This window comes from Nyctibius grandis, chromosome 2 (assembly GCF_013368605.1).
Source record: "Nyctibius grandis isolate bNycGra1 chromosome 2, bNycGra1.pri, whole genome shotgun sequence".
In the NCBI taxonomy this organism is placed as follows: Eukaryota; Metazoa; Chordata; class Aves; order Nyctibiiformes; family Nyctibiidae; genus Nyctibius; species Nyctibius grandis.
Window position 1 is genome coordinate 67,466,500 of NC_090659.1, and position 124,089 is coordinate 67,590,588.

A 124,089-nucleotide genomic window follows, 5' to 3' on the forward strand; every position below is an offset into this window, starting at 1 on the left:
GGTAAAACAACAGCAGCCCCACTCGCGCACTCCTATCGACGGTATCCACGCGGAGCAGCAGGAGGGAGCGGGGGGGGGGAAAGGCTATTAACGCAGAAAAAGGCTCTCTGAAAGAGTATGTGCTGGGATTGTTCAACTTTTAATAAGTTTTAGGACTAATTCCAAAACCAGCAGTGATTCCTGATCAAATTATTCCCCTGGAAATGCTTCTACACGTTCTTTTTACTAAGATTTCTTTGGCTGCCAGAAATGAAATATGAGACGTACCAGATAGAAAGCAAAGGAAGGCCAGAGCAAATTCTTATAAGCCTTTTTTTTTCGGAGGGGGGAGGAGGGGTGGAGGGGAAGGAGGTGGGAGAGGAGGCTGGAGCCAGGGAAATGACAAGTTATCTAACCCAGCTCTCATTCATGTTCCCTACAATATTAATTCATCCTCCTGGCCTTAACAGCGAGGCAGCTTTCTAGCACACCCCAGACTTTGACTCGAGGAATTTGACTCGCCCTCTTTTGCTCAAGGCCTGAAGCCGGTCTCGGTGCGCTTGTTGGGAGCTATTTTCTCATCGGTGTAGTCAGGGACCAAATTAGTCACCGCTCCACTGTTTAGATGCTACAGTCCGTCTTTCTCCCGTGCGACGCTGGAGTAGGACTTCCCTGGGGTCTATGGGACAAGCCATCTCCACTTCCCTAGTTGTAAGGTATTTTTGACAGGCGTGGGCAGTAAATGCTGATCCCGAGTGCAGAAGAGCTTCGGTAGAGGCTGCTCATTTATTTCGGACTGAAGAAGAGCTTACCTCTCCGGAAAAAATGGGTGTCTATTAACTGTTTATTAATGCGTCTTAATAACCCAAATTATCTCTATAGCATAGAGCTCGGGAGTAAGAACCATTAAATCTGTTCATGTTTTAAGAGGGATCAGCCTGAACAGAAATCAATTAGCACCGCAGACAAAACCAAGCCCTTCTTAAGACAAGCGACACCGCATTTTCAACATATTTCGGGAGTTAATCGGTAGCACCGATCCTGTCTCTTCCTATGTTCAAACATTTCAGCGTGACGAGGCGCAGACACCCGTCAACTGGCTCACGTCAAGCAGAGCCCCCATCACCAGCAAGGAGTCACCAGTCCTTGTCCTCCCGTTTCACGCCTGCTGAGGAAATTCCACGCAATCCCCTGCCACAGGTTGGGGCGAGCAGCAGAGCTGGGCTGGGGTACATAGCCCTCCGCATCCCACCCGTGTTCCGGGTGGACGTCCCGAGGGGAGGCGGGCCCGCCCGCGGCTGCCGGCTGCCCGCCCCGCCGGGGCTGCGCAGGAGCTCGGGGACCGGCCCGTCGCTCCTCGCCGCAATTCCCGGCACCGTTTGCTCGGGAGCAGGTGAAATAGCCCCGCGGCAGGGCAGGGCCAGACGTATCCCCCTCTGCCCTTCCCCGGACAGCCCGGCGGGGCGGCTGCGGGCCGGTCTCCCCCTAGACGGGGCTGGCAGCTGGACCACCTCCTCCATCCTTCCCCGGCTCTGGCAGAGCGGCTGCCCGGGCTGCGGCAGCCCGAGTGCGTCCCCCCTCCTCCTCGTTGCTGCTCGCCCTCGCACGACCCCCCCGGCCTCCCGCAGAGGCTGCAGGCGCAGCAGCCGGTAGTGCCGCCGGCCGTGCATCACCCCCGGCGCGGCCCGACGCTGTGCCAGCGCCCGGCGCGACCCCCTCTCTCCCTTCTGTCTCCCCGGTGCCTCCTCGGTGCCTCCGTGCCAGCCCCGGCTCCACGAAGGCCACCCCGGGGTCTGGCCGTGCGGACCCGGGAATTTAGGGGGGCGTCGGGGGAAGCCGAGGACAGAGCTCCGTGGGTCTTTGCCTCGCTCCACCCGCTGTGGGGACCGCTGGGGGTCTCGAGAGTGCATTCAGCATCCCGGGTCCCGCCTTCCCGGCGCCGTGCCGTGCCGAGTGCTGAGCCCCCAACCCGAGCTGGAACCGACGAACTCCCTCTCTTCGGGGGCTGCAGCCAGGATGGGTTTGATTTATTTTCTCAAAAAAAAACCCAAAACAACCCACCCTGGAAGGGAGGACACACACCTGTGGGCTCGCTCCCCCTCGGGACCTGTTAACAATTTTAATAGCTAAAGTCAACGTGGCAATCTAAAACCGGGGGAGCGGGTCAGGAGAACTCTGCTACGGCAGCCTGGCTGCGGCTCCTCGGACCTGCTGGGGCTCCCCGCAGACCTGACCCCCGCACCGCCAGCCTCTCGCCTGCCTACAGGCACCTGGGACCCCAAATCAGGCAACCTCGAGGCTTACTCCATAGCCCGTGTGCTGCCCGCCTTTGCTCCTGCCTGGCAGAGTACCTCTCGCCCAGGAGATGGGTCTCCAGCTCCTGGCCGTGCCTTTCCTAGGAAGGATTTCCACCTCCTGCTCTCGGGCTGACCTACCTGGCCATGGGGCAGTGGAGGTGAGGGCTCTGCTCTCGCCGGGGCACTTTGTGGGCTGGAGGGTGAGAGCCCTAGAAACAGGAGATGGAAAAGCTGAAAAGCTTAAAGGGCTTGGAGGGGTGTCCTGGGATTCTGCTCCGTGGGTGCTTTACTTAAATATCTCGTATTAGATACTTACGGGGTAAAAGGCAGACGTTCAGCATACAGAACTCCAGTGGAAACCTAAGATCTGGGTGAAGCAAGTGATTTCAGGGTCTGAAGCTCAGTCAAAGGGACAACCACAGGAGATGGACGTGAGACACATCTTAGGAGCCTCCTTTGCAAATCCCAGCGTGGGCATCCAGCGTGGTTTGTGCAAGTGCATGGTCAGCCCCGTGGGACTCCATCGCCAGCTTTTTGTGTACTGCTGAGTCAATTTCTTGAATGCATGTTCTCGGGTGTCACTGGGCAGTGACATTTCATTAAAACCTGCTGTAATTGCCCAAGTCCGGCTGGTGGTTTGGCTACGATCATTTCTTGACCAGCCTTTCTTGACCTTGTTACTGTAATTACTGAAGAATAAAGGTATGTTTGAAATTTGTTTTTATGGCCTGAATATTCTGCATACAGGATAAACAATACTTGCTTTTGCAACTCATCAGCTAAATTTAACAATTAGCAAGCCATCATTCAAATAGTCCAGGAACTGGTATTGCTGGCCAATATTTACCAAAACATTTTGTCTAAACGATGTCCATTCATATGCATCTGCACAAATCAAATGGTATTGTCACATCCAGATTCTTTTATTAAAAATCAGCAATATTAATATCGATATGTTGCTGTATTTTGAACATAATCTCAGCAATTTAAATAGAAAAAGTTCCAAACGTAAAAGTAATCAGAAAGCAACAGCATTGGTTTTATATGAGTCACAGGTAAAAGATAGTGGGGAAAATCCAGAACACACTAAGGAGAATAATATCTCCACCACGGATTTCACTACGACCAGGCTTTTACCCAACTCTTTTTTTTTTTTTTGTTGATGCTTTGCAATAAATTAATTAGTTTCTGTGCTCCAAACTCTTCAGAGGGCCATAAATCCTGATGAAAACATGCTCCCTCTTGAAGTTGCACCTGGATCACTTAGAGGAACATTTTTTTAAATTCATGTAAAAGTTCCTTTCTGCTTAATAAAGTGAAAAGTTGAAGAGGATAGCGGATTACATGAAAATTTAGTCATTAATTTACATCTCATAAATATGCTTGAGAATGCTCTTTGTCTGACATGAGCTAATGACAAACTTAGCTCCTGGATGACCGACTAGGATGCGTTGTTTAAAGATTACTAATCAAAACAATTGCCTAAGATATATTTACTTTTTTTTTTCTGATTTATTTGCTCTGAAATCCTCAATAGCAATTTTTATTACATCAAATAAGATGTACCCAAGGCTCACTCCCTCTAAATGAGCAGAATATTTTATGTCTAGCTTGTAATGAAGAAAAAGATCTCTTACTTTTGAAGGATTCAGGTATAAGATTGAAAGGTTTTAGGGAAGGGGTACTCTGTATGAGGCACTGGTTTTGTAGGTGTTGTTTCCATATGACTAGTTAAGTTTTTGTCAGCCTCCAAAACCCACACTTAAAAGAAAACATTAACTCTCTCTTGTGCTACCTCTCAATAAATTGAAAGGAGGGGAGTTAAGTCACCTACTAAAATATTTATTTATGATCAGCTGTGGAGAAGTAATGATAACCTCAGAGCAAGTCCGCCTTAGCCAGGTATTATAATACTTTTGACAAATGCGCCTGTCACATGGGAGCACACCACAAAGCTCCGATAGAGCTGAACATCTAGTAGCAAACTAATACTAGTTGCAGCTGCAAGATGAGCCAATATCCCACCTCGTTAAACAGCTCCTGCTGATGGCAGAAGATACTCCAACCAACCTCCTCCCTTGGACATGCCATCTGTGCTTGCTCTCTCAAGGTTTTCCATCCAGCTCTTTGAAGTTCTGGCCAGTGGTTTGTTCTCATCCTTTTTAAACTCTCAGCTGCCTCTGACACCTGCAGCTACGCTCTTCAGCATTCATTTGTTTTGGGCTTTTTTTTTTTGAGGTCATCTGTTGCAGATCTATTTCTTCTAGCTTAGGGATGTGACAGCTCCCTCATGCTGCTCACACTGTCTTTTAGCCAAGTCCCAAAAACTTGCCTCTTTCACCCTCTCTTTCCCTTACCTCTCCCTTCCCTGATGACTCTAGAGAAGAAGATGATTTCATCTATCACCTTAGCTGTGACAGCAGAGAATATCCCTCCTTGTTCAGGTTCTGTCTTTGTAGTTGCTTTCAAAATGTCTTATGTTTATGGTTTTTAACATATTAATTCAGCATAGCTCGGAGTGAGCCCCTAGTTTCTCAGGCTTCAAGTATTTTCTTCCACTCTCCTCCCTTGCTTAATATTCCTACCAACATTTCTGAGCCTTGACCTTCCTTTACTGTCCTTCAAACCAAACCCTGGTCAAGTCTTACGTTATTTAGATTAATGTAAATTAATTTCACAAATATCTTTTGTCCATCTTCCTTCTACCCTTTTATAACAGTTCATGGGTCTCCTTCACCCACATGACCACATCCTGCTGTGCTTTCCTCCTCTGCACTCCTTTTCTCCACATCGCTTTCAACAGTTTCAACACAACTGTTGTGCTAGCATTGACACCTGCATGTCTTACCCCATCTTATTCCTTAACTACAGTGTTGCTATATGTGCTCCTGCTTTTCTTGCGCTTTTGATACCATCTTCACAGTCCATCGATTCAGCTTCCCTCTCAATCATCTCCAGCTTTGCCCAGTTCTGTGTGTAAAGAGCTTCCTATGAGGTTAGCTGTATGGTGCCCTCCTCCTAATCTGTCCTTAAAGCTGACCTCTCCAATTGCATCAGCAAACACTCAACAAAATCAAGGCAGTTGGTGGGCTGGATGGCTGCTTACTCTGATATGAGTGATGATTTTACCCTTTCCTCATCCTATTGCATGTTGGATTATCTGTTGTCTTGTATCACACACCGGGCTTGTTCACTCTCCAGTCCCAGGAATGTATCTCAGGCTGCACGCACAGCACAGCTGGCTGAAGAGCATATTTTTCATCTATCAAGACTTAAACTATACATAAACTCACACATGCACACAATTTATTTTATATATATTTATATATACCTTTCATTTCAGTAAAAACTGTTTTTCCACAGCCAGGACATTTTAAGATAAATAAATTCCTTTTAGAACACCAAAATGTAATGTTTCCAAGCAAAATGTATACCTTGCATCTTGCAGTTGACAAGGTAGCTGCTGTTCTTTCACGGGTCTTCTTCAAGCACTGTCACCAGACATCTGTGGAAGCTCCCAGAACATGTGACTGTAAGCCATTTCCAGCACCCAAACTGGCCCAGGGCTATGGACCCCAAGACATCACCCTGGAGCTTGGGCTCTGGATCCCAGCCCTGCGGTAGGCAGTGGGGAAGCTCACAGAGACCATTGATAGAGAGCCTGGGTTCAGGTCAGTGTTTTCAAGACTGAATTCCAGGGAAGGTCCAGCAGAGAGATCTGCCAGGATTTCACACGGGGGACAAGTCTTCTCCAGGACACCACACAAGCTCCGTGGGGCAAACGTTCATCTTCTGTATGAAGATACAGTATGAAACATGCTTGCAGCATGTTTGGACAAGTGGACCACCAAAGAGGCCCTGGCAGTGTTGGCCAGACCATGAAAGGTCCATTACCATTACCAAGGGTAACCGGAAACAGCTCCTTCCCAATTTAAGATTATTTTGAGTGGTTTCAAGGAATTCTGACCATGAAAACATAAGTGCCAGCTCAAGTCCAAGGTTATTTTGCATCCAAGTGTCCAGATATAAGTGCGTGGGCTTTAGGCAAATTCAGGAAAGCAGTGAGACAGAAAGCTGAGGATGTGTGAGATTCTTCTGATGGACCAATACACAAGAGAAACAGATCCAGCTCTGATCTGAATGGGAAACCATGTAGTCACATAGCTGAGATCCTATCACATAGTTTGGGAATATGTACAGCATCGATGGCTGCTGGAGAGGAAGGGGAGATAAAGCTCCCTTCAGCTCTTTAAGAAATCAACAGTCACATAAGCAAATATTCCATCACTTTGACATTGTCATTTTACTGCTCCCCCTGGTTTATCGCAACTTACACCTTGGTGGTTTCTGCAGGATATATCCATTTTCTACCTGTGGATTTTTAATAAATCCAGACGAAGGCTCTCTCAGCAGTAAAGGTCACAGCAGTGAGCTCTCATCGTCATGCTGTTACTCAAAAGAGCAACACGCCCATGGAAGGCAGGGACCTCCGAGGAAACACACACCATATATGAATGTTGGATTTATATATGTAAATAGTTACATATGTAAATGATTTTCATTAATAAGTGGGTGCAAGTAGCAATATCCAGCTAGGATATTAATCTCATGTTTCTAGGGTATGTTTGAATGTAACAGCAATACTAAACAATACAAAATCATTGACATTACCTAAATATCTAAAGATTGGGAAAATTGTGTTACTTTTACCTTGTATTCTTTACTCCGATCCATTTATTTGTCATTACTTCTCTCCCTCTCATTTGCACTGCTATTATTTTTAGCAATCACAATCATCATTGACAACAATACGAGTGGGAAAGGTATAAGCAGGTGAAATGCACAGTGCTCCTCTCAGGATCCCATATAGGTGACAACGTTCATGTGCTGTAGCTCCCCAAGCAGTTCCAGGCTAAGCAAGTCTATGTTTGCATGGAATTGTGGATTATGGCTGGAAATAGGCCTAATTTTTGGAATTATGTTCAAGATCTCTCTGAAACTTTTCCTTGCGTTGGGACACTCGTCATCTCTATGTCTGATTCATAGTATTGAGCTTGTGTTGGAGCCTTTCCCTCTGGAATCACCAGACAGGGTTTTTCTCCTCTACCCAGCCGCCCATTTCCATAATAAAAGGCTGTAAGACCATCTTACCTCAGCCAGATTTGCCTGAATTTGGCCAAAGAGACATGCAGTTTTCGGGAAGGGACCACCAGAGAGCCCTACATAAGCACACTGCCTGGTAGTGCAACCTTTTCTCCATTAGGAAACCAGCCTGAAAATCACCATGTGTGTCCATGGGATGAAAAATCTGCCAGGGATGGTAGAAGAAACACTCTGGCTATCAGCAGTGATCTGGTTGAGCATGAACATTTTTTTGTACCGAATAGTTTTAAAGCTGGATCATTTTGACAGAACTAGGCTGGGGATGAGGTTTTCACGAGTTACAGGAGGAAATGCATGGGGCTGTTACCCCCATGGGGCAGCTGGCAGCACCAGGGCAGTGTGAGGGTCAGGCCCTGCACCTCGCACTACCAAACTGTCTGCTCATGCCCCAAACCCAGATGTCCACATGGTTTCACAGAAATGCTACTGGGGTTGTGTTGGCTTACTGGGAAGCCGGCTGTGCATGGCAGAGCGTGGGCAGAGACAGCCCCGTGTCTCGGTGACTGAGCCCCAGACAGAGGACTCAGTCCCACTGCTCAGGGCTCAGTCCCATGGCTCAGGGATTCATCCCTCCAGCTCAGGGGCTCACCGCCAGCAGCTGGGGCACTCAGGCCAGTGCCTCCCTCCCCACCGGCCGGCAGCTGCCAGACCCCCAGTAGCCCGGCAGGGTGGGTTTTTTTGGTGGTGGGTGCTGCAGCAGCACGGGGAAGATGCCAGGGGTGCCGGGATGGAGGGGCTGAGTACTAGCCACCCCCGGGGCCAGGGAGCCCGGCGGGGCAGGGGCTTGGCCAGGAGCCCCTGTGCCTGCCCCTGCTCCTGCCAGCCCTGCCAGGGAGGGAGTTGCACGGGCAGAGGGGTGTGCAGTGTAATGAACAGCCTTATCGTCGCCGGTATCTTTACAACTGCTTAGATGACTTTTTAATTGTGGCTTAATGCATTTAATTATGACAACTCTTCCCCGTTTTCAAGTATGATGTATTAATATTACAGATCATTAACATTGCTAAATTACTGTAATGACACAGAGTCCTCAGTGTCCCAGTTAGACGGAAAAAAAAGACCAGCTCTTCTCATTTGGCTCTTTTGTTATTTGCCTTATAGGAAATTCATGCACGATTCTTGAGTCTTTAAAGCATGTAGAAGAGGCTGCTGCTGCTGCACCCTCCTTATTAAATTATTGATAGAGAAAATCCCCCATGTAAAACTTCCCGAGCCCGAGACGGCACAGGAACTAATATTGTCTTTCTAATATCCACTTCATCAATGTAAAAGTTAGGAAGCCTCGGCTCTTGAGCGGGTCCTCCCCCTCCCCTCGTTCATAATTACAGCAGACCGTATTTAACATCTGCAAAATAGTCATGCTTATAAGGAATGAGAAATGCGAAATGTTCCATTCTGTTTGCAATGGTTAGACCGTTTTAATCTCTTAACTTCAATATATGTCCTCTAGCAGGCTATACTTCTTGGATTTCATTTTTAGATCCTTAAGGCTGCATATATCTGTCAAACAGACATAATGAATTTAAAGTGCTAATGCCTAGAAGACCAGAAAAAACATTGAAATATATCCTCAGTTGATTAAATTACCACCTCTAGCTACTTTACCTCCTTATGTCCAAACAGATTTCCCTTTTTACTTACCAAGTACTGGATCTGGGAGATGTGGAAGATGTAATTTCATGGTTAAAAAAAAAAAAAAAGTGAACACAAAAAACCCCAACTCATGCACGGGTCTTTAGACAAGTACATTTTTTTCTTTAAACGTCTTTTCAGATATGTGCCTGTACGATGGGGCTCGCCACTGCCTGGAGGTATTTTTCAGTATGACACCCACCCTCCGGGGTGACCCTCGGGTGGGAGCCAGCGACTTTGCTGCGCTCTCCTCGACACTTAATGCCTGGGGAAATCGGAGGGACGAGACGAAGGCGGCGGCGGGGGAGCAGAGGGAGCCGCCGGGGCGGGCGGGGGTAGACCGGGCGACCCTCCGCTCCCACCGCTGCGGAGCGGGGCCGCCCCAGGGAGGGCGGCCCAGGGTGGGGGGGCGATCCCGGTCCCGAGGGTGCCGTGCCTCTGCGAGGGACCGGCGAGCCCGGGGAGAGCGGGGACGGAGGGAAGGCGAGCAGATTTGTCGCGCTTTGAAATGAAACGTTATAATCCCTCCAACAATCCTGTTGACTGTGAGCTCTAGCGCCGGGAGTACAACGGGCGGGGGGGTGGGGGGTGGGGAGAAAAAAAGAAGAAGAAAAAAAAGATACATTGTTGGATAAACACCTCCTTATAGGTAAAAACTGAATGGGCCAAATAGATGAATAAGGCGACACAATGGGGGGGGATGTGTGGTATGAAAGGAAACGAGTCGGTGGCAGTGGAAGAAAAAGGTAAAAGTGAACAGAGGAGAGAAAAGGAGAGAAAAGAAAAAAATGTAAATGAGTGAGACAAAAAAGCAAAGAGAAAAAGAAAAGAGAACAAGAGGGGGAAAGAAGTAATATTTTCCTTGATAAAAATGCACAAAAGGGAAGATGAACTTTGTTCTTTTTCTCTTTCTACTCTCCTCTCTCTTTCTGCTTTTCGCCTCGCAGCACGCCAGCCTAAGCTGAGAGCTGTAATGTCATTAAATTGCAAATGCTTTTTCATTTCCGACACACACTGTTTACTTATCTGGCAAAAACATATGTTGGAAGGAATCCGTTAAATTCTGCCCATTGCCTTGGGTAAAAGTGCAATGGAAACGGACCCACTGAGCTTCTTCTTTCTTCTTCTTTTAGCACTTCCCTTATCTACAAGACTGCTTCGCAGAAAACTGGCTAGTTCAATGAAAAATGAAGATACAGCAGGAGATTAGAGAAGAACACTGAGCAAAAAATTCCTGGAGAGAGGGTCACTCCATTGCAAATGATTTCACTCCTCTAGATCTGCATAAATTACTATTTTTAAGGCATCTCCAAAGTCTGTATATTTTTCTCACTCTGTCAAACATTTAATTTCACGCCCCGTGTTCTGAATATGCTAAAATGCATATCTCTGATGCACCTTTAAGCCAGAAAAACGAATGCAAAATTGAAGATAAAATGATGTGATTTGCACTACAAGCCTATTACTTGAGGTATTTACATATAGTTTACCTCTGCAGTTCTGAGAATGATTTATTAAAAAAAAATCTGGATTAAGCTCATATAAATATGTATAAATCTTTGTTTAGAAAATAGATTTTGCAGCTGTTGTGTCAAAAAGTTCTTTAAGATTCTGTGAAGAATTTCCCTTTTAGCCTGCTTTAAAAAAGAGGGGAAAAGGACGGTATTTGACATCCCGCTTTGGCAGGAAGGAAAACACACACACACAGACACGTTCAGACATTCAGGATTTTTCTACAGACTAGGTTGTTTTGTTGTTTTTTTTTTTTTATTTCACACTTTTCTTCCTAAACTTCTCCGGCTCCCTTCCTCTGCCTCGTCCCACTCGCTGGGACTCCGTATAAGCCGGGCTCTGTCTTTTCCCGAGCGTGTGAAATAGCGGGTCAGGTGTATTAAAACAATTGTAGGCTGGGGAAAAAAGAAAAAAAAAGAAAAAAAAAGAAAAAGAAATCACACCAACACCCCAGAGCAAAAGCAGTGGAGGCCGAGGAGGCTGACCGCCCGCCGCCCGCGCCCCACCGCACGCCGCCGCCGGGGGCTCAGCCCGCTCCGGCCCGCCGAGAGGAGCGGCGGCGGCGGTAGCGCGGGCATCGCCCTCCGTCTGGGCGCCCGTCCCCCGCCGATTGCCGCTGCCGGAGGAGTCGCGCCGCGGCTCTGGCCCCTTCGGACCCGCTCCTTGTCGGCATGCTAAGCGATGCGAAGGAAAATGCCGCCCCGCTGCCCCCAGCCCTTCGCAGGTGGGTAGGGAGGCCGGGAGGTAGCGCCGCGGCAGCGGGACGCGGGCTCTGCCGAGGGGCTGCGCCCGTTCTCCGCCTGCCCTGCCCTGCCCGGCCGCTCCGGGAGCGACCGCTCCGGCGGGAGGGTACCGGGCAAAGACGCTGCTTCTGAGGCGAGCTCGGGCGCGCGGGCCGGGGCGGCCCCTCGCCGGCCGGGGCGGCCCCTCGCCGGCCGGGGCGGCCCCTTGGCCCGGCGGCCGCTGGGCCGGGGCAGCCGCTCTCCGCGGGCTGCGCGGAGCGGAGCAGCCCAAGGGCCCCCCCTGGCGGCGCCGGCCCGCCGTGCCCGCCGCCGTGGTCCCTCCGCGCCCCGCGTCCCGCCCGGCCTCCCCGCCGAGGGGGAACCGGAGCAGCCCCGGCCCCCGGGGTGTCCCGGTGGGGTTTCCCCTTCCACCCCGAGCCGCCTTCCCCGCCGGGGAAACTTCCACCCCCTGGAAAGGAAGCGCTGCCACCGTGGCGCGGCGAGGTCACCCGTGCCGACGGGGCACGGCACCCGTCTCTCCTCACGGAGACACCTGCAGTTATCACCCCAGACGCTGAGGAGAGGTGTAGATCCTCGCGAGCCCTGCACTGTCACAGCCGTACTTCATGGAATGAACCTGGATAAACTCCTAAACCACCTCTGAAGACACTGCTTGCTTTCCCTTCCTCCAGCACGTGTAACAGCCGTGACTGGGGGTGAGATGTGTAAGTAGTGAGGGCACTCGCTTGGGATAACCACATACTAGATAGGGAAGAGGAGACTTTTCAGATAACTTCAAAGGTTAATTTAAGACTTAGCTGCAGAATCTAGGCTTTGAATAATACATGAATTGCAACGATGCCACTGGGATATGGTGCCCGGGAAGTGATTTTTCCCCTCACTCCGGTCCTATCGTCCTATTTTCATCTCCAGAAGAGAAGCTCCAGATTTGCTGCTACCCCCAACAAAGAAATGTATCGTCGCATGGTCTGACAAAGTCACTTGCAACAGCACAATCCGTATACATACACACCACTGTGTGTTTTGGTCTCTGGTAACAGACGTCAGAGATAAGAAATCGAAACTCACAGTCTACACATCACAAACTCAGTGGTAAAAAAACTCTCTTTTTTTTTTTCTTTGAAGGTGATCAGCTCTTCTGGTAGCTGCACAGCAGTTCCCTCCTTGGAGAATACATTGAGCTGATGGCAGCTGTCAGCTCTTCTCCAGTCACCGAATAAAGGCTTTGTGCTTTGTCCATTTGTCAGTCCCAGGGTGACTCAGGCCATCGACAAGACCACTAGCACAGCTTGCTGCCTTGGAAGGATGGAGACCAGGGTCTGAGCTCATCCCTTGTCCCCACAAAGGCAGGAAGGAGGGAAAAATCAAATGTATTCAATTCTTCTTGAGGAGAAGCAGCAATGATCCTCATGTGCTGGTGACATCAGTGACAATGGCATGGCTGTGGAGATTCCTGAAGGCCATCCCTTTGCATTTAAACAGGAGAAAAGTGAAGGCATGAGGAGAATTAAGACGGTCTTGAGAAGAGCTTTATTTTGGACAGCAAAGGTTCATCTCATAGGCTTCTCAGAAACAGGTCTGCCAACTATGAGGTATGTAGTAGCCAAAACCAGTTACTTGTAAGAGGCAGCAGGATGAAACCAAGATGTACAGAGGGCAACCAAGTCTCTTGTGCTTCTAACCCCCTTAAAATAGTTTGAGGGGGTTAGAAGTAGGGTCTCCCTGCTGCGACAGCAGAACGCTTGCCCCTTTGCAACAAGCATCACATGAGGGACATCTAGGCAGTGACCCCTCTTCAGACAGGGCCAGTTTGCTGAAGCTCCACAGGCTCGATTGTCAGGTGAAATCCTGTAATCCATCACCTCCACCCCACTGTTTCAAAAAGCATTTATTAATTTCTAGCAACTCCCTGGCATATTCTGCTCTTCATGCATCAGGACTTTGGGTCTGCACCATCATTACTACAGCAAGATTAGTGTTCTGAGAGACTTAATCCCCACTAAAACCAACTGCAAGAGCTACAGTTTGTCAGGGCAGGGACGGCACTAGGTAAGGTGTCTGTCATTTGAAGTTGCTGTTATCTCAATCGAATGCACCACCATGCAAGCTGACTTTGCGCTGGAGGAACAGATGCACATCATGGCGCTTTGCACTGAAGGGACAGCTGCACACATGCATGTGGAGAAACTTTCAAGACTCAAAGAGGCTCTATAGGAAAGGACAGGCGAGTGACCAGATCATGGTACTGAACACACATTTGCAAAACTGTTGCATTTATCAGAGACCTGAAAGCCACAAATACAGCCCCAGGCACTCCAAGGAGATGCATCAGGGACAGATGCTCTCTCTCTCCCTACCACTTTGCTAACAAAAATAGGGTGACAGAAATAACAGATGACCCTGATGATTCTCAGTTTAAGGCACAGCCCTATCCCACCCCTCGCCACGTGGAGGATCAATGCTAACTTACTCTAGGGAGTTTGTCACCACTTGCTTGGTCTTCCAGGAGACAGCAGAGGCTTCTTCCCCTTGGTATGAAGGCTAGAGATGAGCAGCTACCAGGGAAGTGCTGAAGACATGACTGCATGGGAATGAAGGGTAACGGGGAAGGCAAGGAGAAGATCAAATATCTGTAGCTCTAGACGATGAAATATTTTAAAAATATCTGTTGATACTGCTCACCTTTATATCTTGCACAATACAGATCCCATATAAATTGTATCCCTTCCCCAAATTCCTAACTTCCTTTCTCTGAAAAAGGAACAACGCAGCCCCGTCACTGTGAGCTTCCTGTTTTACGCACCAAACTCGTTACCCTCCATTGCTTTGATACAGTATTATCTGAACGTATACATTAAAATCCGTGACCCGACTGGATGCTGTGTAGCTAGTGTGGTCTATCGCAGGAATACGTATCTGAGCTCTTGGTAGCATTGCCATATGCAGCATAGGGAACCTTCCATATGGTTTCTGAAAAGTGGTTACAGCACACGTGCACCAGGCACTTTTCAAAGTAAAACAGATCTGTTCATTTTTATTTTCAAAATACCAAAGCAGTAAAATCATGTAATTGAGTAATCACTTGCCAAATTTCCTTTTTAAATCTAATCTATTTTGAGTTACATCAGAGCCAAAATGCTAATTAAACTGGTAAGGTTCCAAGATTTTTTTTTTCCCTTTTAGAAAACACAATTTAAGGTACTCATAAGTAAGGAAATTTTAAAAACCATTTGTTTTGTATGCTGTAAACTTTGGAAAACAAGTTTCAGCCTGAAGTAAATTTTCATAGGTAACAGGTTAAATAGAAGTCTTATGTAAATTTTGATCTCTTCTTAACAACTCTGATGTTCATTTTATAAAATTTGATTTTAAAACAATGCCATTGTTTTAAAAGAGGCTCAGAGGGCCAGAAACCAGGCAAAAAAAGTACCCACTCTAATGAGGCACATGTACAGTCTTTCGGCTCTAACTACTGTATCAAGAAAGGAGAGATTCCTGAGGCTGCTCATTTGCAGTCTCCATCAACCAATTTTTTCGGGGAGGTTGTTGTTGCAGCAGCTTTAAAAGCCAAACTCACTCGCCAGCCTGGGCAAACTCGTCGGCACTTGACCACGAGGCGAGACAGATCCTTGCCATCCTACCACAGCCTCACGAAGTCACACGTCTCAGCAGATTAACAGATAGATAAAAGCAGCCTCGCAGAGTTACCCGCTCTTTGGGTTGCAGTTGTTCAGATGACATCTCCCCCTACCCACTGGCAGACCTTGTGGAGAGCCCCCTGACCTCCTTGGTTGCCTTCTACCACCGAGCTGCCGTCTATGGAAAAAACTGGCACCCACTCAAGGCACAGCTGCTTTCATGGTACTTTGCTTTTCTCCCCTCAAAACTCCTTCCTCGAACTGGGGTCTGCTCGTGATGCCTCCTGGCCCCTTTTGTAAGGCTGCAAAGGCACAACTGACCCTGTTCATTTTAAAATACTTCAAAGCAGTCGAACCGTTTTCCTTTTGCTGGGAACCCCGCCCTGATGCTACTGTTGGAAGAGAATTGTTAAGGAAAGGGTCAGACCAATTCTTAGCATGCAAAATGCTGCAGGAGACATACAGAAGAGAGAGATGGAGGAGTGACAAGGCTGCTAGTTTGCAGAAGACTGACTGACCTTGCAGCTGCCCTTCTAAAGGGGATCTTGCCCCTCTTCAACATGCCTTTTCTACCCCATCCCCAGCCGTGCCACTGGTACTCATCAAATCTCGATGACCTGGTTTGGTGAGCTAAAACTACCTGAGAACTCATTTGTTTTTTTCTGCTGCTGCTGCTAAAGGCTGAGTTTTCTACCAGTTTAACTCCTCAATTCCATCTCACTTAAACTGCTAGGTGACAGGCAGTGTCAGTTCAAGGGAAGCAAGGCCAGCGTGCAGCCAGGGGAGCAGGGACGCTCTTTTTTTGGCAGCTAACAGCCCAAATTAGCTGCGATGTCAAACCACACCCTCAGGTCTCTGATGGCTAGGAAGACTAAAGACATGGTGGAAAGGGCAAAGGAGAGACAGGAAAAGCGTGAAATCAAAACAGACCAAGGATAAAGAGAATACGCATACTAGATGTAAAGTAGGGGCTGGACTGTGAGTGTTGATCGTGGGAACAGATGGAGAGATAGACAGAGAAATGACACCCATTACACTCAAAATCGTATGTGTGAGAGAGGGGGAGAGAGGAGGGGAAGGGAGGGAAGAGAGAGCATGGTGGGAGAGACAGAATTCGCAAGACGGGAAAAAGATTTGCAAAAAATAATGGTTAAAAAACACCCTGGAATCGGAACTTACTGCTCACTGGAAAATCACAGTCTAGTTGTTGTCAGTGTGGTTAGAAAAGAATGATCGTTTGAAAACCAGCTCAAGACTTTATCTTTTAATGTGTGACACTTGCAAGGATCACCTGCCCTTTGTACACTGCAGTCATGCAAAGAAAGAGTTAAAAGGTACAGCGTAACATCAGCTTTGGCTAGCCCAATAAACATTTATTGTATTCTCTAAAAAGTATCAACTAGAAGCATAACATTGCACAGAATAAACTAGAACCAAATCAAATCAAATATCCTTCCAGTTCTGTAGAGGAGCAAGATGCAAACAAAAAGACTTTGATACTTCCATGGCTCTCCATTGGCACAGGAACCAGAAAGGAATATTCATTAGATCTGACTATAAATGTTTGTCTTGTGTGGGAGGTCTTTGTACAGTAATATGTATTAGAAACTTGACATTTTTCCAATCAAGACTTTCCACTTCTATTTACATATATTTAATTGTAAATATTCATTTTCCTACCTGAAGCACTTTAAATAAATGTACAATAAACACATTCTACACAGAAGGGGAGCAAATAGCTTAGGCAACTTGTGTTCCAGCCTCCACATCGCTGGTTGGGAGCAATGCAAGACGATCCCTCCTCACAGCTTGTGGGGGGTCTCGTAGACCGAGTTAGTGATCTCATCCTCATTTCTCCTGAACTGGGATCCTCCCCCCCAACCAATAAATCATAACTGATGCAAACTGGCATCTGTGCCAGTAGAAAAGGTGATGGCTGGCAAGGAGATGCCCTCTCACCCATAGAAGTGGATTTCTTCGAAGCACAACCAACTTCAGTCTGCAGTCGTGTCGATATACACTTACCTTTTCTGAGCATCAAAATGCACGGGCGATAGAATTAGTACACTCTGTAACTGCAACTTTATTTAAAACAGAACTGCGTAGCGCACAGAAACTCACAAGTGAGATGTCGCCATTTGACCTTAACTAAACGGTGCTGTTCACCATGGTCAGCAGCACCGCCCTGCCTTTGGGGGGAACACGCTTCAGCCGCTTGCAGCAGTGAGGCAGCAGGGAGCCTGGGGCTGACGTATCTCTCCCCAACAATTCCCTGGGTACGTGGCAGCTTTCAGTGGGCACAAACCCACACCACTTACACACCAGGGCTAGGGGTGTACCGAAGGAGTGCTTTTCTCCATGGCTGTCATAGCTGATGTAGGGTGCATCATGAGCTCCTCAGATGTATGTAAGAGCCCCAGTTTGTGACAGAAAACATTTTTTTTTTTGGTGACGGAAAGCACTTTTTAGAAAAAGAGAAAGAAAAAGTTGATCAGCGCATCCTGACTGGAAAAAGACAAGTGAAAGAAGGCTGGAAGCTATTCTTTCAAGATGAGGTTATGAAACCAAATTGATAAAATGGGTAACTGTGTGAGTACGCATGAAAAAAGCAAGGTCTTACCAGCTGGTCTCACAGAAGATGCAAGTTAGGACGAAGAGAGAGGCTTTCACGCAGTCATACTGACCTACTGCTACAGTACACATTAATGATCTACTAACACAAAATTGGTGAGTGTTGGTTATGAAAGAATGCTCATAGACTGGGCAGAAATGCATGTCCTTTGTACTGCTTACCATGAGAAAGTGATACTTAATTGCTACAGTTACATTAACAGAAAATTTTATTTTCAAATCGTTGGATTCGATGCCAAACTAAGAGAGGATAATGCTACCTGTTGACTTATGGGGCAACCTGGAAAAGATTGAGAGACAACATCTTATGCTTCATATTTACACTCAAATTAACTATGAATTCATTTTATGAATTGTTGTAGGGTATATTTATAAGGTGGAAATTAAGATACCATTTACCTTAATACTGACAGATTGAAGTTGGAGGGACTACAGGAAGTAAGAAAATAATTCTGGAGAATAAAACAAATAGAATGCCTCTTCTGAAAGTCATATACAGTTTTTTACGCATAGATTAAAACTTTTGTCATGATGGATCATAAACTGCAAAGTAGTTCTTGTGTCTATCAGAAAATTCTGTTTTATGAGTGAATTTCATGTCTTATACATGAGGACAGATAGAACTCTTCTACTGCATTACTGGAGACTTATCAAAAACAGGGTGCCTTTTTCTTGAGAAGATGAAACGTACAGAGATAAGCAGGGAAATAAAGACTGAAGTTTTAACCAATAATATTTTTGTGTGGTTATCAGAGGAATGTAATAATTAATCTTTTAATCATTCTGAAGATTGTGTGAAATCATAATATCTCATCTTTTCCAGCCTCAACCTGCCATTCTTGATCTGAATTACAAACAATAAGAAAGGAGATGATTTAATGAGCAACTTTGTCATCTTGCCATTTTGCCTTAGTCAAAGGCAAACGTCTAGTTTTGCCTCTAAACTAAAATGGAATAGACTTATGTTTCAACTACGCTAGCAACTGAGGCAAACGTGAATGGAAAAGTTAGGGCTATTTTAAAGCTAGAATCCCACCACCTTCACATTTTCATAGAGACATAATTAAATACACACTGTTAAGAAACAAACATTCATTTACCAAAAAATAAAATCCATGTTGTGAAGAAACACACATGTATGAAAAGAAGTCTAAAATTTGATAAATACTAAATTAAAGCCAAAAAGAAAGATTTCAGTCACAATGGCAATAGGTATGTTCTTATTATGAAGGAAAAAAAAAGTCAGCACGATTTAATCATACTCAATAAATAGGCACTTCAATAAAGTATATATTTACACTGGCTTTCTGAATGCTAGGGCATCACAAAGTAGTATGGCTTTATTACAATGGATGGAAGATGGCAGCTACTTAGAACCCGGTGCCAACATGGATTATAACAAATCCAGTGAGTATTTTGTTTTTCAATTATTCATAGAAAATTTAATCCTGATTAAGTATCCTTGGGCAGGAATTCATGGGTAGTTGATGACTGAAACCAACATTTATTTGAAATGCTTCTGTTAATTTAATCTGTGTATATGGCTTAATTATGATTGAATCCTCAATGTAACAGAAATGAATTATATCAGGATTAAAATTCTAGTACCACATCACCCATTCCATTTTCTTTGCCTTTTTTTTTTCTTTAAAAGATGCAAGCCTGCTGTTTTAATTACTTTATGTTGCTATGTCTTCTAAGCCTCAAATACTGTTTAGAACTTCATTACTGGATGAAATTTTTAGTTACATTTATTTGAAGAAAAAGGCAGATATAAACCCTATTTTCATTCCCATTAAAATTTTAACCAGTATAAACATTAGTTGCAAAAAAGGCTTTTCTTTTACATTAATAATAAAGGAAAGTTTCTCGCAGCCAGTTGTGGACATTTTACATGTGTTTTCTAGAGGACTCCCCCTCTTTTGGTTCCCCTTCTTTTATACTTATACATAAAATGCATTTTCTCTAAAGCATGAAAATTAAAGAACTTGTACTCATCGTTACGCATCACACCAATTTCACAACTGGCCTATTTCAGACTTGTTTGAGCTTGCAGATGTTTCAAGAACTGCATTTTATAAGATATTCAAACCTAGTATTGATATAAAGCAAGGACATTTTTTGTGGCTGTGAATGGGAGAGCAAAGATACATCGTACTTTTCTGTGATACAGTGCAGCACCACGTGCTATAAATAAACAATATTTATAAAATTATTCAAATTATGGATTTTTCCACGCCACAATACTTTTAACAGGTGGGACCTTGTCAGACGAAAGGTCTGTGAAGTGCTCTGATATTATCACTCAGTTTTCCAGTGAAACCAATGTATCACATACCTGTGACAAAAATACCTGTATATTTAGGTCATTATTGCACATTTATTACATAATGTATTCTTCCTAAACATCTCAGAAGTGATGTCGATTTTTATGTCCAGAGGATACTGTTAATGGCAATGTCACTGATGACAGTGAAGATACTTCCCAATATAGACTATGAGATAGAAAAAGTCTGTAGAGAATAACCATGGAGATGCACTGACAGAGGATAACACCTATGGTAACAATCTAGAGACAAAAAAGAGAGAAAAGGAAAAAGTGAAAAAAACCCAACAGCAAACAACCTAAAACAAATTTCTATAAGCATACTCTGTAAGTGCTTGAGGTTCAACTTTAAACCTTTTAATACTGCTGCAGTTACAAAAGATTTGAACATGAATCTCAAGTCCGGGATTCAGACTCTCACACCTGGCTGTTTTTAAATCAGTAGATAGCTCTGGGCAAGTCACAGAACCCTTCTGGCGGTCTCTGTTCTGGGGAATTTCAGACTTGCAATTCACCACCCATGCAGTTTCACAAGCAGAGGTAATGTTTAGATATTCTATTCTTACAACAAACAGAGTGGGGAAAAAAAAAAGCCCGAAAACACTTTGCACTAGCACAGTCATGGAACTGTGAGGATAGTGATTTACCAGTCTCACTTAGCCAGACCTCTTTTCAGTGCAAGTCTCTTCATCCGTAAAAGATGTGTAAGGCAGTATGTACCAAACACATAAAGGTAACTACCGTTTCTGAGAAAGCAAAAGTCTAAGTCTATGTACGTGAGAGTCTTTTAAAATAAATGTTTTTTCTTAAACAAATATAGTATTTATTGATCAGGCATTTCTTTATTATATTGAAGTGCATTTAAAGAAGAAAACACAGCTAAATTAACATAATGTAGGAGCTGCAGCTGCACACAATGGTTAAACTTGCCCAAACGCAAAAGCAGAGCAACTGTAATCTCCCTTCAGTAAGTTAAAAATCTCAAAATATTGCAAAAATTTTCTTGACTAATCCTACCTCTAGAGATTGGCCCCCTGCCCTGATGATGTTTTCATCAAGCAACAACAAAAAGTCTCTTCATTAGTAGCTCTAGAGGCATCTTTTTTCTCCCTAGATTTCTTTTTTTAAATCAAACGTGGTATTTCATTTAGTATATATTTTTAGTGGAACCCTTTTATTTCTCTTACATATCCTCTACACAAATAAAAGCTCAATTTCTGAAAATGCACAGATGGTTACAACCACAAAGAAAAGCAGCAAACTCTACCTTGGAATGAGGCAGTCAAACACCTGAGAACAACAATGCAGTTAATCTGAACATGGCAGGCTCCACACACTAGTTCTCTAGTTCCCAATATGTTTAAGCTAACGAGAAACCCAGTGAGTCCACCTTTGTTTTTAACTGTTTAGAGCTTACAAACCAAACTATGTATTTGAACAGATTTCTTAATCTAAAGAAAGGGTAATCAGTTCAGGTACAGGTTCCCTAACCTATTTAGCCTCATAAAGCTTTTAAAGGATGAAGACTAAAAAGCAAACAACAAAAAAAATCCACTGATTTATCTTTCTACCAGCTTTGTTAAAAGAATCCCCAAGGTGTTCTTAATTAAAAAACAAACAAGCAAACAATAAAACAAAACACCTCCTCTACATTTTCCTTTGACTTAACAATCCCCCCCCCCGCCCTTAACCTAGGAATGATTACCCTTAGATGATTCAAACCCTGTATGCCTTTGTAAAATATGACTCACATTAGCATCAATGAGAGCTGTGTGACTAAGACTTTTCAAGTTGCTTTGGGGTCATAAGATTAACAGCCTAAGAGCATGAGTTTGCTAACAAACACTGAACATGAAGAACAACTACTATTCAAATTCCATCTCTTTTATCTTGCCTGTACATACCTTTTCTCTTTGATATTCTCTGAATATTACAGAAATGGTTGCAAGACATGGGTGGCACAAAAACCAGAGAATGCAGGCCTGAAAGAGAAGATGAGTGTAAGTTATAAAATGACTACATGCCAGTTTAGAAGAAAGAGATGACAGTTAGAGGAACTGCATTTACATTTCTGTGTATTTTATGAACCCATTGTTTAATTTTCAATCAACAGAACGAAAACCACACAATGAAAGGTGGGATTTCTGTTTAAAAAAGCTCTATACTTCTTGTCAAATTAAAATGACTACTCCGAGTATGATGACAGGGTGCAATTTAATCAAATCAGACACTTAAACATTAGCTTTCTTATGGAGGAAAAGAGTTTAGTGCTTCAGTCAACTGCATGCCACAATTATATTTACAGCAGAAGGGATTAGTTTCCCTGACGTAACCCATACTTTGGCAAAGGTGATATAGAACTCCCTTTTCAGCGTGCTTCTCTCCACCATGATGATCTGGTAAAGACCAGCAGCCAGTGACAAAGCTAGGCAAACTCTGAGGCCAATGAGCAGTCCGCTTGCTAAGCCATGGTGTGAATGGTAGCTGTGGTGATTCGTATCTTCAAACTGCTCCCACATTAATAAAAAGGTCTGGAAAGGAACAACAGCAAAGCACATACAGAATAAACAAGGTTATGCTAAACCTCAATTAATCTTCCCATCACAGATTAAATTATCTGCACAACTGGTCCTGCTCCGCTCTGCTTGTTGGAGATCGCCATGTTACGCAAACCCCCCCTAGCCTGAACTGCTTTTTGGCACTACTATTACTCCAAGTGCAACTGGCAGGAACAGAGTCTCACTTCTTGCATTCTGTAACTTTTAGAAAGTTCGACAAGTTAAAGTTTCCTTTATTTTGGATAGAAAGAATGTGGCACCTTAGCAAAACACCCAAAATAACCATCTAGTTAAATAGTCGGCCTACTCAGCAGGAAGCCCACTGAAATGATTCCACAGAGCTACAGGGAGGTGTCTCCTTCCACTTGGGATCCACAACCTGTAAAGCTTGTTTCAAAGGTAGGTGACTACGCCTTTTCTTTCAAAATCCTAACAGGATTCACTTTTCTTTTTAAAGATGGGGAAGTAAGAGGGTGGTGCTGCTGCCCCTTTTATAAAATAGCCTAAAGGCTCAAGCATTCACCCAGGTTGAACTTGGATCTCCCACAATTCCCTTCTTTGCCTAAAGGATATCCAACTTGCATCTCCCACCTTCTTGGAGAGTGCCCCAACTGCCAGGCTATAGGCTGTTCTTGGGTGGGCCACTCTCCACCCCTTCTATTGAAGCTGTGCCATTGTGGAGAAAAGAATTCAACATCAGCTAGGTCAGAAACAGTGAGCAAGCCTGACTCTGCAGGCAACTGGCTTGGAAACCTCCTAGGGTCTAGAAAAGGGAGCGTCACGGGATCCAAGTGCCGTTCCAACATCTGGACAAACGCTCTAGCCAACAGATAACTGCACGAAAGACAGTAATCCTCCTTAACTCTCAGCACTGTACCCATTTGCTGCAGAATCCAATTCTGTAGGAGCACTGTGAGAAAGAGTATTGATAGATTCTCTAAGGAAAAACAGACTAAGAAGTGCCTAGCTTCTGAATCTTAGCTGGGTAGAAGGCAGGCGCCTACTTGTTGCATAAAAATTTGGTCTTGCTGAAGAACACCTTTTTAAGACTTTGGGAATGTTAACATTACAAATTAGAATATCCATAAAGTTTAGACTCTCCCAGCATCATGTAGCAGCTGAATGGCATTTTAAGACTTGAATATACACTGGAATCCAGTCCACCTACTGCACACATCTAACTAGCACTTAGGTTTCAGGTGTCTAACAAAGCAGGCTTTCTGAAGAAAGGTAGGCAAATTTGATTTATATGAGTGAGGTAGCTCTGAAGGCCTTCAGAAGCAGACATTGTATGCCTCAATTTAGAAATCTCAATTAGTCAGATTCCTTTCTGAACACATTCAAAAGCTCTCTCACTACATTAACTACATAAAGACAAAAAGGTTACTGAAATTAATTTTTTTTAATGTGTAATCCACCAGTATGTTCCAAAGATGGGTGTCCTTGAGTCTCATCAGTTGAGACAGGATCATTTTCGCTTAGAATATCCTTAGAGAGTACTCTCTCGCTTTTCCCCTCCCTCACCTAGGCCACGACACAGCAAGCATGACTGCTGTCATTTCAGTCACTCCTCAACTACCTGGATGGAAAATGGAAGGATGGGAGAGAGACAGATGGGAAGCATGCACATTTTGAACATCACTGATTACTAGTAAACAATCTGAGCAACATGCTTCAAATGTTCCCACCATAACACTCCATTTCTGGGTAACTCCAAGCAAATGTCTTCAAATGATCAAATTACTTGACTGAGAATTCTGTCAAGGAGTTAAGACTGAAATAAGACAGTGTTTGGTAAAGTTGTGTCTACAGCACTAGCTTTGTCATGCAATTAATCAATTCCTATCACAGAAGTTATTTCAGTCCAGGTAGAACATGTCCAGGCAACAAACAAGGGTTCTACTAGTTACGAAATCATTGCAGTCTTGTACAGAGCATTTTCCTTTCTGACATTTATACTTGGGAAGAGTCAAAGTATTTAACTTTGGGAGTATTTAACTCCCAAAGTATTTATGGGAGTCATACACTCGGAGACATACACTGTCCGAGAAAATTTAAAAAAACCTCCACCTACGTATAGAATCTTCCTGACAAAAGCATGCATCTGAGAGGAAGAAATGTAGGCTGACGGAGATGGAACTGTGATACTGCTTTAAGAAGAAACTTTAGGTACAGAATCACAGAATGTTAGGGATTGGAAGGGACCTCGAAAGATCATCTAGTCCAATCCCCCTGCTGGAGCAGGATTGCCTAGACCATATCACACAGGAACGCGTCCAGGCGGGTTTTGAATGTCTCCAGAGAAGGAGACTCCACAACCTCTCTGGGCAGCCTGTTCCAGTGTTCGGTCACCCTCACCGTAAAGAAGTTTCTCCTCATATTTAAGTGGAACCTCCTGTGTTCCAGCTTGCACCCATTGCCCCTTGTCCTGTCAAGGGATGTCACTGAGAAGAGCCTGGCTCCATCCTCATGACACTTGCCCTTTCCATATTTATAAACATTAATGAGGTCACCCCTCAGTCTCCTCTTCTCTAAGCTAAAGAGACCCAGCTCCCTCAGCCTCTCCTCATAAGGGAGATGTTCCACTCCCTTAATCATCTTCGTGGCTCTGCGCTGGACTCTCTCTAGCAGTTCCCTGTCCTTCTTGAACTGAGGGGCCCAGAACTGGACACAATATTCCAGATGCGGCCTCACCAGGACAGAGTAGAGGGGGAGGAGAACCTCTCTTGACCTGCTAACCACACCCCTTCTAATACACCCCAGGATGCCATTGGCCTTCTTGGCCACAAGGGCACACTGCTGGCTCATGGTCATCCTGTTGTCCACTAGGACCCCCAGGTCCCTTTCCCCTACGCTGCTCTCCAACAGCTCTGCCCCCAACTTGTACTGGTACATGGGGTTATTCTTGCCCAGATGCAGGACTCTACACTTGCCCTTGTTATATTTCATTCAATTTCTCCCCGCCCAACTCTCCAGCCTGTCCAGGTCTCTCTCAATGGCTGCGCAGCCTTCCGGTGTGTCAGCCACTCCTCCCAGTTTTGTGTCATCAGCGAACTTGCTGACAGTGCACTCTAATCCCTCATCCAAGTCATTAATGAATATATTGAATAGTACTGGTCCCAGTACCGACCCTTGAGGGACTCCGCTAGACACAGGCCTCCAACTGGACTCTGTCCCATTGACCACCACTCTCTGGCTTCTTTCCTTCAGCCAGTTCACAATCCACCTCACTACCCGATCATCCAGACCACACTTCCTCAGTTTAGCTGCGAGGATGCTGTGGGAGACCGTGTCAAACGCTTTACTGAAATCGAGATAGACCACATCCACAGCTTTACCATCATCTATCCACCGGGTTACATCCTCATAAAAGGCTATCAAGTTGGTTGAGCATGACTTCCCGTTGGTGAAGCCATGCTGAGTGCCCCTAATGATCCCCCTATCCTTGATGTGCCTAGAGACAGCATCAAGAACAAGTTGTTCCATCACCTTTCCGGGGATGGAGGTGAGGCTGACCGGCCTATAGTTACCCGGGTTCTCCTTCTTGCCCTTTTTGAAGACTGGAGTGACATTCGCTTTCCTCCAGTCCTCAGGCACCTCTCCCGTTGCCCACGACTTAGCAAAGATGATGGAGAGTGGCCTAGCAACGACTTCCGCCAGCTCCCTCAGCACCCGCGGGTGCATCCCATCAGGGCCCATGGATTTATGGATGTCCAGATTGCTTAATTGGTCCCTGACCCAGCCCTCATCTACCAAGACAGATTCCTCCTCTATCCTGACTTCTTCTGGGGCCTCAGGGGTCCGGGGCTCCTCAGGACAGCCTCCAGCAGTATAGACAGAGGCAAAGAAGGCATTCAGTAACTCTGCCTTCTTTTTATCCTCTGTCTCCAGGGCACCCACCTCATTCATCACTGGGCCTACATTGCCTCTAGTGTTGGCTTTACCTGCAATGTATTTGAAGAAGCCCTTTCTGTTGTCCTTGACCTCTCTTGCAAGGTTTAATTCCAAGGAGGCCTTAGCTTTCCTAATTGCCTCCCTACATCCTCTGACAACAGACTTATATTCCTCCCAAGTGGCCAGCCCCTCCTTCCATGATCTGTACACCCTCTTCTTCCACTTGAGTTTGCCCAGCAGTTCCCTGTTTAACCAGGCAGGTCTCCTGGTAGCCTTCCTTGACTTCCTACTTGTTGGGATGCTCTGATCTTGAGCTCGGAAGAAGCAGTCCTTGAATGCTAACCAACTATCTTGGGCCCCCTTACCTTCTAGTACCCTGTCCCATGGGATTTCCCCTAGCAATTGCTTGAAAAGGCCAAAGTTGGCCCTCCTGAAGTCCAGGGTTGTGATTCTGCTAGCTATTCTGTTCCTGCCACATGAGATCCTGAACTCTAGGATCTACCATCCTGGGATGTCTACCATCCTGAACTCATGGTAGATCCCATGGATAGCTTAACCTTGAAGAACAGAGCACACGAGGGTTTGAATTTTCCTTAACCTACACCAATAGTAACAGCAATGAAGGAAGCCACTTTCATGAGAAGATGACAAACAGCTGGAGTAAAGGAATTATGAGAACAAAGTTCAAATCCTCATGAGAAAATAGTGTCTGACAGCAGGGTATGCTCTGGACTAGCCCTTTAAAGAGTGTAAACAACACAGGAATCAGTTGATCAAAGACTGTGTGTAGTGACAGTAATGTAAGATCACAGAAGTCCAGCTTCCTTGTTTCATTAGATTATTCCAAAATAAGCAGAAGGCAGAGGCATTAGAGACAGAGATGGAACAGTCAGTGCAACACACTGGAAATTCGGACAAAGTAACTATGTGTCATTGCTCTTACTATGAGCTGGGACTGTTCTCACTCACCAGAGAAAAGCAGGATCCTGTAAAAGAGAGATCTGTGCTACAGAGTGTTTCTAGGTTACAACGGACTAGGTAATCTGTTCTCAATGAAGGAAGAGCTTTCATAGACAAGCATGATCTTGAAGTCAAAATCTCTTTGGCTGGCTATGCCTGAGAAATTAAGGTAAATAAGCCCTGAAGTCCCTTACCTTGACCACAGAAAAGCATATATCAGCTCACTTAGCTGCAATATCAGGAACAAGCTGAAAAAACACCCAGACACCAACCTGCTGAAGTGGATACCACAGACATTTTTTGTTGGCAGTGAACAGAACTATGTCTGAGCTCTGAGAAGAAATCAGGGGGGAAATCCTAATTTTTATCCAGAAGAACAACTCTGCTTGGGCTGTAGACAAAAGAACTGGATGAGCTAGGTAGCTGAAGAGCTGACTTGCACTAGTTATGTCCAACATTAAAGTCACAACTGCTTCTTCATAAAGTAAAGGACAATGACCATCTCCTTGTTTACAAAATACACTGTTCAAAATGCCTGACTTCACCTGCACATACTTCTGACCTATCTTGGTTCACAGGGGACACCAACCACTGTCCAGTACTGGTCTTCCTCTTCAAATGCTAGAACAATGTTTGCCACGGACATCATCCTGATGTTCCAGATATACAAGTTGAACTTCAATGTCCATACAATGAAGAACCAGACACCCTTCTTTTTTGTCATGAGGAAACAATTATGGTAGAACCCCTCCTACCCTTCGCTATGCCAACACTGACTTCATGGTAAGCCAAGATAATATATCAATCTCCAGTAAAGGCAGGTTCTCATGGGACAAATAATCTCTGAGAGGCAAGGGGGAAGCAAAAGGGAAATTAAAAGTAGTAGCAAGGCAAAATGGATTAACTAGCTGCTTCTAACCATATCCAGTACTTGGGTATCTGATGCCATGCAGTGCCAGTACATTAAAAAATGGTTTAGATCTAAGGTCAGAGGCAGAGCTCATTCTGAGCACACTTTTGGGGTGTACCTAAGAACCCCTGTGAAGCATGACATCTAATGCAATAAGATTCTATATAATTTTGGTCAGGTTCAAAGTGATGAGCTATCTTTCTAGAATCATTGCCTCCACTCCAATCAGCCCTGAAAGCTGAAACTGCTCAGGTCTATGTGATGGGAAAGGCCTGCCATCAATAAAGTTTTGAACAAGGCTTGTGTCTCAGCAGCAGAGAGTAGAATCTTTAATGAATACCAAGCGGCCTGGGAATCTTTTGTTCTGAGGCTGAAATCAAGAACAAGTTAAGGCAATGGGAGAAGCTGAATGGCTGACTTGTCCCTCCTTTGAGATGCTACTTCTTTGCAGCCACAAAGACCACAAGAGATTTGCTGACTAGAAGGCTGTGTCCACCCTACACTGATGGTAACCTGTAAGCACAGCCCAGAAAATTGCTGGTGTTTCTGAAAGAACAAAAAGAAAGAATCCATAGCATCAGTACAAAGAGGAGAAAAAACCCTGAAAATTTGCTGAGTAATTTGAACTAGTAGCAGGCAAACAGGGTCAGACAGTTTGCTAGTCAAAACTGCAGTTAAGTTGAAGAACAACATGTTTTCCCAGGCTGTCCACTTGCTTCACTTCCCTGAAGATGAGATGAGGACAGGTAGTGTAGAATGTCAATAAAATTAACACGGTTCAATCTCTGTATCTGCTGTGTTAGGGTAATGCATGTGGTTTTCAGCACCTTCCACAGCAAGTCCTCAGAACATCTCTGATTATCCACGTAAGTCTGTCCAACCTCTAGCATGGAAGGAAGCTGTCTCTCCCATAAGAATCTCTGGGAAAGAGCAGGACAGAAAGGAGGTTATTCTAGGTTTTTAATCATTGAAAGTGCTCATTGATTGCCCTGTTACAGCAGGTCCAACACCCACGTCAACTTAGACAAACCAGTGAATAACAGACTAATCCAGAGAATGAAGTCTTGAGCTCACCACTTTTGATAGAGGCGATGCGGTCTGGATCCTGCTCCCCTGAGCTCAACAGCCACATTCTGTATTAAGGAGAAGAAATCTGGAAGAAGGTATATTTTGTATGTACTGAACCATGAGATGGAAAACATCCTCTCCAGAAGGGGTGAGGATACTCTTGGTGTCAGGGAACTTTTGCTGGAGACAGTAGACAGTGAGACGGGGGTGCAAAACCACCCAAGCAATGACATAGTCTGATATCCATATTCTGTTCCTACAAGACTGCTACCATATCTGACATTCCCAACGGTACCAGCAAGAAAGATGTGGCACAGCTGTCCCTTCATGGGGAAAAGAAAGATAGTCAACTTTGTGCCAGTGCTCCAGTGGTGCTCAAAGAGCCAACACAAATGTGTAATGGACCAGCACTGGGGGAAGCAGCATATATGTATGATACATGGCACAATTTTTACCACAAGTAACAACCAAAAAAAGATCAAGCTGATGATACTGAGTGTCCTTTCTATGTATAGTAAAAAGGAAACAACAACAACAACAAACTTTCCAGTCACAAGTGACAGAGTACTAACACACCCATATGTATGTGCAAGGGGAGAGGCATGAATAAAATTAAATACTTTAGAAGTCTTCTTTACTACCAGCATGTAAAATTTCTGGTGCTAGATGGGTGTCAAAGTAAGGTGGAATGAACCTATCTTTAAATCTGAACAGTCCCATTGACCTTAATAGCCTTCAGTTTATATTCTTAATTAGCAAGAAACGTCAGCTCCCAGCTACTCTTAATGTTTTAGCAGTCCGCTTATTTAGTTTGGAAGCAGCACTAATTACAGATACTACTCAAATGGCACAAAATCGTCAGTATGATCTCTTCCTCATTACTGTCTCCAGTTTCTCCCTGCTCTTCTCTTTCTCAATGGCTTTCAGATTCTCTTGTCTTTATGCTGTGATTTAAAAAAATTTGTTTACAAAAGGCACCACCAGGGTTGGATGATCTCCATTACCATTTACTTTTAAGTTACTGGTTTACTTGACTTTCTAATTTACACTCATGGAAAAATATTTGAATGAAATTATGTGCCAGACCATTTGTATATTTGCAAGACCAATCCTGCACATGAACCTTTCAAAAATTCCCTTATATTGATTGAAAAGACCATTAAACATCCTATTTGAGTGGTTCTAAGAGGAGGACACTGAAGATTTCAATTTTTTTTTGGTGACAGAATTTCTCACAGCAGCTTTTCTCGTCTTTCCTCTCATGCTGCTTCTTGTCACCTCCCATGATGTAGTTCACAACCCCTCAGCTGTACCGATTACAGCTATTTATAGGACTACATTATAAATCAGATCAGTAAAATGACTGCGCTGAAATATCTTCCCCCCCCGCCACCCCTCCAATCTAGATCATTCCACTGATCTGGTTTACAGTATAATGCTACGAACAATTGGCACAACCAGGAGTTTGGAAAACTGTGGGAACTTCTTAAGTGGTTTTACTGCTGAACAAAAACATACTGTGGAGCTACACCTTAAATTGTTAAAGTAAAGAGAAGGTGTTGTTACTTATTAGACATACTGGATGCACATTATGCTGTGGGTTTTTTTCCAGTCTTCATACTCCTTCCATCATAAAATATTGAAATTAGTTGGTTCATGGTTCTGTCATACTTAATAGCAGTGGTATATTTCAGTATAAGAATGAACATAAAATACAAACCTGTGTAACAACAACTACTACAGCAATGCCAGTAGATGTTGGAGTGGAATCCCACTGAAGAGGTCTGCCATAAGATTTCTTCATTCTGCCTATTGTCCAACCCATACACAGACTCAACAATAAATACAGCATTTGTATCTGTGAGACTATGTCACACACTATTGAAAACAAAAGAAAAATAGAGTCACAACAAAAATAAAGTTTTTTCAAAAGCAAAGAGAAATGTTCTATACACCCACAAACGAAGGACGGATATTTATGCCTCTGTATCACCTTTAGTCATAATTTTGATGATAGTTTGACTAGCTGAGGCTGCTTTGCCACAAAATGTGGATATTTTGAGTAGCTTCCAGTGACCAAACTGATCACTGTCAGCTTTCCTCTAGTTATGCTGCAGTTCTGCAACAACACGGGCACAGCGCCACATCCTTCCAAATCCCACTCTTGTGTCAAAGTTGTCTAGGGTCAGGAGTCCATCTGCATAAACAGACTTATAAACGCTAAAGAACTAAAATCACATGTATGTCAATCACACTGCAAATACGAAACATGATGAAATCAACTCCTTTCTTTGCTCTGAAAAACTTTTGTTCAAAAATCAGACAGTTGCATTGTACTTTAACTGCACTTTGTCTTAAGGATGCAGTAGCTTGCAACAGAAAGCACATTTAGGACAAATTCCCCTCTCAGATACTTAAAGGGGAAAATATAATGAATAACTCTTAACACAAACCTCATTTGGAGCAACAACTTGCCTGTGTTTCATTTTATTAAATGCAAACTACCTTTGCCTCATTTTGCTATGTCCATTTTTTTTTTTCTCTGTTTGGGAACAATTAACACATACTCCATAAAGTTACATTCTTAATCAGCGCCTCAAACCTGTGTTTGAAGCTGTATCTGAATAAAGAAAACTTCAAGCTAGAATATATTAAAGCCTTTACTTGTAAGCCTTGCTGAAGTACTACTGACAGTAGAAAGAACTGAAGATTTCTTTCTGGGTGATTGTCAGCTTTAGACCTCGTAAGTTTTTGACCGAAACTTATCAAACAATTTTTAAATTGGTGTTTGGACTTGAGAGCAAATTGGCTCATTGTACTGGCATAGCAGAGATGCAGAAAAGAAATTGATTCTTATATTGTGTACGTTGCAAATGTGGTTCAGAAACTAGAGATTGGGCACTACACACAACAGTGCTTTCTTTTTCACTTGATTAATATTTTAGTTCAATTACATTTGTTCCTTATTTGTAATTTTCTCTTACACTATCAGGGACAAGAAAAATATTCCTATGTCACAAAAGCAAACCTCTATTTCTGTACAACTGGACTGTATTATAAAAGATTAATGCACTTCCACATTTACTAACAATATTGGCACAGAAAATGTTGCCACTAATACGCACACAAGGGAGGTGTGTCAAATGAAGATCAGCTACAATACTTCCCTGACACTCAGCTATATTAGCAAAATATGGATATAAAACAGACTTCAACATGTTATTCCTGGGATATATTTACTATTCTCACAGTTTATATGCTTAAATGCTTGTTAATGTATTCAGAGACTTTTGCTATTTAAGAAATATCAAGACCTTTTACTAAATAGAAACTTTCTCATTCTTTAATAAAACGAACTTGCACTGAATTTGGGCAAAATGATCTTGGAATTATTTTACAATGCTAGCTATGGAGACATAGTACTCACTGGAAAAAATTGTTACGTGAACTCAAGGCATGCCAAACCAGTGTCACAAATCCAAGCTAGAGAAATGACTGAACAAATCTGGATGTTCTAGAGAGCATTTTATTTTCTGTCACTCCTTAAGATAACTTGCCTTATAAGTTATAGCCAGATATCATCTCTCAATCACATCTTGGATATAGATATTGCTCTGCTTCAGTGTGGCAACAATTCAAATAGATTCCCAGACAAAATAGTATAAGACAAAAATTCAATACTGGTTTTAATTTTTGACATCTCATAGATCTTACCAGAAAATAAGAAGGTTGAGAGAAATTTCTAAAATTACCCAGGGTCAGTGTAAAGTCACATGCTACTGAGCTGATACCACATTTGTTTGATTTCATTACAATTTATCTTTTTTGGCTGTTCAACAGGCATAATATTCTTAGACTTTTCACATTTTGATCTTATCAGAAGTTAAAAGATCATTATTCATGATGCTTTTGAGTGCCAGCACTATTTGTGTGATTTATGCGACTAAGGCAATAAATTAGACAAAAGGTCAGGTCTTTACACATGGTAAAGACTAAATGATGGTAGGAAAAGAATTATTGCTCAGGATAGTATCTGAACAGGTTTCTAGAAAGAAATTCTGGCCTCACTGAAGTCAATGGAAATTTTACCATTTACTTTTAACTTGGATTTCTGTTCTGATATAGGAAAAATGGTAGCACCTTCCATTTTCAAACTATACTACTTGCTATCAGCCATTCTTCAGAATTGTAATTGACACTGAAGCTTTCCACATTTCTATTACTTCTGCTCTTTTACTGTTTTGGGAACCATGAATCTTAAAAACAGTAGGAAAGGAAAACTCTCTTAGCTGAATTCAGCTATTGATTAAGAAATATTATTTTATTCTTAACAACCTTTGCTTTAAACAAATAAAAGTGGGCTCTTCACTATAATACATACACAGAAAATCTAACATGCAGCTCTGAAGTTCTGGCTGGGTAGTTAACACTGGGTTTCTCACTGTGGAGGAGAATACCTCCGTATTCTCTATTTAATTTCATTTCAGGAGACGAGAGGGAAAGTTTAATAATACAGTTGCTGAAGAGGCTGCAAAGAGCTACTAACTCAAATGGTTAAAACAAGAAAGAAGCAATTACTGTGGTGCCAAGTGCCATCAAGAGGCTGTTCATTCCAACTGCAAGCTTCTAAATGAACTCTAAGAAGGGAAATATTTTTCTATATAGGCTGTTATTCTCCAACGCTATCTCACTACCACTGTATTACTTTCTTGGGGTGCTTCCAGCCAATCAAAAGGCAATGTATTTACTTAGAAAGAACTCCCCAATGCTTCAAATGTGAACTACAGAAAAAAAACCCAACAATGTTTAACCCTGAAGAATCCAGCAGGTGCAAATTAGAGCATTTTGGGAAGGGATGTTATAAGAATTCGGTTCCATTGAGAACTCAGAATAGCTATACAGAGTGGAGAAAAATGCTTTGTTAACATAAATTTTTTATATAAGCATTTTTTGCATCATTCTAATCATATCACTTGTGCTGTAAAACACTTACTTTTTCATTGTAATCAATGTTAAATTTGCTAGTGAAATGACACACTCCATAAAATGTGATTGTTTCCTAAAAAGCTTCACTACTCTAGATCATGCAAACTCCACAAAACCCTTCAACGTATTGAAACATTTACTGATGTGATAGACAGTATTTAAGTGTTTGTAGGATGGAATCTTCAGACGAGAAAATCCTTTAAAAAAATCCTAACCAATATCACAATTGTATAGCTTCAAATACAGTTATTGTAAACATCCAGAATAAAACCTCTTTTTCAGAAGAGCAACTTCTAGTATTTTATATTAAAAATCCAGTGGTATGGTCCAAGATAATAGTACAGTCCAACAACAGCATTCGCTAATGTATCAGACAGATTAATGTGCAGAAATATGTTAGAAACAGTAGACAAGCATACTCACATTCTGCCAGACTTCCCATAAAAGGTGCTCCTATTCCATCTCTAGAATAACTGATAAAAGAATAAAATATGATATTTTTTAAGTGAGTGAGCCTTAAATGTGTGTTCTCTTTTAAAGTACATTTATGCAATGACATAGTTCTAAAAAGTCAGTCCTATGTTTTGTCACAATCACCGCAAGAAAGATCATGTACTGATCTTTACAACACAATGTTCTTCAAGTCTTAAGACTGAAAGCAAAAATAAGCAAAGATACCTTGAGAAATGCAGGTAGTTGGCAAAAGCTGAACCAGCCTGCAACAGTAATGCAATTGTCAACACCTTTAATACAGTATGCATAGGTCCACGCTTCTTAAGTGTTTGCCACAGGGACTGCGCATATATGCAAGCAGTTACGAAATATGCTAGGACAAGCAGGAAAAAGAATTCATGTAATCCTGTGAAAAAAGAAATACAGCTTAGTTTTTATAAAGAAATGTTGCTACTAGCAGTAAATAACTAAAACAAAATATGTTTTTTATATAATCACTGGGAAGTACTTGGTAACTGTCACCCAAAACTGGTAGTACAGATAAGATTACTAAATCCTAGCCTATTTTATCCAAGAAAGTCAGCGACTTTGCTCATAGAGCTGATTATTATTTGATCTGACAAAGTATTTTTTATTCAGCAATATCTTTTCTAAGTGTAGGAGAAATTCTGTTCAAACACAAATAGCTTTGCAGCAACTACTGAAATAGTATAAAGTGGCATATAGTTTCTTGATAAACAGAAAATAAGTGTAGCCCATTTGATCAGTCAGAAACATATTTACTAAAGGACTCATTTTTAGCTCTTTTTTTTTCTTTAATTTTTAAAGGCAGAACCTGGGACGAGAGGAACCCAGAACAGACTTCTGTAGAATCTATTTAACCACTGGGTGTCACTCTTCCTCCACATAAAGTATTTAGTCCAAAAAGCACAGCTGACCAAGACAGAAAACTTTTTAGATAAAGAAAAATAGCACTGAGAACAATAACAAGTTCATAGAGTGGAATTTATTTTTGCACCAATCTGAAGAAATGCCCAAAGTTTTTGATATTATTTACAAAACAGAAGTCCTCTAATTTTCAGTCTGGCAGTAGTCTGGTAAAATGCTTCCCTGAAGACCTGGATCCTGGAAATCTTTTCTGTTGTCCAGAAGCTTTGGAACCCATCATATGAGCTCCCACAGGGTCAAAGCCAGTGAGCTATAAGCAAAAACGGGTAAATAGAAATTTCTCACAAACAACTTAGGTTTTTCTTCTCCAGCCTTCCTTGAAACCAAGTGGTGCCCACAGAATCAGATTCTGAACAATGTTTTCCTCCAGCAGTAAAACAATTCTGCTAAAAAATTCAACCAGCCCACTCAGAGATTAGAAACAGAGCAATTATACACATCTCAATATCTAAGTTGAAAAACATTAAAACTGGATGAGTTCTGAATAGTCGCTAGTACTGTAACTTCTATGGCTAAAATTAATCAGCTTGGACACATACACAGTGAAATGGGAGAAAAAAGAGCATAAGGTAATAAAGACTCATAAAACAAAAATTTCCAGACCACTCTGCTTCTCTTGTATACCTATAAAAAAGCATGATTTATGACTGACAAAAATATGCATTTTAGATCAAATCTCTTATTCTTCCTTTCACTCTTTATCTTTCTGCTTCAAAAGACACCACTGAAGCTGGCAAGGATTCTGTAGATAAATTATTTCTCACCATGACGAGTGGGTAAACACGGAGAACTCTTTAAGAAAATCAACTAGCTTTTAATAAACACTAAAACATTTAGGATAGAAAGCGCCTTCCAACCAAAGACAGATTGTGGATGATTGGCTTGAAACCAAAAGGATTTAAGAGAAAGTTGCACTGAAATACAACTATAAAAAAAAACCAGAACGGTAATTTTCAACCTGCCTTTTTTAAGTTTCCTGACTTTCAAGTAACCTAGAGTTGACAGAGAAAATAAAACATATGTACCTTAATTTGAAATATCTAACTTCAAAGACCTTCAAAATGCTGTCTACCTTGTCAGCTACCCTTAGAAGTCCAACACTGCACTGGTACCATGTCTTCCATAAAAAAACATACCATATAAAATGATAAAAGGTTACTTGCTAGGGATCAGAAGCCAGGCCTCCTCCTCTCTCAAGGCAAACATCTTAAACACAAGGTCACAGTCTCAAGTTCTTTCCTATACTTTCCTTATAGTCCATTTATTTTTGAGATCTCCTGTGTTAGGCCACAACTTCAGTAACTAAAATGAAGGGTGACCTAACTAGAACCATCTGGAACTATGTAGGTTTTAGTTGCCCGAGTGAAAGAACCAAGAATGAAGCTTTTCTTTGATGCCCTAATGTTCTATGTTACACATCTCTATGGAAAAAGGACAAAAATTATTCCCCAAAGATGCATTTAAAAAAAAAGAGAGAGAGAAGAAATCCTCATCAGTTCTTTGAAAGCAGACACAGGCATGTAACTTCAGAATCCATGGCAGTGTTGCAGGCTTTAATTCTGAATAAACAGAGGTATTCCTCTGCAATCGTGGAAGACATGGCATGTGAAGCTCATCCTGTTTCCTACTTGTCAGCTCTAAATACATGAATCCAACACACTTCTACACCTCCTTGCTCGGCATGCAAGCTGTTCAGTTCTGCTTCCAAGCGCTTAAAGTCTTCCCACAAAATTAATACAGAGCTGAGATGCCTCTCTAGGGAGGTCTGCACACCACTTCTAAGGGCCACATGATATCTTATAGCTGCTTTGCCCCTTGATTTAGCAAAAGAATGCTACGTCTGCTTTTTGAGAATAAGTAAATTAACCTAGAATTCACTTCTGGATACAAAATTCACCAAACAAAAACTGTCAACTAAGTTCGTAGCACAAGTAAGAAGTTAAAGAGACAGGTAGGTCAACTTATAAGCCTTGAAAGACACATGATTAACAGTGCTACTTTCTTACAGATTCTGCTAAATGTTTCAGTGAATATTCTCTTCCTTTCAAAAAGGGAGCTGCCTTTGTTCTCTCTATATCCCCTTGAGCCCAAGAATGACAGTAGGGCACATGATTCTTAGCATAGCAATTAGGCTTATTCTGGGTATGTAGGTTAAATCTGTATATGAAGGCAGACTTAAGCCTGTCGGGCTCTTCCCTTACAACAGACCTAGGTTAGTAATGTGTTGGTAAAGCCTCCCAGAGCAGTGAAGCTAAGCAATGCAATGAAGCATACATTAAATTGGTTTGGATTATCCAAAGCATATAGTTTTATGTAGGCATTTCTTCAGCTGCTGTCTTGAGTCACTTCTAGAAGCTTTTCTTTGCAGGTTTAAAGATTTAAAATTGCATTTCTTAAATAAAATAAAATCAGGACTGACAAATATCTCATCTAAACTGTGGCATGTGACTAAGATATTTAGCCCCAAACATTGAACTGAAATTGTATTGGTGAAATGTTATATCGTGCATGTACTCGTGTTGCACCGGATCAAATTTTACACAGCTAAGGAATGTCACTAATTAAATAAGCAAATTCATTAAAATCAGGGATCAAATTTACATTCAAGCAGAAGCTTACAACTTCAACAGGGGAAAATACCTATTAGCAAAGATGTCAACACTCTCTTTCCTTGTGCATCTATGCTTCCAGTTAGGCAAGTTTTGGAAAGTCATTTTAGAGAAAGGGAAGGATTTTTCTGTAATGCCAGAAAATGAATTAAAGTTTACTCTCCGTGAGAAAGTAGAATCTGAAATATAAGTGACTGCTATCCATTCCCCAGTGCCACACTTTTCCAAGCATAGTAAGTACTGATTTGTTTGGGTGATCAGATCCTTAACTTACAAATCTAATTTTAAGAAAAAAAATCTTACCAGATTCCCCTGCGCTAAAGTGATCTAATGGATTCCCTTCTGCATCTGGGTTTAGTAAGACCATTTCAAACTGAATATCCTCGGTTTCAGAATTATTCTCCTCGCAGGTAAACTTGTCTACATAAAACACATACCATGTTTCTGGATAAGGAATCTGGGACACTGTCAGATTTTGCTCTGTGTGGTTCACAGTCACTTTGGAAGAAAACAAACAAAAAAAGGAGTAAATACTTAATTAGTTTGTTTTTAGAAAACTAATCTCTGACTGAAGATGAAATTTAAATCCACAACATCACATACAGGTTATAAACTACATACAGTACAAAGCAGTCTTTGTTTTGAAATCTAGCCATAACACCAGAGGCCACACTTCCATCCTTGCCTTTTGTTTCAAAGAGGTGCAGGCAAAGGTTGGTGAGGATATGTACCGCATTCCATCTCTCAGCTTTCGGTTTCGCTGGCAGGGCTCCCTTGTGCCAGAAGCCAGTAACTGCAAACTGTGTCTCTTATGCTTAGCACATTTCCATCCTCCAACAGATACCTCTGCTGTAGGAAAAATACTTTTGTGAAATTTATTCTACTCTGTTTTCAAAGACATTTAGAGCACTGAACAGGAACAGCCACACATGAGATTGGTAAACAATAGTGTGCATGCTTTCAAGGTGCAATTTAGCCTCTTTTACAGCATCTTCCCCAAACCGTAATAGACCGAATTTCAATTAACAGCTAAGGGCAGAGACCATTCTTTAATAAAATTGCATATTTCAAATCAGTTTACATTTAAAACCAACTATGTAAGAGACTGAAGTTTCATCGGCTCATTGATCTTTACCACTATTTTTCCTAAAAGCAACTATCAATGAATGCACGATCTCTTCAAAATAAACACTTGCTGAAAATGAAATCTGTAGCTCTGTATGTTTGGGTGAAACTATAAGAATAGTAAATACTGTTACACTGATTACTGCACTTGAGTGCTAATCAGCTCAACCATAAATGAAAGTCACCTCTGTAGAAGAAATAACAATATGACGACTGGATTGTAGATTAATTCACCTTAATAGTTTAAGATGACAATGGCTAAGGATGAAGAAAGAGAAAAATTTCATAAAAATTCTACAAAACGAGCTATTTCTGTTTTTTATGCAAAGGCCTTTCTAGATGAAAAAGGTGCAAATATACATACAAAACAACCCTTAGCAAACTCATTATTCCTAAATATTTTGTAGACAAAATTTAGAACTAATTCCTAACTTGAAGCCTACCTGTGAAAAACATTTATGTAATTTATACAAACTTGTTTCAACTTCAACAAGTTATTTTCCATTCTCTGAAGGCGTGAACTGATCAACATCAGGATCCAGGAAGAAATGTATGATGTGTCTCTCTGCAGCAATTGTCATTAAGTACAAATTCAGACAACACATGAACCAGAAAAAAAAAAGAGTGTTCTAACACAGGCAATTTCTCTTGTGTAGCTAATGGTAAGTATGCATTCCACTCTGGAGCTACATATCTTACCAATCAAGTATGCAAAGTGAAACATCTCCCTTCAAAAAAAAGAGATTTTTAAAAACACAGTTTTAAGATTTCATATGGTGTTTAATCCAAACGAAAGGTTGTTACTCTAGGGATTCTGGCTGCACAAAGGAAATGTATTTAAAAAAAGAAGCTGTATTCACTTAAGATATATTTGAATGAAGTTTCTACTATTAATTTAATTTCTTAAAGGAAAATTTATGCTTTAAGTAGGTTTTGTAATATTACAATCAATAAATGGTGCAAAAATGATTATGTCAGTATGTTTGTCTTCCAGTTACATAACTGAATGCTTCAATGTTTTACTGTTCTTTTAAATTTAGATGGACACTCAAGCTAAGCTTTATCCTGATTAGCTCATCTTTGATACTGTACTAAAAATTTTCTGACATGTTTTGTACATCAAAGTGTGACAGGTTTGTGTTATCATGAAAATACCCTTTTATTTTTGTTTTCTCATCTTTGAAAAATGCCATTTCCATGGAATTGGAGAACAGGAGCCTCCTGACAAATAAGAAATGTTCCTCCATAAACAAAAGACAACAAGATAACCTGTATATTCTGTACTGGTATAATTAGCAGCTCAAATATTAAAAACCTTTGAATGGGAGATTCAGTGATGAATACCAAATCACAAAATTAAAGGGTAAAAGAATATTAAAAGATAATGCAAGCAAGTTATAAAGTAACATAGCATAACCCAGATTAATTTTCACAGATGACCTTACAGAGGGGGTGTCGGGGGGAAGCTAATGTTTATGAGGTTGTGAAGGGGAAAAAAAAAAGGTACGGAAAAAAAAAGGTTTTCAGGCACAAAATTACCCTTTTACTGTGTACTTGGGCTACATACTCCGACCTTATAAGTATTCACTTCTAGAAGCAACTGCAGCAGGCTCCATCAGTTTGCCTCTAGTTTTTTTCATTCCACTGCAATAAAAGTCACAATTCAAAGTGTACATTTGACTGTCTCAAACATTTACATTCTCTAAGTTTTTCAGTTGCATCTTACGATGGTATTCTTTGTAAACTCTTTCACATACTCAACACAACCTTTTTTTATGGAAAAGTTTGAGATTAAAAAGAAGAAAGAAAAAAGAGACTTTTACTCCAAGCAGAGTTAAAAAAACCTCTGCACTGAATGAGTAAATGAAAACTTCAGCCAAACGTGTATCCTTTCTGAGTTGTGTACAAGTGAGAACATGAGACTAGAACTAGTCATAAAGTTTGGCTGTTTGCATTAAAGTAATTTGTCAAGGATTGTTCATTTTCCAGCAGTATACTAAATATAACTCACAAACAAAGTCTTCTGAAGTGATGCAAACAAAGCAATTACATTTCCTTGTAATCATTTTTAATTACAGAAGGCCAAAGTCCTGCTTTTACTTAAGATGATGCAAAGTCCAAATTCACTGAAATAAATATTCTAAATACACAGATAACAGGGTTCTAGATACACAGATAACTTAATTCCTAAGGGGAAAAAAGTAGCAACTCACTTGTCAGTTGAGCTTTAGAGAACTTCTCTGTACAGCTGTAATCCTGGATACTGTTCTGAAGCTTCTGCCATTCCTGTGCTTGAAACAGGTGAAGTCTAGCTTCTTTTGTCACAGCTACTGCTACGTTCTTGATTCTGACACACAGAACAGCATGGTCACCTTGATATTTAAAAAATAAAATCAACTACTCCGCCTTGATGTCAGTTGCAAACAAAAAGCTAGATTTTTTATAAGTAGCAGCACTAAAGCTTCACTTCATTTCTTAAACTTTTACCACTACTTCTCATAAAATTCTTTACACCTTTCAAAAACAATTCCCATACATCTCATTAACACAATACTGCATGCACGATTCTCTATGACGGTACTTAAACAAACCTTCACTGTAACCCAAATGTCATTAACCTTCTCTACTACAAACAGCCTTGCATTGCCTTCCCTCCCCTCTCTCTCTTTTTTTTAAAACAGACGTCCAGATAACCTTTTTTTTCCCTTCCACCCCAAAATTTATTTTCTCGAGTTCAAGTAAAGACACTGCCTCAATCAGTCTCAATAATTTGTTCAAAGTCCAGTATTTTATGACCTTTGTAGCATGATTATGAGCATTATAGGGTAGGCTCTTGAGTCTAATACCAGAATAACTTATGTAAATGGACCTTCATGTTATGGACTGATTAGAGCTAAAATACTTAATTATAGATGACAGATGTCAAATTGATACAAAGAAAATCAAACTCCAAAAGTGTTCTCTAATGTGTCAGTCTACCTACAGTCTGCATCTTGACACAGAGAAATGTTTTAGCTATTTTAGAACTAGCTAATTTAACACAATTTATCTTGTCTGGGTAATTCTACAATCCTCAAACTTATTTTGATAAATTCTTTCGTTATATATTGCCATAGACTTTTTTAATGTAACAGTATCCTAAATTAAACGACAGGATTTAATGGAGAATAAAAATCATTCAGTACTGCAAGAGTACACATTCATTCCAATTTAAGCAAGCTTTGTATGTTTTTCAAACTGTCAGAGCAATCTCCTTTCTCACCTAACCTAGGCACCAGCTGCATGTGAGTCAATAGACTACTACCAGCTTCAAATAAGGCTTTGCCAGGAAGGTTTGCCTGTTCGGAGCCAGCTGCAATATAGCGGTCCTGCAATGAACCCTCTAAAAAGATGATTTCCTGGGATCTGTAAAATGTTATATGGACTACAGTTGACCTAAGTTGCTAATAAAAGATTTTGAAAAATTAACAGAAGGCTGTAAACAAAGCCCACACGGCTTCACTAAGACCCAAAATATGTATAGTTGTGGGTACTCATGCAGAAAGAGGAATATTTCTAAGGAAATATGCAACATCAATTTGTAGAATAAATTATATCTGAACACCTAAACCACTCATCTTAAATCTTAATGTCCTTTTCTCAGATTTAAGCACTGCACTTTTTTTTTTTCTTTAGATCTATTTAGAGTGCTTCCACAATTATCTTCTAGGACAGTGATAATTAACTGCTTTGAAGTCACTCCACAAGCTATCCTCACCCTATCTATTATCTCTCGTTCAGTGCTGGAAGGTCACAATCCAGCTTTTCTTGGCTTATGTCACATCTTTCTTCATCCCACTAGATTTTTTTTTTTTCTTGCAAACATTTTTGTTTTCCTCTCGCACTACTCCTCCAGCCTGGGAGGAAGCCTGTGTAAGCATTATCTTCAGGGTTGGCTTTCAAAGCATTCTGCAGAACTCTTCTGCCATGAAGCTAACTGAGAAAGAAAATAGTTTAAGCTACCGAAATGCTGAGCGTGTAGGCAAAGCATGCTGTCTGGCACAGCCTCGTTGGATATGGCACCCACTATGCTTGCATATATCTCTTTTTGCAAAGTAAAACTTCTGTAGCAAGAACCTGTATTTCTGCAGTGGCTGTTGTAACAGGATTCTAGCCCATTGCCAGGCCGCTTAACTAACAGTCAGGAATTATTACCAACAAGGAGTTAATAACACAGGGAAGAAAAGCCATTGGGAATAATCAGGTGAAAATTTACATTCTGATGCACAGTGATGCTAAAACCACCCAGTGACGTGAGACAGACAGGTGCAGCATTAAGCACCGCTCTCACTCAGCGCGGTTCCAGGAGGGCAGGAGAGATGCGTGTGAGGGTTAAGCCGCCTCTGCTCTCCCGGACACCCCCCAGCCACGTCAGGGAGCGGGACTCGAAGGCGGGCGCAGCGCCGAGCGCCCGCGACAGCACCGCGCCACGCGCCGATAAGCCGTGTGCGTGGTACGGCGGGCGGCTTCCAACTCCTGTTCCCACTGCCTGGGTGCAGCGGGCTCCCGCTCCCGGCCCGGCTTCCCCCTAGGTTGCTCACCGCCCGCACAGCGGATCAGCCCCGCCGCACAGCCCGGCGCAGGGAGGGCTGCCGGGCTGACCCCGTCGCCGCTCCCCGCGCCCCTCAGGCTGCCGCCCTAACGGCTCCTGCCGCGCGCCGCGCTGAGGCGCCCCAACGGCTCCCCTCCCCCGCTTCAGGACGGCGGACAGGGACGGCGCGGCCGGGCCGCGGAGTGCTCCCCGCCGCGCTCCCCTCCCCTCCCCTCCCCTCCCCTCCCCTCCCCTCCCCTCCCCTCCCCTCCCCTCCCCTCCCCTCCCTCGGGCACCCACCGTGGAACTGGAACCGCGCCACGGGCCGCCAGGGCTCCAGCCGTGCGGCGGCGCTGGCAAAACCGCCCCGCAGCGTCCTGCCGCCGGCACCCGACCAGACGGCGGCGCACAGCAGCCACAGCAGCCGCCACCGCATCCCCGGCACCCGCCGGCGGCCACAGCTACCGCCCCACCCGGCCCCGGGCTCGCGCCGCCGCACCACGTGACACCCGCCCCCCCGCTCCAGGTTACCGGCGGGCGCGGGGCAGGCGAGGGCGGGGGCAGGAGAGGAGAGAGAACCAATAGGAGCCGTGCGCGAGGGAGCGCGCCCACCCTGGGGGGCGGGGCCGAAACAGCCGGCCCCTCCCCTGCCACCGTGCCCCGCTACGCTGCACCGCCCCAGCTACGACGTGTCCGTTGCTAGGTTCGGCCGTAAGTTGAGACCCAGAGTCGTAAAGATGACGGTCGCCGTTGAAGGTGGAGGCAAAGCCTCGGTCTCTTCGCACGGCGTGCCCGTGCCGCTCGCTTCGAGGGTGGCGAGCTCCGTTGTTCGGGTGCGCGGGGAGAGGGCAAGACGTTTTCTTCACGCAGGCTCTTGCAGTCGCTGCGGCCCCGCCCGTGAAACCGCCGGGCGAACTACCGGCGCGGTCCCGTGTTGCACATGCGCAGTCGTGAGGTCGAGGCGCAAGGGGCGGGGGGCGTGAGGGCTGCTGCCATAAAGCGCGGACGATGTCGGGGCCGCCGGGTCCCGCTGAGCTGCCGGTGTTTGAGAAGCGGCTGCTGGTGACGGGCGGCGCCGGGTTCATGTGAGTGCGGGCGGCCGCGGCGTCCCGAGCACGGCCTCCCCTCTGCAGGGCTGGTCCGTGGGCCTCCTCCCTGGGGGCGCGGGTGGGACGCGGCGGCGGCGGGAGGGGGGTCCCGCCGTGCCGCTTCGCTTGCCCGCTTCCTTAGCTCTGTCCCGGGCCGGTTCCGTGACGCCGCTAGCTCGGGCCGCGTTCGCCTAGGCGCCTCGTTTCTGCAGGACCGGGTTCTCCTTGGCGGCCGCCTGCGGAGTTTGAGGCGGGGAGTGAACGGGTTTGCTGCCCGGCTGTCCTACGCCCGCGGCCCATGAGAAGGTGCTCGGTGAAGAGGCCTCCTAGCGCCGACGGTGGGAGTCGGTGCTCAGCCTCAGCCGGGGTGGGGTAGGAGGTTAACAGAGCTCTGGGCCCAAGGCTGTTCCTCACCTCCGCTCCCCAGTGCTGTGGGCTCTGCTCGAGGCAGAGAAAGCTCAGGTCCATCTTAAGCCTGAGCCCGTCGGCGTGCTCACAGTCTGCAGCTCCGAGAGGGCGAGATTTCTGTGTGCACCCTCCAGCCTGGGGGGCGGGAGATGTGAATAAACCCTGCCAAACCTGAACTGTCAGGGTGCGCTTCCTGTACACAAGACTGTACCAGAGAGAAATGCCACCTGGTAAACAGGCCATCCTTTCTTCTTACACCTCACAGCAGTGTCGGACAGTTGGGTGTTGAGAGTCAGTGCTGCAGGTTAGGAGAGTTGACGGGTTCTCCGTAATACCTAATATATAAACTTAGGAGTGTAAAAGTATTTTGAAATGGCAATTGAATGTAGCATGTAACAGTGGTGTGCGTTTTTTTTTTTTAGGTGGCTGTGAGCAGTGCTGCTTTCTTTTGTTATAGCATGAACTTTTAATCTGATTTTTAGTGTCTTAACAGTATACAGTTATGGGCTGTATGATTTCAATAGAATAATGTTGACATATCTGTGATTACTCTTTCAGCTGTCTTGAGTACAGCCACTTCTTCCCCCAAAGTCTTTTAATATTGCTAAACTTATTTGTAATTTGTCATCCCTTTGTTACCTTAAAGCTAACTATATAATGGTAAAATATGTTTCTCTTCTATACTGCAGTGCTTCACATGTAGTTGTCTCTCTTGTGAAAAACTATCCCAACTATCTGATTATAAATCTAGATAAGGTAAGTAGCTTCTTTTCTTTTTTGGTATGGAAAATGGTTTTAAATGATTTTTAATACAATATATAGCATGTTGAAAATTGTATGGATTATCGTTATTTATTAAATTTTTATTTGACTATCCTTTTGTTCTTATGCAAAAAAAATTCAGCTGTTGTTCATGCTTACACTCTTGTGCCCACCACAAATAATTATTTGAAAAAAAAAAAAAAATGAAGGAAACTTTTGAAGTTCTAAACTTCTGTTTGAGAATTTTTGCACTTAGAATGTCTTTCAGAGTTTTGTGTTTTTAAAGCTTCATCATGTCTGCTTGCAAAATAGCTTTTATTTTGAAAGAAGTTTTTACTTTGTTCTCAAACTTCCTAGTGATTAGGTTGGATCTGAGCTTATTTATTTTCATGAAGCCCACTTAATGATATTGTGTGGGTATTTCTTTTCAGCTCGACTACTGTGCAAGCTTGAAGAATCTTGAAATGGTCTCTGAGAAGGAAAACTACAAGTTTATCCAGGTGATAAAGCCTTCTCTTCTAGAAAACTTCAATTTTTACTGTTTTTTATGCCTTCGTACCAAGGTAATGTGGTCTCCAGAGCTCCTCAAACTAGAAGCCACTGCTTTAATTTATGGTAAAGTTGAAATTACTTCTACTAATTAATTGTCAAGAATGAGTCAGTGTATGTAATATGCCAATGTATGTGACAATTGGAAGGATGTAATAGCATTTACTTCATCTGTTTGCCTTATTTCTTCATATTTCACCTGCAGAAGTGTGTGACTGCAGTAGTATAACAGTATGTTCTATCTCTTACATGAAGTAGCCTTTTGAAAGTTTATATATTTTATTGTATAATAAAGATACAGAACGGGTAAAAGCAAGACTATGGAGATGAGTGGTTTTAGGGATGATTGTTTCACTTTTGATAGGTGATATGGACAAGATGGACTCAGATTTGGCTCCTCCATGCTTCTCTGATGCTATCTTAGATTTTGCACCTTCAAACACTGCCATTTGCCACATTTCATGGTGTGCAGCACTCTTTCTGTTAGCACTAGACATCGGGCTACATTCTTGCTTTTGCTGCTGTTGATGCTGTGTAGTTCATAGTTGTTTTGGAACAGGGTCTCATGGGAACACTTAAGGTATGCCTTTTCTTAAAACTTTGCCAATTAAATTACTTTACTGTTTCCACAGTTTTATCATTAGACAGGAAATAGATTTTCATTTATTGTTCAGATAAACGTTCTAACTGCTAGGTTTGTGTGCTGAGGTTCTTCCCCCCTCTATGAGAGTCAGTACTGATGCTGGTGTCTCTGTCTAGCTGGGCTGCCTGAGGTTGCAGGACATCAGAGAAATGCATATAGTTTAATTTTCTGAAATAGCCACTTGGGGGCAACTTTGCCAAAGGTCGTTGATGTGTAAGTTAAACATATCTCTTAGATTCAGGCAAGGTTGGGAATTAAACTTTTCCTCACTTATTTGGTGACCCCTATGGCTGTTTACATTTTTGTGAACCTACCTCTTTATTTCAGTAAGTGATTATCTCCGAGCTATTGGGATAAAAGTTGCATGAGGGGAAAGGGGACGTCTACTAAGCAAACGTATGCATGCCCAAAGTGGATTTTTGGTTATTTTGCCTAATTTTGTCAGTTTGCAGTATGTGATATGAAACGTATGAATGCTGTAGAAAAGCCTCGTTACCTGGATATATATTAACATTTAATTGCTGGGGATAGTGCAGAGTTCTAGAAGGCATCCTGTAAACAGCCAGATCCCTATGTGAAGCAGAGAGATAGTAACAAGGAATGATGTAGCTATGCTGCTTCTGAGCTAGAGTAGGAATAGGTCCTCACAAAACTTACACCAGTATAATTCATTCCAACTTTTCAGGATTTTTTTGTTTGTTTTATTGTTGTTTTTTTTTTTTTTTTCCCCGAAGGAAGGTTGATCAGAGCTTGTATGCAGCTGTATGAAGTCAAGCAGTTTACACTGACAGGAAAAGAATGCACTGGAAAAAGTACTTTCTGATGGACAAGCCCTATGATTAGAACTGTAACACTGTTACTGGCCTTAGGAGAGAGCAGGAAAGATAACAGCTGTAGTGGTGCTGTAGAAAAGAAGCCTGTTTTGGAATGTGGAGAAGTAAAAGTTTAGAAAACTTGCATAAGGAGCTGTATGAAGGATTCAGTTTTATCATAATTTCTGTTGCTGCTCAGCACAGATGTATTGAGTTTGAATTTCAGTTTAAAAAAAATCGCTGTAACCATTTAGTTCAAAATAATATATGAGCCTGAAGTATTTACTGGAGGGTTTCAGTTCTGTTCAGGGATAAGAAATAAGAAAATCTTTCTCCCATTTCTGACATGTTGTACTTCTTTGAGGCTGTTGTTCAGAATTGTTGCTTGAGAACTTCTTAAAACATAGGTGCATTTAAACTGTTTTTAGTTAATTGACTTGTTATTGAAAATACAGAAGTCTTCCTCCCCAAGACACCCCTTTTTCTCAGGTGCTATCTTGTTTGAGTTGAGCCAACAGATAAATATCAAAAGCTTTTTCTCTGCTTGTGTTTACCTTTAAAAGCTGCTGTTGTTTCTATGTCAAGCTAAAGAATGGCTTGTGTGTTGATGCCAGACTCTTTTCTAATTATATTAATTTAAAAGAAAATTACCAGAAGAAACAACAAAACCCAAAGTCCTTGCAAGACATCCAACCATCTATTTTGGCAGAAGTGGAAACCCACTTCACCTTTCCTAAGGCCACTGGGTGTCACTGTCACTTAGCCAGACTCCAGTAACTCTTACTCGCTGTGGGAACTCTGTCATTTCAACCTCAGCATTCAAGCTACAGTCTATACTTTGCTGTGTATATTTTGGGGGTGATGCTGTTTCTAATGTTAAGTAGTAATATAAATACTGAAAGAAATTTCATTGAGGCTGTTGCTCAAAATGTGTGAAATTTATATCTGGTCTAATTTCAGACATGGCATTGATAAATTGCCCAAAACTCAGTTGACAGTGCTATTTGTATCCTGTGCTTCCTTTGTAATGGTTTGTTATGTGATGCTTGGTACAGATGAAAACTTACTATTTTCTGTCAAAAATAACGTGTTACTGATTTTTTTTTTTTTTTTTGCTGTTTAGGGAGATATTTGTGAATCTGATTTTATAAAACACCTCTTTGAAACTGAGAAAATAGATATAGTCCTTCATTTTGCAGCCCAAACTCATGTAGGTGAGCATTGTTGCATGTTTTGGTATTGTTTTCCAGGAGTATATTTGTTTGAAATATGTACTGATATTTTTTGTCTTTTCCCTTCATATGAAACAAGAATATAGTTTGTCTCTACAAACTACATGATTCAAGGTCTGGTGGCCTTTTTAACTTAAAGGGGTTCACAACCTTAATTTAGAAAGTGCTTCATATGACTGTTGTCTATTTTAATTGTGCATAAATGTGCCCTTTTTTTTTTGCATTACACTTTTAAATTCCATCTAGATGCACATGTAACTGCCAGTGTACTGGTGGAGTCATGAAAACAAAGGAAAAAAGAGTTTGTTCATAGTCTTAAGCTTTTACTTGATTGGCTTTAACCTTGCAGGAAAAAACACAGTGTGAACGCTGAAGGATTAGGCATAGCTCCCTTCAGAATCCTACCCGTATTTTAAGAAGAGAGAGTGAATTATACTTAAAAGTGCCTGTTTCAGATTACCACTCTTCAGTAACACTGTTCGTGAGAACTATCCCTACCATACTTCTTTCATCACAAGAAGAAATCCTTGAAGAATTCTCCAGGAAAATACTTCTCAAAATTGTCAAATTTGGTATGCACAAAGTCATTAGGTCAGTGGGACAATTCTTAAGAATTAAAACAGGTGCTAGTGAATTAACAGTAATAGGTGTATATTACTGTTTCTTACAACTATCTTTGAATGATACTTTTCTTACTGAGCTTGGCCCTTCCTAGTGGAGAGAGGAAGTAGTTATGCTGCCGCTTAAATAAAGTTAGATAATGGTATTTCAAGTGGAGCCATCGATAGCCAATGAGCTTTTGCTCCTGATTCCAGCCTCTTGTCGAGAGCAAGGATTTTGTCTTGAAGTAAGTGTAGGAAGTGCCTTCATTTAATAATGACCTTGCTATCTGACAATCAAAGAATTAGTGATAAAGTCCCAATCTATATTGCAGCCTCTAATATTACGGTTCAATAGGGAGCCATGTCTTGCCTAAATTTAATCAGAATTGTCTATATTTTTTTAATGTAGATCTTTCATTTTGGCATGCCCTGGAATTCACGTATGTGAATGTTTATGGCACTAATGTGCTGGTTGCTGCTGCGCATGAAGCCAATGTGGAGAAGTTTGTCTATGTTAGTACAGATGAAGTATATGGAGGTAGCACTGATGAGGTGAGTTTGAAAGTGCATGAGGGTTTTTCTAGCCTTACTTGCTTTTAATAGTGAAAACAAAATGAGTGTAACTTTCATTGGCCCCTGTAAATGTATGACTTTTGAGCTATTTCTGACAATTCTGGAACTTGTAAACAAGCACTGATTGTTTCTAGAAAGCTGAGTATCAAAATTGTCCTGAATTTTTTTTTGTAGCATGTTTTGTATTGAATGTCTATTAACTAAAGCAGTGAGATTGAGGTCATTAATGACACGTGAATACTTCTCACGGATAGTATCAAAGGAACGTATTATACAAATTTTGCCTTGGAGCATTCATGAGACTTCTGTAATGTGCACAGTATGTTGTGGGTTTTTTATTATTTTTATTTTTATTTTTTCCTGCTCTGCCTTGGCTATGAACGTGACAGGCAGAGAACTGTTTTATACTCTAGCTGAAATACTAACAGAACTGTAGGTACTGACAATTTGAACAGGAAACCATTCCTGTATTACTGGAAGAAATATGTAGATGTTTCTTGTTGTTCTATGGAAATCTTTGATTCTTCTCCATTTATGCCTGACCGTAATTCAGGAAATGTAACTTAGCTCAGTAAAAAGGCAAGTTATGCATGCTTATCCTTCTATTGGTGTAAATAACAGTCAAGGATTCTTGTGCCATAATCCATGAAAATACTAATGTGTTTCAGAAAAGTCATGTGCAATTTCTTGGTGTTGCAATGTCTTTGAGTTCCTTCAACAAAACTTTGATCTGTAGACTTTTATGATACCCAAGGATGTTGTTTTCCTTCCTGCATGTAGACCAGTGGTTTGGCTGAGACAACTTCAAGTGAACTTTTTCTACCTCTGGGCCTTGAAAAGAGCACTTCCATTTAATCTGTTTTTCATTCTCTTTGTGAATCATAGTAGAAGTTCTTGAAGAGAGGATTATTTTTTTTTTTTTGATGGGAGGAAGGTCAAAAAGTAAATCGGGGTCAATTAATTTCAGAGGCAAGGTCAGACAAGAACAGTGAGTCCTTTAATCACGTTAGCTGATTGTTATGAATTGCACCTCAGGCAGTGTAGAATCCCTCCTTCCTTTGGTTCATTATTGTATTTCGTTTTGGTTTGTGTTGTGGGGTTTTTTTTGTTTGGTTTTTTTCCCCCCTCAAATGAGAAGTAGATAGAAGTGGCAAGGTAGCCATGAAGCTACCTGTTCTGGAACAGGTCAGAATTGTTGAAGCCTTGCTTTGGAAGGCTTTGGGTTGAAATTCTACTTTTCTTATAGAAATGAAGTTGATAGAAAAGGGAGAATGGACCCCTTTTATTTAGCTCTGAAAGGTCAATTTGCTAGCGGTGGTGCAATGGCACTCTGACACAATATGAGCCTGAAAAAGATTGAACCTCCCTGTGGCAACAGTGATTATTTTACAAGATAAAAATCTGAGGACTTGCCACTGTGAAGTGCTCTGGTAGAAGTATAAAAATATTACTGCTGGTATCCTGGAGGCCTCCTGTGTTTGATAAATAGACTGTCTTTTGTTATTGGTCTTCTGCTATAAGTGGAAGGGTGACTTTCTCAGACTGGTGTGCTTGGATATTTAGGGATTTTTATTTCAGTTGCAACTGCAGCTTTTTTTAACTTTAAGACTTATCTGAACAAAAGAAATTGAGTAATGCAAGTTTTTCTTTTCGTTTTAGGAATTTGATGAATCCTCACCAAAACGTCCAACAAATCCCTATGCCTCCTCCAAAGCAGCTGCAGAGTGTTTTGTTCAGTCTTACTGGGAAAGGTACCAAGTAAGTTGATGCAAGCTTCAAAAACTCTGAAGCTCATACTTAAGTGCCTAGATTATGTATATAAATGTATTAAAAAAAAAAAATCAGTACTAGTTCACACAGTGCCACCTCTTTCCTGATTGCTAGTCTTGTAGTTTGGATGTGTCGGAGGATGTCTACCACTTACTGATGGAGATACACTGCAAAACAGTGGAGAGAGGTCAAATGTTTTTAAATTTTTTTTGAAAATATGAACTGTAATGTCTAAAAATGTTCTCTGATAAAATGGTCAAAGAGAACACTAGCAATTTTAAAAAGTGTTAAACTTGAAGGAAATCCATTTGTACAGAAGTAGAATATGCAAAATTGAAATTGTATTAAGACTAGGCTTAGCAAAAAAAAAAAAGGAAGGAAAAAACCTATTGCTCAGATTTAAGCAAAAATATTTAAAATTTTGAATCCTTTAGATTTTTGTTCTTGACATGTCTTTCTGCAAAGTTGTTTCTGACATAAAGTTGCCTTGAATAAGATGTTAATGACTGTGAAATGTTTTCTTGGAATAAGAAGTAGTAAGCCAGTCTTCAGTCAACCAGATGCATGCATGTAATGTGCTACAGTGGTTCCATAGCAAGACTGAGAGGTTACAAACATTTTGTCACTTGTGATGCTTCTAACAAACAGAAGGCTGGAGGCCCTTGCCTATTTGACAGAAGCATGAGTAGCTTAATTCATTAATGCTTGTAAGGGCTTGCAGATTTTTGAATAAGCACTGTGGGTGTGTAATTTTGTTATTTATTGATCAGCAAGAAGCCTACAGATTTTTACTGGTATATATTTTCTTATGTAATCACATGCATGTTTAATGCTTTTAAGTTCCCAGTTGTTATCACACGGAGCAGTAATGTTTATGGACCACACCAGTATCCAGAAAAAGTAAGTTAAACCTATGCTTTACTGAGCTTCCGTATACCATAATTCAGGGTTGCAGTGATGTTACTTGTTTCTCATAAGAATGGACTGACTTCTGAAAAAAGCACTGCCTTGCAAATATGTTTGTCCACGCTTACCCGTGACTGTATATTTTGATCTTACGCTAACATGTCTTACCATCAACGCAATGAACACTTTTTTTTTGGTTGTGAGTCAAGCATCAATTAGAGATTTCTAGTTATTTATGTGAATTTTACTACAATGACTTCGTTTTGTAATTTTTCTGTTTTTCAAAGGATATTTAACTGCTGTATGTCTGGTAGGGTTCCCTTATGAATTACATTAACTCACATGTCATGTGCTGTGATTAGGAATGTTATTACTTAAGATAAACATTTCAAAAAGTAAATTGTGAGAGAGCCATATGTCTGTTATAGAAAGAGATGTTCCAGCCTGTACAGAAAATAAGTAAGATGAAGCTGTAGCAATCAGACATATGCTGAGAAGTAGCGCAGAGTGACTTGTTCTTTGTGTGTGTCCATACATACCTTGCAGGGTAACTATTTGAAGTCGTTATTAGTGAGAGGGTGTTGCCTCTGTAGGCAATACCAAGATCTGCTATGCTAGTGAATGGAAATACAGTGATGGAATGATGGTGACAATCATATGTACTGTTTGGAGTTCAGAGCTTGTGTGAAACGTAGCTATATTTTGCTGTTCTAGTGAGATATTTTTAAATTTGAGTTGCTTTTTATGTGTTGGGGTTTTTTTGCAAAGAAATTTATTTTCCCCTACATTATTGCAGATGGATAAGCAATGTTTTTTTAAAATATGTTTTTCACTGATCTGTGGCTTGGGAAATGTCTGGCTACAGGTTACATGATGTTGGGAGTATATTCAGGGGATGTATCACTATTTACTTGCTTTTAGCTTATATATATTCTTCATCAGGTATCCACTTTTAGTTACTGCTAAAAACACAATAGTAGGCTAGATGAATCTTTAGTTTTACCTTGTATGTCTGTTCCTATATTTAGAGTAGCTAGTTAACAAAATTAAAAGAATTGGAATAGCTTTCTAATGGCTTCAGTTTAAAAACTTTAATAGCAGGGCCAACTGTTCTGACGTTTCTGGGACATTATGAACAGATATAAGCCTGTAGCTGAGCATAATGTAAATCTTTATGCTGCAAGCTAATGGCTGTCACTTGATCCGTGTTTACTTATCATGAAATTTTCTGTTGGTTCTCTTGCAAATGTAACTATTTTAATGACTCTTACTTTTTGGCTATAGATTTACTGCAGCTTGCTGGATGTTTAAACCACGTTCTAAGCTGTTTGCAATAGTCATCCCTAGTTGGACTTCTGTGTGCGAAAAGTAATGGAAACATTTTCTTTTGTAAAAATGTTACATTTCTAACTACTGATTTGCAATGGTTGACCAGAAGGATAAGTTTACAACACAATAGAGGCATCTAGTCTTAGAAAAAAAAAAAATCCCAAAAACCAAACCAAAAACCATCTCCACACAAACACCTTGATTTCCTGTGAACTTCAGAAAAAACAATATGGTGCAAAAGATACTGTGCTTACACCAGAGTGATAGAATCCTTGCAGTTTCTGGACTTGATGCGTTCTTTGATTAGACTTAAGAAAACTTGAAAGTGTTTAAAGGGTCTTATTAAAATATTTAATGATACTTATTAGTGAATGGAGTAATGGTTTTTGTTCAATTCCTTAGGTTATTCCAAAGTTTATATCTTTGTTGCAACAGAACAGAAAATGGTAGGTAATTTGCTTTTTTATGTGGTATTTGTGCTATAGAACTGTAATTACAGTTACAAATATGTGGTATAGTTAGGAAATTATCATTTTACAAAGTTATGAATTGCTTATTTTAATAATAGGATTTTCTTAAAAAACTAGAGAATTGTTTGTTTGTCAGCTACTTAAGGTATCTTCAGGTAACTGCTAAGAGCAAAACTGCTTAAAACACAGTCTAATAAATGGAATGCTTCTATCTAAGAATTAACAAAAATTTCTTGCCTTTTCCTGATTTTAAGCTGTATTCATGGTTCTGGACTTCAAAGAAGGAATTTCCTTTATGCGACTGATGTAGTAGAAGCATTCCTTACTGTCCTGAAGGAGGGGAAGCCAGGTGAAATTTATAACATTGGAACTAACTTTGAGATGTCCATCGCCCAGCTTGCTAAGGAGTTAATCCATTTAGTGAGTAAACAGTTATGGTGCTTTTCTTTACCAGTCATTGCACATACGAACAATTCTACTATAAACCTTTTGTAGCTCTGAGAGAGCTTAGGCGTGTAGTGGGTCTTAGAAGGTAATTGTAGCAGAAGGATGTGCTGCCCTTCCTGTGGCAGCTGTAAGTTTGCAGTACAGGCTATCGTGTGTTGCATTTCTGTATTGGTTATGCCGACTGGGACATAACTGGCATGATGCTTAAATGCTGTTTGGTAGGTTTTATTTTTTTTATGCTGGCTGCTTCAGTTTTGGTCTGAGAATGCAACACTATTAAAATCTCACAATTTGATTATGAATGGTTAGGCAGTGCTCAGATGTAGGAGAAGTGTTGGAATTGTTCTAGGTAGTTTTGATAATTTCGGTAGTTTGAAAACTCAGTTTAGACAAAAGACCATTTCTGTTAGTGGTTTGTTTTTTTTTTTTTAACAGACTTAAATCTTGTTAAATGTATGTTAAGACAGTGCAAGATGTATGGGAGTGATTTTTGTTTCTCTTCTTGACAGATAAAGAAGACCAGTTCGGAATCTGAAATGGAGCACTGGATGGATTATGTCAAAGACAGGTAAGAAAATAGTGAAGCATATGGAGGATAGCTTTATCCTAAAGGTTTCTGGGTCTCTTGTCAAAAGAGTTTTTTGTGAAAGTGTTTCTGCTCTGCAAGAGGGAAAACTTTGGAGGGACTAAGAGCTGTTTTGCTTTCTTAATTTTTTTTTGTTAGTGGATTTTGCATCTATGATCTGTACAGAACACTTTATAGAAAAACAAGATTTCCATTTATTATTTAAATCTTTAGGTCAAAGTATATGTCTTAAAGGGGAATGTGTAATGCTAATCTGTCGATCTCCAGACTTTCTTCAGACTTCTCACTACTGAAGTCTGCTCTGGGGAAAGGACAGTTTTACACGATGACTAAATCTTTTCTTAAGGGTAGTTTAGGTAGTTTGTTCAGTACTTTGTATTCAACATCACTTGAGTGAGATGAATCCCATCGTCTCTCATTTAGCTTTAGTATTTTGACATTAATGTGACTAGTTCAGACTTAGATGTGCTTTATAGGCAAGACCTGCTCTTCACAGGCAGAAATACACACCTACTGAGTGTAGTTAGATTCCTGTCTTAAGCTGAAGCTGCTATCTCAAAAGTAGATGTAAAACTCTGAGGTGCCAAAGTTAGGGCAGTGGCAAAAATGGATAGCTTATTTATAAATATGCTTTTGCTCTGTGTTTCCGTCCTTAATTTCAGGCTTGGTTTGGCTCTGTTCTTTTATCTCTATTTCTTTTCTGCAGTAACAATGAGTCTCTGCTTACTTTAGATATCACTCTCTTTCTCCAGAGTGATTAGAAATGACGTATCTACTGATAGCAGTTAAGTAGTATTATGGCCTTTAGAATTCTCACTTTCTGTTCACATTTGGATTGTTGTCATGGCAACTGAAGTGTCTTTAAATGTACCAATTTTTGTTTTTAAAAGGAAGTGTTCTTCAGAATCCTATCTGAGTGTATCACAGGTCTTTGAACAAATTGCCTTTGGCTCACATGATGTGACTGTTCAGTAGGTCTTAGTGTAATTCAGATTGAGGTGTTTCTTCATGTGTATTAGGCCCTGTCCACTAATGTTTAAACATAAATGGGCTTGGGAAAACTAACCACATGGGAATATATGTTTCAAAGAATGTTGAGGCCTTATAAAAGATTCTTAAGATGCCTAACTAATGATTTAATTCTATAATGAGCGACTTAAAGGTCATGGGGGTTACTTGCCATGGAAAAATGAGTTCTGCTTCTGCTTGAGATTAGCTTGTTTTAGTAACAGTGATAAGTAGCTGATTTCTGTCTGCACAGGTAGCTTAACTATTCAGTATGCTAGTGCCAGTAATGCAGGAGTGCTAGACTAGACTACCTAACTGCCAGACTGTGGAAGTGAAAATTTGTGCTATGCTTAAATGAAGGGAACCTCTTTCTGTGTCGAATCTTGCAGCCTGAGATTCTACATATTCAGTATTACTAAGTTTGTGTAGCTAATGAGGTACTGTAATGATACCGCTTTGGAAGTCTGTGTCTTTCAAATGTCAAGTATGTGAAAATTTGTGGGCTTTCAGGATGAAAAATGTGAATGCTGATATTAGAAAACACTGGCTTGCGTAGTGACTCTAAATTGCAAATGCACTGATTTGCACAATTGCATTGGCAGTGATTTGAGCTTTGCATTCATTTTTGTGCCAAAAAATATGAATTCATATTTATTCTAGTCAATTCCAACTAGTTGACTGTACAAACTGAATTGTATTGTTGTAGCTACACTCAACTGCCGCGTATTTTTTGAAGCCAATACAATCTGTTCATGTTGATGGGGATTTTCAAAATTGAAGCATACCTGATGTTGGTTTGAAGACAATGTGAAGTACTGCATCTCTAATTAATGAAAAAGTCTAATCAAATTGTTTTCCTTGTGCATTTTATATTTCATCAGACCTACCAATGACCTGAGATACCCAATGAATTCAGAAAAAATGCACAATTTAGGATGGAGACCTAAAGTGCCTTGGAAAGAAGGAATAAAGAAAACAAGTAGGACTGGTGCCTTTTACATTAATTGATTTAGAAGTGCTGGGAGGAGGGAAAAGGAAAGAGGGGAAAAATGGGTATATAGGTTAGTTAATGAGAAGCTAAAGGGAATGAATTTAACATTTTAATTTTGCATAAAATTGGCTGCTTTAAGTAGTGAATTCACCTGATTAAAAAAAAAAGGTTAATCACAATAAAGTAGTATCAGGTATTAGAATTAATTACTTTTTAATGCTAGAATGTCTTGCTTAAAGAATTTATAAAATCTAAACTAGATTTTTTTAATATTATAGGTTAAAATTTTGCATAATGAACTATTAGCATGTTGTCAGTCTTACGATATCTGTGGAATATTTGAATTTCTCTGTTATCTTTGGTCAACTTGACTCATCATCATTCTCTTCATCCTAGTTGAATGGTACAAAGAAAACTTTCACAACTGGAAAAGCGCAGAGAAAGCTTTGGAGCCCTTTCCTGTGGCAGAGCCATTTGCACAGCTCAGCAGTCCGTAAGGTGGCAGAGAACCTGAAGGAGTTTATTCTACCTCATACAGTCTTTTCTTTGAAGCCTGCAATCAAGTGGCCACACTGAAGTCTTAATGTGTTCAAGATACATGAACCATGATGAATACAGAACTACAGTACGGCACAACTTTGGAAAGGTTTCAGCACTTTATAAGTTGAACCTCTTAATTTCCGCTTTTGGTGCAATACTATATTCTCACTAGGTATTGATTTTAAAGAACTGCACAAGGTGAAGAATATTTATAATGCCATAAATTAGTGTAACTGATGTCAAATCTGCCTTATTAATTTAGAATAATTAATTGCGGTTACAGCTTTTCAGAATTTCAGTGAAATTTGTTTTAGTTCTGGAATCGCTCATCTGTATTAATGTGTTTTTAGTGTAATATATTATTTTTGTCATTTTAAAGAGTTACGTTCTGTTTTTAATCAAGGGGAAAACTGCTATATTTTCTGGAGAGTATAAATCAGTTGATAAAAGCTAGATATGGCACCCATATGATTCAGTCCTTTTTCTCTGTTGGTGCACTATCCCCTTCTGTAGATGAAGGATTAAACTGTTATCTACTCTATAACTTTAAATGCCCTTTTTTAAAGGAGTTGGGGGCAAAAAGGTGTCAAGAAGTAGCAGGTGTTCTCACTGAAATTTCCAGAAGCATTTTCTTAAACTTTGCTCTGTTTCAGATGTCATCTTTTTACTGTATTACTGTCTTCTACGTGTTAACTTCCTTTTCTCAACATATTGTAACAAACTTGAAATACTGTAACACAGTTAACATTCCAGTGATGTTATTTCCTATGATATAAAGGCTATTTTTGGAGAAAAATTTTAAATGCTTTTCCTGTGAATTGTGGTTTGGCACACCTTATTCAATGCAGTGTTTCACAGGCTGTGTTTATTTTTTTTAGTGACAAACATTTTAAAGATGAAGCAATATTTGAATGGAAAGTTTGGGAGGAAACTTCAATTCTAGAAATAATGAATCTTTTTTCAAAGTTGATTTAGTAATAAAAGTTACGGTGTAACTGGTTTCTCTTAAGTAAACGTTGAAAAAGTAGATGGTGGGTTTTTTTTTTATATTTGTTAATTTTTGGGGGATATAGGAAGAACTGTCTTCACTTTTTTGGCTTAGAGATGGCAGATATACAAGAGAAAACTCTTCTTGGTTTTATCCCTTTAACTTCTCTACTTGGCACAGTCCCAGACCCTTCTGTTGCCTCTGGGTAGAGATGCAGAATCGTAGGGCTAGGATGTGATGGTGTCCTCGGAAATTGCTGCAACTTCACAAGTCTCTCAGAAACTGGGTGTTAACTCTCAAAACACAAGTGTGTGCAGAAGTCCTTTCCTCATCGCTCTGGGTGCAGGAAGAATGGAGCTTGGGCATTTGCCTTAGCTTTGCTCCTGCGAGAGTTTTGGTAGTAACCAGACATAAAACTGAATAGTATGGATGCAGATTGCCTACACGTAGTGGTGCCCTTGGACCCATGATGCTCCCAACTTCATCACCCCCCTCTGTGTTGCACAGTGCTGGTGATAAAATGCTACTTTTGGTTGGTAAGAGTCACCTTAAAAGAAGGCTGAACAGTAAAGCTTCTAGGCTTACCTTAGCACCAAGTATGTGTTCTGAAGTCTAGGAATGTGTTACTGGAGGTGAGTTTTCTGTGACAAAGTGGGATAATAATACTATGCTAGAATTGTATTGCACTTGTATTTTTGGTGTTTCTGATACTTGGTTTGGTAGTCAAAACCTCTGTTTGGGAAGGACAGAAGTTACAGGACTTAATATGTACTAGTCAGTTAAAATACTTGGCTTACCAGATACTCAAGGTTAAGTTGCTATTGATGAATCACTTAAATTTCATAGTCAAGCACACATTGCTGGTAACATTCAAGTATTTTCTTAATTTTTATATTTTCTTGAGATACAGCTCCCTTAGAATATGCAGAGTTACTGACTTACCTTACTGTTCTGTATTTTACAGAAGGCAATACCAGAAATAGCGGCACTACTGCAAAAATCTTTTAGCTGTATTTATGCTTACTGTGGCAGCTGAACTGGGTGAGCTGCATGAAAGTATGTATCTTTCACATCTGTTTATGCTGGAATACTGGTAATGTGATGTGTCTTCAATTTTGGGAATAGAGGTTATAGATTATTTTTTACGAAATTATTTTTAATCTTACAAAGAGGTACAGTGTCTTTGAAACATAACACCATCACAGTTGATTTTTAATCAGATCAGAAATATACAGAAGAAAGCAGTTGTGTGTGGTTTGTTCTCTGAACAGATCTTTTGAAAGTTGTATTGAATGTTTAGCTGCTGAAGATGCAAGCTTTAACATGTGACTGTACAGACAAATGATATTACTGGGAATGAATTTCTCGATTTTTAGTGGCAGCTGTTCTAGTTTAAATGTTTTTGAAGATTTAATCCTTCAAAGTGTTTGATTTTTGGCTCAGTATTCCTACTTTTATTTTTGTATATATGTAAATAAATATACACACACACGTTTTTAAATCTATATATATTAAAAAAAAATTAATCTAGGAGGCTTTTGCTTTGAGCTACTTTGATGCTGCAGATCAGGTTGCCTTAGCAGGCAAGTGCTCTGGCAGGAGCATTCCTTTGGCAGGGAAAAGTCTTTTGCTGTTAAAAGAAACACCTTACTTTGCCATTAACCTTCTGGTTTCTGCAGGAAGAAAAGGGCAAAGGGATCAGCTAGCGAACTGTTAATGTGGAGAAGTGTAATGCTTTTAGGTTTTATATCTCACTATTTTCATGTGGAAGGTATGAAGAAGCATTTCCACAGAAGGAAAAGGTAGCGATGTAAAATACTGTGAACACAGCAATCTTTCAGTCCACTTTTCTCAAGGTTTCTATCACAGAACAAATTGAGGTTACACCAATAAGAAAATAAATGGAGTGATTGTGTATGTCACTTAAATTGCTAAAGCTTTCTAAAGGAGAAGGGCTGGCCTTCGGTGAAGGGTTTGTTCAGGTTCCATCATGGACAAGAGGCTCATACGTGGGAAATTATTTGGGGACAGCTGTCTCTTCTGCATCTCTTTTGGGGGGTTATTGTTGTGGGTTGGATCAGATCTTCAAGAAGCAGCTCCTGAAACCCCTTGTGCGTTGAGGAAAACCAACAGTCGGCAGCGGCGGCGGCAGCGGCGGTGGCAGCGACTGAGGTTAGTGCGGGGAGAGATCGGGCCGTAGCGGGCGGGCGGTTTCTGTGCGGTTTCTGTGCTCCGGGCCCCCCCGAGCAGCAGCCTGAGACCTGCCTGGACCCGGAAGTTCCCGGCAACGAATCAGGAGAGGAGGGGGTGTAGCACCACCCCCTGTGATCGGGTGATAAAGAGCCTCTGGGAGGACAGGGACTAGTCCCTGCCCAGAGGGGAGAGGGGGAGTCAGCAGTGACTGTGTGAGTCAGCAGTGACTGTGTGTGTCCCGGGGCGGAGGAGGGCACAGCCCCAGGGGCGTGGCAGTTTGTGCAGCAGTTCTTGCAGGCAGGGTGGTGAGCAGGGTAGGCGGGCAGGCAGGTATGGTTTCCACTCGGCGGGGCCCTAAGTCCCTTGCGGGTGCCAGAAAAGACATGGCAACCCAAACAGACCTGCTGCGGAAGCATGCAGAGATGCAGGTGTCAGGCTGCAGGGAGTGCCAGAGCCTGGCCCTGGCACTCGAGGGTAACGGAGACCTCACCTGTGTGAGGTGCGAACAGGTCGATGACCTGATCTCCTTGGTGGCCCAGCTCAAGGAGGAGGTGGAAAGGTTAAGGAGTACAAGAGCATCCCAGGAAGAGGATGGCGGGCAGTGCTGTTCCCTGCCTGTCCTGCGGAAAACGGACGGGCCTAATGCTCCCCGGGTAGTGGAGGATCCTCTTCCTCCTCCACAAGGAGCAGGAGGAGACCGAGGGGATGGGGGGGAATGGAGGCAGGTCCCTGCTCGGGGTGGCAGGCGAATCCCATCCCGACCTTCCTCCCCTCCCCACGTCCCCCTGCAGAATAGGTATGAGGTGCTGGAGCCTGAGAGTCCTCCTGAGTGTCAGGAAGACATGAATCTAGGTGAAAGACCTTCTACGGGGCTACGTAAACAGAAGCAACCAAGTAAGAGGGTTGCAACCAGCTCCAAAAAGGAGAAAAGAAAAGTAATTGTTATAGGCGACTCCCTGCTAAGGGGAACAGAGGGCCCCATATGCAGGCCAGACCCGACTCACAGGGAAGTCTGCTGCCTCCCTGGGGCTCGGGTAAGGGATGTTGCCAGGAGGATTCCTCAACTGGTGAGGCCCTCTGACTACTACCCACTCTTAGTATTCCAGGTGGGTAGGGATGAGATTGAAGAGAGAAGTCCCAGGGCTATCAAAAGGGACTTCAGGGCCCTGGGGCGTTTGGTAAAGGGGGTAGGTGCGCAGGTGATATTCTCTGTTCAATTCCTTTGGTATTTGGTGAAAATAGGGAAAAGACTATGAAAGTACAACAGATTAATACGTGGCTAAGAGACTGGTGCTGTAGGTGGGATTTTGGGTTTGTTGACCACGGGGTAGCTTTCATGACACCGGGCCTGCTTATGCTGGATGGGGAACAGCTGAATCAGAAGGGGAAAAGGGTTATGGCCCAGAAGTTGTCAGGGCTGATCAAGAGGTCTTTAAACTAGGTTCAATGGGGGAGGGGGATAAGACCAGGGCAGCCACAAATGAACCTAGGGGTGACAGGCCTGCGTCGGGGGCAAGGCCGCTAGCCCAGCTGAAGTGCGTTTACACCAGTGCACGCAGCATGGGCAACAAACAGGAAGAGCTAGAGGCCACTGTACAGCAGGAAGGTTATGATGTGGTTGCCATCACAGAAACATGGTGGGATGACTCTCATGACTGGAGTGCAACTATGGATGGCTATAAGCTCTTTAAGAGGGACAGGAGAAGCAGGAGAGGCGGTGGGGTAGCGCTGTATGTTAGGGAGTGCTTGGACTGTTTTGAAATAAAGGAAGATGGTGAGGTTGACAAGGTTAAATGTTTATGGGTGAAGATCAGGGGGAAGGTCGGCAGGGCGGGCATTACGGTGGGAGTCTGTTATAGACCACCCAACCAGGATGAGCAGGCGGACGAGGCGTTTTACAAGCGGCTGTCAGAAGCTGCCCGGTCGCCGGCCCTTGTACTCGTGGGCAACTTCAACTTGCCGGATGTCTGCTGGAAATACAACATGGCAGAGAGGAAGCAATCTAGGAGATTCCTCGAATGTGTGGAGGACAACTTCCTCATGCAAGTGGTAAATGAGCCCACTAGAGGAGGGGCCCTGCTTGACCTGTTGTTTGTGAACAGAGAAGGACTAGTGGGAGATGTGAGGGTCGGTGGCCGTCTTGGGAGTAGCAACCACGAAATGTTAGAGTTTTCGATAGTGGGGGAGGTAAGGAGGGGCAAGAGTAGAACTTCTGCCTTAGATTTCCGGCGGGCTGACTTTAGCCTGTTTAAGAGGCTGGTGGACCGAGTCCCTTGGGAGTCGGTCCTGGAGGGCAAAGGAGTCCAGGAAGGCTGGACATGCTTCAAAAGGGAATTGTTAAATATTCAGGAGCAGGCTGTCCCAGTGTGTAGGAAGGCAAGCCGTCGGGGAAAAAGACCGGCCTGGTTAAACAGGGAACTTAGACTAGAACTTAAGGAAAAAAAGAGAGCCTACTTGCTCTGGAAGAAGGGTCGGGTAACTTGGGAGGTCTATAGGGACGTGGCCAGGTCATGTAGGGAGAAGATTAGAAGGGCCAAAGCTCAATTAGAGCTCGATTTGGCTGCTACAGTCAAAGATAACAAAAAAAGCTTTTACAAATACATCAACAGCAAAAGGAGGGTCAAGGAGAGCCTCCACCACTTGCTGAATGAGGAGGGTAGTGTAGTGTCAGGGGATGAGGAAAAGGCAGAGGTGCTCAATGCCTTCTTTGCCTCGGTCTTTAATGTCAAGATCGGTTGTCCTCAGGAGACTTGGCCCCCAGAGCCTGAAGTTAGGGACAGGGGGCTGTGTGAACCTCCCATGATCCAGGAGGAGACGGTTAGTGACCTGCTGTGCCAGTTGGACACCCACAAGGCTATGGGCCCGGATGGGATTCACCCCAGAGTAATGAAGGAACTGGCAAATGAACTTGCCAAACCACTCTCCATTATCTACCGGCAGTCCTGGCTAACTGGAGAAGTTCCAGCTGACTGGAAATTAGCAAATGTAACGCCCATCTACAAGAAGGGCCAGAAGGATGATCCAGGGAACTATAGGCCTGTCAGCCTGACCTCGTTGCCAGGCAAGGTGATGGAACAGATCATCCTGAGTGCCATTACACGGCCCATGCAGGACAATCGGGGCATCGGGGCCAGCCAACATGGATTCATGAAAGGCAGGTCCTGCTCGACCAACCTGGTCTCCTTCTATGACCAAGTGACCCACTTAGTAGATGAGGGCAGGGCTGTGGATGTAGGCTATCTAGACTTCAGTAAGGCATTTGACACTGTCTCCCACAGCATCCTCCTGGACAAACTGGCTGCCCGGGGCTTGGATGGGTGGACTCTTAAATGGGTTAAAAACTGGCTGGCTGGCCGAGCCCAGAGAGTGGTGGTGAATGGGGCAAAGTCCAACTGGCGGCCGGTCACTAGCGGTGTTCCCCAGGGCTCAGTTCTGGGGCCGGTGCTGTTCAATATCTTTATAGATGATCTAGACGTAGGGATTGAGTGCACCCTCAGTAAATTTGCAGATGACACCAAGCTGGGTGGGAGTGTCAATCTGCTGGAGGGTAGGAAGGCCCTTCAGAGGGATCTGGACAGGTTAGATAGATGGGCCGAGACCAACGGCATGAGGTTCAACAAGAACAAGTGCCGGGTCTTACACTTCGGCCACAACAACCCCATGCAGCTCTACAGGCTGGGGGAAGAGTGGTTAGAAAGCGGCCCGGTGGAAAGAGACCTGGGGGTGCTGATCGACAGCCGGCTAAACATGAGTCAGCAGTGTGCCCAGGTGGCCAAGAAGGCCAATGGCATCCTGGCCTCTATTAGGAATAGTGTAGCCAGCCGGTCTAGGGAAGTGATCGTCCCTCTGTACTCGGCACTGGTGAGGCCGCATCTTGAGTACTGTGTTCAGTTCTGGGCCCCGCACTTCAAGAAAGATGTTGAGGTGTTGGAGCGAGTCCAGAGGAGGGCGACCAAGCTGGTGAAGGGTCTGGAGGGTCTGACCTACGAGGAACGGCTGAGGGAGCTGGGGTTGTTTAGCCTGGAGAAGAGGAGGCTCAGAGGTGACCTTATTGCAGTCTACAACTACCTGAAGGGAGGTTGTAGTGAAGTGGGAGTCGGCCTCTTCTCCCGGGCAGCTAGTGATAGGACAAGAGGACACAGCCTCAAGCTTCACCAGGGGAGGTTCAGGTTGGACATCAGGAAGAATTTCTTTACAGAAAGGGTTATTAGACATTGGACTGGGCTGCCCAGGGAGGTGGTGGAGTCACCATCTCTGGATGTGTTTAAGAAAAGACTGGACATGGCACTTAGTGCCATGGTCTAGTTGACAGGGTGGTGTAGGGGCAACGGTTGGACTCGATGATCCATGAGGTCTCTTCCAACCTGGTTGATTCTGTGAACATTGCTGCCCCATTATCTTGGTGTACCAAGCCTGCCGTTCAGCACATCCCTTGCAAGCAGTGAGGGAAAGAATTCGGAAGACAGTGGAGTGGACAGCTGAGGCAGGGCTGGCTGCAGTCCAGCTGCCCTGCAAATAGTGGCCTGTGGGGCCTTTGGGTGCATATCAGTCCCAGTTTGTGTGGTGGAGATAATCCTTGCTTTCTCCAAGGCTGTCTCTGGTCTGGCCTTGGCACCTGCTTGCTGATGTTTACATGCTGCTTGGCATTAAGGGGTGCCAGCTGTGGTTGAGGCTGGTTTATGTTGTCATAAGATGACAGCCTAGAAAACAGCTTTTCTATGTCCACCTTCTCCTTTACTAGGTATAGGAGAAAGGCTGTAGGTGAAAAAAATGGTTTTGGGTGGGTTGTTTTGCTTGTTTTTTAAATTTTATTCTGGAGTGGTACAAAACAGCACAAATTCAGTTGTGCATTAGGAGAAAGCTGTGAATAGCTTCGGCTGGACTCAGTATGTTCCGTGTTGATAAAACTGTGTTCTTATGCTCTTCAAGTAGCCGTGAAACGCTAATATGTTTCTACTTTTCGGTAAGAGGAGCTTTCATACAAAAAATATATTTTGTTTGGGGTGAAAAGTGGCTGTTTTATTAAATATCTGAGACTGAATCATCCTTTTGTTTTTGTTTCATTTTGTTTTGCATTACCTTTAGTTTTTATTTCCATTGCCATTTCTATTTCACCTGGCAAAACAAAGGTTTCTAAAAATAATAAAAATTAGAATAACCCGTTGATCCATAGTAGCTCTGATTTTTGTGGTAATGTATGAAAACTCTAAAGTCAGCAGTGTTTTTATTTCTATGCATGTCATCACACATTTGGAGTTTATCGGCACCAAAGATCACAAGGTTGTTAGCTGCATCAATAGGAGATGTGCTCATTAGGTAATTACATTCATCATTTCTCAGTAAAACAGTCATTGCCAGTGGCAATAGAAAATCATGAGAATATGAGATTTTGTATCAGTATGTTGTTAGCACATCTCTGTAGTACAATGGTATGTGTGTTTTTTTTTTTAACCTCTCCCTAACTGAAATTCTTTGTTAAAGAGTTTTTGCTTTCAGTCACTAAGTAACTGCTGGCCTAGTCCTCAGCGTTTTGACTTCTGAAAATATGTCAGCTCCTGAAGAACAGTGGTTTCTCACAAAAGACTTTCCAAAAGTGGGACAACTTGAGCAAAAAAAAAAATGTGGGGCTGTATGTCACCAAATATTCACAGAGCTAGTTTGGGAAAAGGCTGCTTCTTCCACAGTGGAAAAGAAGAGGGATTTATTAAACTCCTCTCTTATTGTGGAAAAGGCAGAGGTTGGTTTGGCTTTTTTTGACAGCAGGGAGAAGCAGTGGGCGGTCTTGCAGCACCATTTCTCCCCACGCAGCATGCAGGGAGCATGAATAGGCGATGCTCCCACGGGTAGCTTTTCTAGAGCCGTGGGATGTGCAAATAAACACAAGCTTGAGATGTGAGTGTCCAGCAGCAGTGCCCCATGTGCTAATGTGTGCACTCGGGTGCATCCTCTACCTTCGACCTGTAGCCACAGGAGTGTGATAACAGTCACTTGTTGAAATAAATGCCTACCCGACAATGTGCGAAGAAACTATTTTTTCTTATAATTATGCTTCGTCAGGCTCTGTGATTTATGCAGTGACATAGAGCTTCCCCTGGGGAATGTGCATCTCCGAGCAAGACTGTGGAAAAATGAGGATGGAGGTGCCCTTTCTCTTCGTGGTACATCAGCTCTGTACAGAATTTCTCAGGCTTCAAAATAAAGTCCCTGAAAACTGAAGCAAAAATACTGCCAATTTAACATTCTTGAATCCCCCAGAATACTCTGTTTCCTGTTACCCCCAAATCATCCAGGGAGCCGCAGCCGAAACACCTTTACCCTGATACTAAATACATGCAGGTTATGTATGATGCATGCACATAAATATTTAGGTTTGTGTTATTGCTGTATTTGTCTTTGCTTTAAGGCACGGTTTTATTTTCAAAGACCCGTCATCAATTCGTATTCACGGTACCCGGCGATGCAGGACGAGTAACATCGCTCCTGTTTAGATCGTCCCACGAAAACACCGGCCAGGCGATGGGGGGGAGAAGTGAGGGTGAGGGTGGGGGTGGGGTGGGGTGGGGTGGGGTGAGGGAGAAGAACGGACTAGTGGTGCCATTTGGAAAAATCTTACGCAGTAGCCGAAATAGCTCAGTTGGGAGAGCGTTAGACTGAAGATCTAAAGGTCCCTGGTTCGATCCCGGGTTTCGGCAGCAAGTTTTTTTCTGTCCGCTCGGGCACCCCCCCGCGGGCACGGGGGGCGGTGAAAGCCCGGCCAAGGCCCTGTCGACCCCAGCCCCTACCGGGGAGCAGATGGCGACCGTGGGGCCATGAACATATAGTTTGTAGCCGTCCAAGTGTCACTCAGGAGCACCTGGTAGCAGCGCGGGCAGCTGACTGCCCCACTGGCATGGCACTGCTGGGCCTGAAATTCTGTGTTATCCTCCTTGGTTGGCTAATTTTTTTTTTTTAATAAAGCAATGGAACTCATAAAATCGTAGAATGGTTTGGGTTGGAAAGGACCGTAAAGGTCATCTAGTTCCAACCCCCCTGCCATGGGCAGGGACACCTTTCCACTAGACCAGGTTGCTCAAAGCCCCATCCAACCTGGCCTTGAACACTGCCAGGGAGGGGGCAGCCACAGCTTCTCTGGGCAACCTGTGCCAGTGTCTCACCACTCTCACAGTCAAGAATTTCTTCCTACTATCTAGTCTAAGTCTACCCTCTTTCAGTTTAAAACCGTTACCCCTCATCCTATCACCAGATGCCCTTGTAAAAAGCCCCTCTCTCACTTTCCTGTAGGCCCCCTTCAGGTACTGGAAGGCTGCTAGAAGATCTCCCCAGAGCCTTCTCTTCTCCAGGCTGGAAAATACCAACTCTCTCAGCCTCTCTTCATAGGAGAGGTGCTCCAGCCCTCTCATCATCTTTGTGCCCCCCTCTGGACTCGCTCCAACAGCTCCATGTCCTTCTTATGTTGGGGACCCCAGAGCTGAATGCAGTACTCTAGGTGGGGTCTCACGAGAGTGGAGTAAAAGAGCAGAATCATGTCCCTCGACCAGCAGGGTTTTGATGCAGCCCAGGATATTGTTTCCCATGGTGAGATTCAGGGAAATGATGCTGTTTTACCTCTCTTACAAGTGTGCGTGTTGGACTGCCAGGCGATGGCGTGGCTGCGCAGGTGCTGCTCTGCAGAGCCTGGCATGTACAAACCACCTGTAGAAGCCTGGCGAAGTTGCAGCGCTTGGCATGTGCACATCTCATACGTGTGGCATGAGTGTGAAAAAACCACGCAGAGGCTATTTGTGAAGGAGGTGGGGGACGATAAGCAGTTGAGCCTCCCTCCCCATCCTTTTTTCCAGTGCTTTGTGCTGCAGAATTGGGGAGGACACGCTGCAACACATTCCTTGAAATCACAGAAACGCTGTGCAGCCCACACCTATCCAACACTGCGTGTGCCTGCTGTCCTCCTTGGCTACAGGAAATGTAGTGTCTGGGAGGGTTTGCCTTCCAGTTCCCCTTTTTTATCTCTTCTAAGCTTAAGGTTTTTATTTATGATGGAAGAACTGAAAACAAAAATCTTCATTCCTGGTTCCTTCTCTGCCCTCCACCACCTCCCGCTGTCGATGAAGGGAGGAACGCTAGAAGAGAAAGCGAAACTCTGCGGAGAGGAGCGGGATGGCATGGGAGGGTAGGGGCAGGGAGGGAGAGAGACTCTCAGGAGGACAGGCACAGAGGCAGGGGTGGAAGGATTAGAGACTGCTTCTCACCAAAAGCTGAAGTGGAGATCAAAATTCCTGGACCTCACTATTCCTCTGCTGTCACCAGATAGCTGAAACTCCTTCTGTCTCACAGAAGGTCTAAGGAATAGCGAGAAACTCTGGTAATTAATGTAATCTAGTCTTTATCGTTCCTCTGTTTCCCCCTGATCCTTTCTTTACTTTCAAGTTGGGAAAAATAACTTGGATTTTTCCAAAGCATATTTTTAAGGAGGGCACCAGTTTTAGGTTTCAAGGCATGAAGAGGCAGAAAATTCATTAGTTCTCTTGGTAATTTGTTGCAACTGTTCCAAATATATTCCTTACTTTAGTTTGGATCTGTCGTCTGTTAAATTCTAGATATTATTTCAGTTAAGCCTTTTGTCTGTTAGATCAAAGATCTTCTCAGTACCTGGTATTTGGTCATAATGAAGCAGTCGAGTCAACACCCAGCTTTATTTTGATAAACCAAAGAAATCAAGCTCTTTGGGTCTTTCATTCTAAGACACTTCCTTCCACTTTCAGATAATTTTTTGTAACCCTTTTAGTATACTGACACCAGAACAACGCACAGAAAAAGGTCACTCAGTATTGGTGTCACCAGTGCAAAACACAACAGTAAATCAGCTCCTTATCTCCCCTCAGCAATCTTTCATCTGTTCACGAAAGGGTATCACTGATCCTTTTTTAATCACAGCATCACATCAAGCATTGCTGTTGAATTGCTTGTCCGATACAAGGACCACTCACTGCTGATGAATATCCTGTTAGCACAAACAGGAGAAGCGTTACGTAGACCCCTCTAATAAGACAGGTAAGGGATAGTTTTTCCTGAAGATTTTTTAAGCTTTTGAAAGAATATTAAGACTGCACACTCGAATACTCAAGGATAGAAGGAAATATTAAAATGAAGATTACTTGTGACTTATTATCTGTAGTTTTGTGCATGTGATATCAGAAATAAATACTTTTTTTACAAAACGCTTTTAATTATTCATCAAAGACTTTAACGGTGCTTTGGGAATGAATTAGTAAAGTATTCATTTCCTGAAGATGTGTAATCAAAGAGGCAAAAGAGAGAACAGTTGTTTACTTTTTGGCCATTTCCATACTGCTGAATAAAAGAGTCATAGATCAGGCTTGGACACTGGACCTCTGACTGTCTGCTCGGCTTGTGCATTAGCGCCTTGATAGCCGACTCTTTCCAAGATTTCCTATGGAGGGACCAGCCATATGCAGTGCAGACACCAGCCAGCTGGTGCCACTCAGCTGGGGGGCCAGGATGTGGCCCCAAGACTGCTTTTAGGCAGTGATCTGGCTGTACCCTCTCAGTGCTGCACCAGAAGCTGGGTCCCCTCTGCCACTGAGTTCCCAGAGGGCCAGGAGAGGTGTGGGTCATTCTTGCCCTCTCAAAGTGTCTGATTTTCAGTAGGAGTACCCAGGCACATGGATGTATGACAGTTATGTGCTGTGGTAGTGCCTGAAATTTCTATTTTTAAGCTAAGGATGATATTACCTGTAATAGCAATTCCCTTCTCAGAGGTTTTGTGACGTTAAACAGAAATTTTGTGGAGCACTGAAATACTAAGGGTGATAGCCATGGGGACATACTAAGGGTGATAGCCGTGGGGAGGCCCTCAGCAAGTTTGCCAACAACACCAAGCCTTGTGGTGTGGTCAACACGCTGGAGGGAAGGGAAGTCTGCCAGAGGGACTTTGACAGGCTTGAAAAGTGGGCCTGTGCAAACCACATGAAGTTCAACAAGGCCAAGTGCAAGGTCCTGCATGTGGGTTGGGGCAATCCCAAGCATAAATACAGGCTGGGCAGAGAATGGGTTGAGAGCAGCCCTGAGGAGAAGGACTTGGGGGTGATGGTTGATGAGAAGCTCAACATGAGCCGGCAGTGTGTGCTTGCAGCCCAGAAGGTCAACCGCATCCTGGGCTGCATCAAAAGCAGCATGGCCAGCAGGTCGAGGGACGTGATTCTGCCCCTCTGCTCTGCTCTTGTGAGACCCCACCTGCAGTACTGCATCCAGCTCTGGGGTCCCCAACATAAGAAGGACATGGACCTGTTGGAGTGAGTCCGGAAGAGGGCTGCGAAGATGATGAGAGGGTTGGAGCACCTCTCCTATGAAGAGAGGCTGAGAGAGTTGTGGTTGTTCAGCCTGGAGAAGAGAAGGCTCCGGGGAGACCTTCTAGCAGCCTTCCAGTACCTGAAGGGGCCTACAGGAAAGCTGGAGAGGGGCTTTTTACAAGGGCAAGTAGTGATAGGACAAGGGGTAACAGTTTTAAACTGAGAGAGGGTAATTTTAGATGAGATATTAGGAAGAAATTCTTGACTGTGAGAGTGGTGAGATACTGGCACGGGTTGCCCAGAGAAGTTGTGGATGCCCCTTACCTAGCAGCATTTAAGGCTGGGTTGGATGGGGCTCTGAGCCATGTCATGAGTGACATGACCTAGGTAATCCTGCTCCGGCAGGGGGATTGGACTAGATGATCTTTCGAGGTCACTTCCAATCCCTAACATTCTGTGATTCTGTGATCTGGTAGAAAGGTGTCCCTTCCTGTGGCAGGGGTGTTGGAACTAGATGATCTTTAAGGTCCCTTCCAACCCAAACCTTTCCATGATTCTGTGATTCTATGATGACATTGAGAAGAAAATCTTGTTTTTGTTTGGTATGGGATTTGGATAGCATGCATTGAGTAAGGCCTCGGGTCTTATGTGGAAGAAAAGGATAAAATTAAGACATAACCTTAATTCTGGTATTTTTTAACTTCTGTCTGATTGATTTTTCAGGCTTGATGGAGGTTTCTAATGTGATTTGGCAGGCTCTAGGAAAATAACCCCGAGTGTCGTTGCTTTATTGTTTTTATGTCACACAATATTCAGGCATTTTTCATTCAGCTTTATCTTCTTTACACCATCTTTTTGTTAGCATTGCTGCTTTCTAGATTTCTTCTTGGCAGCAAGCATCTCCATTTCCATTTATTTTTCTAGTAGCTTGTTCCCTTAAGATGAACCCCCTTCTAGGAAGAAGATCCAGGCTGCTTTCATGTCTGTCTAACTAAGCCTTTATGTTTTAGTCACAAGGCTCCTTCTCTGAAACTGGGAAACTTCTCTGCCGCTACATATGTTTTTTTTAAATGACCGTCACATACTGAAGTTCATACCTCACAGGGATTCAGAGGAAAAAACACATTTTACAGTGTTGTTTCAACCTTACTCAAATATTCAAAATCTGGTGGATTTTGTTCATGTACTTTTTCCATGACCATCTGTCCTGGTTTCGTGGGGATAAAATTATAGAATCAATTTTCTGCTACATTTTGTTTCAGTTTGTGGCCAGCCATGGTGGTCAAGGCCATTAGCAGTTAAATCCAGGGTAGCTGACCCAGGCTGGCCCATGGGTGTATTCTATAACATCAACATCAGGTTCAGTATAAATGGGAAAGCTGGGGAGGGGAGGGGCTCTTTGCTCTGTTCTCTTTTCTGTCTTTCTCCTTCTCCTCTCTCCTCAATGGTTACTATCCCTGGAGGAACTTGCCACCACTCTATGGGCTAAGTATAATTTTGTGTCTTTTGTATTAGCATTGATATTGGTTTTCTTATTTTATTAAATCTGTTTAAATTTCCTTTTCCCAGTTCCCTTTCTTGGTTGGGGAGGGGGGATTGGGTGATAGAACAACTGGTTGTGGTTTAGCCCTGGGTGACAGCTAAATGGAGACACCATCCTTGGCTACTGAGTCACTGTTTTAAGTGAATGAAAACTGGAGCAGAAAGAGCAGCTCAGTGAGAGGTGTATCACACATCCTAGCTCTGCTGCAAGCTGCAGCAACTTGCAACCACAGGACATGACAAATAATGAAGCAGCTTAAAGCTTTACTTTGAAATACCTCTATTTGGAATTTCTGACAGTGGTGGGACTAACTTGCCGTGCCTGGCACTTTCCGTAGGCTTTCTGAGGGTTTTTGTAAGCTCAGATGTTCCTCAGATGAGATGCTCCTCCTTCATGTCCCCAGACTTGTGCATCTACCTGATTTTAAAAGTCCCCTCCTTGTCCCTGCAGGCAATTTCTGCACCTGATATTTCAAACTATCACAGAATAGTTCAGGTTGGAAGGGACCTCAAAGGTCATCTAGTTCCAACACCCCTGTCGCAGGCAGGGACACCTTTCCACTAGACCAGGCGGCTCACAGCCTTGTCCAACCTGGCCTTAAATGCTGCCAGGGAGGGGGCAGACACAGCTTCTCTGGGCAACCTGTGCCAGTATCTCACCACCCTCACAGTCAAGAATTTCTTCCTAATACCTCATCTAAATCTACCCTCTTTCAGTTTAAAACCACTCCCCCTCATCCTGTCACTACTTGCCCTTGTAGAAAGCCCCTCTCCCACTTTCCTGTAGGCCTTCTTCAGGTACTGGAAGGCTGCTAGAAGGTCTCCCCAGAGCCTTCTCTTCTCCAGGCTGAACAGCCCCAACTTTCTCAGCCTGTCTTTTTAGGAGAGGTGCTCCAGCCCTCACATCATCTTCGGGCCCTCTTCTGGACTCGTTCCAACAGCTCTATGTCCTTCATATGTTGGGGACCCCGGAGCTGGATGCAGTACTCCAGGTGGGGTCTCACAAGAGCGGAGTAAAGGGGCAGTACCACCTCCCTCGACCTGCTGGCCACGCTGCTTTTGATGCAGCCCAGGATACAGTTGACCTTCTGGGCTGCAAGCACACATTGCTGGCTCATGTTGAGCTTCTCATCAACCATCACCCCCAAGTCCTTCTCCTCAGGGCTGCTCTCAATCCATTCTCTGCCCAGCCTGTATTTATGCTTGGGATTGCCCTGACCCACGTGCAGGACCTGCAGAACCTGTGTTGCTGTCTTGTCTACAACTCAGCAGTGAATAGATGTTACTCTTACAAATATCAATGTTTCCTTCTCTTTGAATTGAAAATTGGGTTTGTTTGATAGAAGAGATTTGTTTCTGTCTCTTGACTAAAAGATTTTTGACTTTGTCTTCTGCACTGTTTACAGACATCCAGTAAACCTCATTTAGATATGCAGTATGATCAATGCAAGGGATTTAGAGAACACAAGTTAGGACTCGTTTTTATGATTTTTTAAAAATATTTTTAATAAGAAATCATAGTTACTGGTTTCTGGTCCTGTAGAAGAACTAGAATGGTGTTTCTCAACTTTCTGGGAAATAAATACATTTAAAAAGAAAAACAAAATTTTGAGGTGATTATGCATTTCTAGTCTTTTTTTTTTTTTCCCTGGGACTGAGCAAGTTAGGAGAGCTTTATACTGTTTGAGTTCAGCACAGTGACCCCATGTGAGGAGGCTTTTTCTGATCCAGTTCCTTGGGAGTTTTGGGGTATTTGTTGTGGTGTTGTTTTTTTTTTTCCCCAACAATATATCTCAGGGTTCCTACTTTGTGCTTTTGTAGGAATATAGAATGCATATTCCATAGCAATGCAGAAATACAGAGTTTATGGTATGGTTAACAAGGCAGATTTGGGGCAGTGAAGTGAAATCTTAACCTTCAGTCCTGCTATGGTTATCAATGCTATCTTTATTCCTCAGTGAACCTTGGGGGAAACATTAGGTTTTTGTTTGGATGTACTTACTTAAAGCAAGGGAGCATCCGTTACTTTGCCCGACAATGTTCTTGGAATTTAGCCCACATGACATGAGGGATGAATATCTTCTGTTCTATTTTATATTTTCTGTTGGGATAAATAGTAGCTTTGATATTTTGAATAAAAATTGTGAGAGAAGATTGTCTTCTGGAACTGGCTCTAGAAAGATTAATGTAAGGTCAAGGCTTTAGAGATTTCACATATTATTTCAAATACTGTGTTTGCACTATCTTTCAGATTTTTTTTGTGGTACAGAGCAAGGTCTGGATTTCCTTCTTCGTATTTCTTTCCCTGTGATTGGGATAATTTGTTGCACTGCTGAATTTTTGAGACAAGAGCCTCTGTACTACCCCTTCCATGCTGCACATGAGGTCTTAGGCTCGCGCCTTCCTGACCGTGTCCTGAATGATGAGCCACAAACGCAGGCTGCATGTTAGCTGGGGTGCAGGCTCCTTACAGGTTTTTGCACAACGTCTGTAAAGCTCCACATGTACCAAAACTAGTATATTAAAACAGCTTACATCTCACTTTACTTTTTTGTCAACCAGTGTAAACCCACTTTATGTAAAGCAGGTCCTCTACTACCACAGCCATTTGGAGTGGGATTCATCTCACTTCACTTTAGACATTTAAAAATGCAGTGTCTGTCTACATTTGAACTAGTCACCCTCACCTCCTTTTAAGGCCAAGGCAGAGAAATCAGGGCAGAGAGGTCATCTGACCTTCTGAGATACCTGTCTGAGAATGGGATGAGTCGTCCTGTGGAGGTGCTTCTTTCCCTTCATAGACTATTGGGGAACACAGGATAACTGAGATTTAGCTCTCTTACCTTCCAGATGCCTGGGTTCCTTAAGTGAATCATACTTTATTTTCTATGACTGCCTTTATAGTTAGCCCAGGTTAGAAGCTGATGAAATAACTCTGGAGATAAAGTTGTCTTTGGACAGCCTTTGGACAGATAGTCACCACAGAGACTCGTAGAATCATTTTAGTTGGAAAGGACCTTTAAGATCACCAAGTCCAACCATTAACCTTGCACTGCCAAGTCCACCACTAAACCATGTCCCTAAGCACCACATCTACACATCTTTTAAATATCTCTAGGGATGGTGACTCAACCACTTCCCTGGGCAGCCTATTCCAATGCTTGACAACCCTTTCGGTGAAGAAACTTTTCCTGATATCCAGTCTAAACCTCCCCTGGCACAACTTGAGACTGTTTCCTCTTGTCCTATCATTTGTTACTTGGGAGAAGAGACCAACACCCACCTTGCTACAGCCTCCTTTCAGGTAGTTGTAGAGAGCGATAAGGTCTCCCCTCAGCCTCCTTTTCTCCAGACTAAACAACCTCAGTTCCCTCAGCCGCTCCTCATAAGACTTGTGCTCTAGACCCTTCACCAGCTTCATTGCCCTTCTTTGGACTTGCTATCCACATCCTTTGCCAGCTGAAGATGTTGAGATGAGTGGTGTTGCTTACTCAGGATGGTTTCATCTGCCAGTCAGCATTGTATTTATCTAAACTATAAGTAGCTTAAGCTTTCATCTGTCTTCCTACATATTGTGGAGAGTGGAAAAAGAAGTCTTGTTGTGTATTTTCTGTGAGACCTGACCAGATTACTCTTCTCTGAGTTGCCCTTCTAACAATGTGAATATGTTGTAGCACGTGAATTGGTTTTCAGGCAAAGAAATCCACAAATTAGAAAGGGACTGGATAAATAACATAAATATGAGAAGGAGGGAGCTGATGAGACTGTTCATATGAAGAGAGATTTTGAACAAGGGAAGGATCATGAGTTCTCCAGAGCTTCTCTGTATGCCCAAACTTTGGCCTCACTCTCCCAGCTACAGGACAGGGCAACAAAGGGTAAGGTGGTGGAAGGGCAGTAGTCTGTGTTGGAGGAAGGAAGAGAGAAGGCATGAATGAATAAGAGCCTCTGTAAGAAGGGAAAAGCAGCATGGGATGGGAGGAGAAAGAAAAGTAAGAAGAAAATATTGAAGGGTGTCTGCTCTTAAGGAAGGCAGGAAAGAACAGAGATGAGCAAGTAAGTTTTGAAGGAAAAAGGAAAAAAAATCCACTACAGAGATAGGAATTAAAAGTACAAAGATGTAAAAGATTGAAGAATTATCATCAGACTTACTAGAAATGAAAGATAATCTTGCAAGGATGAAGAAACCTACATGGGCAGTGGATGAACATGGGAGGGAACAGAGTGGCAACTACTTTCTTCTTAAGTCATCCCTTATTGCAGTTTTGAAGGATTTGAAAATTTTGAACTATTAGAGAAGATATTTTTCTGAGATGTACTGCTTTGAGATGTAAGCCTAAGAGAACAAAGATTGTTTCTGAAAGTGCTGAGTTGTTCTTTTACAAATCTAATGGCATATAAGATTTTGCATAGATGTGATCACACTTGAGTACCTCAGAGAATCAAATAAAACAAAGACCGGCAGATGCAGGGAAGCCTTTCTTCCCACAGATTTCTGTTTGGTGGCTGGTTTTAGTACTTAGGAGGTGGCTTTTTATCAGGTGCAAGCTTTTTCTTTTGTCAGGTCACTTAAAATGTCTCTTACTTACTTGTTGAGTCTCTGGTGTCTAGTGCATAATATCACACTGAAGTCGTTACCTCAACCAGGGCACTTATCAGCTCTCTCTTCTACTTGCCATCTAGCATGTTCTAGATTTCTTGAAACTCCTAGAAAATTATACCTATGAGATCTCTCTCCTCCAGGTGAATTACTCTTTAGCTTAGATGTCTATTTGCTATAATGGGAACTTAAAAGACATGTAGCTCCTAGATAGGTGCATAGATGGTAGATGCATAATGAAGGTATCTTAGTCTTAAATTGACTTCCACCTTGCATAATGAATAGCTTTGCTTCACGCTTTTTCCAATGAGAGACTTTCATAAGCGTTGAAGTAGATACCCAGTAGCAGTGTTGGAAAAACATGCCTCAGATGGTGCTTCTTACTCCATGGAATCTGGAGCACATAAGTGCACAACAGTTAAAATCAGCAGCCAAAATATTTATCTGTCACTTAAAATTGGAACAAAAAAGGTGGACTTGATGTAAGCTTTGGGTAAAGACTAGCTGGGGTCATTTCCATTCAAAACATTCTTATTATGGCCAGTTTCATGTCATGCATAAGATAAAAGTATGTTACATGATCTTTGGAGCAATGAAAAATGTACAAAGGTATTGTAATTTGAGTTTCTTGCTAAGTCATTTTTGTCCAGACTTGAAATTTTCTTTGACAGAAGTAGAATCTGTTCTTTCAGGTGAGGTTTATGACAATGTAAATGCCCCTAAATTAATGTAAAGGTGTTTGGCAGAACAAAAAATCAGAGGTATAATATTTTCTTCAAAGAAAAGAAAAAGTATTCTCAATGGCCAAAATGTCCAGAAGTGTTCATTGCTTTTGGGCGCTCAGCTTGAGATACCATGAATTCACTTGACTGGATGAGTTTGCTTCTTATCATATGGTGGGGTTGGTTTGGTTTTTTAATTTGAAAATTCTTTTGTCTGTCAGATACAGATACAGGGTGTTGCTCCTCCTGTCTCGTCTCTTTCTAGTTTGACCTTGATCTTTAACTTGTCTGCAGTTTTTCTTTTTTTCTCTTTCTTCTTGTCATCTCCAGGATTATCATCTGCCATTATGAAATATCAATGTGGTTTATTCTTTCTACCGATACATTGATTTCCACATAAGTTTATATGTGGAATGCTGTATTTTGGCCAAAATTCTTTCCAAAATTCCAAAGGCTAAATATTTTTCTGGCTTGATGCTAATCTGTGCTTGAGTACAGTAGGAGGGGCCTGAGAAACAATACTGTCATTGAGAAAAAAAATGTGAACCTACTGCCTACTTACTGCTCAGGAATTCTGTATTACTTGGGTGAATTGTGTTTAGTGATTATTTTGCCTGTACCTTTGAGTATTCTTTTTCTTTATTCCCTCTCTTACCAAAAAAATACGTGAATCTATTAATCTCAAAAATGTGTTGGCATCTGTATGGGTACATTTGTTTGCCGCCCTTTGACGGCAGGCTGAGAGGTTTGCTATTAGGGGTGAACCTGGGCACAAATCCAGACTGCAAGGTGGCTGACATACGGTTTTCCTGTACTTTCAGCATAAAGCATAAATATTTTAACTGATAAAATTAACACAGTTTCAGGTGTGGTAGCCTGAGCCGGTGGACAAGCCAGGATGGTCACAGTTTGGATGAAGGGGGCTTCAGCCACTGCTCATGTGCTCAGGTTTGCTGCCTGAAAAGTACTTTGATAGCTGCAGGCAAACAGCTCTGGGCAGTAGTGCCAACACACAGCCCTACTCATTTTCAAGAGACAGTAAAACCCCATAGTAAATACAAAGTAATTCAGCACGCTATTTTGTAAATTGGTATAGTGCTGATATTGTGTGGCCCTAACAATGGCTCCTTTATTTAAGCACAATAGCCGAGGGGAAGCTGTGGACACTTCCGAACAGTGAGGCACTGATGAACAGAAAGCGCCTGCCCTTCTCCCAATGACTACTTGAAAGACAACTGTCTTTTTGTAAATTGACTCGGTGGCTTCCACGCGGCATGTCATGTGGCGCCCTGTAGCCGCCGATACCGGCAGGCCTGCCACGTGCACCCACACAGCGAGGCCAGGATGTGGGATCTGTCCATCCTTTTTCTGTCCCCTGGTGTTCCCCTCCCGGCCAGGGAGGGCACTCCTAAAATATTGATGCATTACTGAGGACCAGAGGCTAGTGCTACATCTGTGCAGGTACTGCATGCTGTAGCCTGCTCCCGGTTTTGTAAAATTATGTAGTTTGATGGACGGAAGTCATCATAAGAAAAAACTACTTACGTGCCACTCTTCTACTTGGTTTTCTTTCCTCTGCTCATTAAGTAATCTCCATATTATCATCTGTCCAGTATTCCTTTTCTCCACACTCTAACTTCTCTGAAAACAACACATTTCTCCTTCCTCATGTGCCACATTAGAAGCACTTTTCCTTGCCTCACCTTGCCTTGCCTGCCTCAGTACCTCACCTTTCTCTGTACTTACTCTTTCTGTCTCATATAAGCTCTCAAATGGCAATAGGTGGGTGTCTGAACTGAGCCGTCTTTGTGTGTAATGGTTGCATAGATACATATTTTAGGTATAGACACCTCATTTCATGGGTTTAATCAGCAAACTGAATCCTATCCATATTCTTTGATGTTTTTTTTTGGTGATGTGTGTTCACTTTAATTGCTCTCAGATGGTATGTTGGTTACTTTGATTCAAGACATTGCCTAACCTAGATCCAAGGACTGATCTTTCCCACACCAGAGGTGTGTTCTGGTGCTGAGTAGTATAGGGATGTGCATTGTTCAGTGTGTTTTTGAGTTAGTACCTCCATTTATAACTCCTGAGCTGCTTCAACATATTTTTCCAGCAACTGGTCTTACTTTCTGTCTTTTTCACATGTGTCAAGAGCAGCAAGCAAAAGCCAGTTCCAGGTAAATTGAATCCTAAGCGAAATGAGTTGAAACACGTTTCAGATTAGGTGGTATTGCTAATTGGCTTTCTACTTCCAAAAATGAAGTCAAATAATATTTTAGTTTGTCTGGCAAGTAATATTTTTTTTACATAAAGATTGGAGAGCCTGAAAGCGCTGATGGCAGTGTCTGCAGTGTGGATGAACTCCTTAGCTGCATGACTGCAATAAGTTTGCTTCATAGATAATAGACTTCTTGTGCCGGAATGGTGTGGTTGAACATCCATGGAAATATTGAATAGTACAGACACAATCACAGCTGTTTTCATTATACATACTTACAAATACGTCGAAACAATTTTAGTATGGAGTGGGGAGGTAGAGAAAGCTTTCAGGGAAGTGGAGGGATTTGCCAGTTTTTATTCAGTATGGTGGAGCTGACCTAATAGCTGTTGCTTCAGACTCCTCTCATGACTTACCACTACTTTATTTTGATTTATTCATTTTATTCCTCTGTCACATAGGAGTTGCATTGTGGGAAAGAACTGCTGCATGCTAGTAGATTTTTAAAAGTAATTTTTGTCAATGTCCTGGACAAAACCACTTGTCTGCATGTCTGGTGTGTGTATTGATCTTACAGGCTGTCTCGTGCCAAGTGGGTAATAAATGCTCAGCTGCGACAGTTCTGAAGGTCTAGCAGCCAGACCAGCCCCAAAACAACCTCTGGTGGAATGATGGGGAAAGGATTAGAGAGCAAACAAGGATCACTCACCCTTTAAAAACAATTAAATAATTTATTTTGCATGCAAAAAGGGTATTAAGAAGGGAGCCCTTCTCCACTTGCCACTCAGATATTTAGAGTACAAGCACTGGAGCTCTGCAGTCAGCAGGTGGAGTCTCCATCCCAAGCTGTTACTACCAGGTTTATTAATTTTCACTAATGATGCTCCTATATCCTCTGCACTTCCAGTTCATTTTCTACTGCTGCTGCTTTAGTAGAAAGTGTTATCTTGCAGTGAATGAACTGAAAAGAGAAGGGGGTTCCTCTTCTGTTTGTCATCTATTTACAGGGTTTTGATTAAAAAAGTAAACCTGTTTCTCCAGCCACCTCAGCTAAAACAAGACCATCAATTTCTCAAAGCTCATGAAAGACCTGGAGAAATAAATCCGAAGCATTCAGCCTCCTGACAGGCTGCTGGAACCTGCAGAACTTGGCTCTCATGCTGGCCTCTCTTCTGCCCTTGATGTCATGTGGAAAACACGAGGATTTGTGCTGTGCTAATCCCTCTAATGAGAGTTTCTCCTAACCTCTATATAAACCCCTCTCAAAGCCGTGGCTGCTGGGCATGCACAGCAGAGCCAAAACGCCTGCCTTTTGAGCCGCATTCAAGGCAATTAGAGACCAAGATTAAACAAACACCCGACACCAGCATCCTCAGCAGCGACAGGGATTATCCTGGTCGGCCGGGGCATGGAGCTGCGGTGAGGTCAGGTTGTCCCACAGTGGACATCTCCCTGCTCCGCTCGCTCAGGTCCTGCACAGAGCCTGCACCCAGCCATAATGGGTGCCCTGAGGTGGCTCTTCTGGGCTGGTCTGGGCTACCTGAGCTGCTGCTGTCCCTCCCAGGTGCAGGCGCAGTTCCCCCGTGCCTGCATGACAGTGGATGCCCTTCGCTTGAAGCGCTGCTGCCCGGCCTTGGGAACAGAGCCAGGCAATGTCTGTGGGTCCCTGCAAGGCAGGGGACAGTGCCAGGGGGTGCAGGTGGACACTCAGCCCTGGAGTGGCCCCTACACCCTTCGAAACGTGGATGACCGGGAGCAGTGGCCTCTCAAGTTCTTCAACCAGAGCTGTCGGTGCACAGGTGAGAGGGGTGCTGGGGTGAGGGGTCGGGGATGGATGGGTCTGCTAACCTTGCTCCAAAGGCCAGAAACATTCCTGGTGGTGTAAGGCATCAAGAAGGCTTCAAATATTATCAGTGTCCTAAAAATACTGTCATGTTCATAACACTATCAGCACTTTTTCAGAACGACAGAGTTGAAAAAGTTTTTTCTCTCATGCAAACTTTTGGGTTTTCCACTCTACCCCTGGAATTGCCCCTGTAGCCACCCGTCACCTTTCTCCGCAGAGTTTTGGATGTTTCAGTGCTGTGTTCAAACCTCTGTTACTGCTAATCATTGCTCAGTGAACCTGAATCAGTGTGCATTGATCAGAGATTTATTCCTCTTGGAGTAGTACTTTGCAGCATGATATAACCCTGTGCACTGAAAACAGGTGGATGTCTGGCTGCAGTCTTTCCCAGGGTCATTTACTAAGTCTGCAACTCACTTTGATCTGAAATGGGTCTGTACGACCACCGAAGAGGCCATCCTGTCCTTTTCCTCCCCATCTCCAGCCACTCCTTCCCACTGTGACTTTATGTGAGCCTCTACATTCACTTGCTGGAGGCAAAACGGATCAGGGAGGAAATGTGCTTGAAGGCTAACCTGGCCAAAAGGATCAGTTCACTAGTGCTGTCAGGAGGGAGGGAATGGGAAGGTGAGGTCAAGGCAGAATAAGGTGACAGGGAAGTGGTGGAGTCACCATCCCTGGATGTATTTAAAAGATGAGTAGATGTGGTGCTTAGGGATATGGTTTAGTGGTGGACTTGGCACTGTTAGGGTAATGATTTGACTCGATGAACTTAAAGGTCCTTTCCGAACAAAACGATTCTATGATTCTATGATTCTGTCTCTTTTTCAGCAGCAGCCGTGGTTGAAGGAGGGTTAAAATGAGCAGGAACTGCAGCCTCAGCCCAGGCTGCTTTGCAGGGCCATCAGGGGATGGTCCAGGAGTCAGGCAAAAGGCACATCTCTAGCACTGAAGTCACCTGCTAGGCAGATTTCAAATGCGGGTGGGGATTTCTTGTTGGAAACATAAAGTTGTTTGAATTTTCTAACATGGGAAGAACAGCCTGCTTTCCTTCAACCTGATTCTTAGAACTAGCTGAACTGTTTTGTTTAAAATATACTTTGGCTCTCACTATCAAAAAAGCCCAGATCAATCTGAGAAAGGAGCATTGCAGAAAATTTCAGCCCACAAAGTTAAGTTTTGCAGCGCTGTCATCAACCAAAAGTGGAGAGGTAGTGGCAGATGGCTTAAATGGATAGATGGCGTTACTGAAGCTCCTCAAAATAACACAGACTTTAGAGTATAAATCAGTTTTTACCTCTTCCTTGGACTAGATTTCAAATGCTTGTGTGGAAGTACTTTTCCAGACAGTTTACAAAAAAAAATGGATGTAGATTTTTTCATTTTAAAAGTTCTTATAAACCTCCAAAACTAAAGTCAGGTGCCACATACAGGCACAGACCCTGAGTCAGAAGAGCACTGAAGCACATGGGCATACACCAATATTTATGCCGTCTAATTAGGGCGTCAAAACCTGGGAGTAAATTGAAGAGCAGTGTAGGCAGACATTAATTTGCATGTCTAAGTAGAGGTAAGTACCAGTATTTGGTATTTGCAGGGCTGGGTCCCAAGTTACATGACCAGAAAGTAGTGTCCTTTCATTCAGCCTTACTTCTGCTGAGCTGTCCACTCTCCTCAGCTCTTTAAATCTGGTTTCTCTCACGGCATTTTATTTCTTCACTTGTATTCCTCTTTCTCCTTGCGTCTTTATTGTCTAAATATACCAATGATAAAAAATTAGGGTGGAAGGCACCCTTAAGCATGATTTTCAGAAGGGTTTCCTGGGCTCTGCTCTGGTGTGGTCAGCTTTATGCTGGATGCAAAGACATTTCTAGGAGAATGCTAAGAAATTCACAACTGTGTGGGATTTGAATGAGATCTGATGCTTTTACAATGCTGGTGATCATGTGTCTGTGTCTATTAGTATTTTGTTGTATCTTTTTTTTTGCTCTGTTTCATACATTGGTTGGCTGTCTGCACACCAGAGTTTTAAGTGGTGTGACATGTGGTCTTTATTAGGCATCTAGGCTATGGTACCTATGGCAATAAATTAAATACGTTCATTCAAAGGGACGTGGAAGAGTGTGCATCTTTAATATTAAGGTATCTTATTTTCCAAATGAATGTTTTGTGCAAATTGCCTATTTGAAACACTTCCCGGCTTGTGCAAACTAGAACCTGTGCCAAGGCTCTTTCTAACGTTTTAACAATATAAACGGTCATGTTCCAGTGCCATCTTGGCACTGTTTAATTTATAGTTTAGACATAGTGTGAACAATAAGCTATGAGAACTCCAACTGCCATGTAGCTGATTATATTTGGTTAGACAGTGCCATTTAAACGTGCCACATAGCTGATGGCTGTATAGTAGGAAACCTGGAAGAGCTGTGAGGAACAAGGGCCAGGGCGATTCTGGCATTCTTGCAATAAATGACTCCATTTGAGCTTTCTGATAAAAACTTAATAGACAAGGATAAAAGGAACACTGCAAATTTGGCCATTTGTTGTAGCTGTTCACTAAGGAAAAATGTCTTAAAATCATACCCATTCAGGTCTGGGCACTGAATATTTACTAAAAAAAAAAAAAAAAAGAAGAAAATTCCAAACACAAACGTTGATGAGTTGTTATTGTGAGGTCAGATTATTTTTATATTTTTTATCAAATTAGTGTAAATTTCCTAAGGAAAATTTAAAAAAACACATTTCAATTTCTAGGCTTTAGTAGATAATATACATTAGTCTTTCTTTAACTGGGGACAAATACAGCAGAATAAAATTAGTACAACAGAAAGATCCAGCTTTCCTTCCCACATTTTTTACAAAGAGTCATGGTCAAAAAGGCAATTGTAAGTCTGTTGTCACGATGCTGCTTGCTGCACATTTCACTCAATGTGTAGGTGGCAGCAAAAATACAATCTCTAGAAAAAGTTGTGGTTATGGCATGAGTGTAGCTGGGAGGTAGAAAAGAGTTCTTAGTTCCTGTCTAATTTCAGTTTTGAATCCATTGTATGTATTCAACAATTGGTTTGGGTGCACCTAATATTAATTCAATTTATATAAATTCTTAAACTGAATGACCTGATGACAGTTCCTGGCAGTGTGCAAGCCAGTCAGTCTCACCTCTGTGCCTGGCAATATCATGGGGCAGATCCTCCTGGAAACTGCACTAAGGCACATGGAAAATAAGGAGATGGTTGGTGACAGCCAACATGGCTTCACTAAGGGCAAATCATGCCTGACAAACTTGGTGGCCTTCTGTGACGGTGTTACAGTGTTGGTGGATAAGGGAAAAGCGACTGATGTCATCTACCTGGACTTATGTGAAGCATTTGACGCTGTCCCGCATGACATCCTTGTCTCTAAATTGGAGAGACATGGACTTGATGGATGGACCACTCACTGGGTAAGGAATTGGCTGGATGGTCGCACTCAAAGTGTTGCGGTCAATGGCTCGATGTCCAAGTGGAGACCAGTGACGAGTGGCGTTCCTCAGGGGTCGGTATTGGGACTGGTGCTGTTTAACATCTTTGTTGGTGACATGGACAGTGGGATGGAGTGTGCTCTCAGCGAGTTTGCCGACGACACCAAGCTGTGTGGTGCAGTCAACATGCTGGAGGGAAGGGAAGCCAAGCAGAGGGACCTTGACAGGCTTGAGAGGTTGGTCTGTGCGAACCATATCAAGTTCAACAAAGCCAAGTGCAAGGTCTTGAACATGGGTCAGGCCAATCCCAAGCACAAATACAGGCTGGGCAGAGAATGGATTGAGAGCAGCCCTGAGGAGAAGGACTTGGGGGTGATGGTTAATGAGAAGCTCAACATGAGCCAGCAATGTGCGTTTGCAGCCCAGAAGGCCAACAGTATCCTGGGCTGCATCAAAAGAAGCATGGCCAGCAGGTCAAGAGAGGTGGTACTGCCCCTCTACTCCGCTCTCATGACACCCCACCTGGAGTACTGCATTCAGCTCTGGGGTCCTCAACATAAGAAGGACATGGACCTGTTGGAACGAGTCCAGAGGAGGTTCACAAGGATGATGAGAGGGCTGGAGCACCTCTCCTATGAAGAGAGGCTGAGAGAGTTGTGGTTGTTCAGCCTGGAGAAGAGAAGGCTTTGGGGAGATCTTCTAGCAGCCTTCCAGTACCTGAAGGGGGCCTACAGGAAAGCTGGAGAGGGACTTTTTACAAGGGCATGTAGTGATGGGACAAGGGGTAACAGTTTTAAACTGAAAGAGGGTAGTTTTAGATGAGATGTTAGGAAAAAATTCTTGACAGTGAGGGGGGTGAGATACTGGCACAGGTTGCCCAGAGAAGCTGTGGATGCCCCCTCCCTGGCAGTGTTCAAGGCCAGGTTGGATGGGGCTTTGAGCAACCTGGTCTAGTGGAAGGTTCCCTGCCCGTGGCAGGGGGGTTGAAACTAGATGATCTTTAAAGTCCCTTCCAACCAAAACCATTCTGTGATTCTGTGATTCTATGTTTCTATGATCCTGTGTGAAGAGGAAGATGGTCATTTTTATTTCAATAAGGTGTGTGTGTTGAATTAGACAAAATGTTGGATGCAGTAGTCTAATCCTGAAAACGGATGCTTGTAGCTAATTACACAACAAAGTAGTGTTTCTGTGGGATGGTTAAATTTAGTTTAGAAGAATACCATTTTAGAAGACTTATGAACTAAATGCTATTTTGAATTCTAAAGGATTGAGTTGTACTAATGTGATACAGATCTAGTATAGCATTTTAAAAACACAGTACAGAAGATTATTGTGAAAAAAACACTGCAGTCAGTCATGTGGTTGCTAGTACAGATTGTGACAGTGATTAAACAACAAGGTAGTTTGAGTTCACTGAGGATTTAAATACAATTATTTGGTTTTTTTTCCTTTCACTTTCTAATGTTGACTTGTGGATATGTGCTGAACATTACGTTTTTTTCCACAGAAGTTTTTTGAGAAAGAAAGTATTTAAATCTTTTCACATTCCTGTGCAATATATAATCCTGCTGGGGCAGAAGGTTTAAATTCTATTGTTTAGCTGTACACAAATTGCCAGTTAAGCCATGTAGCTGATATGATGGGCCTCCTGTTAGGTAAGAATGAACTTTTGATGTAGTTATAAAATACACTTCATTTACTTATTGTAGGGCAGTGTGGCTGTAGGATAATACTAAATTATAACCATACCTTGGTGACCCTGTTAGAGTTGTGCTAGGTACAGATCTTCCACATCCTACAGCCTAACAGTATGTCCAAATGAAGATCTAGAAGAGACAGAAGAGCTAACCATTTGTCTCACATGCTAGCAATCCTAATCCTACCCTTGGAAAACTGCAGTATGCTGGTATTTGAAATCTAATGTAACTCCTGTTTTAATGCAATGGCTAAAGAAGTCTGAAAAGGAGTCCTTTCTCCCCATCCAATAAATGATGTGTGTTATGATGGTCTCTGTGGAAGGAAGAGGCATGACAGCTGCTCAGCTTTCATCTTGGTACAACAGAACAATGCAGAAGATGGTGAGTGTTGGATGGGTTCCTTTTTACTGAAGACACAGAGTTGATGGAGTTATTAATTTGTGTTACGCTCAGTGTCTGAAAGCCAGCCACATGCTATGACTGCTCAGAGGTAGAAAAATCCCTGTCTGTGAGCTCAGGCAATCACTGGGGTTGAGAAGCAGCTACAATGGTATGTGATAACTGGTGTTAGCATACACCAGTGATGTGTATTAACACATACCAAGTGTCATGTCATAAGAAGTGTCTTTTTCTCAGTGTCATGCCCATGAACTGACCCACTGGGAGAAGTAGCATGGGCATAGTGCCTACAGAAACAGCCAGATGCGCCCAACTTGACTGGGAAAGAGCACCATTAATGATGGTGAGATTAAGCACAGAAGACAGCTCCTGAGGTATGTGATCCCACCTCCAGACAAAAGGGTTAGTGGGGAAGACACCCCAGATGAGTTTTTTTTTGCCCGGCGGCAGTACAATGGTCATTCCTGAAAGCAGTGGAACAAGCAGGGAGCATCTGGACCCCATCCATGACACAATCACCTGCCTGTGTGCCAGAACGACCTCCCACACTATATTCTCTAGGAACCACAAGAGGTGTGAATAACCTCAGTTGTCCCTGGCATAGCCTCTGAGAGGTAGTACAGTGAGTTGCTATGTGTTAGTCACTGAAGGCAAAAAAATGCTAAGGCATGAATCCTTGCATGTTCATATGGTCCCTGTGTCCAAAAGGATCTTGAAAGGATCTCATTGTCTTACTGAAAATGTCTACTGAGTGCTATATCCTGATAATATGAGGTAACTTTTCCTGCTCTCCTAGAGCTGTACCATTGAAGTCTACCATCACCAGCATAGCAAACATTGAATTTAAGTTGTAAGAGACTGGGACATATATTTCACAGTGCTATCATGTGGGAAGTCCACAAGGCAGTAAATGAACTTTCTGAAAACAGCAATGCATCATTTCCAGACCAGTGGCCTGGTAGAGTGCTTTAGAAACAAATGCTGAAAAAGTGGTTTGGGTGGGACAAAAAAACCTGGGTCTGAGTAGTGCAATTGTTCCTGTTTGTGATGTGGGAAATCCCACAGACCTCCATCAGCTTCTCGCCATTTCAGCTAGTGCATAACGACAGTCCTGTGATGCATGGAGTCTATTGAAAGAAAATGACAAAAAGCAACTTTTTATCTCATGAAGTGTTGTTGTTGTGTGCATTTCTGACAAGAGAACATTGCCAAATAGACCTGAGGACATTACAAACATGTTCAACACAATCAGCAGAAATACTGCAGTGTCAAATACCACTTTGCCTGGAAATTGGCTTCTGTTTGCTAGTCTCTTCTTCACTGCCATCCTCCTGTGTACTCAGTAAAAGCTCATGGCCCATTGAAAAGCGTCTGGTGAAGTAGTGGGAAGAATAGACCCCTTGGATTACTTCATAGATTAGGTGGTTAAGGGAGAAAATCCTGCAGATCATCAATTGGATATAATTAGTACCTGCTCAAGGGAAACAGGTGAGGAGTCATTGGTCCGCCTGGCTACAGATGCTATACAGGTGGAGAAAAGCTTTTTACCCATGAAGATGACTCATCATTTCAGGCTTTTGCAAATTCCTTTTCATAGGCTGAGGAGATGTACAGAGTATACCTATACTGTGAGCTGCCCCTTTTTTGGGTTTGATCCTGGAAGTCTAGGAGTACTTGAGAGCCAGTCGAGCGAAGCACTTCATCAAGTGCTTTACCTGAAATGCTCAACCTGAAATGCTCAGCCCTCTGTTCGGTGAGACTCCTCAAGTGCCCGAGGGCTTTGCAGAGCTCTTAGCACCTTGAGGTGTCAAGCCTGTTACCCAGTTCTTCACCTCCCAGCTGGCTGAGTGTGATTCTTGGCCCTGCTGTGGCTCTGGGAAGTGAGCCTTCCTTCTTGTTAGGCAATTGGCAAAGCTGCCGGTCTGCTCAGCTGCTGCCCCTTCCAGAAACTGGCATCTCTGGGGAAAAAGAGCGCTAATTCTTAATTCTTCTGCATTTCACTGTTAGTTTTCTCTGATTCATAATGTCATGACTGCTCTTGCCCTCTTGATTCAGGAAACTTTGCTGGCTATAACTGTGGTGACTGCAAGTTTGGCTGGACTGGCCCTGACTGCAACGTGAGGAAGACACCAGTTGTCAGGAAGGATGTCCACTCCCTGACAGCAGAGGAGAGAGAGCAGTTCCTTGATGCTCTAGACCGTGCAAAGACAACCGTTCACCCAGACTATGTCATTGCAACTCAGCACTGGATGAGTCTGCTTGGTCCCACTGGAGAGGAACCGCAAATTGCCAACTGTAGTATTTATAACTACTTTGTTTGGCTTCACTACTACTCCGTCAGAGACACGCTATTAGGTTAGTGCTTTTCTTATCCAAGGGGCTCTGCAGGTAAAGGATGAAAAGTATAATTGCTGAACAAAGGTAAGTGTGCTTAACACAGCTGTGCTACTTCATTGAGCAGAGAGTCCCAGTAGGAGAAGATCTGTGAAGTGAAACAGTGGGTGCTGTGGAGCCAGTGGCCACCCGCAGTTGAGGGAGGTGTGCTTCAGACCTGCTGTGATCTGGTCCCCCCACTCCATGGCTGCTGGAGCACACCAGCTGCCCTCCTGGTGCATTTTCTGTCTGACAGGGAGGCAGTTAGCAGGCTCCACAGTTGGGTGAGCTGAAGTGTGGTCAGGCAGTGATTGATTTGAAAAAGACATTCCTAGTCCACCGGAGAAGGTAAATGCAGCAGCAGTGGTAAAGGGGCTCTGCAATGGTGAAGGCAGAGACCATGCAGAGGTGCTGCGACCAGAGTACTACTGCTTTCTGTGGCCTTCAGCAAGTCACTAAGGTTGGGATTGCCTGACTAACCACAGCCAGCTTTTAAAACCAAACCAGGTTAGAGGTTTGGGTATCTAACCCCACGCTTTCTCCCAAATCAGGATTTCTAGTCCTCACTGCTCTTCTAGACAGAAGTACCTATGCGAGCCCTGTTTTGCAAAGCCCAGCTCTCGCAGGAGGAGGCAGCTGTATGGCTTTTCTACCCAGCAGTCCTATGTGCAATCTGAACAGCCCATATCTACCTCCTTGCTAGAGGGTATCTGTTACCCTGCAGTGGTTTTTCTTCAGTGTGCCCTTCTGACACTGTTCCATTTTGCAGGGCTGAAGGAAGCAGTCTCTGGCCTAGCAAGAGCAAAGGTTCTTCAGGGGATAGGACAGTTATGTGGAAAGGGAAGGAGGCAACTTCTAGTGCTGCTGCAGTGATAAAAAAATCCATATGTGGTTTGAAGCCCCTAGCCTTTGAGTGTCTTAGTTCTCCTGTGTAATAACAAGAGCACAACACAAGAAATAACAGGCACAATTTGAAGAAAATTGGCAAAGGACATTGAATTGCTGTTGGCAGTAATTTCCAGGTTATGGAAAATGTTGAGGTTCTCTTGATAGATACAAGATGTAAGTCCTGTGGCTGAGAAAGAGAATGAGATAATGTGGTACATATTAGTAAGGAGCTAAGATTTTAGATAAAGGAGACTGCTTCTTAAAACCAAAATCCACTAAAGTGATAAGAAAATGTTGCAATATCCAGCTTTTGGGAGAATGTGAAGTTCTGAGAAGTGCTGAAGCAAATATCCACAGAGAAGTTTGTTTCACTTGTCCCACGTAAGTGTTGTAGCTTCTGATGTGTGTGGTCTTTCCAAAGGTGTAGAGCTGCAGTCTTTTGTCTAACTCTACTCCAGGCAATAGAAGAAGGTGCTGTCTTTCTCTTGAGCCTCATTTGGTGCCTAAGTGCTTATTTTATCTTCACTTTGTAGGACCCGGCCGCCCCTTCACAGCTATCGATTTCTCCCATCAAGGACCTGCCTTTGTTACTTGGCACAGGTACCATTTGCTGTTGCTGGAGAGAGACCTGCAGGTTAGCTGACCAGTCTTTCCCCTTCCTCATGCAGCTTCTCTTTTTTTCTGTGTGATTTTGTCAAGCCAGACAAGGGTAAGCTGTTTCCTAGGACAGATTCTTACCCAAACTCCCATGACTGTTTGCTCATTGATCCTTTTTCATTTAAAGTGAAATAAGTGCTTTCAAGATACTGAGGACTGAACAGTTTCTCACTGTGAACAATGAAGTGGAGGTTATCATGGAGATTTTTTTCTTCATCTCCACAACAGAGGACAGAAGATGTGAATTCACAGTATTTATTAATAAAATCAAAGCAGCACCTACACTTAAAGATATTGTCTGCTGATGTTGAAGATACACTCCTAATGAAAGCAACTCTAAATATTACCCCCTTTAAATATACCATGCCATTTATTTAATACATGCATATGTTTAGTAATACATCTTTTAAAGAAATATATGTTAACATGCCTGAGAATCAGTTGCCAAATCATTGAATCATTTCCATTTGCATTACTTTTACATTGGCAATGTTACTGTATTTCAGCCTTGCAGGTCTCTAATGAAAATAGTAGGTATCAAAATAGCTGCAGGATCTTGCTTGCGTGAAATCGTATCTAACAAGCAAGCAAATTCACTGTATTCCTCTATTAATACAAGTTCAGATTTTTCCCCAGGGCTAGCCTTTCCGGAGAAAATGCAAACCACATGCACAATTTTACCCATTACCCAATTACATCACTCAGAAAGCCTCTTAGTTCCTTAAGGCTTGATTCATATCTGCTCCTGCTCTCCTGCCTCGTCTCTGAGTTGATAGAAAACCTAACATGGCCAAAAGTAGTGAAGGTCAACAGTAGAGTAACCAGTAACAATGTCTTTGCTAGGACTGACTTAACACTCCAATCTTTTGAAAGGAGATGGAGCAGCACTGTGAAGCGCGTGTAGTCGAAATGAGGAAATAAAAGCAGAATATCCAGTGAAATATCCAGTGAATACCCAGTGAAACAAATTGCAGGAGTCCCTTTCGTTCTCTTTCTGTTGAAGGTGATTCCCTGCTAACGCGCTTCTGTCCATTGCAGCGACTGGTGGGCAACGACTCCTTCGCGCTGCCCTACTGGAACTTCGCCACGGGTAGAAACGAGTGCGACGTCTGCACGGACCAGCTCTTCGGAGCATCAAGGCCGGATGACCCAGGGCTGATCAGCCCAAGCTCCAGGTTCTTCCAGTGGCAAATAGTTTGTAACAGGTATGAGAATACCTAAGGCAAGCTTGCATACTGACCAAACTTTGCTTTCATTCAGTACTGAGAGCGTGGGCTGCTCTCAGTGTGAGCGAGCAGCAGGAAAAGAGCCAAGATGTCTTTTTTAAAACTGGGAATCACGGTTCGTTTGTGTGTAGATGGTGCTGTGCAAACGCTCCCCCCTGGTATTATGGAAGTATATTTTTTTAAGATGATTCTTTTGGTACAGGCTTTTAGTTAATTCAGCCAATTTGAGGCTGCCGAAAGTTTGAAGAGTTTGCATATTGGCAACTATCTTTTTAAAGAAGAAATGCCTGCATGTCGATTCTATGTAACAAACACCTGACTGACTTTGGCAGCAGAAACAGAAAACTGTTTTGGCATGTAGGAAGCTAGAGATAGGTTGAAAAATCTGTTTCCTTGTATTGGATGAGATTTTAACCCTGATATATTTAGTGCAGCTTGGGGATTGACTTTGAAGCAGCTGGTATTTCACATGGAAAACAACACAGAGACAGCCCAGTGCTTGCTGCCAGCTCTCTGTAGGCATATACTGATTCGTGTGAGAGCAGAGCTTTGACGGGGGATTCACATGCAGGACTGGGGCGCTACAACATAAGATGCCGCTGACTACAATACCCGTATAACATTCTTCTGTCAGCTCCAGGGCAGCATGCAGTCAGGCAGACAGAGGTACCAAGAGCTCAGGGCTTTTCAAAAGGGTCTCTTTCTCTGGGTACCTAAAGAGCTACTTGCAATTCTAGTTTTAGGCACCAGCTGGCTTTAAATCTTGCCCCCACTTTTTCTCTAAGATAAATAGGGCTTTGCTTTTTCTTGAAAACTGAAGTGACTAAACTTTTGCCTTGCCAAGGTTAAACAGAGAAGGGCTTTTTTTTTTACTTCAGTAGTTTCTGAAAATGCCATTTCATTTTATACTGAATAGCACAGAATTTTTTCACAAGTGTCATGCCGTTTTGCTCCTCCTCCTTCCCTCTTTCTCTCCCTGATATAAAGGACTTACTTGTTCCCCATTAGCTGTTAGGCAAACCCTGCAACCACAGGATGTCCTCTAGGCCCTGAAAAAAGAGGATGCAATGCGTTGCAGTTGCTTTTCTTCTAAAAGGGATGAGGCATGGAAAGTGAAATCCTGTTTTCTGTCGTTCCTTCCATTTTCTTAGCCCATCCCACAATGGGACTTGCCTGTTTATTTTCCTCTTTGTTAAGAGTTAAAAAAATAGTCCTTACTCAGGACTGAAGTTTTACTATTCAAAATTCAAAAGACTCTTTCAGATTGTCTGGCAAAAACTGTCTTCCAAAGCTCTGGGGAGGGGACTAGGTGTGAAGGCAGTTGTGCTTGCTCTTTCTGAAGTGTCCTCTCTCTGTCAGGACGAGCCCAGCAAGTCTTGGTCCAAATGACTGGTGGTCCACAGAGGCCACAGAGTCATGGGAAGTCATGGCATGGTGGCAGTCCTGAAATAACTTCAGCACCCAGGCCACGGGAGGTGAACCGAGATGCCCCAGGAGGTGTCAGTCCCTAACCTCTGCTCTCTCACATGTATAGCTGAGGCCTCTTCTACACTACGGGAGAAAAAGCCAACAAGCCAGGTGTCATAACCTTCTTCTGACTTGTGCCTCTTTCTGCTTCATGCTCAGCTTGGATGATTACAACCGCCTGGTCACGCTGTGCAATGGGAGTGACGAAGGGCCGCTGCGGCGGGGGCTGCCTGAGGGCTCCAATGCGCAGCTGCCCACCGTGGAGGACGTCAGGAGGTGCCTTTCCCTGCAGGAGTTCGACAGCCCCCCCTTTTTCCGCAATTCCAGTTTCAGCTTCAGGTTTGTCTTTTGGCTTCTCCAAAGCCAGTTGGGTCATGGGTTTTCTTTACGTGCACTTTTGTCAGCAAAATATGGTTACTTGGTGCTGCTTTTACCCATCCACAGGAATGCGCTGGAGGGCTTCAATAAACCAGGCGGAGCCCTTAACTCGCCGATGCTGAGCCTTCATAATTTGGCTCACTCTTTCCTGAACGGGACCAGTGTTCTCCCTCACGCAGCCGCCAACGATCCCATCTTTGTGGTATGTCTTTTTCCCCCAGGGTGAGTGGCAGTAGCTGTGGCTCAAAGGCAGCTGTCTCACCAGAGATTTGCAGAACAGAAGTAAAGTGAATGCCCTAAACATAAGTCCTTTAACTACAAAAGGAAAACTCTTTCCTCTTTTCTTGAACACTGCTATGCCTGCATAATGGTCAAATAAAGAGGGAAGAAACCTCAGGGTGATTTGTGACATATAAAATAAGTTTTTAGGGAGAAGAGCTGCTATTCAAAGTCATGTTGCCTTAAGTCCCCTGATTAGGTGGTATCTAAATTTAATGGCTAATACCAGATAATTTTACAGCGACAAGAAAAACTGAAAGTGGAGTTAGTTATTTTAGAGTAGTATGTTTCTTTATTTAAAACTTCACAGGCTAAAAGAAAGCACATCTGATTTCAGGGTCTCTTGAGGAATAGAAATAATGTGATTTCACTGATGCGTTGTGGGCTGGTTTCAGCTGGAGTAGAGTTAATTTTCTTCACAGTAGCTAATAAGAGGCTATGTTTTGAATTTGTGCTGAGAATAATGTTGCTAACACACTGATGTTTTAGTTGTTGCCAAGCATGCTTACATTAAGCCAAGGACTTTTTCAGTTTTTCGTACTGCCCCTGTTCTCCCAGCTGCTTCTTTACAAGAAGCTGGGAGGAGACACAGCCAGGACAGCTGACTCAAGCTGGCCAAAGGGATACTCCATACCATATGATGTCGTGCTCAGTATATAAACTGGGGGGAGTTGGCCAGGAAGGGCGATTGCTACTCAGGGACTGTCTGGGCATCGATCAGCGGGTGGTGAGCAATTGCATTGTGCATCACTTGTCTTTCTTGGGTTTTATTTTTCTCTCTTTTTGTTATCTCCCTTTTAATACAAATTATTATTATTATTAGTAGTAGTAGTATTAGTATTAATATTAGTATAGGTATTAGTATTGGTATTATTTTATTTTATTTCAATTATTAAACTGTTCTTATCTCAAGCCGTGAGTTTTACTTTTTTCCCATTCTCCTCCCCATCCCATCGAGGAGGAGGTGGAGGATTGAGCCAGCGACTGCATGGTGCTTAGTTATCAGCTGGGATTAAACCACGACACATGGGTACAGTGCTGGCCTGCAATGAGCAGCACAAACAGCAATGTGCAAATGAAACAGCTGACTTTGCTTACACGTCTTTTTCTCCTAATAAATTCATGCCAATTTCTTTCTCTTTGTTAGATTAAACCACAGTGATTATATAGAGGAATTCTAATACAATTAATTTCTTTCTTACCTTTATTTTAAGATTGCAATCTTTTGTTGGAGAAATTAGCCCTAATACTTTTGTAGTGGTTCTCCAATTTATTTCCTTAATAATTCTTGAATTCCTACATTAACTCCTTTCTTAGACAATGAAATCTTCATTTCATTATGCTGTAATTTTATATGCAAGATTATCTTCTGTAAGATATTTTCTAAATTTTTTCCAGAGTGATAATTAAAAAACATGAGTACAACAGAAGATAATTTGAACTGCCCCAGACATTTGTAATTCTTGTCTGCACTCAACTTGGAAACAACTTCCCTGTATTAGTGCTTTATACACCTATAAATTCACTGGGCAGGACTTGATCAAATTCATGAGTACCTGGAGCTGTGGAGCTGGTTGCACCTCTAAAATGAACATGAAGGAATCAAATTTCCCACAATTTTCCTTACCTATTCAGAGACAAGAGAGAGTAAAATTATGGACCTGCCCATTCACTGCCAGCTGATGTTAAGCTGTCTGGAGAAAGAGCTTATTATGAACAAGCAGCAACAAGGACATATAGGGCAAAATGTCCCATGCAAGAGATCAATTTACTCCATTCTCATGAGCTTTCCTGGTTTTCCATTCTGTAAATCCTACCTAAATTAGACTGCCCTCTTTTCTCTCTCTCTCAAAAGCTGCTGCCACCTTGGGTGAGAGTGTTTTAAATGCTATTGAGTTCAGAAAGAGATTAATGTGTGTGTCCCCATGCCTGGATTTGCAGGTTCTTCACTCCTTTACTGACGCCATCTTCGACGAGTGGATGAAGCGGTTTAACCCCCCTGATGACACCTGGCCTGAGAAGCTGGCCCCAATCGGTCACAACAGACTGTATAACATGGTCCCTTTTTTCCCTCCTGTCACCAACGATGAGCTCTTCCAAACCGCAGAGCAGCTCGGCTACACCTATGCCATTGACCTGCCAGGTACATCCCAGAGGTGTGGAGGCTGTTCCAGGCCAAGCGATGAGACAGCTCACATTTTCAATGACACAGGCATATGGAAAATAAGGCACCTTTCACAAAAAGCATGGGTCTATTCACCTGCTCACTAGCAATCACATATTGTAGCACACACAGGTGGTTACAACTCATCAGGTAAGTGGTGGTAACTACAAGGCCGCACACACTCAGTTTGCTCTGCTGCAAAACGCATCAACTTGAACTGCTCCAGTGTTGACAATGGTGCTCCTTTGGGGTTGAGGAGTCTTTGATTTTGGCTCCTCTTCCCAGCACTGTTTATGCCTGTTACAGGATCCTTTAACCTGTCAGAGGTCAGGCACTCTGTCAGGGAGCACATCTGCCTAACGCCGGTCATTAGAAAATAGTTGTTTTGCACAGGGCCCTGAATAATACTGTGCTGTGAATCTCATTAGAGATGAACTCCATTAATCTTTTGATACCCTGGAGAGATGTACGTGGGTGTTTTGTGTTATAAAACCCCGATTGTAAAGATTTTCCATGTCTGTAGGTGTGATGTGCCTTAGGGTTTGTCTATTTGTTTGAAATTAGCTTTGACACAAATCAGATAAAGACAAAAAACAAGAAAGCAAAGTATTTATGCGCAAAATCTGAAATTTGCAACACAAGTTACAAATATTCGTAAAAGGCACAAGTGTAAGAAATGCATGAAAACCATGCTTCAGCTGCTTCCCCAAAGATTAAAGCTGAGCAGTTTCTTTCTCCACCTCAGTATTCCTTTGAGAGGCAGTAGGTGCTTATCTAACTTATGTGGCCAGGAATTTCTTCTAAATGCTTATCATATATCTGTGGTTTTAATCTGTAGAGACTGTTTAAAGATCTAGAGACTGCAAAAGATTGAAACCCTTGTCCTTGGGCTGAAGTCATGCAGGGGAGCCCTGACTTGTGAAGGCATGCTAGCTGCTTCTGCAGTGCTTTTCTCAGGGGTGTCCCCAGAATTTCCCCTGAAAATTTAACTTCCCCTTTTACGGAGTTTAAGTTTTCCTCCCTTTGCACTACTGTCCCTCCTCCTTCTTTGGAAATGCTGCTGCCCCTTGGGCATGAGGTACCCGGAGAGAAACAAAGGCAGCTTGTGATTCTGCTGCTTCTCAACTCCCACCTAAATCAATTGTTAGCTCTCTGTGAAGCAGTGTTATCTATCCTTGTCTGCATGGTCTGTGTTCAGACAATAAAGTTTTTATATCCAAACCCTTCTCTTTTATCTAAATATATAACTTGCTAACTCTACTTCATGTAACCACATTAGGAATCAACATATGTTAATACATTACTGGCTCTTGCTTGAAAGATGGTAAAGTGATAAACAATTCATTTTGGGACCTTACTGAATTTGGGCATGATTGCCCTCAACTCTTTTGTTGACAGAGACCGCAGATTGGGGCAAACAACTCTTAGTTGCTTTTATAGTCAGGGTGGCATCTCCCTGAGCCATCTGTCTCCATAAGCCCATATGTCTAACTTCTCAATACCTTAAGTCTCTTTGAGAGTTTTTTGTGAATATTTAGTCAAATGTAATTATTGCCATCTCAGTATATGTAGCATTTTCCAGAACAGGAAAGCAGGCAATTTTTGCTTCTGAAAGCACAAATGAAAACACAAAATTCAGCCAAGTGGAGCAGTGTTACTATAAGAATGGGCAATATTATCTTAGAAGACAATGGTTCCTCAGAAGTGGTTGAAAATCAGAGGATGTGATCTAGAACTGGTTGGCAGAACAGCACCAAGCAGTGTTTTCAGCTAAAAGTTTGACAACAGGCTGCTTTGTGGTCCACAGAAAAATTTGAGGGTTTTCTGTTGACAAAAATATCTTGGAAACAGCTATGCTAAAATGTCATTATAGAAAGAATTGCTTAAATAATTCATAATTTTGGACAAATTATATAACAGTATGGTCTTTTTGTCTTGTCACTGTTAGTCTGTCCCATTCTCAACACTTTAATTCGTATGAAAGGCTGAAGTTTAAATTCATCTGTAGACTTCTCTGGCAGGAAACATCTTTGGCTCTGGTATGTGTGTTGGTTACATGGTACATTACCACTTCCACTGTGGCCAGTGGGTCACTAAGCCACACAAGTAATCATCATTACCAGGCTATGGGACATATTCTTTCTTCTGAAAAATGAAATTATGGGCTGTCTTCACTTCAGACATTTCATATTTCCAGGTTCCCTTGAAGAAACCCAAGCGTGGGCTGTCATGGTTGGATCCGCAATTGGAGGAGCACTTCTAGCTCTGGCCATGCTCGTTCTTCTGCTTGTACTTTTCCAGCACCGAAGGCAGAGAAGAGGTTTTGAACCACTGATGAATGTGAGCTTCAGCCCCAAAAAGTACATGGAAGAGGCCTAGTGCTCTCGCTTTGTTTCTTTGATTATTCTTGTAGGAAGTGACCTTAATTGCCTTCTTGATATCTTAGCTGAGAGTTTATCACACACTCCTTTGGCAGATGACTACACCGTTTTCATTCAGGTTTTCCCGTTATCTTGTGAATTGTAATGTAATGTATGAAATCTCTGGGTACATATGTGCAAGGCCCAAGACAGGCCAGACTTTTCTCATTACCAAATGTTATCTGGAGTGTGTGACACTTGTAAGTTGTCCTCTATAGATTTAGATCAAGACAGTTAAGAATCCAAATAGAAGAAAACCAACTTGAATAACTAAGCTAATTTTTCACCTCAATGTGTTTTTGATTTCATTTAGCAGCTCTAAGATGTGCTGAAAGTTATTAGCGCTACATATATATTTGAATAACATTATTTTAAAGTTATCAATAAATATTCTGAATAACATAGTCTCTTTCTAAGGTTCAAAATGTTTCATACTGTTTGACAAAATACTATAGGAACTCCCTGGTTACAGTTTATTTCAGAAGTGTGATCAATTCCATATGTTATTTCCAATCAAGCTGATGTTTGCAGTAGGTAAACCTCCAAACTCAAGATTCTTCTAAAATTTAAGAGCAGGAGTTCCCTGAGAGACGGGTATATGCTTGTGTTTTACCTCTGTGTTAGAGACCTGTGACAGAAGTTGAAAATGGTGCTCATCCTTCTCTATTTTGGCTCTGCTGCACTGTTTCATGAATCTAGACTTAGATTTCCAAAGTCTGGTACCCACAACTCAAGGTAACAAGACTAAGATATCTCGCTTTACTCAGGTCTGCAGGTAGAGGATCAGGTTTGGATGTGCCACTCCCTAGACCCCATCTTAAACATTCCTTCATATGTTCCCTATATATTTCTTTATTTAGACATAGATTTGGACCACATTTGGGTGGCTTTCCTATGTTATCTTGAGTCAGGATTTTTACACAGCAAATGAAGTCCTGAACAGATTGTGTCAGCTTTGGTGCTTAATATATTACGTTAATGGAGTGCTCAGCTTTTGCGTTTTGTAAGGTCCCGAGTCTTAGAAAAACTGCTTTTGTAGCCTTCAATAAAAAATTCCACTTAGTAATGATTTCTGATATTTCTTCTAGGCCTGCTCAGTACTAGCCGTGTGGACTAGAAAGAAGATCTCAATAGGTCTTCACATACACTTAGCTTTGAATGTGTGTAACTTATAAAACTTACCTCTAAGATGCGGACTTTTTGGGGCAAAGAAAAGTTGTGATTTGCTCACCACATGCTCGGATAGCCCTTGCTGCATCAGGTGGACAACGATCTACTGCTGTTTCTGCTGTTGGGGGGGGGTCCCAGAGCACTTGTTCCTGGCTCATGCCCAAGATGTCAATGGCTGGAGCACTTTTTGTACAGCCGCCCAACACCCTAGCTCCCAATTCAGGTTGCCTTTTGGGGGTTTTTACAATGTAGGGACCAGTGTTACTTGGTGCTGAGGACATCAGATGAGGTGTCCAGAGACCTGGCTTATGCATGTGTCACATCAGTTGGACCCTGATCAGTGACAGTTTGTAGCTAGGTCTGAGGTCTCTACATACCCTTCTCAAGGAGGAGATGTCAGCCGCTTTCCAGCACTGCAAGACTATGAGTCTTCACGTAGAATCATAGAATTATAGAACAGCTTGGGTTGGAAAGGACCTTTAAAGGTCATCTAGTCCAACCCCTTTGCAATGCACAGAGACATCTTCAACTAGATCAGGTTGCTCACAGCCCCATCCAACCTGACCTTGAATGTTTCAGGGATGGGTCATCTACCACCTCTCTGGGCAACCTGTTCCAGTGTTTCACCACCCTCACTGCAAAAAATTTCTTCCTTATATCTAGCCTATATCTACCCTCTTTTAGTTTAAAACCATTAACCCTTGTCATATTGCAACAGGCCCTGTTAAAAAGTTTGTCCCCATCTTTCTTATAAGCCCCCTTTAAGTACTGAAAGGCCACAATAAGGTCTCCCTGGAGCCTTCTCTTCTCCAGCGGAACAACCCAGAACATGCACCAGTTCATGCTAAATACTGATTTAGAGAGCTGATGTTGGATGGAGACTGACACCTTTTTGTCCTTCAGGTGATGTGAATTGCAAAGTTTAGGAGACAGGCTAGGCTGCTATTTCCAAGGGTGAATGAGATTTTTCCTTGGGGTCACAGAGCATAGTGTGTGCCTGACTAGCTTTGCCACCTTGGAGGTTTGGGTACTGCTGTCCCAAGGGTTTGCTTTGCAAGCTGCCCTGGTTATGGGCAAGTGACAGAGGCAGTGGGGGTAGAGGAAGGAAAGAGAGAGGGGAGAAATGTAAAAAATGTAGCATAGCAGCCAACTTGTTAGAACTGAGTTTGACTAAGAGCTGGTGGGTAAAAGAAGGGAGAGTTGCTCTGTTCTCACTTGTAAATTGAGTGGAAAGGTATTTTCCTTTCCAGAAGAAAAGCAATGAGGGCACTAGATTGGTACTATGCACATAAAAAATACTAGGGTCAAAGATCCGCGCGTTACTCTGTCTGCTCACTGGCCCTTAGTTTAATACTTAAGACTTTAAAACTGTGACTGATCTTGTAAAAATCGGTCTGAAGCAAGCTGAATAGAGAACAGAACCTGCCCTCTCGCGGCTTACTGGAAAATTACCTGGTGGCACCAGAAAGCTGGTTTTTCTCCCTTTTAAAAAAGTACAGTCTTGGTCTAACAACCAAGGAAAGTTGTGTCCTTGGTGAAAGGAAGAAGCCTGAGTAAACTTTATACGAAATGCTTAAAAAGTAAGGAAGTTGAGCATAGGCACATGAAAAAAACAGATGGAGGAAATCCTGTAGCAAGTCTGATTGTAAAGGGTGGTTTTACATGTTTTAATGTTCCATTCATCCCAAACTACAGAAAAGGCATTTTTTGTTGCTGGTTTATGCAGGTGTTAGTAAATACCTGCCATCTCTAGTTGCATAAGTTTAAGCTGTTACTGCTGGGATGGGATGAAGAGGGACTCTAAAAGGTTCCCGTAGACTCCTCAGCTGAGGGAAACAATGCTGAAAACACACCATCCTCAAGCTCCACAGAGCCCAGGACACCCTGGGATTTTGGTCCTACAAATCAGTGCAAAGTGTGACCTCAGCTGGTGCCCATGGACCACCTCTGCCCCTCACTTTTTCCTCTTGCATTCATAACTGAGCAGTCACCCAGCCCAGCCCAGGGAGGAAGGATAAGGGACCAGCACATCCACTTCGTGGTCGCTTTGTACTGAAGACACTGTGCTGACAGATGGGAGGTGCACTCCTGAATGACTTCAAACTGAGATGGGTGTAATCATCACCATCCCCCTCCTTTAAAATAATTCCTGCTGAATTGCTTCTTGCTTCTGACAAAAGGCTCTGAATCACACAGGAGCATGTAACACGCAGCTGCAAATGAGATGTTTAAGCTCTGGAGAGAGAGAAGTGCTCAAAACCATACCCTTTCTCAGTCTTTTTGTTAGCTAGACCCCTGCAGCTTCCAGCTTTGCCTGTAGGGCTTTTGTGTGGATTATTTTTCTGAGGAGTTTAATTCTCTCTAGTCATTAGTTAATTGCTCTCTCAATTGGCTGTACTGGATCCATGGGCAGCTAATGCCTCTTTCTGAGTCACCCAGTGGGTCAGGTGTCTAATTTTTTGACTCTGTAGTAAGCTGGTGGCAGCCACCTCCTCTCTGTCAGTCATGGCCTGTGCCTTTGTGCAAATGATTATCCTGAAAATTCTCTGACGGAATTAGTGAGAACCTGTTTTCTCAATTAAATTAAATCTCATTGCTGGCTGTTTAGATGAATGCTTGAAAAGGAATCTGTTCCGATTCTGCCCCTGATTTAGGAAAGAAGCAATACAAAGCAACTACGTCTCATGGCTATTATTCTAAAATTGGAAGTTGCAATGACTTTACTGACCTCCTGCTTCTGTTAACTTCTTTCTTTGCACTGCTTTTGGGAGAGATGCTGTGTGCCGGTGCTTGTGATGGGAAGAAAAGAGAAAGAAGAGAAGAAGATTCGAAGACTATCAATCAGCTAAATTTAGTAGTGAAGATGCACACTTACAGAAGCAGGCATGTAGGCTGATGGCAACCAGGAAGGAAACTTACTTCCTCAAGTACCCCCTTCGGCCCTTTATGCAGTGTATGCAGCCAGTGAAGTGCCCTGCACACAGCTTCCTGGAGAAAGTCAGGTTACGAACAAGGCTGCATCTATGATCCTGCTCTACTTCAGTGCTCCTGCAGCTGAGACACAGCAGATACTCATTATCCAGCGCTCTTTGCTAAAACTAGGCTTTCCTAGACCCCTGTGGCCAGAAGAAATGGTACCAGTGCCGGCCATCTTTTTACACACCAGCTCTCTCTTCTTGTGAGGGAGCATCTACCTCCTCTCCTAAAGGCTGAAAAAATGGACATCAAAAGTTACCTCCGCACTGGGTTTCAGATTAAGCAAATATATAAGCCACTGCATTGTATAGATCCAAAATAATGCTCTGATTCTAGCAGGGGGCCCTCCAAGGAAGAAACACGAAAATGAGACCCTCAATCTGTCACTTAATAGGGATCCAGGTATGCACCTAACTGCAGGTCTGGTTCACTTTGCCTGTCCTGATCTTCTTCACTGATCCTGTCTGCACTCATGGTGATGTTACCACCTCCATGTATTTCCCCTTCAAAGGGTACTAAGGCCACCCTTGTGCCAGGACAGAAGGGATTTGCAGGTAGCAACTAAGCTACTAAATATGACGATGAGAGTGAGAAACCTGAACACACCAAGCTATTCAGTAGAGAGGGAATAAGCGGTCAGGTCTCTTCCACAGCAGATGATGCTTCCCTGTTTGCCTCTCCTCCCTTCACTGCCTTGCTGTCTCTGGCCTGTTGACAAACCCATAAACCCTGGGGCAATTTCAGCAGGCAGGATGGAAGGAAAGCATACGCTGACTCCAAGCATTGCCCTTGGCAGCTCTTCCAAGTGCCTGAATAAAGGGGGCAGCCATTTGATCTCCAGCTCAGATGAAGTCTTTTCAGCCCTTATCTCTGCCCTCAGGCTTTCTCACAGACTAGATTACAAAACTCCTTTTTCAGCATTGTCATTCTGCCTGTGGTGGGTCTCCTTCTGTGGTTGCTGATTTTCTTTGGTCATGTAGCAGAGAGCTCAGCTGTCTGTTTTGGATACGGTGAATTGCATTAGGTGGACTGATGCCTGGGAGACAGGTGCTTAAGTGTTCAGTGGTGTGGCCACAAAGTCCTCTATTGCAGCTTCCTTCACTTGGTGATTTCATTGCTGAGTCCCAGGCTACTTCCAGGCCTGTTTCCCTGCCATCCATCTCTAAGGGTTTAGTCCATCCTGTCTCTTAGAACATTTTGTCGTTTCTGCCTTAGAAGAAGGTCTCCTGAGGTTTCACTGGCTTTTTTTTTTTTTGGTGCCTTTTGCTTGAAAACATCTTTCAGCAGCTTCATTTTTATGTGGACGTGTTATTGCTCAAATATCTGTAACAGTTTTACAATTGCCTCCTCTGCTTGAGTTAACTGAAAAGCTAAACACGTTAAATGCTCAGGCCAATGACTGGCTTCTTTTGGGCTGGTTGCCACCAATTCAGATAGAGCCTGAAGTGCTTATTAAGCATTCTTCATTGGGTTTCTTTTTCATTTTAACCAGAGACTTTGAAACTCCAGCCTGGCTTTTATCAACAAATTCTTCCACTTTCTTTCGTGCTGCTGTGTCCTACTATCCCGTGGTCAGCAGCTGCTCAGAGCGGGGAGACCTTGCCAAAGAGCTGCTTCTTTCTGCGTTGCTCTGGTTGGCTGTGCACGGTGAGAGCATCGTGAGGACAGACGGTGTGCTCAGCCCTTGCAGATGCATATCAAATTTACTTACAGTCCTTAGGACCTACGTCAACAACTGGCTTCATGGCTAGCAGGTGCACTCTTGCCTGGCATGCTGTGCTCTCGCCGGTCCCCTTGGCATAGCTGTCCAGCAGACATGTGAACAAATGGCTTCATTTAGAGCAGCTCTCAGACTCTTCTGATTCGTGTCACATCCCAAGGCAGCTGCATCTCCTCCGCAAGCCTGGAGATGGGAGCTTCGATGAGATGTAGAAAGCCTGCTTTTTCTGCAGATGTGTACACGTACTCAGTGTGCCAAACCCTATGGATTTAGAATTCAGCTCAGAGCTTCAAAAAATACCACTTGTGGAAGGCAAAGAACAATCCTTCCGGAGAAAAGAAAAAGCTGGATTTTTAGCAGAAGGAAAAAATCATCCTTTTATTCAGGCCAAGCACAATCTTTCCTACCTCCTTTTCTTTTCCCTCCAACTCTTTCCATGTGTAATCTTAGGATAAGACTTATGATTTTGCAAAAACAATGAAGGCATGTTTTTAATGTAGAATTTTTTGTTTTTAAATACAACTTCCCAGCTAAAAAAATCTGACCAGGGACATGACATATGGAGAGAGAGACGACAGCTCTGTGCTCATTTACACTATGTCTATCTGCTGGTAAGAAAAAAGTATACCCTGGTGGCTGTGTTAGTACAGATGAACAGAAAGAGAAAAGGTATACTTCTACTTAAAACTGAAAAGGGAGGAAAAAAAGTGGTACTTTTCTTTTCAGTCTTGCCTGGATCTAAATTTTTTAGCTTGGTCTGGGGATTGCCTAGTCATGTTTTTCTGATGTATACTTAATTGCCTTATTCAGACAGATGAATTTGTGTCAGCTCATCACAACAGCCTGTCTCATCCTTATTTTTGCATTAGCTGCTGTCAGTCATCAATATCAGTATAGCTGCTATCTGGAAAGCACATCTCTAGTCTGTGCAAAATTGCTCCCTCTACTTTTCTCTAATATTCCATGATTTATTTTGTTTGGAAGCAAAGTAAGGGCAGGTTTTACAGAACAAGGTGAATGGGAATCGAAATTTATTGAACAACAAAACGACTACTTGGAATATTGCCTTTGCCTGACAAGTTCCAGTAAATTCATTTTGCAGCCAGGAATGGCAGACTTTTTTCCTTCTACATTTCATGGAGTGTGTAGCGGAGCAGCTTTCTATAGGATAGAAATCCCTTAGTTTTCAGCTGTGGCTGTGGCATGGTTAAGGAACTTTGAAATTGTTTTAGGGAGGGGTTCCCCCAAACGTTTCAACATTTCAGGGCACTGTAACTGCACATACAGCAAGAAATACTGAATTGAGAAACAAAGATTTCCAAGCTTCACAACAGTTGGGAAAATAAAAAAAAACCTGTCCGAATTTCTCATGTGTTTCCATGGCAGTGCAGGATTGTCCCAGCTGTATGTTTTCTGCTGGGAGGTGCCCAGAGATTTCACCTCTGCTGGTTCCTCTGGAGACTTCTCCAGTCTCCCTCCTCTCTTCCACATTTCTTGTCTTGTCCTTTTGGCTCTTTCTGCCTTGCTTTACAAATATATCTATTTCACTCTCCTCTAACTTATCTATTAATATTCATAACAGTGGGAGAAGGTAGAATGAGGCTTAAACCTAGCTGTATTTTTAAAAAACATTATAAAATGTGTAGCACAAATAGTTCTCCCATGTATTAACTATTTGCATTGTATGTACTCTCAGTTAAGTATAGTCAGGGTTACAGTTAAAAGATGGAAGTTTTTAACACCTAATGAAGAGTTTGTGAGGAGTTTCTGTATTTATAGAGTTTTGTTCATTGATTTGTATTAATGTCTGTGACAAAACTGAATAAATACCTAACTAAAGAAAACCATTAATGAAGAGGAAAAAAAAAAGTCAGGAAAGAGAAACTTCATCCCAAAACCCAAAATCAGAGGCCATACTTGGCATCTTTACCTGTTTTACTTTAAGGACATTTTTCCTGATACTCAGCTCAAAATTTTCCTCTTAGTATTATTCTATGGCTCCTGGACTTCTCCTGTTTTCCTTTCCCCTCTCTCCCATACTCACTATCTCATCAAATAATTTATTTGCAGTAATTACAAGCATCAAAGCTGGCTTGTTGCAGTAGGCTAGTCCTTTCTCCAAGCCCCTCATATTTTTAATGCTCTCTCACTGCCCTGTCCCCAGAGCCCCCAGCTGTGTGGGCTTCCCAGCCCTGCACTCCCTCCCGTGGGTTTGGCTTCGTCAGGTGAGGCTGATCTCAGAAGTGAGAACCATCCATCACATGCAGCTGCACAAAAACGGGCTATCGTCTCTCTGCTTATAAGACAATATTATTCCTCATACAGATCTCAATTCCAGGGGAGCTTTGTCTTGTATTTAAATGATACTGCAAATACTTGACACCTGCACATTTTTTATATTAGCTTGGCATCTGTATTTGATGGCTTTCTGGTATGTCTCAGCTTAGCAGTGCATCAGAAAACATTTTCTTAGGCCACAGTTTTTCCTGGATTAGTGACAACAGTTGATTGGATTTATTGATGTTTGCCATCTATACTACCGAAACATTCAAGTGAATGGATATGCATTTCGTAGATGCAAACATGGTATTATGTTCAATAGTGTATTAAAACAAGAATGTGCTAATAAATTTAGTAAAGTCCCAGAATTTAGTATATTCATATCATTTCAGTGCTAAAGGGTTTTCAAGTATCATCTCTAACAGGTAAAAGAACAGACCAGGACCTTTACTTGCCATTCAAATAAAAGCATCTGTTGTTTTCAAACAGTTAGCTAGTTATATTTTCAGGTTTTTTAATACTTTCTCACATTTCATTCTCCTTGAATTTTATTTGCATTCTGATGAGAGAAAAAATCATAATAGACTTGCAATGTTTCATACAGTCATGAAACAAATATCAGAAATCTGGCAGGGAAAATGGTTGTCATAGTATTTCTAGACTAAGGGATTCAGCGGTGTTTGAATAAGCAGGTAGATTTTGGACACTTAACTGAATCAAATCGCTAGCAACTCATATTTTCATTCTGTTCCAGCAGGATTTAAAGCAAGGCACCATTAATTAATAGAACCTTGTGGTACGTGCCTGAGAAAAGAATAATTAAAAGGAGTTATTAATTGTCAGATTTTCCATGATTCACAGAAGACTCTATGCACCACCGCAGGTAATGTCTCTTAAGGCAAGTAGCAGAATTTTAAATTGATGCTTCCACTAAGCTCTTCTATGATAGGGAATAGTTTTTTCCTCCTTGTAGAGCGTGAAAAACGCACAGCGAGGTTTGCCTTGCGTTAAGAAAGTAAAGAATACTGCAAAATTATTAGAATGTGGAAATCATTCTTCAGAGGCTGAAAACTGCAAAATACTATTTTTTGTTTGGAAACTCAGTGTTTTGGTCTAGAATGGGGAACACAGCAGTCTGTTCTAAACAAGCGAGGGCATTCTCAACCCTCTTCAAACAATTTGTTCACAAATACTGTTATAAAATGAGCTGGTCATAGAATCATAGAATCATAGAATGGTTTGAGTTGCAAGGGACCTTAAAGATCATCTAGTTCCAACCCCTCTGCCATGGGCAGGGACACCTTTCCACTAGACCAGGTTACTCAAAGCCCCATCCAACCTGGCCTTGAACACTGCCAGGGAGGGGACATCCACAACTTCTCTTGGCAACCTGTTCCAGTGTCTCACCACCCTCACAGTCAAGAATTTTTTCCTAATATCTCATCTAAAACTACCCTCTTTCAGTTCAAAACCATTATCCCTTGTCCTATCACTACCTGACCTTGTAAAAAGTCCCTCTCCAGCTTTCCTGTAGGCCCCCTTCAGGTACCTGAAGGCTGCTAGAAGGTCTCCCCGGAGCCTTCTCTTCTCCAGGCTGAACAGCCCCAACTCTCTCAGCCTGTCTTTATAGGAGAGGTGCTCCAGCCCTCACATCATCTTCGTGGCCCTCTTCTGGACTTGTTCCAACAGGTCCATGTCCTTCTTATGTTGGGGGCCCCAGGGCTGGATGCAGTACTCCAGGTGGGGTCTCACAAGAGCGGAGTAAAGGGGCAGTACCACCTCCCTCGACCTGCTGACCATGCTGCTTTTGATGCAGCCCAGGATACTGTTGGCTTTCTGGGCTGCAAACGCACATTGCTGGCTCATGTTGAGCTTCTTGTCAACCAACACCCCCAAGTCCTTCTCCTCAGGGCTGCTCTCAATCCATTCTCTGCCCAGCCTGTATTTATGCTTGGGATTGGCCTGACCCATGTTCAAGACCTTGTACTTGGCCTTGTTGAACTTCATGCGGTTTGCACAGGCCCAGCTCTCAAGCCTGTCAAGGTCCCTCTGGATGGCATCCCTTCCCTCCAGCGTGTCAACCACATTATACAGCTTGGTGTCATCGGCAAACTTGCCGAGGGCACACACAATCCCACTGTCCATGTCACCAACAAAGATGTTAAACAGTACTGATCCCAATACCAACCCCAGAGGAACGCCACACATTACTGGTCTCCACTTGAACATCGAGCTGCTAACTGCAAGTCTTTGAGTGTGACCATCCAGCCAATGCCCTGTCTCACCACCCTCACAGTCAAGAATTTCTTCCTAAGATCTAATCTAAATCTACCCTCTTTCAGTATAATACTGTTACCCCTTGTCCTATCACTACATGCGCTTGTAAAAAGTCCCTCTCCAGCTTTCCTGTAGGCACCCTTCAGGTACTGGAAGGCTGCTAGAAGATCTTCCTGGAGCCTTCTCTTCTCCAGGCTGAACAACTCCAACTCTCTCAGCCTGTCTTCATAGGAGAGGTGCTCCAGCCCTCTCATCATCTTTGAGGCCCTCCTCTGGACTCACTCCAACAGCTCCATACCCTTCTTATGCTGGGGACCCCAGATCTGGATGCAGTACTGCAGGTGGGGTCTCACAAAAGCAGGGTAGAGAGGGAGAATCACTTCTCTCGACCTGCTGACCATGCTTCTTTTGATGCAGCCCAGGATACTGTTGGCTTTCTGGGCTGCAGTTCGGGGCTGGTCTCTCTCAATTCTGCAACAGACACCCCTAGAACGTAGCAGGCTTCATCTATCTTAGACACCTAGCATAGATACCCAGAGGTACATAATACAGTGCCATTGAAGTTGCTCAGTGGTGCCATGCATTGGCTCCAACCCCTACCCCAGAAAGGCATGGGTTTCTTGCTGCTCTGCATATCTGCCAGTTACACACAGATGTCTTGGGTGCAACACAAGCCATGACTCAGTGAGCTCCACCGAAACGTCCAGTGCCATTTGAGATATCCTAGAAAATCCAAGGCATAATGAATAGGACTGGAATATGTAGACACACGATATACAACAGATCCAGCGGGCAGCTGAACCAAATCCTGCAGTACCCAGAATGGCAATGATGCCTCTATTTAGACAACAAAACCCTGCCTCACAGTGAGATTCAGTTCACCAAAATCTAGGTTTGTACCAGGTTAGGGTGGGATTCAGCTCACCCAAATTTAGGAAATTGAGTCTGTTGCCTACACTTACGCCTTTAGTTTCATTTGAGGTTTTTGAGACTATACCACCTCAACGTCTAGCTACCAATCTGGAAGGCTGCAGGTCCTCTGTGCCATGTCTGCTGGCTCTGGGCAGATGTCTTGGCTAGCCTAAGATGTTTCAGGTGACACCAGAGAGCAATATGTAGGCAGATGAACAAAACCCTTAAGCTTAGAACTGAATCAACAGAAGAATTTTAAGGAGGCTGTATTGACAGTTTAAAGACCCAGTATGAAATCTTAAACTCCACTGCAGGAATTAGAATAAGTCAAATTAAAATGAAGAAACAGAACCCTCTCATTCACCAGATTCCACATTTCTTAAAGAACAACACTGATTTACATTTTAAGACTCCTATAATGTGGGCAGTTTTATCTTAAAAAAAAAAAAGTTGTTCAACAGTTGCAATAAAATGCTACCATTAAACTAGCTCTTGATCTGATTAACTCAGAATAAGTCAGTCAAAATAACAACTGAGTATCATTTTTTAAACTATCTTACATATAGTCACAGAAAGCTCTCACCTTTTGCAAGAGAATAAATAAATAACTACTGCCTGAAATTTCATCCTTAGATGTCATGACTTTTGACACTTCCACAATGTTCTTCTCTTCTCTGACAGCTTTTAGGGGAACATTGCTGGCACATAAACAGAGCTGAAGAAAGAATGTTGTAGAATGAACTCCTCATAAATTATTTCAAAGATTCGTTTTACCTCATGATTCCCCAGTAGCTGACAATCACGGGATTAACATTGCTGGCCTGCAGAGAGCACTTTTCATTTTGCAGCCAAGAAACCACAAGACACGAGGCAGGTACTTAATTCAGATATTTATTGTAGTCCATCAGAGAATATCAAATCCCTGTTTTCAAACCACCAATATACATTGCCTTCATGGTGTGAGTGAAGAGTGATGAGAATGAGAAGAACTGATGAACATGATTTAGACTTGTTTAACACATCTTGGATAAAAATGAATTGGACAATTTTAAGTCAGAGCAGTTATAGTTTTATTCTTTATATGGTAAAGCAATCTAACAAAACCAATACCATAAAAATAACTAGAATGAATAAGGCATGTCAAAGTCTTCACTGAGGTGTCAAGTATATATATATACATACAGTACTGAATATTAAGCAACAGTGTAAAAGATCTCCTGACACTTTATTACTGTTGTAATTATGAACTAATAAAGTAAGTGTCATCAGTGTTGTTTGAAAGATAGACACCGAGGATATAAGCGCAAATTTAAATGATTAGTATCAAACTTGTTAGATATGCTTTTCCTCGTAATGGAGCCGATGGCAAACTCTCACTAGCTTCAGTGGAAGGAGGACCAGAGAGGCTGGGGAAGGCGTTTCTGATCCTCCATTGCATAGTCCTCACACAGCGTAAATTACATTGTCCAGATTGCTGTAACGCTTTTAAACTTTGGATTGAAAGAAGTTACATTGGGGAGTCCTTATCCATACACTTTGGGAACAGTTACCTTACCAAAAATGACTACTTCTGATCGCCTGTCTTTAATACTTGGATTAATGGGCTGCGTGCAAACCACCTACTATGGCACTGTGCATGTCTATAATGGTTTTGAAGCTGAAGACGGTCATGAATCATTCACATGGCTTATTATACCATGATGCCAGATGAAGGATCCTCTGTACTGTCAACGGAGAGAAGTAGGAGCGACATGTAATATATGCACCCACAGCAGGTGGAGAGAATACATTTCCCTGTTTCTGTCTGTTGATAGCATAGACAGTCAAGATCTCATGGCACTGGGTGGCAGATAGCTTGAGTCCCTCATTGCTTTCTTGATATTGCATGCTGCAGTAGTTGCTGCAACTGAATACCTATAGTAGATGGTCTGCATATGACTTTGTGTGTTGCATTAGTAAGACTTTCCTGACAAGCAATCTGATCTTTTTTTATCTGAGATATGGCTCTCTGCATGGAGAGTTAGTTAATTGTGGATTCTATATTCTAATGCTTTACCAGTCCCATTACAGCAAGATTAATATAAAGGTCAATATATCTTTTTGTTTAACTGAGAAAAGTCTCTTTATTTCTCATTATAAAGACAACTGGAAAAATTGTGTTTTCTAACATTTTTAACACAGTGTTTTTGTGGAGATTCACTGATAAAGAGTTTGCTGTGATTTTGAAAAGAATATCCTTAAGATCTAGTAATCAGAATTAAATTCTCATGTAATGATCAGAATTTTATGTAATGGTGTTTTAACAAAAGCCAAACTTTGGCTAGTAATCAGTGACGATCAATTAGACTTTCCAACAAGCCATTACAAATTTAAAATATGCACATGAATAAACAGTAGAATAACACTATGAGAGAAATAACTTGCCTTACACTGTTGTCAATGAAAATACGTATTCATTAATATATGTATGCTATGAAGCAGGGAAACTAACAAGGTACAATCTGTCTGAAAAGCATTATGTGGATAATGTTTGCAGGCAAAAGGCAGGGCAAATAAAACTAATCTTTAGGAATGCTAGTTATTGTCTCAGTCTGTTAATGAATATTACAATCCTATCCTAACTCTCAAATGTGTTGTAAGCACTAAAAAAGGATTTTTCAGTAGACAGCAAAAGAAAGTATTGATTTAGAAAATAAAATGCATGGCCTTTTTCAAATGCCTTTGTCTAGTAACACAATATCGCACCAGGCAAAATTGCCTTGGCTGAGCAGCAAGGTCTTCTAATGCCTATATTTCAGGAAGATGTGTAGCAAAAATATGAGTTTAATAGGAGGTCATTCATTATCTGGTAGTAATTTTAAGGTACATGAAAGAAGCAGGCGCAGCACTACAAATATATATATATATATGTAAATGACTGTTAATACAACCCTTGCAGCAAAATATCCCTGCAGTTAAATCTTTCTTATTAATGGACAGGAACACAGCAGTTTATGGTTTAACTGTTCTGTGATTTTCAAATATCATCTTTAACATCCTTGACATGACAAACTGCGAAAGAAACAAGCTTAAGAAACACAGAATTCATTATAAGTCTTGAGGGAAGAAATGGTATTTACATTACTGATCACTGCTTTGTGAAAAACACATTAACTGTTGTGCACTGGACTTAGTAAAGACTCAAGGGGAAATGGAAAAGCAATGGGCTGAACAGTACCATCTGAGATAGATTGCCTTGAAAATGTCAAACACTTCCCTTCTTTTTATCCACAGGGAAATCTGAATGCATTTCTACTAATCAAAACTTTCTGGAGGAAAGTGTGTGGAAGGGAAAGATGTGTTGAAAAAGACCCAGTGGCTGTGGGTGTAATCCATTGGGTATTGTTGTGTCATGTCATTCTTGGTTAAGGACAGTGGCGGTATGATTATAAATCTGTAATTCAGCTAAGGGTGAGGTGGGTGCCAGATCATACTATTAGAAGTAAGAACCACTTTCTGTGGATTGTGAATTTAATTTAAAAAAAACCCCACCAAATAGCATGACAGTTTTGATCACCAGTATTTTACCCAATTCATTTTTGAAGAACATATTTTCATAAATAGAGGAAAGTCATCATTTAACAATTATTGTAGCCTGAAAGGAAGGAGGTAGGGGTTCTGAAAAGCTCGGTGAGCTTTTACAAGCTTTTTGTGTTCAAATAAAAAACAAGAAAAAATGAAATTCATAACAGTAAAGCCCCAAAATACTGTAAATGAGATACATCTAGGTTGCTGTTTTTATCTGGATAGTCACCTTTTTTTACATTTTCCTTACTAGTACCAGTAGGTGTTACCAAATAATATCTGCAGATTCACCTCTTTCCACAGTTATTTCAGAAAATTTCAACAACACTTATAGAGACACAAGCTATAATTATCTCTAAAGCAGAAGTCCCTGCCTGGGACTCTCCTTGTTAGGTCTGTGCCAAGTATTGTGGTAAATGGAGTCCTTCGAATACTCTTTTATAGCATATGCACTTGAAATTTACTGGCTTGTGGCTGTATTTATAGAGAGATATATGTATGTATATGTGTAAATAAATGTGTATACAGGGAGAGAGATGCATGCTCACCTATACTATGTGAGTGTGCCATTCTCAGAAATGCAAAAAGGAAAACAAAGTGGAAGAGACACTAAACGGGTGCTTTACAGCTAGGGTTTTTGGTTTCTGCCACATTCCAAGTACCAACCCCTAAAAAGTAGGCTGGGGAAAGAAAAAGGATTTCCTCAATATGGAGTCCCAAGAGATGGCAGGGGATACAGAGGAAACCGCACTTAATTATCTTCAGCTTTTAAAAAGTTGTTTTCTGTCATAACAATCAGCTATTTTGCAAGAGGTGTGCTAGTGGTTTGTCAGCATTATCCTGTGTATATTAACCTTGCCTTCTCTACTGACCTCTTAGAAAATGTGTATTAATTATCCTTTCATTGATGCAGTAAGGGCTGAGACTGACAAATGACTATGTGCATTAATGATTAAACCCGAAGGGTATCTTTATCGGAGTTCTCACTGGTGAGGCACTGTATTAATTTGCTTTCTGCCCTTTGGTGATGTACACCTTACTCCTCGCTAACCCTCTGATCTGGGTTGAGCCCTGAGCACTGCTTTCACCAGCCTTGGAAAGGCATTGAAGGCAGTCGCATTGTGTTTTTGTAGCTAGGGTAGTTGACAAGTTCAAATGTCTTATAAGGAAGAATATAAACATAACAGCATTGGGCAGCATTCAGAACAACAAATGCACATTGGTTGTACATCTAGTTACATCAGGGTTGGTTTGACACAGAAATGAAGTCATTGTGCTATGACTTCCCCAAATGGGTTCCCTCTCCAGACTCCTCACTCCAGCACCGTCATGAAGAAGAGGCACCATTGTGCCAACAAGAAGAACAGGAGAGAGTCTGGGCGAAGCCTGGATCCCCCCAGTCTCACCAGTGGAATCTACCTCCAGGCACTTAAGTGAGGTGTCTAAATGACAAGCCTTGTCATCCCAGGTTGCCTGTGCAGGGAAGAGGGGTAAGCTCCTTCCCAGATGTGGAGGTGTTCGACTCTTTTGACTAACTGCAGAGACCAGAAAGACAACCCTGCTGAGCAACGTGCTCCCCGAAGTGCCTAGTGCTAGGTGGGATGAACCAAGGTCCTAAGACACAGCCAGTTTTCATGAAGACAGATGGGGTGAGAGGAAAAGCAGTCAGTGGAAAAGGATTTCAAGCCTGAGAGAATGTAGCGATTGCCCATCAGGAAGGTCTCAGTGCTCTTGGCACTGTCACCTCTTCTTGCTTCCAAGCTCTAAGTCTACAAGTGGACTGAAAGTGCATTTACAGCTAATAAAGCAGAGCTTTCAGAGTCTGTCTACTGTAGTGAGTAATCATAAGGCTGTATATGATCGTAGTGGAAAGAAAGGTCTAGTGTTGCATCCAAAGTTATTATTATAAAAGGCTATATACAGAAACAAATTCAATTGCATTAGCCCTACAGAAGGTGATTTAAGGCATTTTACACAAAAAATACTGGGCTCTGTGAAACTTATTTCACAAATGTATCAAAACATTTGTATATATTTTTCTATTTCTGTCCATGGTACATTACTTCTCTGAAGTTACAAAGCCATAAAGAATCTTTTCCTTTAAAGTTCGAACTCTGCCTTGTTACACTGCTATATATATATACACACACATTGCCATACGCTGTTAAATACTGTATTTTTGTAAGTAGCGTTTGGAGATGGGAGAACTTGGGATTTTTCTTTAACTTTTGACTTGTTTGGAACTCTCCCAAAACTGCAGCTGTACCACTTAGTTTCAGGTGTGATCTATAAACAGGATCTGTAGGGGTTTTTTTTGTGCCAGATTAGGCTGAAATGTTAAAATCGCATCTGTAGAAAGCAGGTTTAAGGTTTAATGAGATTTTTTCAACCCAACCCTATTTCTGTCTGAAATCAATTTTATTCTAAAATTGACTTGCATTCAAATATCACCCCTATCAATTCACATTTAACTATGTTAAATACTAATCTAGAAATACAGCATCAAAACCAGAGCTAACAATTTGCATGCTTTCAAGCGATGTTCATACACCTGGAGTCGTAAAAGTTTAACAAGCAAGTATACATGTCAATTGATACCCAAATCAAGACATCTGACCTACTTAAACAACACCCTTTCTTTGAATTTGCTAAATGTACCAAAATTGCTGGTGGAAATTAAATGATACTGCTCACCAACAAAACAAAGTAACCTGGGAGGAATCGGTATATAAACGTCCATCAGTTTATGTAGTTTGACATCCCTGAACATCTGAATGCAAATTCTTCATTTGAAAATTTTTCTTCAGATTAGGTAAAAGTTGAAACGAAGATTCAGATTATTTTGGAGATGCAAGTGCTCTCTTCTCCCCCCCTCAAGTACACGCACATATTAACAAATTATTTACAAATTATTCTTGCAGCCTTGAACTCAGCTAAGAGCACAAAGCCGAAATCTGAACACCTCTGACTTCTCTTTGGACAGAATTTTAAGAGTGATCATCACTCTAGCTCTTACTAGCAGACTAAGATTGACCGACTACTTAAAATTAGTCTGTGTTATCTAAAGACCGAAACGGTTAATCTGTAGTTACGTTACATGCATATAATGCAATATATGTATAGCCAATGTGAAAGTAAATCAAGTGAAGCCCAGAATGTTAAAATAAAATAAAAGGAAAAAAAAAATCCAACACCAAACCTCAAAACAATCAATTACAGAACAGATATGAATTGTTTCCTTATGTTGTTACCTGTTCAGTTAATCTTGCTATAGACAATCCAGAAATTCTTTCTGTTGGCCTTGCTGGCTCATCAGCACAGCAGACAACAACAAACCACAAACTGTATGCTATACTTACAAGGAAGAAACAGAATTTTCCTGCAACTGAATGAATGAGCCGAAATGTAGTCTATAAGCTCTAATAATACACTAGATTGAAAAACGAGTCATCAGGATTCATGTCAGATGATCAAGAACATACATCCAGCAGAACATGTTTAGAACAGAGAAAAGCTAAAGGTGGGGTCTGATAAAGACTGAAAAAAACCCAAAATAAGTGGACCAAATCTCTTTGTTACTATATCCTCTGTCAGAAAAGAGAAGCATTAAGTGCCACCAAAGGCACAGAGTTCTGAGGAAGGGATATAGAAAATGCAGTGAGATAAAAATGACAGAGCCTTTTTCAGCCTGGAGAAGAAAATGGTCATAGGGACATTGGTGGCTCAAGGACAGATGGGATGTGTGGCACACAGGAGGAGGAGAGCCACACAGGAAGCTTTAGTTAGAAATGTTCATCATCAGGAAACTCGAATTTGTCAAAAAGCTTTTTTTTTTTTGTTTTTTTTGCTGGAATGCACTAGTTCTGATGAAACATTAATTTCGAAAGATTTTTCAGGCCCAGGATGATACTTTGAGGTGAGGAGTGAGGGGAGGAGGGAGGAAAGAGAGCACAGCCCACTTGTAACCTGGTGTTTGGGGTATTTAGTGGAACTTGGGAGACCTCTAGGAAACCTTGGCTGAATGACTGGAGTTTGGGCTTTCTCCGAAGCCCCATGAGTGACCTCTTCAGGCTTTGGAAGAAAACTCACTAGATGGGTAGTGGAATCGAGTAATTTCTGTGAGAAAAGTGAGGGACTTTCGTGCCTAAATAATGTATATTTTTAGGAAAAAGGACTACTGACACATAGAAGTCTGTTTTAGGTAGTAAGCACTTCCTCACACACTGAAAGATACAGAATTAGCCAGTGTACCTGGAAACTAGGAAGAGAGAGAGAAACCTTGCAGCAGACTACAGAAACACCACTGACTTGTGAAGCAACATTTGGGCCTTTGCTATGTACACAAGTGTATGGTTATAACTAGATTATGCAGAAAATTCACAGACAGTAGGTCAAAAGAAAGATCTGGACAGCAGTGAGGAACACCAGCTGTTGCTCGTGTGATTTTATTGTTAATCCCTCACAGTGGTATATCTGCTGAAACTCACTGTGAAGTCGCTGCTCCCCTCACTCATTCCTCAGTTGTCTGTCTAACCATCTTGGAAGAACAAACTCCACCATCGGCAGGGGCAACTTGCATGCCCAGGAGTCTCCTTGCTTCAGATGACCTGCATGGGACCTCAGCAGAGCTCTGCAGAGGTATAAAAACAGCTCTGGGATCTGAAAGCAGCAGAACTGACTAAATGACTAGCCTCTCACTTTGAACAAGAAAAATTTCTTTCCAACTTCCCCAACGCTTGGAGCTGAAAGCCATAAACTTTGTATTTTTTTTGAGGAAGAAAATCATACTGATTTCTATTTTAGAGGAAGTAGATTTGTCTTCCCTGGAAATTTAAAAGCTCCCCAGAGATACTCACAGATGGTACCCCACTATATCTAAAGTAAATAGTTTCCATTCTGTACCTCTTTTTTGCTAATGATGAATGGATACTCCCCTTCCCTAATCCCTCTCAAGAAAAAAGACAACTTCTTTTGGTAATGCAGCTGTTCTTAGTTTGATAAGCAAACTACACCACTGGATGCTGCCTAGTGCTTAACGTATTAAGCCTCACAGATTTCCTTGTGCCAGAATAAAGGAGGAAAAGCAAGAAGAAATTTTTTTCCAGTGCACCATGAGACAAAAGCCTTTCATGCATGTTGCACTGTTAAGTATCAACGCTACGTAATTAAAAATAAAGGTGAAATGAGAGCTGATTGAAATACTGACCCATTTTCTTGAAATGGTTTGATTTAACGGTGTAGACTTTAAGCTATGGACAAACCTATGTGACTTTCTTCCACTTCTGGACAGTCCAGAGACTTTGACTGTAGGGAAGCTGTGTAGAAAGGCCGTGACTGCTTTGGAGTAAAGTTTGGAAACTTACAGGAGAGGATGCTAATGTCACTGCTTTTATGGACAATGTTGCTGTCTTATTGAGAGTCAGAAAGAAATAAAATATGAACAGATTCCAGAAAAAAGGGCTTACTTTCCCCGCCCTGATTATAGTCAAAATCCTTGTTAATGACAAAGCTTTCATTTGCTTTGTCACAGGGTGGGATTTCACACAGGTGCAATGCACAAGTTTGTTACACAAACACGTGTGATGCACAATCAGAATTGTAAACTCTGTATCAGTTTAGTAGAAAAAAGCAGTGAGTGCTGTGAACACTTCATGTAACATTGGCAAATTACTCTCAAGAGATTGTATTGGTCAGCAGATTTGAATAGGTTAGACTGTTGAAAAATGTTTTGACTTAATTAATCGGAGACCATCTCTCTTGCCTGGTGCTAGAAGCTTGTTTTAAAAACCAAAGTTCTTGGTTCTCCATGAGGTCTCCTATGCTTTTTAACAGATGAGAAAATGGCCAATATCATATTGTTTATCTTTCATGTCCCCTATTACCATGGTACTCTGGTGTTTATGATTGTTTTATCAAAAAAGGGTCATAATTACACGTTAATATGATCCTCACAGTCCATGTGAGTAGCTGTAATTGAAACATTGCCCTATTCTATGCATCAGTGGCCAATTTTCTTGGAAGTCTGCATTGCTGTGTCTATTGTGTTTTGACAACATATTCTCAGCCCCACAGCTAAGTCTTAGCCTTTGACTGTTGAATTTCCCTTTGAAATTAGGGTTTTTGCAGTTCTATGTGATGTTCCACTGTTGTTAACTCTATTCATTCTCATCCAGCAGGTTTGAAAATTCTTGGGTTAATATAGTAAACATAGTAAATATAACTTTGTAGTCTTTGAAATGTGGATTTCTTCTTAATATCTGAAGTTTGTTCAGACATTTGTTTCCATAATGAAATCTGGAGAAACCTAATTTTCCCAGTAGAATTATTCAAAAATTTTCTGTATTCAGTTTTAATGGAAGTAAGTGAAAAACAAAAAACACAGCTTGCATCTGTGCTGTAATTTATTTTTCATGTTGAAGTAATAAAAAAAGTCTCAGTGAATAAGTATAGTTACATTTGATAATGATTCAGGGTTGGTTAGTAAACTGAAGGCAACTGCTGCCTACTGAGACACTGCACGCACAGTTCACCTCACAAGAACAGCTCTAGCGCACAGCTGTTTTGCATGGAAGCAGCTCAAACTGGTTCACACAGCTGTGGGAATCATCCTTCCTAAAAATTGTGAGAACTGCGATGATTTGTATCAGTAAGACTCAGAGTTTGGGAGCTTTCCATGGACAGAGCTCTGCGATGCCTCTTAGGAAATTGGGATAGATCAGCCCTTAACAGACCCTGAGGCACAGGTTCCTCTGCTCTTCCTCTTTAGCAGGAAATCTTTACCTCTCTTTTTGATTCTTTCCGAATGTCTTTTTTGAAATGCCTCGGTTTAGACAGAGTTCAGGTAGCCTGCACTGCAGTTACGAGAGTGCGCACTGAGTCATCAGTAGAAAAATCTGCAGTGCAGTGAATGCTAAAAATTTGGGGACAGTGTAAAATCAATTTAATTAATATTAAAATAGAAAACCTCACAGGGATCTACAGCACTGGCCATGTTATTCATTGCATCTAATTTTTAAGAGCCTCTTCTGTAAAAGGACATAAAAATGGCAAGAACTTCTGGATTGCAGAGCATAAAGGGTTTACACAATCAAAGGATTTTTTCCTTAGGACTTAGGTTCTCTTTCTTGTACAGGTAACTGTCATCTTTATCATTTCTTACTTTACTGGCTGCTAACAGAAGAGCAATATTTAAATTGTGGTATACCAAAAAATTACCTTAGAAGAAGAGTTATTGGATGTAAAGGATGTGCCAATAGAAGCATTGGAAATTAGGTAGATTCTTGCATTTATGAACACGAATGCTCTTTCTTTTCTTTCCTTCATTCCCAATTTCATTTGCTCTGTAGATTTAATAGCTCTCTTAATCTCAGAAAAATGCAATGTATGAAGAGACTATTCAACCTTTAGGGACTATTAAAGAAAATGTATGCCTAATACCTCAAGGAAAGGCATCTCCATCTCCTGACAAGATATCACCATGCATAGTAGGAAAATAAGAGAAGAAATAATATGGAAGACATAAATTTCTGGCAGAACTCACATAAGACAATTGCATTTTCACAAAGATTAGTCTGGTTTGTGGTTTCACCGGCAGTTTGTAAGATCCAGTCCAAGTAGAGTTACTATCATACTAAAAGGAAACTTATTTTTCAGCTTCTCTACCTTCATACCAATCTGATGTGGTTGGCAGATGGAGTGCAAGATGTTCACCATTGAGACATACTTCTGTGTGAACGATCCAGCCTTCAGCAAACCCTCTAGTTCTTAGGCATCCCTCTTACTCCTTGCTTACGAGTCCATGGAGGTCTACAAATAGCTGAGAACACCCTGGACACCCAGTTTGGCTGCACCAGCTGAAAACAGTCATCAGATCACCTAAATGTGGGCTGAGGCTAACACAAACATCCTAGGAGGCCGTCAGCCCCTTAACCAGCAGTGTGGAGCAGCTACAACAGAGGACCTGCCTCATAGGGCTTGGACTTCGTTACCTGTCAATAAGCTTTCAGACCCAGAATAATCAGGTGGAAATAGTATCAGTTACCACTGAATAAACGCACCAGGATAAATCAGAATGACACTTAACCTGTCCTCAAACAAGGTTGATGATGAGGAGAAGAATAAAAGGGGTAGAAATACACAGGTAGAGAGAGATGGACCAGGGCAGTTTTAAAGGACTCTCCTAGTAGAAAGCTGCATATGCAAGTTCAGGAAAAAAATCAAAGTAAAGATCCCCTGCTTGGTACCTGCTGTACCAGGGCTAATGACAAAGCCTGTGAGAATTGGCTTAAACTCTGCTGTTTAACTTCCTGAAGGCATTAAATGCTGAATCACAAGATCTGCTGTAGAGTGAACCATCAGAGCAGCAGGAAGCACTGCTATGGCTGGTGTAGGACGTGTGCGATCTGAACACTAGCCAGCGACTTGTGCACACTAGGCTGGGCCCAGAAGAATAGATCATTATACTTTGAAGTAAACAAACAAATGGGAAAAAAAAGAATGGAATACAAGTGGCTCAAAACCTATGCTTTTTATTATTAGACATACTATATAGATAGTTTGTAAATACTTTTTGGTAGAAGTGCTTAAGTATACTTCATCCTAATGTGCTGTGTGTTTTCTACTTTAATTTCATGCCTAAA

The 124,089-nt window shown here is 42.4% G+C and overlaps 3 protein-coding genes and 1 non-coding gene across 5 annotated transcripts; 3 read left to right on the forward strand and 1 right to left on the reverse strand.

Moving 5' to 3' along the window:
• Window positions 1-18,817: 18,817 nt before the first annotated feature.
• Window positions 18,818-44,438, reverse strand: GPR180 (G protein-coupled receptor 180). The gene is made up of 9 exons (XM_068425471.1): window positions 44,303-44,438; window positions 41,646-41,804; window positions 38,611-38,805; window positions 34,976-35,156; window positions 34,721-34,770; window positions 31,032-31,189; window positions 22,261-22,452; window positions 21,826-21,903; window positions 18,818-20,164 (listed from the first exon to the last, which is right to left on the reverse strand). Exons 1-9 carry the CDS (start codon window positions 44,436-44,438, stop codon window positions 20,006-20,008), a joined length of 1,308 nt encoding a protein of 435 aa, XP_068281572.1. The 3' UTR covers window positions 18,818-20,005.
• A 568-nt stretch (window positions 44,439-45,006) lies between these two features.
• Window positions 45,007-59,638, forward strand: TGDS (TDP-glucose 4,6-dehydratase). Of its 2 annotated transcripts, XM_068425334.1 has the most exons (12): window positions 45,007-45,087; window positions 46,188-46,254; window positions 46,692-46,760; window positions 49,388-49,478; window positions 50,508-50,650; window positions 52,331-52,429; window positions 53,282-53,341; window positions 55,079-55,122; window positions 55,401-55,566; window positions 56,103-56,161; window positions 58,069-58,166; window positions 58,575-59,638. In XM_068425334.1, exons 1-12 carry the CDS (start codon window positions 45,011-45,013, stop codon window positions 58,673-58,675), a joined length of 1,074 nt encoding a protein of 357 aa, XP_068281435.1. In that variant the 5' UTR covers window positions 45,007-45,010; the 3' UTR covers window positions 58,676-59,638. The 2 variants fall into 2 exon arrangements, with proteins under 2 accessions (XP_068281435.1, XP_068281436.1); XM_068425335.1 differs by lacking the exons at window positions 45,007-45,087; window positions 46,188-46,254 and adding an exon at window positions 47,174-47,389 and having other exon boundaries at window positions 46,741-46,760.
• An 8,880-nt stretch (window positions 59,639-68,518) lies between these two features.
• TRNAF-GAA (transfer RNA phenylalanine (anticodon GAA)) lies at window positions 68,519-68,591 on the forward strand. Its single transcript has one exon. It is a non-coding gene; the product is annotated as a tRNA-Phe (tRNA).
• A 14,201-nt stretch (window positions 68,592-82,792) lies between these two features.
• On the forward strand, window positions 82,793-100,510 carry DCT (dopachrome tautomerase). Its single transcript, XM_068425217.1, has 8 exons — window positions 82,793-83,093; window positions 90,755-91,054; window positions 92,494-92,594; window positions 93,656-93,822; window positions 95,470-95,649; window positions 95,755-95,890; window positions 97,909-98,110; window positions 100,329-100,510. The coding sequence occupies exons 1-8, from the start codon at window positions 82,793-82,795 to the stop codon at window positions 100,508-100,510; spliced, it is 1,569 nt and encodes a 522-aa protein (XP_068281318.1).
• Window positions 100,511-124,089: the final 23,579 nt, after the last annotated feature.

Bases quoted from the DNA above. Each gene is read 5' to 3' on its own strand.
- GPR180 (XM_068425471.1), bottom strand. From the start codon at position 44,438: ATGCGGTGGCGGCTGCTGTGGCTGCTGTGCGCCGCCGTCTGGTCGGGT. The intron at 35,157-38,610 runs GTAAGATTTTTT...CTTTTTTCACAG, and splicing joins CTTTAGCGCAGGGGAATCTG to GATTACATGAATTCTTTTTC. The intron at 22,453-31,031 runs GTTTGTATTTTA...GTTCCTTTCCAG, and splicing joins TAGTAGTTGTTGTTACACAG to ACCTTTTTATTAATGTGGGA.
- TGDS (XM_068425334.1), top strand. From the start codon at position 45,011: ATGTCGGGGCCGCCGGGTCCCGCTGAGCTGCCGGTGTTTGAGAAGCGG. The intron at 46,761-49,387 runs GTGATAAAGCCT...TTTGCTGTTTAG, and splicing joins AAAACTACAAGTTTATCCAG to GGAGATATTTGTGAATCTGA. The intron at 53,342-55,078 runs GTAAGTTAAACC...TCAATTCCTTAG, and splicing joins CACACCAGTATCCAGAAAAA to GTTATTCCAAAGTTTATATC.
- DCT (XM_068425217.1), top strand. From the start codon at position 82,793: ATGGGTGCCCTGAGGTGGCTCTTCTGGGCTGGTCTGGGCTACCTGAGC. The intron at 95,891-97,908 runs GTATGTCTTTTT...CTGGATTTGCAG, and splicing joins CCAACGATCCCATCTTTGTG to GTTCTTCACTCCTTTACTGA. The intron at 98,111-100,328 runs GTACATCCCAGA...TCATATTTCCAG, and splicing joins CTATGCCATTGACCTGCCAG to GTTCCCTTGAAGAAACCCAA.